This window comes from Myxine glutinosa, chromosome 8 (assembly GCF_964187855.1).
Source record: "Myxine glutinosa chromosome 8, kmMyxGlut1.1, whole genome shotgun sequence".
Classification (NCBI taxonomy): domain Eukaryota; kingdom Metazoa; phylum Chordata; class Myxini; order Myxiniformes; family Myxinidae; genus Myxine; species Myxine glutinosa.
In genome coordinates this window covers 29565530-29709708 of record NC_136268.1, presented here as the reverse complement: position 1 = coordinate 29709708, position 144179 = coordinate 29565530, and the positions used below count along the sequence as shown (strand labels likewise).

General features: G+C 45.4%; 3 protein-coding genes across 5 annotated transcripts in view; 1 reads left to right on the top strand and 2 right to left on the bottom strand.

The window, feature by feature from the left end:
* The window catches only part of LOC137410951 (KH domain-containing, RNA-binding, signal transduction-associated protein 2), a 98076-nt gene extending 56272 nt beyond the window's left edge, over positions 1 to 41804 (bottom strand). For both annotated transcript variants that reach the window (XM_078783098.1, XM_078783099.1), the window contains exons 1-4: positions 41515 to 41804; positions 35041 to 35168; positions 13288 to 13404; positions 9276 to 9422 (exon numbers count right to left, since the gene is read on the bottom strand). In XM_078783098.1, the coding sequence (XP_078639224.1) occupies positions 9276 to 9422; positions 13288 to 13404; positions 35041 to 35168; positions 41515 to 41629 (507 nt within the window). In that variant the 5' untranslated portion in view covers positions 41630 to 41804. The remainder of the gene's footprint in view (positions 1 to 9275; positions 9423 to 13287; positions 13405 to 35040; positions 35169 to 41514) is intronic.
* Positions 41805 to 57764: 15960 nt separating this feature from the next.
* RBM28 (RNA binding motif protein 28) lies at positions 57765 to 81135 on the top strand. Its single transcript, XM_068096403.2, has 20 exons — positions 57765 to 57937; positions 58046 to 58198; positions 59431 to 59525; positions 64720 to 64792; positions 68080 to 68172; positions 68367 to 68432; positions 68541 to 68607; positions 68835 to 68950; positions 69371 to 69437; positions 70221 to 70330; positions 73758 to 73831; positions 73923 to 74055; positions 74241 to 74305; positions 77087 to 77242; positions 77385 to 77534; positions 77615 to 77689; positions 77777 to 77943; positions 78034 to 78130; positions 80366 to 80513; positions 80722 to 81135. The coding sequence occupies exons 1-19, from the start codon at positions 57769 to 57771 to the stop codon at positions 80495 to 80497; spliced, it is 2058 nt and encodes a 685-aa protein (XP_067952504.2). The 5' UTR covers positions 57765 to 57768; the 3' UTR covers positions 80498 to 80513; positions 80722 to 81135.
* Positions 80391 to 137075, bottom strand: TTC17 (tetratricopeptide repeat domain 17). 2 transcript variants are annotated; one of them, XM_068124175.2, is made up of 25 exons: positions 136773 to 137075; positions 136548 to 136637; positions 132357 to 132526; positions 131285 to 131396; positions 128807 to 128938; positions 127117 to 127226; positions 126697 to 126844; positions 119364 to 119503; positions 117698 to 117858; positions 117500 to 117612; positions 116415 to 116591; positions 106613 to 106713; positions 105400 to 105574; positions 98975 to 99049; positions 96409 to 96633; positions 93715 to 93895; positions 91672 to 91722; positions 85703 to 85992; positions 85452 to 85569; positions 85250 to 85361; positions 84899 to 85049; positions 82100 to 82183; positions 81863 to 81982; positions 81374 to 81517; positions 80391 to 80876 (listed from the first exon to the last, which is right to left on the bottom strand). In XM_068124175.2, the coding sequence occupies exons 1-25, from the start codon at positions 136992 to 136994 to the stop codon at positions 80727 to 80729; spliced, it is 3552 nt and encodes a 1183-aa protein (XP_067980276.2). In that variant the 5' UTR covers positions 136995 to 137075; the 3' UTR covers positions 80391 to 80726. The 2 variants fall into 2 exon arrangements, with proteins under 2 accessions (XP_067980276.2, XP_067980275.2); XM_068124174.2 differs by having other exon boundaries at positions 81351 to 81517; positions 136773 to 137013.
* Positions 137076 to 144179: the final 7104 nt, after the last annotated feature.

Sequence of the window (144179 nt, the reverse complement as noted above, 5' to 3'; positions counted from 1 at the left end):
AAAGTCCAGCCTTTATGTGATTTAGAAGTGAAAATGATGGAAAAAAATATATATATGTGTTGGCATAAGTGCGTGAAAATCCAAGATGGCTGCCATAAGAACCCTTTTGATCATATGTAGGTGTATAAATGTGTGTTTATTGGATTAAGTATCCGCAAATATGTACATTTGGACACCAAAATTAACACTCTAGGTCATTTAGAAGCCAAGATAATGACAATTTCGGTTTTCAACAAACGCCATTTTGATAATCCAAAATGGCCGCTATAAAGAACTTGAAAAAAATGGAGACATATTTTTTCTACAACTTCTATCATCCCTAAAGACAACCCAACCAGTGTCCACAAATTAACATTTGAATTCAACGGGAAAACATTGGCCCCCCCACTATGAGTTGATTTATCTGGTATGATTTATCTGGTACATTGGTGTTGAAATAATTGTGGCTTTGAATGAATTGTTGTTTGGAATGTGTTGATTGGAAAGTGATTTCTGATCGCTGATCCGATCTGGTTTTGAATTGTTTGATTTAATTTTGAGTTGATTGGAGGTAATAAGGATTTGTGTTGATTTCTTGATTTGAGTTGATCTGGAAATGTACAAATTCTGGTTGGGTATGTGTATGTGTCTATGTGTATGGTATGTGTATTATTGGTCATAGATTTGCGATTCGTGGAATTGTTTGCACGGCATTGGTTGCATTGTTGTAAGTAATTGCGTGCGTGTCTTGAATTGTCATAGGAAGAGTGGTTTCAACAGTAATGGTGAAAATGGTGTGCTTTGAAAATGGTGTGTAAGTCATGGGTAAATGAGAATTGATATGTGTGAAATACATTCGACGTGATTGATGTTTGCAGACGGGCTGACAGATACAATCCACGCGGATTGTGACCGACGCAAACAAATGTATATAAAGCATGGGTTTATGTAAAGTGACGGTGCAGCTGCCTCAGTGGGATGGTATGTTTAGTAAACAAAGACAGATGGGATTAATGTGTATATCAGGAACATTTTGGAAAAGAAATATGGATATATGACATTACTAAAATATAACCAAGCAATTGAGAGTTCTTGGGTTAATGGGATATAAATAAATGCATCTACAAGTTGATGGTTTATAAAAATTTAGTTCTGGATGATACTTAAACGATGAACAATGTTGGCAATATACAAAGAATGTGACTTGTTTTTTGGGGGGAAAACATGTGGTTTAAAAATGGTTGGCTAAGTTTTAAAGATGGAGATGTTTCGCAGAACTCTTATGATTATTTATATGAGTGGTGGACTATTCCATGGCGAAGCATTTTTCAGTTTATTGAAAGTTGGATTTTGTAAAATAATGGTTTAATATAACCACAGTAGAAAATAATATACAGATTTGGGACATTTTTTAAACTTTCGAATAATGAGAAGATTCATAAAATTCATTTTATTTATTTCATGGAAAATATTTGGGTTGCAAGTGGAGAAGCATGGTTGAAATTACGATCCAGTGGATGATATATATCCCAACACCATACAGTTTGATAACGTGTGACATCTACATACCGGTGCCATTTGTATTCACTGGTGAGAGTGGAAATATGAAAATTGTAAATGTGATGAAAAAAAACTAGGAACCAGGAAAAGGATGTTCAAGTGAACTTTGTGCTGTGAAAAGAATGTCGAGTTAATGGAAGTGTTTTGTTCGATTAATTTTGTTCAATTTGTGTTCAAATGATCAGTTTATCACAATTCATAAAAAAAATGCATCGTGCTCCAATTAATTGAATAAAATGAGTAATCTTGAACCAGAAAGGAAAGGGATGGACAGAGACGGGCGATGTTTTAAAGGTGAAAGAAGGCTGTCTTTATGATCTATTTAGTGTATTTTTCAAAGGAGAGGGTTTTGGTCAATGATGATGCCAAGATTCCGGATGTGAGGGAAGGTGGATACTGGGAAACCATCGATGTTGGGGGCAAAGTTATGGGTGGATTTGGTGAGTGGTTTTGGGCAAACGAAGATTAATTTAGATTTATCATAGTTAAGTTCGAGGAAGTTGATTTGAAGCCAGAATTTTATTTGGATGCCAGAAAGGAGAAAGGAGATGCTGTTGTCTACTCTGAATGACAGGTGGTGGTATCCAGGGCGCTGAGGAGTTTGTTCACGTTGTAAAGTTTGTTTATTTATTTGTTTATTTAGTTTGTTTATTGTAGAGAAGAGTGCTTTTGGGATTCCGGAGCCAGAGTGGATAATTTGAGAGTAGTAGGCGGAGTAGAGGGCATCTTTGTAGTGCTGTAGGTGGTCCTTGTGGGCTTGGGAGTGAACTGATTTGGGTTTAATAGGCACAAGCTGGTCTAAACAGGGTGAGGAGGATGGTGTGATTGATGATGTCAAAGGAGGCGTTGAGGTGAGGAGGATGAAAATGTTGAGGTTGCCGGCGTCAGAGGAGAGAGAAGGTCGCTGGTGATTTTGAGGAGAGCAGTTTCAGTACTGTGGCTGGAGCAGAATCCGGATTGGGATGTTTCATACAGGTTATTGGCAGAGTGGTGATGTTTGAGTTGAGTGGCCACAGCACGTTCCAAAACCTTTGACAGAAAGGGTAGGTTGGAGATGGGTCTGAAGTTATTTAAGGGTGTCAGGGTTGAGTCCAGGGTTTTTCCAGAATGGGGGTGAAGTTTCACGAGTTTTTGGGGAAATCGGTATGTGAAGCTGGATTAAGTTGGAACTGCTTGGTGAGCCATGGAGATGGATTGGATGTTTTGGTTGTTGGTTGTCTGGGAGTTCGGTTGTTGCATTGCCAAAGGTTTCTGTGTGGTGGACACACTCGTTGGCTGTTGTCTTGTGTGACGTGGGTGGAGATGTATGTGGCTGCGTGTGGCTGCCTGGAGTCGGGAAGGCGGCTACAGTGGTTGATATTGGTTGTGGATTGTCCGGGGTGCTTCGATTTGCATAGGGGGTGAAGATTGGGATATTACATTATTTTGAGTAAGTATTGGTATGAGTAATTACATAAGTAATTATGAGTTATTATGAGTATTAGTTATGAGTAAGTGATTATTTTAGTAAAGTTACATGTTTCGCTGTGTTGTGAATCTGCGGACAAGCTAGTTTGATGGGTACCCTGGGGTCTTCGGCGCGTCTATGTGTTTGTCTGTCTGTTACACCGGATTCTTGAATGGGTTTTCATGAGACGCATTTCAGACATAATAACAGTGAGAATCTATTTTGAGCGAATCACAGTGGGTGAGGAAAACATTGTGTGTGACCAGACACCAGAACTGACCATAATTGGAATTGGAATTAGACCAGGTTATTTCTATTATTTGTTTATTCGTGAAAATAAATAAATAATAGGGGGAGGTTCATGGAGGTTAATGGTGGTTTGTTTGTGTTAATGGAGGTTAATGGTGGTTTGTTTGTGTTAATGGAGGTTAATGGTGGTTTGTTTGTGTTAATTCTAGTTGAAACTCTAGCTGAAGTAATTTTCGTTTATTTTTATTATTTTATTGATTTTTATGATTTTGATTGATTTTTTTTTTGATTTGATTTGAGATTTGAGATGATTGATTTTTATTATTTTTATAATTTTATTTTTATTGATGTTGGAAACAGGTAATGGGATGCTGAGAGAAGGATTGAATTTAATTTGAATTGGACTGGATGAAACTATGAATTGAATGAATTGAATCTATGAATTGGAGACCTGTAGACCAGGTGTTCCCAGGAGGCTTGTGGACCAGGTGTTCCACCAGAGGAAAAAGACCAGGCGTTCGTGGAGCACTTCACCTGCAAGAACGCCTTGGAACCAAGGTGGAAGGGACCAGTCCAGGTGTTGCTGACGACACCAACGGCAGTCTTTTGCGAGGGCAAGACCTCGTGGATCCACGCCACGCACTGTAAGTTGGCCATATAAGCACCAGACACTACACCACAGCAACCACAGTAAGGATGGGCCTAATCATAGGTACAATACTATTGATAGCGACAGCAGCTAGGGGAAACTCCGATTCCAATAGATGCGAAAACGAAACCCGACACCTCACCGTAACATGGGGACAAAGAGTATCACTACCATGTTTCGAACAGAAAGCCCTGCACACAAATTGGGTGAGCGTAAAATGGCTAGCACTGTCGGCAGGGCCTGGACGCGTTGGCATTGTACTACAAAAGCAACGAGAGTTCCGGGAAAACGGGCAAGCGAGCATTGAGACCTTGGCCCAACCAGGATACAAATGGGGAACCCCTGATTTTAAGCTACAAACACGCACGCGCCTAGAGAAAGGCATGACTATGCAGGTCCGGTGCAGCGTCTGGACCCCAGGAGCGGCCAGTGGCGAAACTAAACACACACCATGCATCGAATACATACTCACGCCACACCCCCAGGATAAGGCCCCAAAGAGGGGGGAAAACACATATTGGAAAGTGGCCAGGGAGGTGGCAACAATTCAAAATAGGACACACTGCTGGTCGTGCATGCACTTTCCCCAAGCAGGCACCACAGGAATACACATGATAGTGCTACCTCTGTCCCTCAATGACCTCTGCTCACAACCTATCGATTCCCCATGTTTAGTCACCACGCTGGAAAGAGAAGGGGTTGACAACGGCAAGAGTTGCAATCGACAATTTAATTATCGCCCGTCAATGATTGCCCATGTGGCCGAGAGGCCTGCCCCCGTCTGGGTCAAACCACAGAAAGGGAGGGTCTGCCTCCAGGGTTCCGGCCACTTGCGTATGGGAGAATGAGAATGCGCCTACACTCTCCCCGGGAAGCTGGGACAAGTGAGCTCAGGGATTACATTACGAATAGTACTGCAAGATAAACACAACCACAACATAACGGCTATAACATTCTCTAGGGGGGTTAGTAGGATTAATGGGGTGGTAAAGGGACTCCGGTGCTTATCCACCCACCTGGTCCCACCCCATGGGACAATGTTTATATGCGGCGACAAGGCTTACCCCTATTTACCAAATAATTGGGGGGGCACATGTTATCTGGGTTCAGTCCTTCCTGACGTTGAGATACTGGATGAGCTAGACCCAAAGTCCTTGGACAGGCGTTATAAGAGGTCAGTCATGAACGAAGATGGAACCACTAAACTACACGGGAGCCTATGGGAAAAGGTGTTTGGTTTCTTCTTCCCAGGAGCGGGCACCGTCATGGATAGTTTCCGGATAGATAAATTGGCTTTGGCCCTAGAAAAGGTGGCAAACGACACCGCTACGGCTCATGACATACTATTGGATACGGTGATTCACATGCGTACAATGGTGATGCAGAATCGGGTGGCTTTGGACATGCTCTTGGCAGAGAAAGGAGGGGTATGCGGAATTCTAGAGGGAAAATGTTGCACTTACATACCCGATCCATCTGAAGGAGTGTCAGCCACAATAGTGAGACTAAGGGAAACTAGCCACGCCCTGACGATCGATCGGATCGCGCGCGAGAATTCTTATAAATTTAGCTGGCTCACTGACTGGTTCCGGGGATGGACGGGCACCATAGTGAAGTGGTTATTGACCGCACTGGCTGTGATAATCGGGGTAGTAATTTGGGGGGCACTAATGAAATCTCAAGTCCTCCTCTGTATGAGAAAGTATTTTACAGGATGGAAAGTGAAGAAGCCGCCGACAACGACTATGGCTCTGACCACAAAGGCCGTCGACCTGAATGAGCCCTTCAACAAGGCAGTTGCGACCAACGCTCCAGAAAATTGTATTGAATTTTGTGACGACTGTGATACTTGTGTGGATCCCATGTGGGAACTGGCTGCTGCCTGTAACGGTGTATGTGATGACTGTGATACTTGTGCTATAAACCCCTTGCGTGTACTGGCTAACGCTGCTTATGTATTACAAGCTGACAGCTGCACGCCCCCTTCCGACCCAACTATGGATCTGATTGCGACGCTGGGTCTGGTGGTCGAGGGACCCGACGTGGATATCCTAGACCCGCAAGCCGACCAGGCGCCCATGGGAGACTTTGACATAAAGGAAGTTCCTCTCTTTGCTTCATATGTATTAAGTTCAAATGCTTCAAGTGAATCGGATTTTTACGCTCTGTACCCTGACCAGGAAATTGAGACACAAGATACTGACAATATTATGTATTCCCCAGAACAGCAGCACGTGAGGGACCTCATGGGCATGATCGTTGATTAACTTCGAAGATCTGCAAGGACTGAGTCTGCAAAGGGTGGGGGGAGCAAGTTCCGCAGGGGAGGTGATGGGCCCCCTGGCGGAGCAGAACCTCATCTGGACCAGACGCCTTCGTTGTGGATCCGAAACGTTAATGGACTTTCATGTTCTGAGCCCTCAGGCTCCAAGCACGCACCACACGACACGTTCGCCAAATGCACGGGCGAGGCGCTTTGGGCGCACGATATGCCCTTGGGAGATACCCGCATTACACAATTATTTTTCAATAAAGCCCGATGTGGCACGTTGTCTCTTAAGATACTTTGTCTCGACGAGACAAGAGGAAGGAATGTCAAGTCGTAGATTCGTTATTGCTTAAAGTTCTGTATAAGACGTCGGTCGAATAATATGTTATGATTTTAATGTTGCTTATATGCTATTTTCATAAGTGAATAAAGGGCTTTCCGCTCCTCTTTAGTATAAATGGGAAAGTACTCGATGCATTTCGTGCTGGACGGATGGCTCGTCCTCCGTGTGCCCTCTTGATGCAAGATAAGCCCGGTCATAAACTCTCTCCATTCGGTCCGCAGATGGCGCCTCGAGCCGCGGGCTGGCGGACGTTTATACGCGCATGGAATGTGTAGTTTCATGTAAAATGCTCGGATTGTATACACAAACCTTTGAATAATGGTCTTATCTGGGCCAAGCATGCACTCTTCTCTCTGTGAGTTACATTTTCTGTCACCTCGGAGCTTTGAAACTACATCTGGTCCGAATGATAAGGTGCGTGCTGCACTCCCCCGAATGACAGAGCGGATAACGGTGGGGGCTAGGGATAACGGTGGGAGGAACTCTCGCCAGTTCCTTTGTTCTCTCGGAGATTTTCTGATAAACGTGTTCCTATTTAAGTGAGCTGTGAATCTTTGCATTTTTCAGGAAGGGCTGAACGTGGCATGAGGGCAAGTCGTGCTGTAGATGTTCGCTTTCCTCCGGATCTGTATAAGTTGGTATTTAATAAAGATCGTCATTCTCAGGCTGTTGGTGGAACTTCTTTAAGAGCCAAGAGTTGTTTCTTGACACACACACCATAAAATAAATAGTTTTGACGAAAATACAAATGGGAACAATTACGTAACTTCGATAGCGTGGAGAGCGTGGACAGCTTCGAAAAAAACCTACTTGGCATGAGAAATGTGCCATCGATGCCACGCCATTAATAGTCAGGTTCACTTTGTCAATAAATTATATTTCGTTCAAAATCATGGTAGATTAGCAAACCTATACATTTTTGGAAAGGTTATAGCATAAGGAAACTAAAAATCAATGTTTACATTTGGAGAGATACCTGTATGGCGGCCATTTTGGATTTTCAAAATGGCCACTGTAAAATACATATTTTGTTCTATTTCTGCCTCTAATTACCCTAAAAACTTTAAAAAATATACTAAACCTATATTTTCAGGGACAAGGAATCCAATGAAAGTATCAAATTAGTGCTATGGGGAATGGTAAGACACAAATCAAAGGTTTTGAATTGCAAAATACTGTCTTTATATTCACGATAAGTTGCATAATCAAATACATGTTATCATTTTGTACAGGCAGTTAATAACATCAAAATGTGTCACAATAATTCATATCACCAAACATACACAGGCAATCAGCAAAATCATATATACACATGCAGTCAGTATAACTTCACATCTACACAGGCAGTCAATGACAAAATATACACAGGCAGTCAATGGCATCAAACATACACGATTACAGAATATGCCATTTAGAGTTCGTCATCACTGTCCTGTGTGTCGTATCCGACAATATAGTCCGCATCGTTTTCACAGTCCGTTCCACACAAGCAAAGGTCGGTCAAATTGATTGGCAAATCGAATTGGTCGAATGGTCAATCGAATCGAATTCGATCGAATTGGTCGAATGGTCGATTGGAATTGGTCGGAATTGGCAAATGTAAACATTGATTTTCAGATTTTCCATGTAATAACGTTTCCAAAAATGTATAGGTTTGCTAATCTACCATGATTTTGAACGAAAAAACATAGTGAACCTGACGAAAACGTATTGTGTGTAGAAACGTATTGTGCCTAGAAACGTATTGTGTTTAGAAACGTATTGTGTGTAGAAACGTCTGTGCTGTTGTTGATCAATGATAAAATGACAGGAAGTTTCCCTTGATGTCAAAATGTCCAGTCAGGTAACCTTGAAGGAGAATATCACTTGTTGATCAGGTTGACCAGGCAGTTGGTTACTTGGTTCCAAGCAGTTGGTTACTAGATCGAGCTGTGCTATTTTTGCAAGTACTCTTGTAAATCCATTCCTTTATACATACTGATGGACATGATAATACTCTTGCGTAGCCAGATTTTGGTCTCCCACCCTTGCGTAGCCAAACCCAACTTCTACAGCAAGGACTATATATGCTGCAACGAGGTGCCCGTGCTGTCTTGGAGTAAAATCAGGCCAATCCCAGGAATTCCAATTGCTTCCAACAGCAATGGGTGCAATTTTGTTTCATGGAGTAGCTTCACATAAATATGCAACATTCACAGTATGATCCGAGGGCACAGAAAGGTCAAGCCTACAGCTACCATGCATGGGAGAACATGATGCATCATCGTCAATTCTCCCTGGCTGCAACAGGCAATTTTTCTTTTATTTGCTGTGGTAAATAACCTTGAACACTTTCCTCAAACGATGGATCAAATTAATTAGGCCATGTTCGGTTCACTGTCAGGATATGTTCCAGGACAGGTCACCCTCACATTGCCAGCACTGCAATAGAGCAGTGAACATCAACATGTGTGGTCAAGCTCATCAACAAATACATGGAGAATCTATTTTTTACAAATACGCCTCATTCGGAATGGAATATACTTGTCGGGGAAATGCCTGCTGCCTGTGCAATTCCAGTACTGGTGTCAACCTTCTGAACGTGCTCCGAGTCGGTCACAGTGGTTGGCAGGCCTTCAAGTACAGCATCTTCAAAGTGCTCATGACCAGCCTAGATGGCTTTATTTTTATTATTTTATTTGGCTTATGCAATAATTCTCAAAGCAATAACCAATTCTCAAAGCAATAACACGAAGGAAAAAAAACAAAAAAAAAAACAGAGAATGGAGATGACACTTACCGGAATCAAATACTTCTTAACCTCCTCCACTGCCTGACCCATTCTGCAATAAGCCTCTTCTAGTGGTGCATAAACCTCAATCTGGATGTGCAACTCATCATTGAGGTGGTCATACTTAGCCTCAGTACTACTCCTCATCTCTTCCTCCTGTAAGAATACAAAAGCCAAAAATAAACAATTAGGAAATCTGTGGAGATCATATAAACTTCACAAAATGTACCTGCACAAACACACACACATACACATGTATAGAAGTTGCACAATACACTGACATTAGTTGCGTCAGATAGCTTCCGTGAACACAGGCTGTCTGCGCAAGGACCTTTTATCGAAACGTCTCAAACTATTGCTACCGTGTGCACTCCACAAGGTCACCCAATGGAAAGCCAAATTTTGGTGGCAGCACGTACGGGAGGAAAAACGTATTCAAAAAGGTTTATTGATAAGGAGTATGGGGAGAAAGGTGGACGGAACGTGCAAAATGGAACAAATCTAGCGAGTGTTACGTGGTCCTCCCGGTGACTACCTGGTCTCGGTGACCCCCGGACCGTGAGAGGAACTCCGCCAGAAAGATCAATGATTTATACGCTTTCGTAACGCAATCAATATGAATTCCAGTCAATAAGAAACCCCACACCAAGGATCCGGAATAACCAATAATATTTTCCCCGAGCAATCAACAATCAACAACCATCAACAATCAACAATCAATCACCAATATTATTAAGATGGCCATCTTATATATGTGTGTCCCCTTTCCCCACTCCCGACCCCTTGGGTACTCACGACCCCTTTGGTCTCTGTCCCTCACAATGTCTCCGGGCCCCTCCTGACCAAGATGAAGGTCGGCTTCTCCGCACACGGGCGGTTGAACGAACCCCTGGCTGACGTGCTCCCAAACGTGCACGTCACGTACCGGGAACAACGGTTGCAGCGCACACCTCCTTGCCAAGCAAAGCGGGCAAAGCAACGCGCGGCTTGTCCAGCGCCCGAGGCCCAAGGTGCGACCCGTACGCGCCCTTGTAGACGGTGAGGCGAACTGTGCCGGACGCTTGGTTCCATGCACGAACCAACGGCAACTTGATGTGTCAAGGGGTAATTCCTTTCGCCAGACGGGCTTTCCAACGCAGCGTCAGACGCTGCTCAATATCGATACCCTCGCCTCGGAGCTCGGCGAGGAAGAGGAAGATCGTCGCTTCTCCAGGACCTCGTGTCTTTTCTTCTTCCGTTTCCGGTCTCCTTTTTCCCAGAAGAGCTCCTGACCCTTTAATCACAACAACCGTTACTCGACTACACATTGATAAGCAAAGACCTGAATAGTAATTCACATAAATCCACATAAATCCGTAACACGAGCCAGACACGAGCAGAGAGAAAGGAATATATGCAACTTATGTACAGGGAAATAAATAAAACTTAACCCCCGATTTGGCACGTCACAACACACTCTTACTGACAATGGGGCAGACTACTGCTTGCTCCCCCACCCCCCCCGGGGTCAGGGCGTACACAGCGCCATGTGTCTTCCACTTCAGTCCGATCCTCTCGGTATTTGGAACCACCTACTCAAGCGATGGGACCCGTAATTCGCCGCCGGCCAGCGTGGAAGGCACCTTGCACTTGCCACCACACAGCGGGGTTACTGTCATTTCACTCCATCAATTGCTCTCCAGGCTGGCAGAGTTTTGCTTGCCTCCCTTTTGGCCTGAGCTGTCTCGAGGTGCCGCTCATGGGTTGAACCCAGCTCCTGCCGATCAGGGAGGGGGCGTCGGTGGCTGGGCGATTTAATGGAGTTTTTTTAAAATGAATTTGATGAATCTGTGCATAACTTTTTGAGATATCCTGCTCACAGACAAAAAGACAGACAGACAAACAGGGGTGAAAACACACCCTTCGGTGGCGGAGATAATTAAGCTGTTCATAATCACTTGAGCGGCAATATCACGGAATTTCCGCAAGACACGTCTCGTGAGATTGTGAATTGGACGTCGTTTCGAATGGCTTCACTCACAGTATACATTGGCAAGACTTTGTTGGAGACCAGTAATCTCCAAAGGATGGTGCGGCCAGACTACCGGCAACCAAAGGACAGTGCGACAATCAACCAGGAAGCGTCAACGGCAGAGCTAAGCATGTCAAGTGAACGCACTGTCCAAAGAAACAGGCAAGTTCTAAACAATGAATACTTTTATGCAGAATTTCCAAGTGTACCTGCGAATATAATATAATTATAATATAATATACTATCAGAGGTACCCACACCTTGCTTGGAAGGAATTTAGGGTTTAGAAAAAGAGAGCCAGGTACTCTGTATAATTCCAATTAATTAATCAATGATTTGTAATACCGGCTATCACTGGGTGGTGCTATACGATACACATTTACAAAAAGAAAATGAAATGTTTTCTTGCATCTCCATTTACCAAGAGGATTTCAACAGTGCGGCCATACAATATGATAGATAGGGTTACTACTGGTGGGGCCGATTCTAGCGATGGACAGATGGACAGAAAATAAATATATATATATATATATATTGTCGTGTGGTTTGCTCAGTTAAAACCGAGCGTCACCACGGATGGAACCGAGCTTTAATAGAGGCATTTATTCAATCCAATGGTGGCCGATACATGAGCCGGGGGATTGGGGGAGGATGCCGCGCTTCCCTTTTCGGCCCCCTTTTCCCTTTTTACCTGCAAATTATTAACTCAATCCGAGACGGAGGTAAAATGTACAACAACAAATATTTATTAACGGAACCGAGAACAAGGAAACGCGATGGAAGAACTAATACCAAGGTTGGGATCCCGCACACCTCACTTCACATACAAGACAAGGGATTATTCAAATAAAAGAATCGTCATGTTTGCGTTTGTGCTGGCTTATCTGTGGTGTGTAGCGTCCATCAGGAATTGTCGGGCTTGAGCACCGTCATCCGACGCCGGCCTCCCTGCACCCCCGTTCACCAGACCTCTCGCACCAAGCGAGCGAGCGTGCAATGGTCTCCCGGCTGCTGCAGCTCGTACACTCGCTGTTCGGACGTGAACGCCAGAGAAGAGAATCGTCGGCGCTCCAACGTCTTCCGAAGCGAAACTCCCAAAACGGGATGAAAAGCAAGGGCAGAAGGGAGGTCCAACAGGAAAGGCAGCCAACACGAGAAGGACAAAGGGAAGAGCTCAATCGGACAGTCCTGAGCAAGAGGGCCAAGGAAGACAGGAAAACGCCGGTGAGCGAGAGGTTTTACTCGCCATCACGTGACGTCAGCCCTCCTCATCCTCTCCCCCAACCAGCACGGTGCCCCTCGACTTCTCGAATCTTCTCACCGCGTTTGTGTCCTCTCATTGGCCGAGCGCTTTTTGCCCTTCATGTCATGCCATGCATGCCATCCATTGGTGGCCAATCACAAGCTCTTCCTTACCCTGCCTTGCACGATGTTCCATCGCCATGGTGGCATACTGCGCGACCGCTGCCTGTTGGTTCCTCCGGTCAGTCTTGTGGCGAGGGGGATTAATTAATGTGGTGCACTAATGGATCTAGCTGATGTATGTGGTGTGTTGCCATATGGGACAAAGGAATGATCACCGAGGTTTCACACTCAGGGGTCTTATCCTTATTCCCTAGAACTATTAATCAGGCCCCATTCCTCATAATGGGGACGAAGACACACCTTAATCCGACAAACCGCCTAAGGCCCGAAACACATAACTTATTGCAGGTGAGATTCTCTTGCACGACAGACGAAGCATGATACCTATTCAGATCTACCTAAATCTACATATTCCCTGACCCCAAAATTCATAGCAATAAATTTTTTTATTTTTTTTATGAATATTATAATATAGTATAATATAATATAACATAATACAATATGATGGCCCCTTATGTGTATTTCATGGCAGTCTCCAGGCAAATGTTATACTTTGGCTCAATGCAAATGTCCAGGCACGCTCAACTTCTCATGGTATTATCGTCATTTGATTGGTAACAAAAAAGGCTTGTGCATGAATGGTACCTTAGCTTTGTCTTTCATGCAACCCCTTCCAAGTATGGCCATCCTGGTTCCAGTTTCCGTCTGCAGACGCTTCAACGTGTTGCCCATCGGACCGAGAAGTTTTCCTACAAAATTGAACTGAAAAAGAAAACATATAATCAGGCTGGCATATAAAAATACTTCAATGACTACCTTGTATAATTACCCCACCAGCAAAATATTATATGTATAGGTATATAATTTAACACACAACCACGACTACTTGAACGGCCTCAAATTTTCCTTCCATTATGTGGGGTTGGCCAGGAATGTATTTTGGCAACAGTCTTTGAAGAATAATTCCATTACACTTCCTGAAAGCCACCATAGGATCTTTCATAACCACCATATCACACCAGCAGATGGTGCATTTTTGATTAAATGTCCTGCCTGCGAAACATCTACCCGACAGTTTGCAGTCAAGCGGAGAATCGAACCCAGACCCCATCCCTAAATATAAACCTGTTTTTGGCCCCATATATCAATGGTGATGAATCGCTTTAAAAAATTGTCAGATCCAGATCGTCAGCAAAACCAAAACAATTCGTCCTTGTCACACACCCAACCTGTCCAAACAAATTTTGTCTGAATCCATCCATAACCATTTGAAATTTTGTTTTTGAGACAAACAGACAGACAGTGGTGAAAACATAACCTTCCTCCACCTTTGGGGGTGGAGGTAATAATATTCTGTACAAAAACAATGGTGTACCATTCAGTACCCTGAAAAACATACCTGTCCTGGAGCCAAAATATTCTACAAGTGCGTTTGACCGGTCAATTGAAATCACATGTGACACCACACTTTGGTGCATGGCATCTCTCATGTGACTCAGCGCTTTCCCCCATATTTGCGATATCAAATGTCTTCTCAGACCCTGCATCTGGCCTTATGAATGGAGTACCTCATGAGCCAAGATAAATTAAAATAGCAAAGCTTTGCCATTCTTCAATTCTCTTCTCCATTTACACTCTGCATTGGACATACCTGGTGTTACTTCCTGCTTAATCGAGTTTCCATAAACATGTGGATAATCGATGCATATCGAGTGAGAAACCATTTTGGCTCAGCATTGGTAAATCTCTGGGACGAGTTAAAATTGGTAACGTTCTCTAAAAAACCGGCACAGAAGTAACTAGAACGGCACTCAGTAGAGAGCATACCTCTGCCTGGTTGGCCATATCACTCAATGGTGAAGAATCACTTAAAAATTCTACTAGCCGGATCCAGATCCGGATCTTCACCAAAATTGAATCGATTTTTTCCTCGTCACACACACAACCTGTCCAACAAGTTTCGTCCAAATCCATCCATAACTTTTTGAGACATCCTGCTGTGCATCGTTTTTGGCCCCATCTCCCAATGGTGAAGAATCACTTCAACAAATTAAACAATTGGCACATTCGAATCCATATTCAGATCTTCACCAAAATGGAATCGACGATTCACCAAAATGCTACATCTCTGCCAATTCCGTCCACAACCTTTTGAGATATTTTGTTCACAAACGGACAGACAAACAGACAGACAGACGTGAAAACATAACCTCCATCCACCTTTGGTGGCGGAGGTAACAATTCCGACAGCAAATGAGGCAGATTTTTATATGTATGTGTATGTGTGTGTATACATATTGTTATGGTTTTTAGAACCTTCAATAGTAAATTTAGTAAATGCATTCCCTTATAAGTGTTCCCCTATAAAGATTCCCATCAATTGGCTTGTTAGTCCATGTACCACACGTAGCGAACCATAGGACCTCTTCGTAGTTATCTCATTATTATGCGTTTCAGTTAAGGACCTGTTCCCAGTAGTTGAATCTGCGTTGCATTAATCAAATAAGATAGGTCCCCTTTCAATTTCCCCAATCATCTCCACTCTCCAAAGTTCCCTTCAAAAGTGGTGCGAGTGGTTTGCTAACTCCCCACCAGCTGCCATTGGCCATGCGGTCGGGCCGAAAAGAAGGGGGAGGAGCCGCCAGATCACGGGCGTGGCAAGTCGGCTCGTCATCGGAGGTGGAGTCAGCAAGCCCTTACCGGCCAACCAGCACCGTGGTGAGCCAACCGGGAGGCGTGCCCTCAGAGCCGGCGGCTTGATTCGAAGACGCGCAATAAAAAGGGCTGCAAGGGACTGCTTGGCCAGTTGAGTGAGGGTTCCGAAGGAGTTGGACGGAAAAGGTACGAGTCGGTGAGAAGGCACGAGAGAGAGAGAGAGGTGATCCGGCGAGTGGGTCCGTGACGGCGACCACAATACAATCGTCAACTGACATTGGCCTGGCAGTGCGTGTGAAAACGAATACGTGGAGCGGCGGCTGGCTGTTCGCCTCAAGCCCGTAGCGTGGACTGGAGCCACCTTCGACACTGCGCACCGGCCCGGACCGCCCTACCCTCTCACCTGCACGGACCCTTCTCCTTCTTCCAGTGATTCCTGCCTGCTATTCCCTTTCGTGTGAGTCTGTGTTTGTTCTGTCTGGGCATTGATACTTAAGACTGTTTTAAGGTTTGCCCTGTGTATCTACTTTTTCTTCTGTATATTACTTGCATTCCTCCTCTTCTTTGGTTTTGTACATAATTAATAAATCCCACCTGTTCCTTCTTATTCTTTGGTTTCATTCTCCCCCGATCGCTTTAGTCCCTTCTTTCAATTGAGTACCTGTGGCACGATGAGGCCAACGCTCGGAATCGGGTTTAGTCTCTTGATAACGGCCCGAGTCGCAGCTCGCTTCGCTCGGCGCAATCCAATCACGCTGCCGCCCGGGTGTGAGTATTTCCTCACTTGCGGCCGGTGGTAGTACTTAGGTATTAAGACAAATTGGGCTTAAAACCCTACTTACCATCGACCGGAAGTGACGTCATACCCCCAGGACCGGTCGGACGGCCAGCTTAACAGGACAAGGGGATTAGCCCCCCCTTGCTAACGGAAGTGCCGCCCCCCGGATCCATAACAATTGGTGTCGAGGAGTGGGATTTGGACCCAAACCAAATTTTTAAAAGAACATCTAAGGATTTGGTCAAAATTTGGAGCAGCCGAAATTTTTATTAACTAGGGCATGCCCGTACTATATATATATATCTAAAATTATATCCCCCCCCCCTCTATTTACATGAAATGGTTTGGTCCAAAGCGAACGGCTTGCGAGTACGGTGACAATCCCCCCCCTCTATTTACATGAAATGGTTTGGTCCAAAGCGAACGGCTTGCGAGTACGGTGACAATCCCCCCCCCTCTATTTACATGGAATGGTTTGGTCCAAAGCGAACGGCTTGCGAGTACGGTGACAATCCCCCCCCTCTATTTACATGCAATGGTTTGGTCCAAAGCAAACGGCTTGCGGAGTTTGGTAAAGAAATCGCCATAGCTCGGTAACTATTTGTCCGATTAATTTAAAACCTTGAAAAGGCACATCCTCGGGTCCCCAGCAATATACCTGGCAAGTTTCAAGTATATCGGACCGGTAGTTGTCGAGAAACAGCGGACGGACGGACACGGACACGGACACGGACACGGACACACACACACACACACACACACACACACACACACACACACACACACACACACACACACACACACACACACACACACACACACACACACACACACACACACACACACACACACACTACTGGAATTATAGATAGATATCCCAAATTAAAGTCGTGCCATGGATGGTCAAGGCGATCGGATGCCGGTATGGGAGGTAGAAGAGGGGTTAGAGGAAACCCAGGACCCCAGGGAGGAGGAGAGCAATGAGGGTGCGGTAGCGGGGGTTGCAGGCGCACAAGATGGAGCCTCGCACGTGGCGGCGAGAGCCGCGCCCGCTGTACCAGTGGGCTTTGATGTGGAGGACTTCGTGACGCAATTCACCGCGATGCTGAGAAAGGAAATGGGAACCCAACTTGGGGGATTGAGGAAGGATATGGGAGAAATGAGGGACGAAGCAAGGGGTACCAGTGAGCAATTGAGAAACGAGATGGGAAACCAAATTGGAGGATTAGAAAGCCAGATAGGGGGGCTCGGCGGCAAATTTGGGGGGCTAGGAAGCAAATTGGAGGGATTCGGAAGCAGATTCGGGGCCAAATTGGCCAAGCCAAAGAAGTAAATGAGGGGTTAGCGAGGGACAAGGCTACATCTGAGGTAAGGGAAGTTGAGAGGGAGGTTAACCGCAGGTTGAGCGAAGAGGTCCCAAGGGTGCACGACGAGGTAACGCGACTCGAGGAGCGCAGGTTGAGCGAGTCGGAGCAAGGCGCAGGTAACTGGACCGGGGTAAAAATCGCGACCCGGGGTATGGGGAAGCCGGCGACCGCTGAGATAGAAGGGAAAATTTTAATAAAGCCAGCGGTTGTCGAAGAGAAATAAATCAACGAATTAATTATAGTGGAAATTGGGATGGGAGAGACGGACTTGGTAGAGCAACAGCGGGAGGAAAAGATGGAAAATGTGCAAAGTCCATGCTCACATCACGATGCTGTGCTTAATAACCCAAATGAAAGTTTGCAGGTGTTGGAGCGAAGGAGAAGAAGAACCCCGAAGGTGAGACGGGCTGTGTATGGTGCCAAGAGGTTTTGCAGGAGGATGTTTGGCGCAAAAAGAATTTTCGCGCGCTTGGGATCGAGAAAGCACCCGGGCGTTGGTGGAGGGTCCCTTGTGAGTGGAGTGAGTGGAAATGGCGCGCTTGTGAGGAAAAAGTGTGCGTCGAAGAGTGAGTGTGTTACAAAGTGTGGGAGTGATACTGGGTGCACGAGCGAATGCATGTCGGAGGGTATGTGCGAAACCAAGTGTACTGAGTGTGACATGGAGAGTGAGTTGGTGGTGGCGCGGGTGCGGGAGAGCACATCGGAGCGCGTGATGGGGAGTGTTACAGGGGATGTAACAGAAGAGTGCATGCCCGTGGTGGTTACGGCGTACGTAACGGGGGAGAGTGCACGCGAGAAGTGTGTGAACGACGTGCGCGCCATGGTGTGTTATGGAGTGTGCGGACAGCGAGTGGTGTGTAGCAGAGTGCGGTGGTGGAATTGACGGAGAGTATGGGATGTATGAGCAACGAACGGAACGAGTGGTGTGAGCATGTAAGGGGAGCATCGACGTTAAACGGGATAGCGGTTAGTTAGACAGACGTTTAACCGACGCGAGCTCTCGGTCCGTGCCGGGCTGTGGGTATTGCGGGAGCCGGCGGGGATCGGTGCTGCGTCGCTCCTCTTCGGAGCGTCGTGCACGATCCGGGCCGGGCCCCGCACGGTCAAGTCCGGGCTTTGCCGGGCAAGGCGACCGGCCCGGTTCGAGGGAAGGTAGGAGGGATCGGAACGGCGCGCCCCTTGTGGTGGCGGCGTTCTACCCGGGCAAGGTTGGCCCACCGCGCAGGAGACCAAAAGGCTCCGCGCCGCGATGGTGCTTTGAACCTTGGCCCAACCAAACCTCCTCCCCTGAACCGAATGCCGGACGAACCCAACCTGCAGGAGACCAAACCACCCATATGCATTGCTCGGCTTTGTGAAGCCGAGCTTTGCAAATGTAATGACGCACCGAGGCTCGAAGTTTAATGGACGATGGTAGGGATAGGGAATATGATTGGCAAATTGGATTGGTAAATTTGATTGGCGAAGATGATTGGCAAATTTTGATTGGCAAAATTAATAGTGAGAGATGCCTGATGTAGAGGGGTGGTAAATCCACCATCCCTCCCATCACCCAGGCACATGAGCTATAGTTTTATGGGGTTATGGCGGTGAAAACCAAGCCAGGGAGGGTTTGGATAATTATTGTATAGGGAAAAAGATGACCATAGGTAACTGTAGAATTAAGTAGTGACATTGTACCTGTAGTGGGGACGTACAATAGATTAGGTGGATTATAAGGGGCGACTGGGAAGCGTGAGTTTCAGAAGGGGGGGTAGTCAGCTTAGACGATGCAGTGTGTGTGAAGGAGGTGATTGAGCAGCGTATTGTGAAAAGTGTGAGTTGAGTGCGTAGTATTGAGCGAATGGCCCTGGAGGGAAGACGGGTGCACGTGCCACCAGGTGTACAGGTGACACCAGGTGTGTGGGCACAGGTGTATGGAGAATGGTTGAATGGAATAGATGGTCTGGAATGAATGGAGCATGGAGTGTATGGAGAATGGTTGTGTGAAATAGCTGGTATGGAATATATGGAGAATGGAATGGATGGTGTGGAGTGGGTAGTGTGGAATATGTGGAGTGGAGTGGTTGGTGCGAAAGGAGTGGATGGGGAAGATCGACCCCTTTCACGAGTACCCGGGGAGGGTAGTTTAAGAGTAGGTAGAGGGTATAGGTAAATTGTGGTGGATATTGGCATCTGTGGTGCGTGTGGTAGAATGGTGGTTGGATGGGTGCATTAGTGAAGTGGATATGGCTGGGCGTGTGGCCTGTTAGTGTGTGTGTGTGGTTGATTGGGCACTCCGCCACTGTGAGGATGTCGGCCAGGTGAGGCCGCAGGTGGGCTCTGGGAGCCAGTAGAGTTGTGAATGGGGCCCGAGGATCCGGAGGACGGACCCGGGTAGCCCAGTGCCAGAGAGGGCACCGAGTGGGGAGAGCGCCAGAGGACCTTCCCCAGGTAGATAGGTTAGGGTAAGGAGCGGGTAAGCTCGGAGGCAACTACAGTGGCGGAGGTGTGCAGGTGAGTAGACCTGCTGGTGAGCCACATGACCCAGCCCGGAAATTATGCGAAGGCACAGGGAGTTGAATCGGGCGAGTGAGACCCCAAATTGGTGAGCGCCACAGATGGTCAGTGGGAATTGGTTTTTAGAACCGCATAGAGTAAAGTGGCCAATGGTTTTGCAGGGAAAGACCCCGGGTAGTGAAAGAACGTTAAAGTCATTTAGAGGATAGTTCGGATGGAAATCCCTTCGCACCATCTGCAGGCACTCACCTGAGGTGATGACAAGACTCCACACCATGTTTTTTTTTTTGTGCAAATGTTTTGGAATGGTAAGACGCATCATGACGTGGGGGTGACATTGTGCTGGTTGTTCCATCTCTTCCTCCTTATGAGGAATTGATGAAAAATTGGGATTGACGATGAATTGGTGGATGGCAAATTTGAGGAATTGGGATTGTTAACAAATTTGGTATAGAGGGGAGATATGGGGAAGACGAGACAGTAGAGACGGAGTTTGTAAATGTGTAGAATTGTAAATTGGTGTAAATATGGGGTAAGGGGCAAGGGTAGATTAGTTGACAGGGGGGGTGACGTACGATAGGGACGAGCTTTCTCCGCTCGCTCCCAGGCGCACCTCACCTCTGCATTGTCTTGTATTGATGTGTACCCTTGCGCCCTTACACCCCACTGACTCTGCTTTGTCCTCCCTCCCCCATCTATAGACCGTGCTCTCTGGGCACTGAGGGGAAAGTGTGCAGGAGCCGCACTTGTGTGCCTGAGCCGCCGCTGCACAGCCTGCCTGAATCGATACACCACCTTATGGACCGCACGACTTGCGGCCTAGCACCACCATATGGACCACACGCTTCTGTGGCTAAGCGCCACACCCTTATGGACCCCACGTGTTGGGGCCTGGCCCCTCTGCTGGGACCGGCCATGATGGCCAGAGAAGAGTGGCTTGCGGACCATGGTGAGGTGGCCCCTTTTGCCCTCCAGGTGGACCACCCATAGTTGGCCCCTGTGGGCCCTAAACAAAAATGGACGTGTTTTGTGCCTTTTTATTATGTGCAAATAGGCAGCAAGCCACAAGAAGGACAACATCTGGAAGAAACATCGGACCAGCAGAGCAGGAGCAGAAAGAAGAACCGGCCAACAGTTTGTTTGTTTTATTGAAATGTGTGTGCAATGAGCATTGGATGGTGCTTTGGGTTTTTTTTCTGGTGCTGATTGGTGCTTTGTGATGCTCTTGTGCTCGGGGGTGCACTGCAATATCAATTGTGCATCCCCGGGCACTTGGGTAGGGTGTTTCGGTGCAGTGCAGTGCATGCTCTTCCTCTTTTTCAGAAACATCTTTTGTCTCCCAAAATGACAGGTCCTGGGTTTGCCGTGTAAATACAAATTAGTGTTTTGTGAATAATGCTCCCCACCGTATATGTATAGTTTGCGAATAATTCCGTGATGCGGTTATCCTGTGGGTGTGAGTCTGTTAGGTAGGATGCAATGTAGCAGGCGGGACATACGTAGTTGTTTTAAAACTGTCGCACTCAAGGGTAAGGTTAATAGTAGAGGGCTACTACACCTAAGTGTCACATTAAGTACAGTTAGTTCGGGTCGGGGCGACCCTAGAGGAAAAACGGGTGCTGTGTTACGGTTTTTAGAACCTTCACTATGAAATTTAGTTAATGCATTCCCTTACAAGTGTTCCCCTGTAAAGATTCCAATCAATTGGCTTGTTAAAAAAATCGTACCCGAGTTAGTCCATGTACCACACGTAGCGAACCAGAGGACCTCTTCGTAGTTATCTCATTATTATGCGTTTCAGTTAAGGACCTGTTCCCAGTAGTTGAATCTGCGTTGCATTAATCAAATAAGATAGGTCCCCTTTCAATTTCCCCAATCATCTCCACTCTCCAAAGTTCCCTTCAAAAGCGGTGCGAGTGGTTTGCTAACTCGCCACCATAATACCAGCCACCATTGGCCATGCGGTCAGGCCGAGAAGAAGGGGGAGGAGCCGCCAGATCACGGGCGTGGCAAGTCGGCTCATCATCGGAGGTGGTCAGCAAGCCCTTATCGGCCAACCTGCACCGTGGTGAGCCAACCGGTAGGCATTCCCTCAGAGCCGGCGGCTTGATTCTATGACGCGCAATAAAAAGGGCTGCAAGGGACTCCTTGGCCAGTTGAGTGAGAGGGTTCCGAAGGAGTTGGACGGAAAAGGTACGAGTCGGTGAGAAGGCACGAGAGAGAGAGAGGTGATCTGGCGAGTGGGTCCGTGACGGCGACCACAATACAATCGTTAACTGACATTTGCCTGGCAGTGCGTGTGAAAACGAATACGTGGAGCGGCGGCTGGCTGTTCGCCTCGAGCCCGTAGCGTGTGGAGCCACCTTCGACGCTGCGCACCGGCCCGGACCGGCCGACCTTCTCACCTGCACGGACGCTTCTCCTTCGTCCAGTGATTCCTGCCTGCTATTCCCTTTCGTGTGAGTCTGTGTTTGTTCTGTCTGGGCGTTGATACTTAAGACTGTTTTAAGGTTTGCCCTGTGTATCTACTTTTTCTTCTGTATATTACTTGCATTCCTCCTCTTCTTTGGTTTTGTACATAATTAATAAATCCCACCTGTTCCTTCTTATTCTTTGGTTTCATTCTCCCCCGATCGCTTTAGTCCCTTCTTTCAATTGAGTACCTGTGGCACGATGAGGCCAACGCTCGGAATCGGGTTTAGACTCTTGATAACGGCCCGAGTCGCAGCTCGCTTCGCTCGGCGCAATCCAATCACACTGCGGCCCGGGTGGGAGTATTTCCTCACTTACAGCCGGTGGTAGCACTTAGGTATTAAGACAAATTGGGCTGACAACCCTACTTACCATCGACCGGAATTGATGTCATACCCCCAGGACCGGTCGGACGGCCAGCTTAACAGGACAAGAGGATTAACCGCCCCCCTTGCTAACGGGAGTGCCGCCCCCCGGATCCGTAACAATATATATATATATATTGCTGCGGTTTTGAGATTGGTACAGTGAAGGTTAATAAAGGTTAAAGGTTTGTCACCCATAGATAGTCACACGAGCAACATACAGGCCCATTTGTAGTATAGTTATGTCTTAGTATGTGTAAGAATAGGCCATTTCCCCTCTTAGTACCTGCGTTGTGTAAAGACAGGAGAATAGGCCCTCCATTCATTTTGCGTACACCTCCATTCTACCTCTATGGGCGCAATCCATCCCGTGTCCCATTTGGCTGTCCACGAGTCAAGTTAACACGAGGCAGGGCCTCGAAAGGTGAAGGAGGGTTGAGCTCGGCGCGGCAGCAGTGGGGACGGTAAGAGCAACCAGCCAATCAGAGCTCGAGCGGAATAGCGTGAGAGGGCGTGGTGAAGAGCGTCTGTGAGTTCCAGAGGGTTCGAAGGACGTGGCATATATAACCCGATGCAAAAAGCCCTCGGAAGGACTCGCGGAGGGAAGGACTCGCGGAGGGAAGGACTTGAGAGTTATCGAGGGAGGTGCGCTGAGCTGGTGCGGAGTTTATGAGAGGATTCTAAGGAGACGCGCTTGAAAAGGATCACCCACGCTGAATGAACTTTGTTACGAGGGATACATGGGCGCAGCCAGGGCGTTGATAACTTGCTCACCAAGCGGTTCAGCCAAAGCGAGTGAGTGCGGCTGAATAGTTGCCAGCCGCGCTAAGCCCGCCACCCTACCGCTCGCCCGAGATAACCCGCTCCGTTCGAGCGACACGATACGCTGTCCTGCCCTCTCCGACCTCCATCTTCACGGGACGTGTGGGGGACCGTGGAGAGCAGGACGGGGCCGATCCTGGACGACCAAGCCGGCGCGTTTGGCCTTAACAGCATCCTGCCCATCTGCAATCCCCGTGTGAGTGTGTGTCAGACGAGCCCATTGTCCTGGGGTATTAAGTATAAGACTGTATAAGGATTGCTCTGCGTCTCTTCCTCCTGTGCTGTAAATACGTGCATAATAATTAAACCAATTTGTTCTTCCTTTTCTTTCCAATTCGATCGCCTTTGTGATTTTTCCATTGACTAAGCGTGGTACGAATAAGATCGCTCCAATCGGGTCTAGTAATTATAAATAGCACGGATCACGTGTACGCAAACGGCTCGGCGTATCACCATCACGTGGTTCGTGTGAGGCTTATTCCCTCGCTTCCAGGGCAGCGCGAGTACTTAGGTAACAGCGAATTTGGTCCCGAAACCCTATTTAGCGCTATCCGGAAGGGACGTAATAGGTCTCGGGTCGCGCCACGTCAATAAAGACAAGGGGATTAATCCCCCCCTTGATAAGTGGAGAAGGCCAGCGGCAGATCCGCAACAATATATATATATATATATATATATATATATATATATATATATATATATATATATATATATATATATATATATACAGTGCATATCAAAAAAAAGGTAATCCGAATTCAAGGGGTTAATATGCAAAGGTTATATATTTTAACAATTTACATGTGGTTTACTAATTAAGAGGAGATCCTCAGCTTTGCATTGATACCTTCCATGCATCATTGCTGTCACTCATGACCGAGTACATGTTCATTGAAAATGACAAGTTCAAATCACGTTTTTACAAGTTTGGCTAATCGATGCAAGTCAGGATAATTGGTGCAAAATGAACGTCAGATGTGAACTTTTCTCAGGAATGATTGGCCTTTATGCACCCACACCTTCAACATGTCCACCTCCCCTTTCAACACAAAGCTCACAGCGGCGGAGCATGCCCTGAACTGCTCGTCTCACCATAGCCGGATCATTGCGCAAAGCATCCACTTCATGTCGAATACGGCCCTGCAATTCGTCAAGATCACGGGGAGGAGTTACGAACACCTCGTTCTTTAAATGTCCCCAAAGGAAATAATCACATGGTGTGAGGTCAGGTGATCTTGGCGGCCATTCCACTGCATGGTTGAGGGCGATGACTCGGTCTCCAAAGAGTTCCCTCAGTCGATCTCAGACAGCCATAAGACGATGTGCTGACGCGTCGTCTTGGGCCCACCAGAGATATCTGAAGACACCACGAATCTGTCGCTCAAGGTTCTCCTCCAGCTGCGGTAAAACGTCATCATTGATCATCTGCAGATACCTGTTACCATTGACCTTCCTTTGAAAGAAAAATGGTCCGATCACCTGACCACTTCCAAAGTCCCAACCAAACAGTCCGCTTTTGTCGATTCATGTTGGTGTCAAAATTAAATTCCGGGGGTTGCCCTGTTGGTGCATATTCAAGAACATTATGGGTGTTGAACTTGCCATCCATGGCGAAAGCAGCTTCGTCGCCGATAACGAGATACCGCAGGAAATTGACATCTGCTTCGCAACGTGCTGTCACCCATCCGGCAAGCATCAGCCTCCTGGCAAAATCCCCTGGCGTAAGTTGATGCCGGATGTGAATCCGATTTGGATGTTGGTGGAGGTCCATTCTTGTGATTCGGTTGAATGTTTCCGAAGGCAATCCCGTCACATTTTGTCTTGCGTTGGTATCCCTAGGATGCTCCAAAACTTGCTGCCTTACTGCTGCAATGTTCATTTCCGATCGCCCAGTGTGCCCCTACCAGAATTCTCCTTGTTGTTGAGGCTAGTGCCATGCTCTTGGTATTTTCTAACATTCGCCCAGATGGTTTTGGCTGCTAGAGGCTCCCATTCTGGGAAACGTTCCCTGAACGCATCACGAGTTTGCTGCAAACTTCCAGTTTGGTGAAGGGTTGTAACCACGAAGGTCCGCTGTTCAGTCGTAAGTTGAACCATCTTTTCAATGACTCAGACTGTCTCTAAACCCATACACCGTCAGCCCATCTTAAATACCCATCTTAAACAAAGGATGACGCAATCGACGATTACCAGACCAGCTTAACAATTTTAAATAATCATCTTGGCAGTCGACAAGTAATGCATCCATTTAAAACTGTCTTGCCAAACTTTGCCATTAGCCAAACTTGTAAAAATGCGATTTGAACTTGTCATTTTCAATGAACATGTACTCGGTCATGTGTGACAGCAATGACGCATGAAAGGCATCATTGGAAAGCTGAGGATCTCCTCATAATTGGTAAACCACATGTAAATTGTCAAATTAAATAACCTTTGCATATTAACCCCTTGAATTCGGATTACCTTTTTTTTGATACTTTCTAGTTCTCCAACCTTTAATGAGCAAACAAAGAACTGCTCGACGGTGTGGTTTCAGTTGTTTCAACGGTTTTGATTTACGGTTTATATTTGAATGGCATGAGTTGTTCCAGAATGGCATCAATTGGTGGTTCGGTGTCCCCACCCTCTTTTTCCCTTTTATAAGGGAGGGTATAGAGTTGTTTTGCTTTACTCTTGAGCAAGGTCAGTGGATGCGCTTTTATCCGTGTTGCTGATCGAAACGTCGAGCAGTTGTTTGTTTGCTCATTAAAGGTTGGAGAACTAACATTCACATAAACATTGAAGGTTGGAGAACATTAAAGGTTGGAGGCATTTTTGCTTACCTGCTGAGGACATCGCTAGCTTTTTAAAAGGAAGGGGGTGGGGTTTCAATTTTAAACTGAAGCTGGAGATTGAAGCTGCGCTATTGACAAAATGGCCAAAATAAGCATGTGGTTGAATTACACGTGGAGCATATTGTGCAAGTCGTGCTCACAGAATTTGCAGGTCACGAGATATATTTTCCTGATTATCATTGCCAAAGTTACCCTGGTGTTGGGCTAGCGGCTAGGGTGCCGGCTTAGGATCCTAGGATCCTGGGTTCGAATCCCGGTCAATCGCTGAATTAACGCCAGGGGGGTTGACTCAGCCTGTCATCCTTCCGAGGTCGGCTAATTGAGTACCAGATCACTGGTAATTCCCTGCTTGTCGTTAAAGGCGGCAAAAAGGGTTGGCGTCAGGAAGGGCATCCGGCCGTAAAACATTGCTTCAAAAAGGGGACCGAAAAACAACAACAACCACAGTTCCCGAAAAAGGCCAACCCCCGCTTGCGGGGAAAAATGGCCTCTAAAGGTGGTTTTTAAAATTTTTTATCATTGCCAAAGTTCAAGTATTATTTTATCCTTTCACAACACTCGAAGATTTTCTGAAAATTGATAATGAGAAAAAGGGGGTTCCATCAATCAAGCACGTGAACCAAACACAACCAATTGCAGAATCAGAGTCGACGTTACCCAGAAACTTCTCCACCTTCTCGGGTGCAAAAGACACAATAGTCCAGGAGCAATTGGGTGTGACTGGGTAAGGTGCGTACGGAGAGTGAGGTGTTGGGGACAATATTTGGAAGCAAACACAGACAACATTCAGCGTCATCAGTGAAGACACCTGTGTTGCTATTTGAAGAAAGGAAAGGGATGGAGGAGCAGCATACTCCGGAGACAGATTTAAGAAGGCGCCACCAGGTTTTAGCGGAGGGAACCAAGTTTCAAAAGTTAAATCTTGAGGTTGGAAAGATGTTGTTTTCTGACTCTCCCGAGAGTTGACAGACACTTGTTGCAGGTTTTGTGGAATAAGATGAGATTGCCTTTAGTTGGGTTTACTTTCCAGGAAGAGAAGTTGTTTAAAAGCATTTGCCTCACCACAGCGTTTAGTGTGCCATGGGCAGGAAGAAGGTTTGGATAACTGAAGACGAGATGGGATGGATCTGTGCAAGAGAGAGAGAGCAGGTTTCTGTGGAAGAATTACCAGGCTGAGCTAAAGTCAGGAGTAGTAGATATGGGGGACCAGTCTTGAGGTAGGATGGCCACTTGAGTAGTCCCTGCCAATCTGCCCGAGTGAAATGCCAGCCTTTCAAGTGTTAAGGCAGCTCTCTGAGAACAGCAAAAGCTATTGACACTCACAAGCACCTGATTAGATGAACCAAATGGAGCAGAAGAAGAGCAGGAGATATTTGCAGGGAAGTTTGGTACCTTTTTAAGTTAATCGAGAAGCGGGGGTGGGGGGGGTGGAGGGTGGATTTGCCGCTGAGAGAAATCAATGTGTTAAAGTTCACAGAATGAATCAGTCCCGTGGAATCACAGAATTCCTTCGCTGGTGAAAGAGGTACCAACACCCATACAATCTGCATGTTGACAATTGGAATCGCCACGTATAAGGAAGGGAAAGTTGGGATGAGTGGTTAAAAGTCGGTCCACGTTGTCAGAGGTATAGGTCGAATTGTCGCTATTTACTATCACTGCTGCAGACGTACAGTGAAACTACAGTCACGTGAAAAAGTAAGTACACCCCATGTAAAGTTTTGACTTTTTCAACATATTTCAACATACAGCTATTTGATCTTCATTTCAACAAGATTGATAGATAAAGGTGATATAATATAACAAATATCATGAAACATTTACATTTTGTAGTCTGTAGGTGAAACTCAGTCTGTAGTTTCTGTAGGTGTTGGTGTCCTGTTTTCTGAGGAGTTTGTCGACAGTGTGTTGAGTGTGACTAGAGTGAGTGAAAGGTTGATGGTGAAAATGATGATTGGAAAGCTCATGGTAAACATCATCTCGGGATATGCTCCGCAGGTTGGTCGGAGCGATGAAGAGAAGGACAAGTTCTGGTGTGCTATAGAGAAGCTGATGGAAAACGTGAAAGATGAGGAAGTTGTTGTGGTAGGAGGAGACCTAAATCGACATGTGGGAAGGAGTATGGACGGTTTTGAGGGAGTTCATGGGGGTTACGGACATGGTGTGAGAAATGGAGAAGGTGAAAGGATTTTGGAGTTTGCTGATGGAGCTGATTTGTTGATTTGTAATACTTAATTCCAGAAACAGGATAATAAGCTTGTTACATACATGTCAGGTGGGTCGACAACAACCGTTGACTACCTGCTGGTGCGTAGGCGAGATAGGGGGCACCTCCGGGACACAAAGGTGATCCCGGGGGAGGAGGCTGTTTCACAGCACCACTTGGTTGTCTGCGACATAAGGGTGAAAGGTGCGAGGAGAGCTCGGCGGGTGAAGTACCAACCGAGAATGAAGGTGTGGAGGTTGAAAGAGGTGACAGTGAGGGAGGCATTAAAAGAGAGGCTGAGTATGGTGGAGGATGATGTGGTTGAGCTTGAAATTGGTTGGATGCCAATGAAAGATAGTCTGTTGGGAGCCGTTAGTGAGGTATGTGGATGGACAAAAGGACCACCGAGGCACTCGGAACATGGTGGTGGGATGATGAAGTTGGAAAGAAGATTGACGAGAAGAGGAAGAAGTTCAAGGAGTGGCAGAAGGCGAAGGGTATGGGGGCAGAAAAGGCAGAGCATGAAAGTTATAAGGCAGCCAAGAAGGCTGCAAAGAAAGAGGTAGCAAAGGCACCTGAGGCATGGAGGAAAATGTTCGGATAACGCTTGTATTCGGAAGAGGGTCAGAAAGCGGTATTCAGGATTGCAAAGCAGATAGCGAAAGAGAGGTGTGATGTGATGGGGGTGAGTTGCTTGAAGGATGAAGTGGGACAAATCGTTGTGGACCCAGATGGAATTAAAGGAAGATGGAAGAGATATATGGAAATACTGTTGAATGCAGAGAATGAATGGGATGGCAACATCGAGAGTAATCCAGTTTTAGGACCGGCAGAGAAGATAACCGAGAAGGAAGTTGAGGAAGCGATAAAAGCAATGAAGAGTAGAAAAGCAGGAGGGCCGACGGGAGTTGTGGGAGATATGTTGAAGGCAGCGGGAAATTGGGGTGTGAAGAGATTGACAGAGATCTGTAATCTGGTGGTGAAAGAAGGCCACATTCCAGTGGATTGGGAACTGAGTACCCTCGTCCCTCTATACAAGGGGAAAGGTGACCCTCTGGACTGTGGCTCGTATCGAGCGATAAAGTTATTGGAGCATGGAATGAAGGTATTGGAAAGGGTGTTGGAGAGGAGGATAAGGAAGAAAGTGAAGATTGATGAAATACAGTTTGGATGGAACGACAGACGTGCTTTTTATTGTGAGGCAGTTGCAGGAGAAGTATATGGAGAAGAGGAAGAAGTTGTTTCTTGGGTTTGTTGATCTGGAGAAAGCATTCAATAGGGTTCCACGTGAAGTAGTGACATGGGTATTGAGGAAGTTAGGAGTGGAGGAATGGTTGATCAGAGTAGTGATGGCAATGCACAAAAGAGCGCGCACAGCTGCAAGGACGAAGGACGGGAACAGTGGTGAGTTTGAGGTGAAGGTGGGAGTGAATCAGGGGTCGGTACTAAGTCCACTACTATTTGTAGCTGTGATGGAGGTGCTGGCTCAGAACGTAAAGGAGGGTTTACCGTGGGAGTTGTTGTATGCAAATGATCTGGCGTTGATTGCAGAAAGTAAGGATGGACTGAAGGAGAAGATGAACAAGTGGAAGGAATGCATGGAGACAAAAGGTCTGAAGGTGATTATCAGAAAAACGAAGGTGATGGCAAGTGGTAAAGCATGTGGTGAGGTGGAAAGAACTGGGAAGTGACCGTGTACTGTGTGCAGGAAGGGTGTCGGAGTGAATTCCATTAAATGTACAATGTGCGCTGAGTGGGTTCATCAAAAATGTAGTGGTTTGAGAGGGTCATTAACCAGTGTGGCAGCTACATTCAAGTGTAAGGTGTGCAACGAGGGAGCTGCAGATGGAGGAAATGTTGAGTTCGATCTTGGAGATGGCGTGAAGCTGGAAGGTGTGAAAACATTTTGTTACCTTGGAGACATGCTGAATGGAGAAGGTGGATCAGACTCGGCAACGGTTGCTCGAGTGAGATGTGCATGGAAGAGGTTTTGGGAACCGAGTGGCGTGCTGACGAGGAGGGGAGTGTCATTGAAGCTGAAGGGAAAGGTGTATGCTGCATGTGTGAGAAGTCTTAAGATTTATTGGTTGTGAGACATGGGTAATGAACGTAGAGCAGCAACGAAGGCTGGAAAGGGTGGAAATGCGAATGGTTCGGTGGATGTGTGGAGTATCGTTGAGAGAGAGGAAGACAAATGATGAATTGCGAAAGATGATGGGAATAGAGCCTGTGATGGATGCTGTGAAGAGAAACAGGTTGAGATGGTTTGGTCATGTGTTGAGGAAGGATGAAAGTGACTGGTTGAAAAGAGTGATGGAAATGAATGTAGAAGGAAGTAGAGGACGGGGAAGACCGAGAAAGACTTGGCTAAAGATGGTCGAAGAAGAAATGCGGGCAAGGGGGTTAACAAGGGGAGATGCAGAAAATAGGGCAAAATGGAGAACATTGTCATGGGGACCGCAAGGCTAACCCCCGCTCTTGCAGGGAAAATGGCCTTAAAATGCCTGTTGTTGTGTTGTATTTACATTTTGTAGTCCATTGTATAATTTAAATAAACATAAATGCAAATTTTGCATGTGGAAAAAGTAAGTACACCCTTGGCTCCAATAGGTGGTATTGCCCCCTTTGGCAGAAACAACCTCAAGTCGGCGTTTCTTATAACTGTCTGCCAGTCTCTGACATCGACTGGGAGAATTTTTTGCCCGCTCCTCCATGCAGAATTCTTTCAGCTGTGCGATGTTTGAGGGGTTTCTTGCATGCATAGCTCGTTTCAAATCCCCCCACAGCATCTCGATGGGATTCAGATCCGGGCTTTGACTTGGCCATTCCAGAACCCTCCATTTCTTTCTTTTCAGCCATTCCTTGGTGGATTTACCGGTAGGTTTCGGGTCATTGTCATGTTGCAAGGTCTACCTTCGGTTGAGCTTCAACTTTCCGACAGATGGCCTCACATTATCCTCAAGCACTCTGGTACAATGAAGAATTCATAGTGGATTCTATGATGGTGAGCTGCCCAGGCCCTGATGCAGAAAAGCTGCCCCAAACCATAATATTTCCACCACCATGCTTTACAGTTGGTATCAGGTTCTTGTGGTCAAATGCTGTCTTTGGTTTTCGCCAAACATGTCTTCTGGTACTGTGGCCAAATAGCTCTACCTTCGACTCATCTGTCCAGAGCACATTGTTCCAGAAGTGCTTGTCTTTGTCGAGGTGTTCATTGGCAAACTTTAGTCTTGCCCTGATGTTCTTTCTGGACAGCAAAGGTTTCCTCCTGGCACACCTCCCATGTCGATCAAATTTGTGCAGCCTCTTTCTAATGGTAGACTCGTGCACTTTGACAACAGTGGCAAGAGCTACCTGTAGGTCCTGTGATGACATTCTGGGGTTCTTCGAGACTTCTTTCAGCATCTTGCCGTCTGCTCTTGGGCTGAACTTGCTGGGGCGTCCTGGCCTGAACACGTTGGCAGTTGTTTGGAATATTTTCCACTTGTAGATGATCTTCCGGACAGTCGAATGATTGATTTCAAATTGCTTGGAGATGTTTTTAAATCCCTCCCCAGACTCGTAGGCATCTATAACCTTCTTTCTGAAGGCCTCAGAGCTCTTTTTATCTGGGCATGGTGACACCGCACACTTCAACAACAAAGAGCAAACCAAACTAAATGTCTGAGGTTTAAATAAGACAGGTTCCTCCAAGATCCTCTCGAACGATGTTCTAATCATTTGCACCTGAGCTGGTGCATCTGATTATAATTTTAGGTATTTGAAGTAGTGATAAATGTAGGGGTGTACTTACTTTTTCCACATGCGAAATTTGCATTTATGTTTATTTAAATTATACAATGGACTACAAAATGTAAATGTTTCATGATATTTGTTATATTATATCACCTTTATCTATCAATATTGTTGAAATGAAGATCAAATAGCTGTATGTTGAAATATGTTGAAAAAGTCAAAACTTTACATGGGGTGTACTTACTTTTTCACGTGACTGTACCACTTCAAATTATTATTATTATTTTATTTATTTATTTTTATTTTTTTATTTTTTTTTGTATACAAGATCGAGGCTCGTGAAAGAGCGAACATTAGTCACACACAAAGACAAACCGACACATAAAACATACAACATCGGGAGCGGTAGACAAGATGGGGAGAGAGGGGGAAGGACACAAACACAACATTTGAGAGCAGGGACCGAGAGACATGGAGACATCGAGAGATCTGAGAGAGGGCGAGGGCTTTGGGGGGGGGGGGGCATGGGAAGGGGGCGGTGGGAGAGGTATAAAACATATGGACACTGCCAGGACTTCCAGGAAAGAAGTTGGAATTTCAAACAAGGTGGATCTGGGGTGAATTAGCGGGGGTAGAAAAGATCAAGGTTTTGGATGGGGGAAGATAAGAGATGGTGGTGAACAGCTGTTTTAAAGACCTGGAGGGAGGAGTGGGATTGAAGGGAGTGAGGGAGTTTGTTCCAGAGGCGGGAGAAAAGAGGAATGAAAGAGTGAAGGTGAGCAGAGAGCCTAGACTTTGGCAGTTTAACCATAAGAGGGTTGCAGGCAGATCTTGTGCGACCTGAAGGAATATTGGGGGGACAGAGCACAGAGAGAGCTGGGGGTGCAAGGCCGGAGAGGAGTCGGTAGAAGACAGAAAGACCACCTACCTGCCTGCGGTGAGTGAGTGAAAGGCCCTCAGAGATAGCTTCATCGCGGGAGATTCCAATAATTCTGAAAGCTTTGGTTTCAACAGCGTGAAGCCGAGCTAGGTGTGAGGCAGGAGCACCGGCCCATAGGGGAGAACAGTATTCCATTGAGCTGCGGATGAAAGCCTTGTATGTGGTGAGGAGCTCAGGTGTGCCGAGGAAGGACTTCGCACGACAGAGGATGCCCAGTCGGCGACTGGCTTTGGAGGCCAGCTTGGAAATGTGGTTTTCCCAAGAAAGATCATGGCAGATAGTGAGACCCAAAATCTTGAGCGACAGAACTTCTTGGAGTGGATTGTTGAGAAAGTAGATGGGAGGGTTGTCCAGTCGATCTTTTCGGAGAGACATAGTAAGAGTGTGAGATTTGTCAGGATTGAAAGACATGTTCCACTTGTTTGACCAGTCTGTGATTTTGTCCAGGTCTTCAGAGAGTGAGGAGGCAGCAGACTGCCGATCTGAGGGAAGAGGAATGGAGCGGCAGAGAGTGGAGTCATCAGCAAAGAGATAGAGAGGATTTTCGAGAGAGTCAGAGAGATCATTGATGAAGACCAGAAAAAGCACGGGGCCCAGAACACTGCCTTGGGGAACTCCAGCCTGAACAGGAAGAGGAGATGAGAGAAACCCATTCAGGGCCACACGTTGACGACGACTAGAGAGGAAGTCCGCCAGCCATGCGTGGAGATTTCCATGGATACCAAAGGAGGAGAGTTTGGTGAGCAGAGCGGGGTGCCAGACCGTGTCGAAGGCACGTGATATGTCGAGGGAGACAGCTCTAATTTCCTGTTTGGCATTGAGGACCTCCATCCATTGTTGAGACAGCAGAAGCAGCATGTCCAGAGTAGAGTGACCTGGTCTGAAACCAAATTGATGATCAGAGATCAAGCCATTGGAGAAGAGGAAAGATTTCATATCCGAAGCAATGATGGATTCCATGACTTTGCTGATAATTGGGAGAAGGCTGATTGGTCTGTAGTTGCTAGGATCTGTTTTTGCACCTTTTTTGTGCAAAGCGGTGATGTTGGCTGATTTCCAAGCAGATGGCAGTTGACCTTGAGCAAAAGAGAGGGTGAAGAGAACAGAGAGAGGGTGAGATAGAGCAGCAGAGCAGGATTTTAGGACCCGTGGGCTGATGCCGTCGGGTCCAGTTGCAGAATCAGAGTCGAGGGTTGACAGAAACTTTTAATTTGTTTATTTATTTATTTACACGCACCTTTCTGCAACATTTATTTATTTAAATGTAAAATCTACAAATCCAATTTTAAGTTGCAGTTAAGGAGCTGTGGCCTTGATGAGGACTTACCTTATTTTTGTGGCGGAACTGTGTCCTAAAATTGAATCTCTGCTTGTGGTTTTTTTTTTTTTTTTAAACCCTTCTCACCACATCCTTTTGGCCTTTTTATATATATATATGTTAGATTAAATTGCACTTGCTACTACTACTACTACTATTACTACTACTACCACTATTACTACTACTACCACTACCACTACTACTACTATAATCACAATTTCATCAAATACAGTACTACTACTTCAACCTCTTCCGTTTGTTTTGTCATTTAAACTGCAAGCAGGAATCTGGAGCACCGTTCGTACTCACCACAAATATTAAAAAAGTATAAACATGAAAGAGTGCTATTTTTGTGATGTATCTTGCAGAAAAGTATTTAAAACTTCATTTTGAACATTCCTTACCTTTGGGTGCTGCTTTGCTGGAATTAAAACTCTTTCTGAGAGCTTAATATTATTGCGTCCCATAACATCACGATAATGCTTCTCCAGTTCCTTGTTGACATCACTCCCTTTCTGCACCCGTTCAATCTCTACAAGAAGCATGAAAAGGAGCATTAAACAAAGCTGGGTATTAAAACTAAAACTACACCACAGGCTGGCAGACTGCATCCAATTAAATCATTGCGCAGTGCAAACCAAAACAAGACACAGAAGGAAAACCAACACATCATTGTGTTTTGACCACAACAAGATCGATTGTCTAACAACGGTGTAGCAAGGGTTGAATCTGCTGAGTGGAGAATCTGCTGTCCCCCTGTCCTGTGAGCAGATCCCCAGCTCTGATTGATGGACGTTTGTGAAGGACATACATACACAGACCGGATGCTCAAGAAATTTCATAATGATCGGATCAAGCGTTCTACTTGGTGATTTATGACGTCATAATGAAGACACCTATGACACAATCATGAACACATGTTATTCCCCATGGAGAGTACTTTACACTGAGCCACCTTTCAATTTTTTCCCATGGAGCGGTTTCGGAGATTGAGGTGCAACGTCGTTTTTTGTTTTTCTTTCCCCGATATGGCGGCCGTACCACGTGACCTATGACTTCATAATTATCATTAAAAAATTATACAGGAGGCGGCGCTCCTATGGCAAAACGTTTGTGGCAATCGGACCATTACATGGCATTGCCCCATGGGCTACGCCGTTTAAAAAAACAAAACCAAGAAAAAAAAAACCAAGTGGTTGCTTGGAAAGAAAATCAACCTGAGATCATGAGCATGTCAGCTCTTTCCTGTTGATTTCAAAATAAAGGGAGTAGAAAAGTCAGCTCTTTCCTATTTCAAAATAGAGGGAGTAGAAGTGGGAGAACCTAACAATTTTGGGTGCAAGAACTTCTTCAAAAATATAAATAAACAGATAAACAAAAAGCAGACACGAAAACCAAATACAGGCAGTCCCTGGTTTATGACCACAATGTGTTCTTGAAAATGTGTTTGTAAGCTGGATATCCATAAGCCAGAACAATAAATTCCCTTTAATTACATGTAAAAAGTGATTAATTGGTTCCCAAATACATATTAACCCCCCTTTTTTCTTTTTTTTTACATAAAACATTATTAAATGTGGACTACTTTTTTAATCAAAAATGAATGAATTGATGCTATTAAATACAGTAGAGAAATAATAATTAGAAAGCTTAAAAAGGAAAATACCGTCGGACCCTGCTATTCGCAGGGGATACATTCCTGGAAAATGCCACTAATTGCAAAACCGCGAATAGTGGGGAATTGATTCAATGGAAAAAGGGGGGACAGGTTCCAGAGTCGCCAAAATCCACGAATGGTGAGGTAAATCCCGAGAATGGCAACGATAATCCGCAAAGGTCGATAAAAGTCCCAGAAATGGCGAGACAAAACCCGCAAATGTTGGCGATAATCCTGCAAATGGTGAGGCAAATCCTGCAAATGTCGATAAGTCATGGAAATGGCAAGGCAAATCCCACGAATGTTGATGAAAATCCTGGAAATGGGCGAAGCAAATCCCACGAATGTCGAAGAAAATCTGTGAATGCTTGCAGTGCCAGTTAAGTTTCAACAGGGAAAAGGGAAACAGTTAGTTAGCCCGCTCTAGCAGGGAAAATGGCCTTAAAATGCATGTTGTGTTGTGTTGTAGATACTGTGGAGTGTTTTGATTCTGTACAGTAACTTGCGGGGATGACGTGTTATGCAGCTGGTGGAACATCCCGCAAAGCTCTCGATTATAGTGCGGCTGAAATTCGCAGCCACGAAAGCCATGAAAACGCAAAGCACACAGCAGTGAATGTAGAAGCATGTCATGCTCGCGGCTTGTAGATGTTTTTTTGCGTACGTCCAGCTGCTTTATGCATGGCTGGTGAAAGATGGGTTTTATAAATGTGTCAAGCTAGCGGCCCGTGCATTTTTTTTTTTTGCGCCGCTGAAAAACCACTAATTCGCGGAACAAGGCCGCGAATAGAAAAAAACAAAAAAAACCGCAAATTTGCAGGACACTTTCCCACGAATAGAGAAACGGATCACATTTTATCAACCGCGAATAGTGGGGTCCGACTGTACAGTACACAAACTAAATATATCCTCGAGAGCGCATACACTTCCCCTTTCCGTCTCACAGTCGCAGCACATTCACTGTCCCTTTACACGTGCCAGGAAAAAAAACAATTCAACACCAGTACCTAAATATGAATGAATCCCTGTATTCCGCTGTTCAGCACACCGCCCATGCATTGGTCATTTTCCCCACACACGAGTGTCCGACTTCCTGCGCTTGGCGCTCAGCAGGGTATGTTGGAAAACGTTGTGTTCATAGGTATGGATTGAACGTTCAAAAGACAGAAACGTGGTTATAAAGTACGTTTGTATAACAGCTGATGTTCGGGAGCTGGGGACTACGTGTATTAGTATAACGAGCAACGGTACCCACCCTACGGGCGGGGCTTCAATTGGGAGGCCCAAATGAAAAGGCTAAATATCAGAAATTGAAGGCTTTTTTTCTTTTAAACGATTTATATAAACATCCGTTAAATCTCGATCGGTGCAGCCGTTTGTGCGGCACCCGGGAAAATAACGTCATGCGGAAGCAAGTATCAGCAGGATGTGGCAGTGTGGGAGTCCACGTTTCTGATCCTCCTTCATGCCGAAGTAGCCCACCACTTCTCCAAGCATTCCGCTCTTCAGATCCGCCACGACAGATTTAAGCTCGATACTGAAGACGCATGCAGTTAGTACTCCCGATGTCGTATGTACTCCCGATACGTGTTTCCTTCATTGTAAAAACTTCCAAATCAACAGTTAAAAGGATTTTGAGCCGATAGCTGTTACGGCATTGGCAAGATCGATGGAGACAGCGATCTGTTAGCGCATTCACCACCCAAATAGCTATGTGGAATTCACTCATGTCGAGATTAAACTAATCGTGTTCACAATCGCTATGTCGTATGTACTCCAGATACGTGTTTCCTTCAGTTGAAATGGGTTAGAATTCTCTCAGGCAGGGATTCAACCCGTGTCCTTATAAAAGGTCTTTGTCCGAGGTCACCGAGTTTGATCGGTTCTGCCGTGCAGCGATCGGTGCAGCCGTTTGTGCGGCACCCGGGAAAACAACATTGTCACAATGAACGTTATGCTAACGCGAATGTTGTGCGTGAGTCCAAACCTGAGAATGCTGGAGACTAAAGCTGAAATTGGGAACACTAAATAGCCTATTTTACTCCTGGAGACCCCAGGATTACCCACCCAAAATATATTTGCGATCGGTTCAGCAGTTTTTACAGTACCTTCGAACAGACGGACGGACATTTGGTGAATTATAGTAAGATAGATAATACACTTCACATTTTCTTGCAAATTTTACTGTACACCCTAATTTGTAAAATTGGTCAAAATAATTTCATGAGAGTGAAATCCCCTCCATTAACGCACCTTTATTAAATAGTCCCACCACTCCCTCCCACGCCTTTCCGCACTCAAAAAACTACTTAATCAAAAGAGACTAGCAACAATGGTCACATAGCCACAAGACTATACATTTTATGTTACATATAATTTATTTTATCGATAACATTAATGATAATGAGGGTGAAACATTTAAATAAGACAACAGAAGATAACAAGAGAAGGAAATATTAGAACATGAGAATCATGGATAAAAAAGAAGAAAACGTTTTGAAGAAAATGAAGTCAAAAGAATGATGAAAACATCGACGACAAACTTGACAAGTCAGGAAAAAAATCATTTTTGAATAAAATAAAAAACATGAAGGGATTTGTTTTTCTAAGCAGCGCTTTTGGATATATAGAGGTGCAAGGTTTTTCGGCTTTTCCAAGATGGCGCCTGCACCACGTGACCTATGACGTCATAATTTTCATAAAAAAATTATTGTGCCAATCAAAACCCTAACCAATCACTGCCCTTCTGGGTGTGGCCTCACGGATCTTTCGTCCTATGTGCTTCCAAAGTTAGGGTAATTAGCACAAGTGCTTCATGCATGATTTTCGGTGGCTTTTTAATTTGTTAGCTCAATTAGGGTGTCGATTAACGTGGCTTAGCTATGTATGTGTATATGATGTGGTGCCAAAAGGGACATAGGAAATAAATTAGAGGTAACGACATACAGGGGATAAACTACCCATAATCCCTGAGCTAATTAACATACCCCACCCCTCGTGATGGGAACGAAGATACACCTCACACGACATCCGGGCTAAACAAGTACTTATTACATGGTGGTTCTTCTTCATCGCTACATGCGGATCATGCCAATTTATGCAAATCTACCTGGTTCTAAGTTATCACTACCCCCTACAAACATAAAAGTACTGTGCGTTCTGATGGACTTTATTAAACCTTGCAATTATTCAACATACGATTAGATCTTCCGGGGTACCTCATGAACAGCACTCGACTCAAAGCCAATGGAAATGTGACACAGCAAACCCGGGCTGTGTATAATCAGCAGAGGCCTACATGTCTGATGTGGTAGGCCCACCAGAAAAACAAGATGGCGGCAATATCATTTTGTCTCATGCTATGGTGGGTGGAGTCAAGCTACAGATGTGGGTGTGGTCCGGGTGTTGTTCAAGCAATGGGTGCACAATAAATAAATATATATAGTCATCCCTCGCTATATCGCGGTTCACTTTTCGCGGCTTCGGTACATCGCGGGTTTTTCTCGCTAGTACTGTATATGTAAAATTATATCGCGGGATTTTTCGGTATAAATGTATTTTTATATACTATTATTTTAAATATTTTTGTGGTAAAATAAGCATTTTCTAGCCTAAAAAATTAAAAAACGTAAAAAAATAAGAAAAATACAGTATTTAAAACATATTACAAGAAATAAAATACTGTACATAGTGTACAGTAGAAGAGTAGACAAAGAGACAAAGAGTCGTGCGTATGGAAAACGCAGATGCGGCAGCTTCCACTTGCGCTAGTTACCCACGTAATGGGTAACTGTAATGCTCTTTCTGGCTGTGCAGTACATTAATCATCATCACCTTCATCGTCATCAGTACTGCACAGCTAATTCATCATCATCTTCATCACGCAAGTTGTAGTATTGAAGAGCCGGGGCTCTTGCTTGATACGGACGAAATGACGGGCAAGACACAAACTCGTCCGAGAAGATATTTATTCTCAAAACCAACTCGGGAACACTGAAAAGCCCGTTTATCGGGCTGCATTATAAAGCACAACCAGAAACCGAAAGCCACGCCTCTCAAGCGTGGCGTGCTTCGGTGGTCACGTGATCAACAGGTGTAGCTGATTATACCCGCACGCGCGCGCTTTGGCGGTCACGTGACCAGCCACTCTGGCGCCGGGGATCCCCGCCGGTGACGTCACCGGCTGGAGCAAGGAGATTCTAATGCTGGTCTTGCTTGGGGAACCCATGGGTCGCTACAGTATCTTCAATGGTGAGTACCCATTAGAATTTTATATGTTGTTAAAATTACGTATGTTTAAGAGTGTAAAAAGTGTTTGAGTATAGGAAGTGTTTATAAGAGTATGGGAAAGGTTAATAAGAGTGTGGGGAGGGTCATAAAGCTTTAAAATATATATAAATAATAAAATAAAAATATGGTCGCTACTTCGCGGATTTTCGTCTATCGCGGGGGGTTCTGGAACGTAACCCCCGCGATAAACGAGGGATCACTATATATATATATATAGACCCCCAAAAACAACAACAATGCAAAGGTATTGTAGAGCTGTTACATTTTGCAGGTAAAAATCAGTGTCTTGGTAATTCGAGATATCACATTATCATTCTTTTGCTGAAGTTTATTAATATTATCGATCTGGATATAGAAAAGTATATAAACAATTAAACATGGTCATTTTTAACGTCCATCGAGGACACTTGGTAGTCGGGCCATGACCTTTACCATCCGTCAGACTGCAGACAGTGAGCCATGAATCCCATAAAACTACAGGTACCAACGAACATGTGGTCACGTGCCCCAGGTACTCTGGGTCTCTCGCACACCTTACGAGTGCCATGTACGGAAATGGCGAGGACAATGGAGTGGACAAAACCAAGCCGAACCACCCTGACTAAGGCAATGGTAATGTCACAACATAATAATTCATTCAGTTTTCATTCCCTAAGCTTACAATTGATTATAACCGCAAATACTTTCAATGGACACAAATCTAATAAGCGCCAAACTCGATGTGGAAAAGGAAACAAAGCGCGTGCGAGAAGAAGAAGCCGCGCAACGTGCTGCGACGCCCACCACGTGGCGAACGACGAACGATTACAGGTACGTCCAACACAGGTGGATGAAAAGGCGTCATCGAACAACGTCGAGGTGAAGGGATCGCAGAGCGCCACGGCTAGGCCAAGCACTCGCTCGGCATGCACGCACGTAGCCACGTACGTACCTCCATTCAGCAGGCGGCTTGCATGCACGTACGGCTTGTCCAAAGCTTCAAGGCCTTCCTTCTCAGCCACCAGCTCGGGGAGGTACGTGTCCGTGCCTTCGTCTGCGGATTTCATGGCTGAACCTGCACCCTGCGAGGAGTCCCCTGCGTATCTAGGAAAATTGTGACAACAAATCTCTCTCTCTCTCTTCCCCTCCCCCAAATAACGCGGCTAAACAGCGCCCTCTCTCTTCACGCCTTTTACCTCTTTTCAAACACCAACCGGAACGTACCGCGTTCTCTCACCGGATGACGCTGCTGCTGCTGTTGTTGTTGTTTTATGAACCTCTCAGGCTTCGAGGAGTCGGAGTGACGTCACAGTCACGTGATTTTGCTTGGACCTTGGATACGCGACCGCCATATTGGCAAAGTGGAAAACAAAAGCCATTTCGCGCATGATCACATGTTATAATCGTCGTTGTCTTGTGCACAACGACTCTCGCTTTCGGAAACATACTTACACATCTGTCGCTTTCTTTTGGTTCAATTATATTGATACATTTAGTTCATCCAACTGTTTGCAATGTCCACTCAGGATACGGAACATTTGCCAGGTGAGGCATTGGCCGGATATTGAGTGAAACTGCAATTAATTGGGCTTCATTCTTGTCCCCACCAGCATTCGGCTGATTCGTGTAAAACGTTGTGTCTTGTTACTCAAGTAAGCCTAAATAAAGTTACATGTACATTTACATCAAAGAGATGGTGGGGAGAGTAACAAATATCAGATTAGAAATCGACTCCCCAAAGTCCGTGAGATTATCGGACTAAAAAAAAGTCAGGCTTGACCTTGGCCTTGTCTTGGCATCAGACCAGATCACATGTTAAATTTAGCCATAAGCCCAGATCACATGTTTAATTTAGCCATAAGCCCAGATCACATGTTAAATGTACCCATTAGCCTAGATCACATGTTAAATGTAGCCATAACCCTAGATCACATGTTAAATGTAGCCATCAGCTCAGATCACATGTTAAATGTAGCCATCAGCCTAGATCACATGTTAAATTTAGCCATAAGCCCAGATCACATGTTAAATGTACCCATTAGCCTATATCACATGTTAAATGTAGCCATAAGCCTAGATCACATGTTAAATTTAGCCATAAGCCCAGATCACATGTTAAATGTACCCATTAGCCTAGATCACATGTTAAATGTAGCCATCAGCCCAGATCACATGTTAAATGTAACCATCAGCCCAGATCACATGTTAAATGTACCCATTAGCCTAGATCACATGTTAAATGTAGCCATCAGCCCAGATCACATGTTAAATGTAGCTATAAGCCCAGACCACATGTTAAATGTAGCCATAAGCCTAGATCACATGTTAAATGTGGCCATAAGCCCAGATCACATGTTAAATGTAGCTATACGCCTAGATCACATGTTAAATGTAGCTATAAGCCTAGATCACATGTTAAATGTAGCTATAAGCCCAGACCACATGTTAAATGTAGCCATCAGCCCAGATCACATGTTAAATGTAACCATCAGCCCAGATCACATGTTAAATGTACCCATTAGCCTAGATCACATGTTAAATTTAGTCATAAGCCTAGATCACATGTTAAATCTACCTATACGCCTAGATCACATGTTAAATGTAGCCATCAGCCCAGATCACATGTTAAATGTAGCCATAAGCCTAGATCACATGTTAAATGTAGCCATAAGCCTAGATCACATGTTAAATGTAGCCATAAGCCTTTATCACATGTTAAATGTAGCCATAAGCCCATATCACTTGTTAAATGTAGCCATAAGCCTAGATCACATGTTAAATGTAGCCATAAGCCTATATCACATGTTAAATGTAGCCATAAGCCTAGATCACATGTTAAATGTAGCCATAAGCCCATATCACTTGTTAAATGTAGCCATAAGCCTAGATCATATGTTAAATGTAGCCATAAGCCCATATCACTTGTTAAATGTAGCCATAAGCCTAGATCACATGTTAAATGTAGCCATAAGCCTAGATCACATGTTAAATGTAGCCATAAGCCTAGATCACATGTTAAATGTTGCCATAAGCCTAGATCACATGTTAAATGTAGCCATAAGGCTAGATCACATGTTAAATGTAGTCATAAGCTTAGATCACATGTTAAATCTAGCTATATGCCTAGATCACATGTTAAATGTAGCCATCAGCCCAGATCACATGTTAAATGTAGCCATAAGCCTATATCACATGTTAAATGTAGTCATAAGCCTAGATCACATGTTAAATGTAGCCATAAGCCCATATCACTTGTTAAATGTAGCCATAAGCCTAGATCAAATGTTAAATGTAGCCATAAGCCCAGATCACATGTTAAATGTAGCCATAAGCCCAGATCACATGTTAAATGTAGCCATAAGCTAGATCAAATGTTAAATGTAGCCATCAGCCCAGACCACATGTTAAATGTAGCCATCAGCCCAGATCACATGTTAAATGTAACCATCAGCCCAGATCACATGTTAAATGTACCCATTAGCCTAGATCACATGTTAAATGTAGTCATAAGCCTAGATCACATGTTAAATGTAGCTATACGCCTAGATCACATGTTAAATGTAGCCATCAGCCCAGATCACATGTTAAATGTAGCCATAAGCCCAGATCACATGTTAAATGTAGCTATATGCCTAGATCACATGTTAAATGTAGCTATAAGCCCAGACCACATGTTAAATGTAGCCATAAGCCTAGATCACATGTTAAATGTGGCCATAAGCCCAGATCACATGTTAAATGTAGCTATATGCCTAGATCACATGTTAAATGTAGCTATAAGCCTAGATCACATGTTAAATGTAGCTATAAGCCCAGACCACATGTTAAATTTAGCCATCAGCCCAGATCACATGTTAAATGTAACCATCAGCCCAGATCACATGTTAAATGTACCCATTAGCCTAGATCACATGTTAAATTTAGTCATAAGCCTAGATCACATGTTAAATCTAGCTTTTTTTTTTTCTTTTTTTTTTGTATACAAGATCGAGGCTCGTGAAAGAGCTAACATTAATCACACAAAAAGACAAACCGACACACAAAACACAAAAAACAAGGGGAGCGGCAGACAAGACGGCGGCAGGGATTTTCTCGATCTCGCGAGGCTCGATCTCGATCTCGATCTCTCGATCTCGATCGATCTCGATCTCGCAAGGCTCGATCTCGCGAGATCTTGGAGACGGCGGCAGGGATTTTCGAAGCTCCACACGGTCTCCACGTTTTTCGAAGTTAAGTCTGTTCACAATTGTATTTTGTCGAAACTGTATTTATCTTTCGGTGTGTGAAGTTATTGTGTGCAACTTTGGTTGTTTCTCGGTGTTTATCTTTCATAAATTGATCGTCTGTTTGCCGTGTCGCGAGCAAGGCCTTGTACAGTGTGCACTGTACAACCTTGAGGCTTTGTTTTTCTCTCAGTGGTCCGTCGTTTGTGATCCAATAACTTTCGTTCTCTGTATTCCCAGTCTTTTCACCCATAGCCTACTTCCTTGTGTAAATCTCAACTCAAAAAAAAAAAAATTTCCTTCTCTGTTCTCATTCGTTTATTCATTCTTATTCGTTCGTTCGTTCTTCGACCACGTGTTTCTCCCCCATTTCCCCAGATAGTTTTCACTCATTAACCTTCAATGTTTACACTTTCCCCTCAAGTTATGTATTCCGTCATATTTTATAACACCTTTTTCTTCTTCTTCTTTAAAAGGCTGCTTTCGACTTGCTCACCAAATCAATTCATCACAAAAAAAATATCCATCTCCTATAGTGCCTTTGTTCTACATTCCCTAAACTCTCCTGCACTCCATCCTCCATCCAGCGTCCTTAAACGTATTTTTAACTCGAAGGTCACAAGAAACTCATTTTGCAATAAATGTTCGTTTCCCATAAATCGTACACTTTCAAAAATCCAATCTCACCCCTCCCCTCCAAATCTTCCCCATAACCCCTCCCCTCCAAATCTTCCCCATCACCCCTCCCCTCCAAATCTTCCCCATCACCCATCCCTTTCAAATCTCCCCCCTTGCCCCCTCCCTCCTAAACTACCCCCTCACCCCTCCCCGCCAAGACGCCCCCTCGCCCCTCCCCTCCTAGACTCCTGCCTCACCCCTCCCCTCCAAATCTCCCCCATATCCCATCCCTTTCAAATCCCTCCCCTTGTCCCTTCCCTCCAAAACTCCCCCCTCACCCCTCCCCTTCAAATCTCCCCACCCTCATTGCTTCTCAATTTCCCCCCGCTCACTCCCCCTCCTCAAAGCGTCCTCCCCGCTTCTTCCCCCTTCAAACTCTCACCTCCATCTCCCCCAACCTTCTGCCTCGCTCTTCCTCCTCCTCAAATAACACCTCATTGTGGCTCACCCAATCACCATCAAACTTTTTGTCCGCCCCATCCTTCCCTTTCTCCGAGCTATTCTGAAATCTCTGACACACCTTCAACAGCTCTCCCTACCTCTTCCACCTCTTCCACATCTTACCCTACCCCTCCTCCCCCCTGTTCTGTATCTGATGCTCCCCCTTCCTCTTCATTAACGGTATGGACCTCAAACATCCGGGGCCTTCGTTCAAACTTAACCGATCTCTCCATACAGGTTGCTTCTGTCAAACCAGACGTGATCTGCTTAACAGAAACTTTCCTCCTTTATGATGTCTCTGATTCCATAGTATCTCTCCCGGGCTACTCCCTCCTCCGGTATGATAGACCTGAGCCTCGTCCTGGAGGCGGGGTTGCTATCTTTATCAAAAACTCTCTTCCTCACTCGCCCTGCACTGCTCTCTCTCCACCTCACCCCCAGGAATACCTCTGGCTACGGCTTCCCCTTCGCTCCCACCTCTTGTTCATATGTGTGTTGTACCGTCCACCAAACAGTGATGACTCCATCTACATCTCGCTGTCTGATGATATGGACCAACTTCTATCTACTCATCCCAACTCTCTCTTCCTCATATGTGGTGATTTCAACTGTCATCATGCCAGTTGGCTGGGTGTGGGTACCTCTCTCACCAGCCATGGCTCCTCAGCAAAGGACTTCTGCGACTCACTGGGACTGACACAATCTGTCAATTTCCCGACCCGGATCTCAGTCAACGGAACATCTTCTCTTCTGGACTTGGTTATGTGTAACTTCCCTGAAAATGTCTGCTGCTCTTCTTCTGCTCCGATCGGAACATCTGATCATGTCCTTGTTAAAGTGGACATCTCTCTGACCATCCTCAGGGAGCCTGCTCAGCGCCGACGAGTCTGGCATTTCACTCAGGCCAACTGGCACGGTCTTCAAGCAGCCATCAATCATCTGGACTGGTCTCCCATCTCTACCACCTCTGACATCAACTCATCCTGGGAATTCTTCCAAAGTAAATTGCTCTCTCTCATGCACAGATTTATCCCATCTCGTCTTCAGTTGTCATACCCTTCCTCCCGTCCATGGTACACGGAATCTTGTGGTGAGGCTGTTGCCCAGAAACAACTTGCCTTCGTCTCCTGGAAAGCAAATCCAACGGAAGGAAATCTCATTTCCTTCCACAAAGCCCAAAACAAGTGTGTGTCCACCCTCAGGAGAGCCAGGAAACAATATCTCTCCGTTCTCAAGACCGAACTCTCTTATCTGTCTCCCTCTTCCAAATCCTGGTGGCGTCTGGTCAAATCCGTTTCTGGTGTTTGTTCCCCCTCCATCCCCTCCCTTACCTCAAACGGCTACACAGCTGACTCCGCACGTGAAAAAGCTGAATGCCTCAACTCTGTGTTTGCCTCTAAATCTTGTGTCCCAAACCCATCCCTCTCTGTACCCACCATACCCAGTCGTACCCTGCTGCTCCTGGACTCCGTGTCCTTTCCTCCTGACAAGGTGGAAAAGTTTCTGTCAACCCTCGACTCTGATTCTGCAACTGGACCCGACGGCATCAGCCCACGGGTCCTAAAATCCTGCTCTGCTGCTCTATCTCACCCTCTCTCTGTTCTCTTCACCCTCTCTTTTGCTCAAGGTCAACTGCCATCTGCTTGGAAATCAGCCAACATCACCGCTTTGCACAAAAAAGGTGCAAAAACAGATCCTAGCAACTACAGACCAATCAGCCTTCTCCCAATTATCAGCAAAGTCATGGAATCCATCATTGCTTCTGATATGAAATCTTTCCTCTTCTCCAATGGCTTGATCTCTGATCATCAATTTGGTTTCAGACCAGGTCACTCTACTCTGGACATGCTGCTTCTGCTGTCTCAACAATGGATGGAGGTCCTCAATGCCAAACAGGAAATTAGAGCTGTCTCCCTCGACATATCACGTGCCTTCGACACGGTCTGGCACCCCGCTCTGCTCACCAAACTCTCCTCCTTTGGTATCCATGGAAATCTCCACGCATGGCTGGCGGACTTCCTCTCTAGTCGTCGTCAACGTGTGGCCCTGAATGGGTTTCTCTCATCTCCTCTTCCTGTTCAGGCTGGAGTTCCCCAAGGCAGTGTTCTGGGCCCCGTGCTTTTTCTGGTCTTCATCAATGATCTCTCTGACTCTCTCGAAAATCCTCTCTATCTCTTTGCTGATGACTCCACTCTCTGCCGCTCCATTCCTCTTCCCTCAGATCGGCAGTCTGCTGCCTCCTCACTCTCTGAAGACCTGGACAAAATCACAGACTGGTCAAACAAGTGGAACATGTCTTTCAATCCTGACAAATCTCACACTCTTACTATGTCTCTCCGAAAAGATCGACTGGACAACCCTCCCATCTACTTTCTCAACAATCCTCTCCAAGAAGTTCTGTCGCTCAAGATTTTGGGTCTCACTATCTGCCATGATCTTTCTTGGGAAAACCACATTTCCAAGCTGGCCTCCAAAGCCAGTCGCCGACTGGGCATCCTCCGTCGTGCGAAGTCCTTCCTCGGCACACCTGAGCTCCTCACCACATACAAGGCTTTCATCCGCAGCTCAATGGAATACTGTTCTCCCCTATGGGCCGGTGCTCCTGCCTCACACCTAGCTCGGCTTCACGCTGTTGAAACCAAAGCTTTCAGAATTATTGGAATCTCCCGCGATGAAGCTATCTCTGAGGGCCTTTCACTCACTCACCGCAGGCAGGTAGGTGGTCTTTCTTTCTTCTACCGACTCCTCTCCGGCCTTGCACCCCCAGCTCTCTCTGTGCTCTGTCCCCCAAATATTCCTACAGGTCGCACAAGATCTGCCAGCAACCCTCTGATGGTTAAACTGCCGAAATCTCGGCTCTCCGCTCACCTTCACTCTTTCATTCCTCTTTTCTCCCGCCTCTGGAACAAACTCCCTCACTCCCTTCAATCCCACTCCTCCCTCCAGGTCTTTAAAACAGCTGTTCACCACCATCTCTTATCTTCCCCCATCCAAAACCTTGATCTTTTCTACCCCCGCTAATTCACCCCAGATCCACCTTGTTTGAAATTCCAACTTCTTTCCTGGAAGTCCTGGCAGTGTCCATATGTTTTATACCTCTCCCACTGCCCCCTTCCCACGCCCCCCCCAAAGCCCTCGCCCTCTCTCAGATCTCTCGATGTCTCCATGTCTCTCGGTCCCTGCTCTCAAATGTTGTGTTTGTGTCCTTCCCCCTCTCTCCCCATCTTGTCTACCGCTCCCTATGTTATATGTTTTATGTGTCGGTTTGTCTTTCTGTGTGATTAATGTTCGCTCTTTCACGAGCCTCGATATTGTATACAAAAAAAAAAAAAAAAAAAAAAAAAAAAAAGATGGGGAGAGAGGGGGAAGGACACAAAAGAGAGGGGGAAGAGGGGGAAGGACACAAACACAACATTTGAGAGCAGGGACATCGGGAGGACTTGGGGGGAGGTGGGAGAGGATTAAAACATATGAACACTGCAAGGACTCTGGGGTGAATTACCGGGGGTAGAAAAGATCAAGGTTTTCGATGGGGGAAGATAAGAGATGGTGGTGAACAGCTGTTTTAAAGACCTGGAGGGAGGAGTGGGATTGAAGGGAGTGAGGGAGTTTGTTCCAGAGGCGGGAGAAAAGAGGAGTGAAGGTGAGCAGAGAGTCTTGATTTTGGCAGTTTAACCATAAGAGGGTTGCTGGCAGATCTTGTGCGACCTGAAGGAATATTGGGGGGACAGAGCACAGAGAGAGGGGGGACAGAGCACAGAGAGAGCTGGGGGAGCAAGGCCGGAGAGGAGTCGGTAGAAGACAGAAAGACCACCAACCTGCCTGCGGTGAGTGAGTGAAAGGCCCTCGGCGTTGACTACATCGCAGGAGATTCCAATGATTCTGAAAGCTTTGGCCTCAACAGCGTGAAGCCGAGCAAGGTGTGAGGCAGGAGCACCAGCCCAGAGGGGGGAAAAGTATTCCATTGAGCTGCGGATGAAAGCCTTGTATGTGGTGAGGAGCTCAGGTGTGCCAAGGAAGGACTTCGCACGATGGAGGATGCCCAGTCGGCGACTGGCTTTGGAGGCCAGCTTGGAAATGTGGTTTTCCCAAGAAAGATCATGGCAGATAGTGAGACCCAAAAACTTGAGCGACAGAACTTCTTGGAGAGGATTGTTGAGAAAGTAGATGGGAGGGTTGTCCAGTCGGTCCTTTCGGAGAGACATTGTAAGAGTGTGAGATTTGTCAGGATTGAAAGACATGTTCCACTTGTTTGACCAGTCTGTGATTTTGTCCAGGTCTGCAGAGAGTGAGGAGGCTGCAGACTGCCGATCTGAGGGATGAGGAATGGAGCGACAGAGAGTAGAGTCGTCAGCAAAGAGATAGAGAGGATTTTCAAGAGAGTCAGAGAGATCATTGATGAAGACCAGAAAAAGCACAGGGCCCAGAACACTACCTTGGGGAGCTCCAGCCTGAACAGGAAGAGGAGATGAGAGAAACCCATTCAGGGCCACACGTTGACTACGACCAGAGAGGAAGTCCGCCAGCCATGCATGGAGATTTCCATGGATACCAAAGGAGGAGAGTTTGGAGAGCAGAGCGGGGTGCCAGACCGTATCGAAGGCACGTGAAATGTCAAGGGAGACAGCTCTAATTTCCTGTTTGGCGTTGAGGACCTCCATCCATTGTTGAGAAGGCAGAAGCAGCATGTCCAGAGTAGAGTGACCAGGTCTGAAACCAAATTGATGATCAGAGATCAAGCCATTGGAGAAGAGGAAAGATTTAATATCTGAAGCAATGATGGATTCCATGACTTTGCTGATAATTGGGAGAAGGCTGATTGGTCTGTAGTTGCTGGGATCTGTTTTTGCACCTTTTTTGTGCAAAGCGGTGATGTTGGCTGATTTAAATAGATTTAAATAGTTGGCTGATCTGTATGCCTAGATCACATGTTAAATGTAGCCATAAGCCTAGATCACATGTTAAATGTAGCCATAAGCCTAGATCACATGTTAAATGTAGCCATAAGCCTTGATCACATGTTAAATGTAGCCATAAGCCCATATCACTTGTTAAATGTAGCCATAAGCCTAGATCACATGTTAAATGTCGCCATAAGCCTAGATCACATGTTAAATGTAGCCATAAGCCTAGATCACATGTTAAATGTAGCCATAAGCCCATATCACTTGTTAAATGTAGCCATAAGCCTAGATCACATGTTAAATGTAGCCATAAGCCCATATCACTTGTTAAATGTAGCCATAAGCCTAGATCACATGTTAAAAGTAGCCATAAGCCTAGATCACATGTTAAATGTAGCCATAAGCCTAGATCACATGTTAAATGTAGCCATAAGCCTAGATCACATGTTAAATGTTGCCATAAGCCTAGATAACATGTTAAATGTAGCCATAAGGCTAGATCACATGTTAAATGTAGTCATAAGCCTAGATCACATGTTAAATCTAGCTATACACCTAGATCACATGTTAAATGTAGCCATCAGCCCAGATCACATGCTAAATGTAGCCATAAGCCTAGATCACATGTTAAATGTAGTCATAAGCCTAGATCACATGTTAAATGTAGCCATCAGCCCAGATCACATGTTAAATGTAGCCATAAGCCTAGATCACATGTTAAATGTAGTCATAAGCCTAGATCACATGTTAAATGTAGCTATACGCCTAGATCACATGTTAAATGTAGCCATCAGCCTACATCACATGTTAAATGTAGCCATAAGCCTACATCACATGTTTAAAGTTGTGTCATCTTGGTGGAACAAGCACAACATTACAATGTCAATCTTAGCATTTGTGGGCATATTGACAGTTTAACTTTTTAGATTTTCTTTAGCTTCTGTTTAACATGACGACCGTAAACTAAAATAAACGATGACATCACTAACCCGATATGAAATGTGCTGAACAAACGTCGGTATAATCCGACTTGGGCTCCCACAGTTTTCCGGATTTTACTTTTACCCACAGAATTCTTCTCTCCGGCTCAGTAGCTTTGACTTGGTATCAAATAAAACGAAAGTTCTGACTGTTTTGTTTTATTGTTCGTGTAATTGAAGATACAGCAACTTTTGACCAAGGCTGCAATTACAGAAATATCGAAAGAATAAAATATACATGTAACCTGCGAAGGTAAAAGTGCCACTCAGGTATGCAATACATACACGCAAGACGCGTCTTTACCTTTATTCGCCCCTTCGAGTTCGTTGCTAAGCGGACATTGCATTATGGGGCGACAAAGTTCCCGGATGTCCGACCCCGACAATTGCGGACATGTCGCTGGTTTCTCTGTCTTCTTTCACCTCATTTCTGGTCTTGCACCTCATCCATGCCCTGTCTCCTCCGAGGCTCCATCAAAAAGCCCCTCCGAGTGAAACTACCGAAAACAAGAACCATTGCTCATAATCAGGTTGCCCATACAATTTGGCTCCATTTTGCTGATCATTTTGATTTCTCTTTTGATTTGGGTACTTGGGGTGTGTACAATACGGAATTAGACGATGTCCAATTCACAAATGACGTTTTACTGGATTTTGAGACGAAAAACGTAGCTTATATGCCCCTCGTCACACTGTCTTAAACTCTAACATCGGGGTTCAACTTCATGGGATGGTGGAACCAATACTTCTCAAGAGCAGACTTCCTGATTTAACGTGGCAGACCCAATCACATGACGAGGAAGAGAATTCCAATTTTTGTATCTGATACAAGTGGTTAGACCAAGCCTCCTCAATCTACCTGATACAAGAGTGGTTAGACCAAGTGACATCAATCTACCTGATACAAGAGTGGTTAGACCTAGTGTCCTCAATCTACCTGATACAAGAGTGGTTAGAGCAAGTGCCCTCAATCTACCTGATAGAAGAGTGGTTAGACCAAGTGCCCTCAATCTACCTGATACAACAGTGGTTAGACCAAGTGCCCTCAATCTACCTGATAGAAGAGTGGTTAGACCAAGTGCCCTCAATCTACCTGATACAAGAGTGGTTAGACCAAGTGCCCTCAATCTACCTGATACAAGAGTGGTTAGACCAAGTGCCCTCAATCTACCTGATACAAGAGTGGTTAGACCAAGTGCCCTCAACTACCTGATACAAGGGTGGTTAGACCAAATGCCCTCAATCTACCTGATAGAAGAGTGGTTAGGCCAAGCCCCCTCAATCTACCTGATACAAGAGTGGTTAGACCAAGTGCCCTCAATCTACCTGATACAAGAGTGGTTAGACCAAGTGCCCTCAATCTACCTGACAGAAGAGTGGTTAGACCAAGTGACATCTAGCTACCTGATACAACAGTGGTTAAACCAAGTGCCCTCAATCTACCTGATACAAGAGTGGTGAGACCAAGTGCCCAGAAATCTACCTGATAGAAGAGTGGTTAGACCAAGTGCCCTCAATCTACCTGATACAACAGTGGTTAGACCAAGTGCCCTCAATCTACCTGATAGAAGAGTGGTTAGACCAAGTGCCCTCAATCTACCTGATACAAGAGTGGTTAGACCAAGTGCCCTCAATCTACCTGATACAAGAGTGGTTAGACCAAGTGCCCTCAATCTACCTGATACAAGAGTGGTTAGACCAAGTGCCCTCAAGCTACCTGATACAAGAGTGGTTAGACCAAGTGTCCTCAATCTACCTGATAGAAGAGTGGTTAGACCAAGTGACCCCAATCTACCTGATACAAGAGTGGTTCGACCAAGTGCCCTCAAGCTACCTGATACAAGAGTGGTTAGACCAAGTGTCCTCAATCTACCTGATAGAAGAGTGGTTAGACCAAGTGACCCCAATCTACCTGATACAAGAGTGGTTAGACAAAGTGCCCTCAATCTACCTGATAGAAGAGTGGTTAGACCAAGTGCCCTCAATGTACCTGATAGAAGAGTGGTTAGACCAAGTGCCCTCAATCTACCTGATACAAGAGTGGTTAGACCAAGTGCCCTCAATCTACCTGACAGAAGAGTGGTTAGACCAAGTGACATCTAGCTACCTGATACAACAGTGGTTAAACCAAGTGCCCTCAATCTACCTGATACAAGAGTGGTTAGACCAAGTGCCCTCAATCTACCTGATAGAAGAGTGGTTAGACCAAGTGCCCTCAATCTACCTGATACAAGAGTGGTTAGACCAAGTGCCCTCAATCTACCTGACAGAAGAGTGGTTAGACTAAGTGACATCTAGCTACCTGATACAACAGTGGTGAAACCAAGTGCCCTCAATCTACCTGATACAAGAGTGGTGAGACCAAGTGCCCTCAATCTACCTGATAGAAGAGTGGTTAGACCAAGTGCCCTCAATCTACCTGATACAACAGTGGTTAGACCAATTGCCCTCAATCTAGCTGATAGAAGAGTGGTTAGACCAAGTGCCCTCAATCTACCTGATACAAGAGTGGTTAGACCAAATGCCCTCAATCTACCTGATACAAGGGTGGTCAGACCAAATGCCTTCAATCTACCTGATAGAAGAGTGGTTAGACCAAGCCCCCTCAATCTACCTGATACAAGAGTGGTTAGACCAAGTGCCCTCAATCTACCTGATACAAGAGTGGTTAGACCAAGTGCCCTCAATCTACCTGACAGAAGAGTGGTTAGACCAAGTGACATCTAGCTTCCTGATACAACAGTGGTTAAACCAAGTGCCCTCAATCTACCTGATACAAGAGTGGTGAGACCAAGTGCCCTCAATCTACCTGATAGAAGAGTGGTTAGACCAAGTGCCCTCAATCTACCTGATACAACAGTGGTTAGACCAAGTGCCCTCAATCTACCTGATAGAAGAGTGGTCAGACCAAGTGCCCTCAATCTACCTGATACAAGAGTGGTTAGACCAAGTGCCCTCAATCTACCTGATACAAGAGTGGTTAGACCAAGTGCCCTCAATCTACCTGATACAAGAGTGGTTAGACCAAGTGCCGTCAATCTACCTGATACAAGAGTGGTGAGACCAAGTGCCCTCAGTATACCTGATAGAAGAGTGGTTAGACCAAGTGACCCCAATCTACCTGATACAAGAGTGGTTCGACCAGGTGCCCTCAATCTACCTGATATAAGAGTGGTTAGACCAAGTGCCCTCAATCTACCTGATAGAAGAGTGGTTAGACCAAGTGCCCTCAATCTACCTGATAGAAGAGTGGTGAGACCAAGTGCCCTCAATCTACCTGATACAAGAGTGGTTAGACCAAGTGCCCTCAATCTACCTGACAGAAGAGTGGTTAGACCAAGTGACATCTAGCTACCTGATACAACAGTGGTTAAACCAAGTGCCCTCAATCTACCTGATACAAGAGTGGTTAGACCAAGTGCCCTCAATCTACCTGATAGAAGAGTGGTTAGACCAAGTGCCCTCAATCTACCTGATACAACAGTGGTTAGACCAAGTGCCCTCAATCTACCTGATAGAAGAGTGGTTATACCAAGTGCCCTCAATCTACCTGATACAAGAGTGGTTAGACCAAGTGCCCTCAATCTACCTGATAGAAGAGTGGTTAGACCAAGTGCCCTCAATCTACCTGATACAAGAGTGGTTAGACCAAGTGCCCTCAATCTACCTGACAGAAGAGTGGTTAGACCAAGGGACATCTAGCTACCTGATACAACAGTGGTTAAACCAAGTGCCCTCAATCTACCTGATACAAGATTGGTTAGACCAAGTGCCCTCAATCTACCTGATAGAAGAGTGGTTAGACCAAGTGCCCTCAATCTACCTGATACAAGAGTGGTAAGACCAAGTGCCCTCAATCTACCTGATAGAAGTGTGGTTAGACCAAGTGCCCTCAATCTACCTGATACAAGAGTGGTAAGACCAAGTGCCCTCAATCTACCTGATACAAGAGTGGTTAGACCAAATGGCCTCAATCTACCTGATAGAAGAGTGGTTAGACCAAGCCTCCTCAATCTACCTGATACAAGAGTGGTTAGACCAAGTGCCCTCAATCTACCTGATACAAGAGTGGTTAGACCAAGTGCCCTCAATCTACCTGATACAAGAGTGGTTAGACCAAGTGCCCTCAATCTACCTGATACAAGAGTGGTTAGACCAAGTGTCCTCAATCTACCTGATACAAGAGTGGTGAGACCAAGTGCCCTCAAGCTACCTGATAGAAAAGTGGTTAGACCAAGTGCCCTCAATCTACCTGATACAACAGTGGTTAGACCAAGTGCCCTCAATCTACCTGATAGAAGAGTGGTTAGACCAAGTGCCCTCAATCTACCTGATAGAAGAGTGGTTAGACCAAGTGCCCTCAATCTACCTGATACAACAGTGGTTAGACCAAGTGCCCTCAATCTACCTGATAGAAGAGTGGTTAGACCAAGTGCCCTCAAGCTACCTGACAGAAGAGTGGTTAGACCAAGTGACATCTAGCTACCTGATACAACAGTGGTTAAACCAAGTGACATCTAGCTACCTGATACAACAGTGGTTAAACCAAGTGCCCTCAATCTACCTGATACAAGAGTGGTTAGACCAAGTGCCCTCAATCTACCTGATAGAAGAGTGGTTAGACCAAGTGCCCTCAATCTACCTGATACAACAGTGGTTAGACCAAGTGCCCTCAATCTACCTGATAGAAGAGTGGTTAGACCAAGTGCCCTCAATCTACCTGATACAAGAGTGGTTATACCAAGTGCCCTCAATCTACCTGATACAAGAGTGGTTAGACCAAATGCCCTCAATCTACCTGATAGAAGAGTGGTTAGACCAAGCCCCCTCAATCTACCTGATACAAGAGTGGTTAGACCAAGTGCCCTCAGCTACCTGATACAAGAGTGGTTAGACCAAGTGCCCTCAAGCTACCTGACAGAAGAGGGGTTAGACCAAGTGACATCTAGCTACCTGATACAACAGTGGTTAAACCAAGTGCCCTCAATATACCTGATAGAAGAGTGGTGAGACCAAGTGCCCTCAATCTACCTGATACAACAGTGGTTAGACCAAGTGCCCTCAATCTACCTGATAGAAGAGTGGTTAGACCAAGTGCCCTCAATCTACCTGATACAAGAGTGGTTAGACCAAGTGCCCTCAATCTACCTGATACAAGAGTGGTTAGACCAAGTGCCCTCAAGCTACCTGATACAAGAGTGGTTAGACCAAGTGCCCTCAATCTACCTGATACAAGAGTGGTTAGACCAAGTGCCCTCAATCTACCTGATAGAAGAGTGGTTAGACCAAGTGACCCCAATCTACCTGATACAAGAGTGGTTAGACCAAGTGCCCTCAATCTACCTGATACAAGAGTGGTTCGACCAAATGCCCTCAATCTACCTGATACAAGAGTGGTTAGAGCAAGTGACCTCAATGTACCTGGATACCGATACCCCAGTTGTATACCACTTGTCACCAGAACAGACGTGGATGTAATTCCGTTTACTACAACCCTCTGTGAGCGGCCTGACAAATATCATTTGATCCACTTCAGTAACTGACCATTGATTCCATAACATTCAACTTGTGTAAGAGCCGGACATGAGGGACACCATCAAGTCTTTCTGGAGTCCAAATACACGCAATACATATACGGTTGTATTGGTCCTGCGAATGCCAACAAACATCCGATTTGTCACGTCTCCTAATGACGTCTTCACGTTACGGCTGTACGTTGCTTGACGCTGTTGAACGTTTGTCTGTATAAAGAATCCCATGGATCCAAACCTCCTGTCGTCCGAACAACCTTCCTGTATAGGCGGTGTATAAGAAGCACATAAATTTAGTCGCTGGTCTCTCGTCACGTACTGAAGTTGTTTTTTGATTGCAGTAAGGAGAAATCTGAAGGCTTTTAGTTTCGAGAAATTTGAAAAGTTTTTCGTTTTGAGAAATGTTGAGGCTCCTTGTGCGTTTGTTTCCAATTAAACGTGTGAAGCGGATGATGCGCTTCCTGTTCCGGAGCAGTAAGATGGCGGACCCAGTGCAATCCGCGTGTAAGAGTACTGTATTCGTACAAAACCTCGCTCCTGGTGCCGACTCTGACGCCCTGCGACGCACCTTCGAACAGCTCGGTCCTGTGAAGCGCTGCTTCGTGGTGAAAAGAAAAGGTGAAGCTCTTGAGACAATGGGGGAAGGTCTTGCGCCAATGGGTGAACGGATGTTGATGTATCGTATGGTGCTGGTGGTCTCTAATCGGCACCCGTGTTCCTGACCAGGTGAAGATGAGGGTCGAGGTTACGGATACGTTACCTTCTCTCTGGCGAGTGACGCACAGCGTGCACTGGGACAGGTGTTGGAGGTTGACGGGCGGCGGGTCCACCTACGCCTCGCCAATAGGAAGGTCCGAGCTGTGGACGCGGAAGGACAGGGTACGACCTGCGGGATTCGTGTTTTACTTTTACACAAATAAGCATCACGGGTTCGTGCACCTTGGCTAGGTTTTGTACTCTTTTTGAAGTGGTGGTGGTGGTGGTGGTGGTGGTGGTGGTGATTGTTGTTGTGGGAGGGGAGGGGATAGACCTTAAAGTTAAACACTGGGGTAACTCACCTATACTAGCCCAATCCAGGGGCCGCCTCCCAGGCCTCTTGTTCGTCACGTGACCAACATAGGTTCATTATGATTTTTGAGAACTCGGTAAGTTCGTTGCAATGTGAATGAAACCAATGGAATGTTCAAATGGACAAAGTTGTCATATTAATGAACTGATTTTGATCTTCAGCACATTCTATCCTGAATGTGATTCCTGGTGTCAGATCGTGGACTGGGTCTTTGGATTTACCTTGAAGATGTGAGGTCGTCAGGAGCAAACGCTTGTTAAGACCAATTTTAACATAAGCTTTCTGAACACTCTGCCAAGTCTTGGATGCCCGACTCTGCACACTCGACCACAACTATATCTTCACCAGGCTTGGTGGTGTCATGGTTACAGGGTCCTCTCTGAGTCTGCGAGGTCGTGGTTCGACCCCCGGCTCCGTCACGCCAAAGACTTTAAAAATTGTCCGTGCTGTGCCCGGCGATGGATGTCCCTCCGTTCCCGCCGATGGATGTCCCTCCGTCCCCGGCGATGGGTGTCCCCCGTCCCCGGCGATGGGTGTCCCCCGTCCCCGGCGATGGGTGTCCCCCGTCCCCGGCGATGGGTGTCCCCCCGTCCCCGGCGATGGGTGTCCCCCCGTCCCCGGCGATGGGTGTCGCTCCGTCCTCGGCGATGGGTGTCCCCCCGTCCCCGGCGATGGATGTCCCTCCGTCCCCGGCGATGGATGTCCCTCCGTCCCCGGCGATGGGTGTCCCTCCGTCCCCGGCGATGGGTGTCCCTCCGTCCCCGGCGATGGGTGTCCCTCCGTCCCCGGCGATGGGTGTCCCTCCGTCCCCGGCGATGGGTGTCCCTCCGTCCCCGGCGATGGGTGTCCCTCCGTCCCCGGCGATGGGTGTCCCTCCGGCCCCGGCGATGGATCCCAACTGTATGAAGCAATGCAAGAATTTGATTATCTAAGAGAAAAAAAAAATGTGTGAGGGAAATGGTCGTAAAACGTTGTTGTTGTTGTTGTTTTTCCTTTATGGATTATGTTGGATTGCTAACCAATATGCCATTTCTCCGCACAGGGTGTAGAGAGAGGCCAAGCCAGTCAAACAAAGCCCCAGCAACGAAAAAATCTTCAAAGAAAGCTCGTCTGATCGTGAGAAACTTGAGCTTCAAGGTAAAACCATCAACGCCATTTGGTTTTTTTTTTTTTTGTTTTTTTTTTTTTTTGTATACTGAATCGAGGCTCGTGAAAGAGCTAACATTTACTTCACAAACAAATCAACCAGACAAACAAAATATATAAAAAGAGAGAGCGGAAAACAAGATGGGGAGAGAAGGGGAAGCACACAAACACTTGAGAGCACACAACATTTGAGAGCAGGGAGACGTGTGGGAGGGAGAGGGCTTGGGGGGGAGGAGGCGTGGTAAGTGGGATTGCTCTATAGTGATTGATTGATTGAATGAATGATTAATTAATGAATTCATTGATTGCCTTCGTTTTGATTAAGAGTGGATTGGTACATAATTTATACAAACCTTAGAGAATCCAAAACAAAGGGGAAATATTGCTGAAACGATGAAGATGGAGAGATTGCTTTTCTACAGCAGGCTCCGGCCAGTGACGTCACCACCAGAACCACCAAAGGTCTTTCTGTAGGTGATCTTGAACGGTATAACAAATAGCAAAACGTTTTGTTTCAATTGCCTGTGACTGTTGACACCCTCAAGACATCGTGTGCATCCCGAGGTGTGTCGGACATCACACAAGAGGATCACTTTGATGTGGTTGCGAAGATGTATCATGACACGGTGCTGGGAAATCACAACCTTTGTTTCTTTTTGTTTAATGACACCGATATGTAGCTTTGGCAAACACGTCTTGGGGATCGAACAAGGAAGGTAATCATATTTTACAGCTTATCCCTATTTTTTCAAACTCGATAAATGCATCGGCCTCGGGCACGTCAATTTATGAAGCCAAACTTCGAATGAATCAACGAAACACCATTTTTATGAAATTCAATGATGATTTTAAACACATTTCTGCGGGCCGTGCTTTGATTGAAATATCACGAGCCGTGTGTGCAGCCCGTGATGTCCTGCTTTGATTGAAATATCACAAGCCGTGTGTGCAGCCCGTGATGTCCTGCTTTGATTGAAATATCACAAGCCGTGTGTGCAGCCGGTGATGTCCTGCTTTGATTGAAATATCACAAGCCGTGTGTGCAGCCCGTGATGTCCTGCTTTGATTGAAATATCACAAGCCGTGTGTGCAGCCGGTGATGTCCTGCTTTGATTGAAATATCACAAGCCGTGTGTGCAGCCCGTGATGTCCTGCTTTGATTGAAATATCACAAGCCGTGTGTGCAGCCCGTGATGTCCTGCTTTGATTGAAATATCACAAGCCGTGTGTGCAGCCCGTGATGTCCTGCTTTGATTGAAATATCACAAGCCGTGTGTGCAGCCCGTGATGTCCTGCTTTGATTGAAATATCACAAGCCGTGTGTGCAGCCCGTGATGTCCTGCTTTGATTGAAATATCACGAGCCGTGTGTGCAGCCCGTGATGTCCTGCTTTGATTGAAATATCACGAGCCGTGTGTGCAGCCGGTGATGTCCTGCTTTGATTGAAATATCACGAGCCGTGTGTGCAGCCCGTGATGTCCTGCTTTGATTGAAATATCACGAGCCGTGTGTGCAGCCCGTGATGTCCTGCTTTGATTGAAATATCACGAGCCGTGTGTGCAGCCGGTGATGTCCTGCTTTGATTGAAACATCACAAGCCATGTGTGCAGCCCGTGATGTCCTGCTTTGATTGAAATATCACGAGCCGTGTGTGCAGCCGGTGATGTCCTGCTTTGATTGAAACATCACGAGCCGTGTGTGCAGCCCGTGATGTCCTGCTTTGATTGAAATATCACAAGCCGTGTGTGCAGCCGGTGATGTCCTGCTTTGATTGAAATATCACAAACCATGTGTGCAGCCGGTGATGTCCTGCTTTGATTGAAATATCACGAGCCGTGTGTGCAGCCCGTGATGTCCTGCTTTGATTGAAATATCACAAGCCGTGTGTGCAGCCCGTGATGTCCTGCTTTGATTGAAACATCACAAGCCGTGTGTGCAGCCGGTGATGTCCTGCTTTGATTGAAATATCACGAGCCGTGTGTGCAGCCCGTGATGTCCTGCTTTGATTGAAATATCACAAGCCGTGTGTGCAGCCCGTGATGTCCTGCTTTGATTGAAATATCACGAGCCGTGTGTGCAGCCCGTGATGTCCTGCTTTGATTGAAATATCACGAGCCGTGTGTGCAGCCGGTGATGTCCTGCTTTGATTGAAATATCACGAGCCGTGTGTGCAGCCCGTGATGTCCTGCTTTGATTGAAATATCACGAGCCGTGTGTGCAGCCCGTGATGTCCTGCTTTGATTGAAATATCACGAGCCGTGTGTGCAGCCGGTGATGTCCTGCTTTGATTGAAACATCACAAGCCATGTGTGCAGCCCGTGATGTCCTGCTTTGATTGAAATATCACGAGCCGTGTGTGCAGCCGGTGATGTCCTGCTTTGATTGAAACATCACGAGCCGTGTGTGCAGCCCGTGATGTCCTGCTTTGATTGAAATATCACAAGCCGTGTGTGCAGCCGGTGATGTCCTGCTTTGATTGAAATATCACAAACCATGTGTGCAGCCGGTGATGTCCTGCTTTGATTGAAATATCACGAGCCGTGTGTGCAGCCCGTGATGTCCTGCTTTGATTGAAATATCACAAGCCGTGTGTGCAGCCCGTGATGTCCTGCTTTGATTGAAACATCACAAGCCGTGTGTGCAGCCGGTGATGTCCTGCTTTGATTGAAATATCACGAGCCGTGTGTGCAGCCCGTGATGTCCTGCTTTGATTGAAACATCACAAGCCGTGTGTGCAGCCGGTGATGTCCTGCTTTGATTGAAATATCACGAGCCGTGTGTGCAGCCCGTGATGTCCTGCTTTGATTGAAATATCACAAGCCATGTGTGCAGCCGGTGATGTCCTGCTTTGATTGAAATATCACGAGCCGTGTGTGCAGCCCGTGATGTCCTGCTTTGATTGAAATATCACGAGCCGTGTGTGCAGCCCGTGATGTCCTGCTTTGATTGAAACATCACAAGCCGTGTGTGCAGCCGGTGATGTCCTGCTTTGATTGAAATATCACGAGCCGTGTGTGCAGCCCGTGATGTCCTGCTTTGATTGAAATATCACGAGCCGTGTGTGCAGCCGGTGATGTCCTGCTTTGATTGAAATATCACAAGCCATGTGTGCAGCCGGTGATGTCCTGCTTTGATTGAAATATCACGAGCCGTGTGTGCAGCCCGTGATGTCCTGCTTTGATTGAAATATCACGAGCCGTGTGTGCAGCCCGTGATGTCCTGCTTTGATTGAAATATCACAAGCCGTGTGTGCAGCCCGTGATGTCCTGCTTTGATTGAAATATCACAAGCCGTGTGTGCAGCCCGTGATGTCCTGCTTTGATTGAAATATCACGAGCCGTGTGTGCAGCCCGTGATGTCCTGCTTTGATTGAAACATCACAAGCCGTGTGTGCAGCCGGTGATGTCCTGCTTTGATTGAAATATCACGAGCCGTGTGTGCAGCCCGTGATGTCCTGCTTTGATTGAAACATCACGAGCCATGTGTGCAGCCCGTGATGTCCTGCTTTGATTGAAACATCACAAGCCGTGTGTGCAGCCCGTGATGTCCTGCTTTGATTGAAACATCACAAGCCATGTGTGCAGCCCGTGATGTCCTGCTTTGATTGAAACATCACAAGCCGTGTGTGCAGCCGGTGATGTCCTGCTTTGATTGAAATATCACAAGCCGTGTGTGCAGCCCGTGATGTCCTGCTTTGATTGAAATATCACAAGCCGTGTGTGCAGCCGGTGATGTCCTGCTTTGATTGAAATATCACAAGCCGTGTGTGCAGCCCGTGATGTCCTGCTTTGATTGAAATATCACAAGCCGTGTGTGCAGCCCGTGATGTCCTGCTTTGATTGAAATATCACGAGCCGTGTGTGCAGCCCGTGATGTCCTGCTTTGATTGAAACATCACAAGCCGTGTGTGCAGCCGGTGATGTCCTGCTTTGATTGAAATATCACGAGCCGTGTGTGCAGCCCGTGATGTCCTGCTTTGATTGAAACATCACGAGCCATGTGTGCAGCCCGTGATGTCCTGCTTTGATTGAAACATCACAAGCCGTGTGTGCAGCCCGTGATGTCCTGCTTTGATTGAAACATCACAAGCCATGTGTGCAGCCCGTGATGTCCTGCTTTGATTGAAACATCACAAGCCATGTGTGCAGCCCGTGATGTCCTGCTTTGATTGAAACATCACAAGCCATGTGTGCAGCCCGTGATGTCCTGCTTTGATTGAAACATCACAAGCCATGTGTGCAGCCCGTGATGTCCTGCTTTGATTGAAACATCACGAGCCGTGTGTGCAGCCCGTGATGTCCTGCTTTGATTGAAACATCACGAGCCGTGTGTGCAGCCCGTGATGTCCTGCTTTGATTGAAACATCACGAGCCATGTGTGCAGCCCGTGATGTCCTGCTTTGATTGAAACATCACAAGCCGTGTGTGCAGCCCGTGATGTCCTGCTTTGATTGAAACATCACGAGCCATGTGTGCAGCCCGTGATGTCCTGTTTTGATTGAAACATCACAAGCCGTGTGTGCAGCCCGTGATGTCCTGCTTTGATTGAAACATCACGAGCCATGTGTGCAGCCCGTGATGTCCTGCTTTGATTGAAACATCACAAGCCATGTGTGCAGCCCGTGATGTCCTGCTTTGATTGAAACATCACAAGCCATGTGTGCAGCCGGTGATGTCCTGCTTTGATTGAAATATCACGAGCCGTGTGTGCAGCCGGTGATGTCCTGCTTTGATTGAAATATCACGAGCCGTGTGTGCAGCCCGTGATGTCCTGCTTTGATTGAAATATCACGAGCCGTGTGTGCAGCCCGTGATGTCCTGCTTTGATTGAAACATCACAAGCCATGTGTGCAGCCGGTGATGTCCTGCTTTGATTGAAATATCACGAGCCGTGTGTGCAGCCCGTGATGTCCTGCTTTGATTGAAATATCACGAGCCGTGTGTGCAGCCCGTGATGTCCTGCTTTGATTGAAATATCACGAGCCGTGTGTGCAGCCGGTGATGTCCTGCTTTGATTGAAATATCACGAGCCGTGTGTGCAGCCGGTGATGTCCTGCTTTGATTGAAATATCACGAGCCGTGTGTGCAGCCCGTGATGTCCTGCTTTGAGATCCAGTGGATGAAGAGGAGAGCATTGCTTTTGAATGAGATTGGCTTGTAAAATGAGGGCCTTCTCTCACTTGCAGTGTTCCACCAAGGATCTTCAGGCTGCGTTTTCTCCGTTTGGTGACGTGTTGGAAGCGAGCATTCCACAGAAAGGTGAAATATGACTTTGCTGTTTTACTCTCCCTTTAATGTATCTATTTATTTCTCTCTGCGAGGTTTTCTCTGAACTTCCCCCAAATATAGAGTGCAACCTTCCCCAAATACAGAATGTACAAGTGTTCCAGGTTTTTGTTTCCTGGGTTCTTTCATTTCCGCTGTGCCAGGCCTGACTCAAATCCAGGTTAGTTTTTTTGGAGGGGGATTCCAGGTTCAAATCCATCATGCTGTGTTTATTTATCCATCATTTGATGTTTAATGTGTTTAATGCTGGCATATTCTGATGTCCCCTCGAGTTTGACTTGCGTGAGAATTTCCACCGGCTGTGCACTTGTGAGGTCCTTTACTGACGTCGACAAACGCCGTCTGCAGTTAACGATCCCTGCAAAGCCGCCCGACGATCTGAGCACTGTTGTTCATTTTTTGGGTTTGGCAACATTTGTCAGTGATGCCGTTATTCTCTCAATACCACAATTTGAAAGGTGAAAAAGATGAGCAAGGCATCGTGGGATTGACCGACCTCTGCTCGGACAGTCGGACTCCCGTTTGACACCATTTGCAGGGAACTGAGTATTTGAAATGACACTTGTCTGGGACTGTTGTTTTGCATTTAGCCTTTTTCATTGTTCCCCTTCATTCATTGTTGTCATGTTCCCCAGAGTAATTTCTCACCCTAAGGTCTTGCGTGTACAAGTTCAGACACCTTGTTCGGCTAAAGTACGGAAGATATGTACACAGTACAGTATTGATGTGACGTTTCGATAAGAATAGTTTTTGTCTAAACTTGGTACCAGTACACATTTATAGCTCGCCAACATTTACTCGGATCTTGACACTTTATTTCATGTCACCGTTTTAATGTGCAATTAAGCACCTGTATCGTTTTATCCTAAGGTATAAGCATCAACGGTTTCCATGGCGACATCAACAGCGGCCAAAACCCACTTTTCATGCACCACCTCACCCTCACACCCACACATGACCACCCCAGTTATTTTTCAAATAATACTCTTTATTTATTGTTATGCTTCGGCCGTTGAAGTCTTCATAGGCATTGTTTTCGGGTTGTCCGTCCGTGCATCCGTGATAGGTTTTCGTTGCCGTGATAACTTATGAACGGCTGAAGGGAACAGTCAGATGTTCCCTTCAGCCACCGTGCTGGCCTCGCCTCTCGTGGTGGCCGTGCTTGCCTCATCTCTCCTCTCGCGGTGGCCGTGCTTGCCTCGCCTCGCCTCTCGCGGTGGCCGTGCTTGCCTCGCCTCTCGCGGTGGCCTTGCTTGCCTCATCTCTCCTCTCGCGGTGGCCGTGCTTGCCTCATCTCTCCTCTCGCGGTGGCCGTGCTTGCCTCATCTCTCCTCTCGCGGTGGCCTTGCTTGCCTCATCTCTCCTCTCGTGGTGGCCGTGCTTGCCTCATCTCTCCTCTCGCGGTGGCCGTGCTTGCCTCGCCTCGCCTCTCGCGGTGGCCGTGCTGGCCTCGCCTCTCGCGGTGGCCTTGCTTGCCTCATCTCTCCTCTCGTGGTGGCCGTGCTTGCCTCGCCTCGCCTCTCGCGGTGGCCGTGCTTGCCTCGCCTCACCTCTCGTGGTGGCCATGTTTGCCTCTCCTCACCTCTCATGGTGGCCGTGCTTTCCTTGCCTCTCGCAGTGGCCGTGCTTTCCTCGCCTCTCGCGGTGGCCGTGCTTGCCTTACCTTTCCTCTCGCGGTGGCCGTGCTTGCCTCGCCTCGCCTCTCGCGGTGGCCGTGCTTGCCTCGCCTCGCCTCTCGCGGTGGCCGTGCTTGCCTCACCTCACCTCTCGCGGTGGCCGTGCTTGCCTCGCCTCACCTCTCGTGGTGGCCATGTTTGCCTCTCCTCACCTCTCATTGTGGCCGTGCTTTCCTTGCCTCTCGCAGTGGCCGTGCTTTCCTCGCCTCTCGTGGTGGCCATGCTTGCCTTGCCTTTCCTCTCGCGGTGGCCTTGCTTGCCTCACCTCTCCTCTCGCGGTGGCCGTGCTTGCCTCGCCTCTCCTCTCGCGGTGGCCGTGCTTGCCTCGCCTCACCTCTCACGGTGGCCGTGCTTGCCTCACCTCACCTCTCGCGGTGGCCGTGCTTGCCTCGCCTCGCCTCTCGCGGTGGCCTTGCTTGCCTCGTCTCACCTCTCGCGGTGGCCGTGCTTGCCTCGCCTCGCCTCTCGCGGTGGCCGTGCTTGCCTCGCCTCTCGCGGTGGCCTTGCTTGCCTCGCCTCTCGTGGTGGCCATGCTTGCCTCGCCTCGCCTCTCGCGGTGGCCGTGCTTGCCTCGCCTCCCCTCTCGCGGTGGCCTTGCTTGCCTCACCTCTCATGGTGGCCTTGCTTGCCTCGCCTCGCCTCTCGCGGTGGCCGTGCTTGCCTCGCCTCGCCTCTTGCGGTGGCCGTGCTTGCCTCGCCTCGCCTCGCGGTGGCCGTGCTTGCCTCGCCTCGCCTCTCGCGGTGGCCGTGCTTGCCTCGCCTCTCGCGGTGGCCTTGCTTGCCTCGCCTCGCCTCTCGCGGTGGCCGTGCTTGCCTCGCCTCACCTCTCGCGGTGGCCGTGCTTGCCTCGCCTCGCCTCTCGCGGTGGCCGTGCTTGCCTCGCCTCGCCTCTCGCGGTGGCCTTGCTTGCCTCACCTTGCCTCTTGTGGTGGCCGTGCTTGCCTTGTCTCTCGCCGTGGCCGTGCTTGCCTCGCCTCGCCTCTCACGGAGGGTGTGCTGGCCCCGCCTCTCACGGAGGGTGTGCTGACCTCGCCTCTCGCGGCGGGTGTGCTGGCCTCGCCTCTCGCGGTGGCCTTGCTTGCCTCGCCTTGCCTCGCGGTGGCCGTGCTTGCCTCGCCTCGCCTCTCGCGGTGGCCGTGCTTGCCTCGCCTCGCCTCTCGCGGTGGCCTTGCTTGCCTCACCTCGCCTCGCCGTGGCCGTGCTTGCCTCGCCTCTCACGGAGGGTGTGCTCTTCTCTCGCGGCGGGTGTGCGGGCCTCGCCTCTCGCGGCGGGTGTGCTGACCTCGCCTCTCGCGGCGGGTGTGCTGACTGGTCGGAAATTGGAATGGCAGTGCTCTCAATTCTCATCCGTGCCTGGTTCAGGGATTCACTGATGCAGCACCTCCATGGCCTGCATACAATGCATGTGCACGCTGCACGAGCCTTGTAGCTTTTCCATGCCACAAAAAATGCAGTAGTTTTATTGTGAATGTACATTTCAATGGTGTACGAGTTTGTAGTTGGTGAATGTATTTCCAAATCAGATTAATATGATGGTTTTTGCTGCTGTTAATTTCTCATAACGGTTATTCATGGTGTTCCCAGATGGGAAGATGAAAGGCTTTGGGTTTGTGCAGTATTCGAAGATACAAGATGCTGCTCGCGCCTTGAAAGAAATGAATCTACAGCAGATTAAGGGTGAGAGAGGCCTGGATGACTTCATAATTGTTTTATGAACTGCAAAAAAGAAAACACGAACATTTTATTTATTGACGGACACGAACTGATTGAAGAAAACAGGAACACGAACCGAGAAGATGGTAGTGCTTTCTTTACCATTTTGAAGCCAGATTTTGGATGGGAAGCTAAAATGAAGTGCGTGTTGTTTTTAGGACGTCCTGTCGCAATTGACTGGGCTATTCCAAAAGACGAGTATGAAGTCATCGCAAAGCCTCAAGGTTTGTGCTCCAGCGATTTTCATGTTATTTATTGAGTTCAATATTGTTTGCTCCCATATGTTTGGGTGTTTGCTAATCTTTTTTTCATTGTTTTTGATAATGATGCAGGGAAAGCAAAGGACACCGTGAAACACTTGAAAAGTTCAGCAACTTCTCTCAAACTGTCCACACCGCTGTAAGGACAGATTTTGGAAATTGTGGTGTTGGGACGTGTGGATGAAATTGCCTGGGAAGTGGTTGTGGGAATGTGTGGTTGGTGGTTGCAGGTAGGGAGGGGAGGGTGTGGTGGATTGTTTTGTTGAGACTTGAGGGGAGGGGGGGGGGGCTGTCTGGTTGCAATCAAAAGGGTGCTTTCCACAGACTGACACTTGCTTTACATTTTCTCCTTCCTTTGGATTGCAGAGTTAGTGAGGAAGAAGGCGATGAGGAAATAGACGAAGATGAAGAAGATGATGAGAAAGGCGAAGATGAAAATGAGAGCATTGACACTGATGAATTGCTGGAATCTGATTTTGAAGGTGAAGTGTTTGTCACTTCGATGTGAGCTCCACTTCTCCCTCCTCCCTTTACCACAAATGGTTCAAACTGATTGGATTGGATGAGCTTCTGATGAAGTCATAATCACAATTGGCATTGGTTCTCAATTGAAAAATGGTTTGCAATCCGGCAAATCCACTGGCACGTTTGTATTCTGAATTTACGCATTTTTTATTAATCTTTACTTATGGAAGGGGAAAATACTGCCATCTCGTCTAAAATTGGACCTGGGCATCTAGTAAGACTGCGTGCAGTCGCGCACTCAACGTGTTTTTGTCTCCCCAAGAATAGTACCCCCTGGCCTTGAGCACTGTGCACTTAACCTTAGTGTGGAGATGCATCACTCAATCCACTGCGTTTTTGTCGCCCGTATCCCCGCCCTTTGACACCCTGCCAATCAGGAGGGAATTCTCCAGAACCTGAAACCCGACCAAGTGACGTAGGTGAAGGATGCACCATTTTCATCAGGTACAGATTCCTCATTGACAATCGTATTTTAGTGGTGGGGTGCAGTTGTGTACCCATTTTCCTGAGGATTTGGAGGTGGACTCAGGATTTGTAGCCATTTATTTTCATGCCTCCGCTGACAAAGTTATGTTTTCGGGTTGTCCGTCCGTCTGTACGGGCTAAACCTCGTTTTTCTCAGCAACCATATGTCCGATTGAGATGAAACTTTCAGGGTAGGAGCGACATCCATGCAGAATATTTTCATGATATGCGTGACGTCATAGGTTACGTGGTATGGCAGCCATCTTGGATTAAAAGCAAATAATTAAAAAATTATTTCTCAGAAACCGCTGAATGGAAAAATTTTAAACTTGGGCACATTGTGAAGTACTCCCAATGGGGAACAAAAGCATGATAATATCATAGGTGAAGTGGTATACCAGCCAAAAATGTTTATTTTTTAAAAGCCCTTCTCTGAAACTGCTTCACCGATCGATGTGAAACCTGTCATGGCGGTTGAAAATGTGATACTTGAAAACAGCTGAAAGAATTTAAATCATATTTGTTTATTTTTATGATAGTGAACGAGGGCATACACCCGTGGTAGGAATATGCGGAGGCATATTGGCGAGTCGCATTCTAGTTTCCAATGGCATGTTTGGCTGTGTGTGTGTGTGTGTGTGCCCATGTGTTGACGGAGTTAGGAATTGTACCCCCATTTGTTTCGACTTGGATTATGCGATGCTCTAGTATCTTTCTTGCTGCTGTTGTCGTCACTTTATTAGTTCTTCCCGAACACGACAGGAACCTGTCTTTTGACACCGATGAAGAAGACCTGGAGAAGGTGCTGCAGAAATTTGGGCCATTGTGCTACATCCGGATCGTCGTTCACCCAGACACCGAACGCTCCAAAGGTGAGATGGAGACTTTGCTCTTTCACTCGCTTCGTGCTGCATTCCTGGTTCAGGTTTTGCATGAGAAACACCAATAAGGGTGATTTTCAAACGAAATGCACGGGTTGGGACCATGAGAATCCACGTCAGGGATCCAATTGCTTGCGCAACATGCATCATACGTCGGCTTTTTTTCTTTTTTAAATCAAAGTCTACTTTGCCCGTAGCTCGTGATACTGTGATACCAGGTTCAGATCTCATGGACTGTTTGTTGGTCCATTGGCCTCGTCATTCATGTGACCAGTGCATTGACCTCTCTGAGCATCATTGCCATTCATCGGATATGCGTGCAATCAGCTGTGTGTTCCCTGAGATGTTGGTGATGAAATTGAAGGACCGTCTGCACCGTTGATGATCCTGTCGAATGGGTTTGTTGGCAATCGTTCAAATTTACACCGATGTTTTTCTTCATAAATGCACCTTTTTACACACTTTTATTTAACTTCATCTGAACTTTGTTTGTTTGTCCCGTTTCAAATCTTTGAGCCGTTCGTTTTATAGGTTCCATACATCCTTGAGAGCTGCAATTTGGCCCACGGTCCTCTTTTCTGGTACATTTTCATCGATCAACATTTAATTTAAAAAATATATATACAGTATTGGTTTTTTAACTTAAAAAAAACAAAGTGTGTAGCCCTAAAGCATGCTTTTTTTTTCGTTTACTTGTTCCCAATCACATCGATTCGATTGGTTAACCAAACTTAAATATTACATCGGAGATGTTGAGATATGTTTGAGATGAGCAATTTTAGGTAATTAAATTTGCTTTACATTACTATTTAATTGTACCTCCAACACCAAAGGTGGATCAGGGTAACGTTTTCACCCTTGTTTGTCTCTGAGCAGGAGATCGTAAAAAGTTATGGACAGATTCGGACAAAATTTGGTGGACAGGTCGTGTGTGTGTGACAAGGACGAATTGATTCGATTTTAGTGAACATCTGGATCTGAGCATTTAAGTAACTTGGTGGATGAGTTGAGTACGTGACATGACAATAACAAACTGATTAGATGTTTTTGTGAGAATATAAATTCGGCCCTTCAGTGAGATACACAAAAACTGTTGAGCCTGGTGGACGGAGGTATGCGCTCTACCGATTCTCTCGCTCTCTCTCTGATGTATAGCTCACCTACTCTTCACAGAGAACACCGTGCGATCTTTAATGTCAGCCAACTAATGCCGGCAGATAGGATGTCCAGTTTAACATCCATCCACGGGACAGCACACACTAACGAATCGCCCTGCCTGTGAAACACGGGGAAGACCGTTTATAGCTGGTTTGGGTTTCAAACACATGCCAAGCAGTTTAAAAGCAAGTGTATATACGTCTAGGCCATCCTGCCAGTCCCTATGATTGTCTGAGGTGGTATTTGTCAAGCATAGTTGATGTCAAATAAATACGAACGAACGACTTGGAAACATGCCGAGTGTACAGATCTAAATACAGTTGGTCATGGTGGTGTAAATTGAAGCCCATGGTGTGGCTGGTTCATTTTTTAATGCCATGGAGATTTAAGGTGCAAATGATAAGAATGGATGGTATATAAACTGTGTGGTGTAAAGGCCTTCCCTTGTGGAAAGCTGCGAGTGTGCCACGAATGAGGCAGATTTTATCAGTAATGGCCTTCGATCCCGAGTTAAACAGCCGGTGATGCCAAAAATAAAACCAGGTGGGTTGACTCAACCTGTCATCCTTCCAATGTCAGCAAAATGAGTACCTGTCCAGCATTGTGCCACCTAACCAATGGAAAATGGCTTGAAAATGTCCAAAATGAAAAGCGAATACTTATTATTACTTTTGGTGAATGTATCATGCTGAAGGTGAATGTTCACATTCATTCTGGTTCTGACTTTTGGGGGGTGGCTAATCTTTTTTTAGCCAATCTGTAATTGAAATTCTAGCCGAAGTATTATCATCGTGCACCCTCCCCCCCCCATTCGTCCGTCTTTTTCAACTTTTCCGGCCAAACCGCTGGGCCGATCCGGTTGAAATTTGGCAGCACGGTTCCTCTCCTGACTAACGAGGATCTCAAAGCTCTTTGCGGTCATGTGACCCAGAAATGTCAAATTGGCCAACTTGGTAAATTTTTTCAAAAATCTTTTCTCCAAAAGCACCAGTCAGAATGTTACATTAGGACAGGGTCCTGATGTTAAATTGAGGAGCCCACGCCGATAACGTGACCAGAAGTGTCAAAATGGTGGGTGCATCAATTTCTTCAAAAATCTTTTTCTCCACACCCACCACTCAATGCTACAAAATTTGGGTTACAACTTTAGGCCAGGGCCCAGATAAGCTACAGGTCCAGTGGTCCGCTTTTTTTTTTTTGTTGTTTTATGCCCTGTACAAAAATTATCTCTGCAGATTGATTTAATCCCCACCTTACATCTGTCACAGGAAAAGCAGCATCTTCACGAACATCGTCAAATATTTGCACTGATCCAAATCCGATGGAGCTTGGGTCTCAATCAAACCCCACTGGACCAAGTGCTAGTTTTGTACAAATCTTTGGATTTGGAAGATTTGGAAGATTAATTTAAAACGAGTACATTCCAGGCATGAAATACAATCAAACCGGCAGCAGAAGCAAAAGGTGATGTTGTGCCAATGATCTGTGCTGTTGCCAACGATGGGTTGATGGCAGCTGGAACTATCACAAAGCCTGCTGTACCTTTTATATCAGCAAGATCGATCTGAAGTGTACTGGATTTCATGAAGGTGAAAAAGAAACCTTGTATGACATCTCTTTTAATTCTCTGAAGGCATTTGACATGTCACTGTTACTGAGCAAATCCAAAACGTTATTGCAAACAACGGGAGTGGCAGCAGAAAGCCAGAGGCCAAAACTGGGATTGAGGAAGCACTTTGGATATAATTGTTTTCCATCAGCCATGTGAATGTACAAGATCAGAGCTCTTGTACTCAAGTTTAATATCTCTAAGATGTTATAAACTCTGCCTACCAAATAAAACAGACCCAACTAAAGGCTTTCTTGATCATCATCCGAGGGCCTATTGTAGAGGATGATGGAGGTACACGTGCAAAAATGGGTAGAAGTATGACCTCTGTTTTGTTTTGTGGGAGGGGGGGTAGGTGTGCGTGTGTGCCACACTTTGTGGAGGGGTAGGTATGAGTGTGTTTCTAGTTTTTTGGAGCGGTATGTGTGCGTGCCCTACTTTGTGGAGGGGTCGGTGTGCATGTTTGAGCACACTAACATTAATTATGCAAAAATGAAAATGAGCAAATACACAGCCATTTATACTTCATTCAAATAGTGATTTCATACAAAATTGAAACCAAACCATTTTAAATGTGAATCAAAAATCAGTTCAAGTAGGTGAGTGATTACCTTTTCCATCCTCACCTCCCTTCCCTAATCTTGTTTACAGGCTGTGCATTTGCCAAGTTTAAATCCCAAGGAGCAGCACAGTCTTGCATTGCAGAAGCAGAGCGGTCAGAGCAGGTAAGTTTAGTTACTGGTAAAGGGAGTGGATGAAGTAGTGTCACGAGTATTATCTGTGATGTAAATGGGTGTGGTGGTGGTGCTGATGAAGGATGCAGGTATCGTACTGGATGGGAGGAAGCTGCTCGTTGCTCTGGCACTGAGCCGTGGGGAGGCACAGCAAATGGCGAGAAAAAATTGCCAGCCCAATGACCGGCGGAACTTGTACCTGGCACGAGAAGGACGTACGTAGCAAATTATTTCACTAAATGGAGGATTGTTCTACTTGAGTGGGTGAGGTGGTATCGAAGGAGGGTATAGCTCAGTTTGAATTTTTAGCAACTAGTTTCCTTCTCATTTGCCACCTTTTTAGATGTTTGTTTTGTGCGCATGTTGTACCCCACTGTCTAAACCTTCCGTTTCTTTGCAGTAATCCGACCAGGAACTCTTGCTGCCAAGGGACTCTCCGAAGCAGATTTGGCAAAGAGGGCGCGGGTGAGTTTCTCCTGTGTGCGGCCAGAGGCGGCGTCTGCTCGGGGTCGTCGAAATACGATGTACACTACTCACAATAAGTTAGGGATATTGGCAGGTTCTTCGGTGTGGTTGATTTTGTGTATTATGTTGAAAAAAGTTGTTGGTCCTAATTCTATGGTTATTAATGTGTGAAAAAACACAGCATTCTTGATTTCAATACTATAAACCCTAACGCCTATAAAAATAAAAATAAACTCACTCCCACAATATCCCTAACTTATTGTGAGTAGTGTATTTGGATTTCATACAAAACCAGGGGATATTGTAATTGGCTCTGTCTCGAACCCTGCATCATGCTGTCTCCTCCAAAAAGGTTGTGCAGAAACTCAAACTTGGTAGTTATGATCACCACGTGGCAAGCATGTGAGGGCAGTAGCTTTTTTGTTATTTGCTGCCCCGCCCCCCTCCCCCACTGGTCAAATACCAAAAAATGCAGTTACGGGCACATTTTAAAATGAAACTTGGTTCATACAATCAACATTGTGGGATGAAAGAAATACATAACGATTTTTTGGATTTGACCCAGGGTTCATGCCTCAGTGGATGGTGTCAAAACAATTGAAAAAAAACTTTATTGGGTCATTCATGGTGGAACATTTTGCCGCTTTTCAACTTTGCTTCAGGTGGGAAGTGTGGGGATTTGCGATGGCGTGCCTTCAATTCAGCTCTAATTTTGGTGAAAATGGTTGGTCAAATAAAATCTGCAATTTTGCAAGTTTAAATTGAGTGTTGATATCATGGAGGTTGTGGTGTTGAGGACATCAACACAGTTCTCCATCATGAAGTTTGCAGGTGAAATACAAAATTTTGTATTTTTGAAGGTTTGGAGAAAGGTTTAAAAAAATTGGTTTTTTTTTGCTATTTAGTCATTTAAAAATATATATATTTATTTATTTTTTATTTAACCTTTCGTTTGGGGGAGAAAATTGACAGTTTTTTTTTCATTAAAATATTGTCATGTGCCTGCCCTCTGATGAACACCACAGGGCGACACAGATGACCAAACAAACTTTAACTCCGAGGCGTTTAATTCAATGGCGGACCTTCGTTACACGCGTGGGGAACAAGTGGGGGAGAAGCCGTGAGCGCTTACCTGCACGGGTCCACCCGACGTCTTCGACCCTGCAATAATCAACTCAAACCCGACACGGAAATAATATGTACAAAAATACCTGCTTTATTAAAGAAAATGCCGGTCACAAAGCATGCATGATAAAACTAAATTCCTAATTGGAGCACCCCCATACAGATCCTAATACAGACAAAAGGAAATACAACTGTGAAAATAAATGTTTGTGTGGCACATAGCTCTAATCGGCTCTTGAACCTCGTTAGGAATCGTCAAAGATCATCTGAGGCCTCTACGTCCTTGTGTGCGAAAACGCGCTCGTTGGCACGCAGCTCGCTCTTCCAGCTGCGCTTATCTTCACGATCTTGTTCAACACCACAGCCAGACGATGCGAGCCAGCCACGAGAAGACAAAGAAGAGCGATGTCGGGACATGACCAACAACTCAAAGCCAGCACTCGAGAAAAGAAAGAATAAGCGTAGAAATTAAGCGCGAGGAACGGCCAAGAGGGAAGAGAACTCGTGAACTTCGACCGTTCGTTGTCTAATCCCGAAAATCAGAGACAGCCACGAGAAAATGTCGGGGAGACGACCACTCGCCACCAAACCCTGAACATGCGAGGAAATCAAGAAGCAAGAGATATGAAATCGTGACCGTTCACGAGAAGAAAAAGAAGAGCGATGTCGGGACACGATCGTTCGTCGTCAAAGGCAGGACTCGGGAAACAAAGAATAAGCGCGAGGAAAAGCCAAGAGGGAAGAGAGAAAATGTCGGGCAGAGCGTTCTTTTATACTCGGGGCTCTGACATCATCCGTGCCTATTCCACCAATCCAATAGTCCTATCTTCGCAGTCTTTGCGCCAATCAATCCCAGACCAATCGCTGCCCTTCAGGGCATGGCCTCATGGCCCTGCTCACCAAGTCGGTGTTTTCAGCGGAAGTGCTCAATATCCTGCTTCCGGTTGGTTTTTATTTAGCATGCTAAATGCACGATTTCCTGGCTAGGTGTGTGTGCTGCATGTCATAAGGAACAGAGGAAAAATAACAGAGGCCATTACATACTGGGGATTTACCATTAATCCCTAGCTAATTAACATATCCCACCCCTCGTGATGGGAACGAAGATACATTCTTCCACGACATACGGCCTTCCAGATCCCTACTTAGTACTTATGATACACGAGGGTTTCTTCTTTTTCACGACAGTCGGAGCACACTTCCTATGCAATTCTACCTGGACTAAGGTAATCACCAATATTTCCCTCCATTTAAGTTTTCTTTGACCTATCAAACTAATCAAAAGGAATCCTCAGCTTAATTGTGGATTTCCACTTTTTCTGTGGTTGGATTGGGCAGCCCAGCCTGGTATTTATTTATCGTCAATGTTTACTCTAAGTTTTGAATGGGGGTGAGATGTAGCAAGCCAAACAGGTGAGTTTAGTGGAAACTCTCATTAAATAAAAGCTCAAAACAAGATAATTGGGTGGTGAGCTGCATCTCAAGTTGTGGTTGTACCCTTTTCTATCGTGCACCGTTTTACCATTTATTAACGGATTGACCACCAACCAAACTGGTAGTTTATTAATATTGATAAACCATAATGTTGGTAATTTGCCTGATCAGGTTGTTTAGTTTGGTTGTACATGGTCATGTTTAATCAGTTTTATTTTTCAGTTTGAACAGATGAATCGCAAACGGCTGCGGAACCTAAACATTTTCGTTTCTCGAACGAGGCTCTGCATTCATAACATCCCCAAGTCTGTGGACGATCGTCAACTTAAACAAATCTTCATTCAGGCGGCAAACTGCAGTGCATCTTCTGTTAAAGAGGTAAAGCAGCTGACCAAGTTCCAAATTGAACAAAAAGGATGAAGTTCCTAAAATGTACCATAAAAAGGGCAGTTTAAACAAATGTAGATTGCTAGCGTTCCAGGGACGAACGTGTGTGTGCATGTGTGTGTGTGCGCACCAGTGTCGAATAATGCAGGATCTGAAGCAATTGGACAGTCATGGGCGTGGAATCTCCAGGGGGTATGCCTTTGTGGAATTTGGGGATCACACACAGGCCTTGGAAGCTTTGCGTGCCACAAACAACAACCCCCACATCTTTGAAGACCAAAAGGTACAACCCAAGTGGTCTACTTATGCGGGAGGGTGGTGAGTGAGATGGGGCATGACTGATGGCAGGTGATTTGTTCCCAGCGCCTCATTGTGGAGTTTTCTTTGGAGGACCACATGAAACTTAAGGCCAAGGAAGCCAGGTTACAGAGAGCCCAGGTGAGAATGTATACTTTAAATCTGCCAAGGTGCTTCCTGGAGATGTGAAAATAACTTACTTATCCATGTGCACACCTTTATTTGCAGCAAAAGCAAAAAGCTGAAATGGAAATGAAGCGGAAAGCAAAGATAACTTCAAAAAAACCCATTAAGTGTGCTGAGGATCAGAAGGCCAAGAATAATGCTTGGATGGGATTTGAAACGTCAAAGGGAAAGATGCTCGCTCTCCCATCTCACTGTGGACCCAAAGTGAGGTATGTAAGTAAAAGGAAACTTGTATCCCGACTGCTGCAGTTGTGGTAAGCACTATGCATTAGACATCCCTCTCTCCATGTGGGCTGCAGGAACAGAGATAAAGGAAAACCCACCAATGAAAAGCTCAAGACAAAACCAATAAAAAGGCAAAAGGTGATGCTGAACTGGAAAAAGGCGATGCCTCAGGTGAGTTTGAGTTCACGTTACTACTATATCATCACTTATCTGATCAGTTCAGCTTTTGTTTCAGCTACTCTACTCACCCGTCTACTCACCCATTCCCGGACCCGTGACCACATCACCCCCGTCCTTTACAAGCTTCACTGGCTCCCCATCTCCCAGAGAATCCAGTACAAAATCCTCCTCTTGACCTACAAAGCCCTCCATAACCTGGCCCCATCCTACCTGGCTGACCTCCTCTCCAGACACACTCCCACCCGCAACCTCCGCTCTGCTGGTACCAACCTCCTGACCCCCCCCCCATCCGGACCAAATTTAGATCCTGGGGGGACAGGGCCTTCTCCATCGCTGCTCCCACCCTCTGGAACTCGCTACCTCACACCATCAGAGACTCCTCCTCGCTCACCACATTCAAAACATCACTCAAGACCCACCTGTTCAACACTGCATTCAACATTTAACCCACAGCATCTAACCCCTGACTATCTCCTCTCCTTCTCCCTCCTTTGTGCTTTGAATATTTCCCTATTGATTCTTCTTTTTTTGCAATTGTTTTTATGTTTTGCTATGCATTATGTTTTGCACTCTGTCAAAGCGTCTTTGGGCTTCCTGAAAAGCGCTATATCAAATAAATGCATTATTATTATTATTACTCTCGCAAGAGTGTTGCTTATTTTATTTAACCTGACGTGGGCCGAGTGCGTAATCTCAAATGGAGTCGGTGATGCCACAGAGTCTTTAATAGTGTCTGGATCCGAGCCTTGCTGTCCAACCTGTATACCACTGGTATTGGGGAGGGGAGAGGAGGAGGGACGTTAGCTAGTTTTCTTTGCTAATCTTATTATAAATAGAGCAAACGTATGTTTGTTTATATCGACTAAAACGTCTTCTTCTTCTTCAAATATTAAAAATAGAGCAAACGTATATTTGTTTATATGCGACAAAAACCTTCTTCCTCTTCAAATAACATTAACTCCAAAACACAGTCCATGAACCATTAATTACGATCAGACTGCTGCGACCCTTCAAACCTTTGACGACCCTTTAAATCCCCCAATACCCTTAAGACCACCAAGACCCCTGAAGACCCAAAACACCCCAAATATCCTTAAAGGTCCTGAGCATCCAAAAAACCCAAATGGCCCTGAAGACCCAAAAGACACCGAAGACCACAAACACCCTGAGAAGACCATGACGACCCAAAACACCCCAAAGACCCAAAATATTAGACACAGAGGAGCCAAAAGACCCCAAAGGCCCAGAGGATCCAAAAGATGCAAAAGACCCCCCCCCCTCCTCCCCCAAAGACCTAAAACACCCCAAAGACCCAGAGAATCCAAAAGACCCAAATGGCCCTGAAGACCGTAAAATACTCCAAAGACCCTGAAGACCCAAAAGACACCGACATGGTAAAAGATGCATATCCCTCTGAAACGACGTGTGGTGAGACGCACGGAGGGCGCAGAATCACGCTAGTGCAAACAAGGGTGCACCCTGGGCTGGTGCTGTGCTTCGGGATGCTTCTGACATTTGTCCTCATCCACCACCTCACTCCTTCCAAATTTACAGTTTTCCCTCCCGAGTTTCCTTCTGTGTCTATCTTGTCCACCCATGCATCCTCTTCTGCCCTCATTCAGCCCCACACATATTGTTTGTTCAAGTCTGCCTCTATCTCGGTCATCAACTCAGCTCTTACCCCCTCCCCTCCCCCCCCTTTCTCCCCCCTTTCTCCCCCCCTCCCCCCCCCCCCTTTCTCCCCTCCACCCTGCCCGCTCCAATCTCTCTACTGTTCCTTTTGCCCTGTTACATCCTGATAGGGATGGTGTACTAGCTCTTCCACAGGCCTCGGCTATGGATTCTAAAAAAATTGCTTCTCCTCCCCAACTCCACCCACTTCTGCTCATCATCCACCTGGTTGCATTTCCCTCCAAGTTCACACCTGCTTTCCTTGCAATTCAAATTGGAGGTCACCTCCATTACTTCACTTCTCTGATCTTTGATTCTAATATTTGAGTGCCAAACCTTATCCTCATGCTTTCCTCCCAAACCCACTATCAAGATATTGGCCCACTTCCACTACCTTTTTGTCATTCCTGTCACTCAATAACTACCTCGTTTGCAATGCGTTTTTGGCTGCCTGTTCTCCTTTTACCATTTGTCAGTCCAAATCTGTTAATCTCATTTCAGTCCTATAATCCTAGAGTTGATGAATATTAATTTGTGATCTCACCTCCCATTTAGGAAAAGAAGTCCAGGAAGAACAAGGTTGATAAAGAAGAAGAACATTTTAATGGCCTTGTTGAGAGTTACAAGAAGAAGATTTTTGGCAATGAGAGAATGCAGGCTGAGAAGTCCAGGTGGTTTGAGAACTGAATGGCTTACAAATCAAGTAAGCTGTTAGATTTTAACTGGAGAGGGGAAGTAGGGGTGCGGGGCATGAAACCAAGTAACCTTTTCATTTTATTCTTCATTTGCTTTTGCAATGGAAAACAAAATGGACTCCCCCATTGACCTACTTTTACTCTGGAAGCCAATTTAACCCTTTTTTTTTTTCTTTTTTTTCCCTTCCCCGTGCGTGCCATTCGTGCCTGGACTAGATTATTCATTCGCCAGTTTGACGAGGTGTTTTGGGGGAGATGTCATCCTCGAGGATGTGGCATCGCACGGCAAATAGCTGATTGGCTGCCTGCTCAAGGTCCGGCTCCAGCTCCAACGCAGACTCGTACCAGCCGACCGCCATCTGGAAGTCATGCTGCATACCACCACCAGCACCACCACACAATCTCCAATTTACACAAGACATCACAATTATTTTGGAAAGAAAAGAACACGAGTTTAAATACAAATGGAGGTAAAGCTCCACTGAGGCTTAACCATTCGGCCTGGAGTTTGGCCGAATGTAAAACAATAATTTAACATTTATGCTAATGATGGATATTTTTCTATTTGCCATAGAGACTAAATGTCAAATGTGTATTTTTTCTTTCTTAATAAACAGGGGATTAAACTCACTTCTATAATCAGCATCTTCACTCTATTCTCCTCCCATAAAGTAAAACATTCCTTGCACCAATGCGCTCTTCGTTCCTATTACCTGCTACAGGTGGACCATCACTTTATTGGATAGAACGTATAAAGTGCCATCGGCACGATTTGAAAAAGCAGGTGCAAGAAAACGGCAGCATTATTGCTGCAGCCTGCACTATTGGTGCACAAATGGCCTTGCCTTACTAGCAGGTCGACTCGTACCAGTGCCAGGTAGACGTTGCCCATGGTGAAGTGGCCAATGGCAAGATGCGGTTCAATATCCAGCGCCATCTTGGCAACCATAGCAGCATCCTGAAGAACGTGGGTATGGAGCAGCACATTGGCCAAGCTGATTAAAGGCACTGCCTGAAAACACACGTACAAACCATGTGATGGCACAAAATGGCAACTTAAATGTACAAAGATTACTGCTTGAAGGGAACATTGAAGGAGTGGTAGCATCACCTTCAGAACTAGTGAGTTCATAGAACACATTACAACACAATCTTGAGAAAAACAGGACATGGGCGGTGTCTGAGCAGCAAATGTGATTGGTCAAGGGGTAAAAATGCTGTAATATTTTATCCAACTACTGCGAAAGGAAAGGTTTTTGAAAGTGCTAAAATGGGGATTCGTCAACACCTGCTTGGACACCACGTTAAACAGATTGACAAACTGCCTCGATCACATACCTGTGATGTTCTGCCCTACCTGCATGGGATAAGGTGCAAGATGCAGTGCCTGCCGAAGACAATCCATGGCTCGCTGTCCGTGACCTTTGACTCGCCAATACAACGCACCCACATTGTTCAAAACCCAAGATGTCTGATTCTAAAAGCAGTAACAAGTTAGTATCAAACTTGTAAATATGTCATTTACCAACTAACATGTGCTTGGTGTTCATAAAATTCATAAAGCCAAAAGTGCTTTACATCTGAGATATTCTACCTTTTCCAAAGCCTTTGCAATCCGAGCTCCAAACTCCTCCACAGGTTGGGGTTTGTACTTTTGAATCAGAGACTTCTTCAACATCTAGGGTTGGGGGTTCAGTTTGAGATGACATAATTAATGTACAGCCTTGAATTTGATCTGTTCAGCCATCTTTACCGAACCACCTGGGCATAACAGAGGCCTTAACTGAAGCCTCAACTCCCTTATGCTCACTCGAAGTATACAGCCACGTGAAAAAGTAAGTAGACCCCATGTAAAGTTTTGACTTTTTCAACATACAGCTATTTGATCTTCATTTCAACAATATTGATAGATAAAGGTGATATAATATAACAAATATCATGAAACATTTACATTTTGTTGTCCATTGTATAATTTAAATAAACATAAATGCTAATTTCGCATGTGGAAAAAGTAAGTAGACCCCTACATTTATCACTACTTCAAATACCTAAAATTAGAATCAGGTGCACCAGCTAGCTCAGGTGCAAATGATTAGAACATCGTTAGAGAAGATCTTGGAGGAACCTGTCTTATTTAAACCTCGGACATTTCGTTTTGTTTGATCTTTGTTGTTGAAGTGTGCGGCGTTACCATGCCGAGATCAAAAGAGCTCTCTGAGGCCTTCAGAAAGAAGGTTATAGATGCCTACGAGTCTGGGAAGGGACTTAAAAATCTCCAAACAATTTGAAATCGATCATTCGACTGTCCGGAAGATCATCCACAAGTGGAGAAGATTCCACACAACTGCAAACTTGTTCAGGCCAGGCCGCCCCAGCAAGTTCAGCCTGAGAGCAGACCGCAAGATGCTGAAAGAAGTCTCCAAGAACCCCCAGAATGTCATCACGGGACCTACAGGTAGCTCTTGCCACAGTTGGTGTCAAAGTGCACGAGTCTACCATCAGAAAGAGGCTGCACAAATTTGATCCACATGGGAGGTGTGCCAGGAGGAAACCTTTGCTGTCCAGAAAGAACATCAGGGCAAGACTAAAGTTTGCCAATGAACACCTAGGCAAAGACCAGCACTTCTGGAACAATGTGCTCTGGACAGATGAGTCAAAGGTAGAGCTATTTGGCCACAGTACCAGAAGACATGTTTGGCAAAAACCAAAGACAGCATGTGACCACAAGAACCTGATACCAACTGTAAAGCATGGTGGTGGAAATATTATGGTTTGGGGCAGCTTTGCTGCATCAGGGCCTGGGCAGCTCACCATCATATAATCCACTATGAATTCTTCATTGTACCAGAGGGTGCTTGAAGATAATGTGAGGCCATCTGTCGGAAAGTTGAAGCTCAACCGAAGGTGGACCCTGCAACATGACAATGACCCTAAACATACCAGTAAATCCACCAAGGAATGGCTGAAAAGAAAGAAATGGAGGGTTCTGGAATGGCCAAGTCAAAGCCCGGATCTAAATCCCATCGAGATGTGGGGGGATTTGAAACGAGCTGTGCATGCAAGAAACCCTTCAAACATCGCACAGCTGAAAGAATTCTGCATGGAGGAGTGGGCAAAAATTTCTCCCATTCGATGTCAGAGACTGAATGAATGAAAGAATGATCGTTTTAAGGCCATTTTTCCCCGCTAGAGCGGGGGTTAGCCTTGCGGGCCCCATGACAATCATGGTTCCCTGTTTGAGGCAATGTTTTTATGGCCGGATGCCCTTCCTGACGCCAACACTTGGTCGCCTCTTACGATGCGCAGGGATACGGTGCACCTATTCTAAACCGGGGTACACACCGGGATCATTCATCCCAGCAAGCTGGTACTCAATTTGCCGACCTCGGAAGGATGACAGGCTGAGTCAACCCCCCTGGCGTTAATTCAGCGATCGACCGGGATTCGAACCCAGGATCCAAGGATCCCAAGCCGGCACCCTAACCGCTGAGCCAACACCAGGCTCGATGTCAGAGACTGGTAGACAGTTATAAGAAACGCCTACTTGAGGTTGTTTCTGCCAAACGGGGCAATACCACCTATTAGAGCCAAGGGTGTACTTACTTTTTCCACATGCGAAATTTGCATTTATGTTTATTTAAATTATACAATGGACTACAAAATGTAAATGTTTCATGATATTTGTTATATTATATCACCTTTATCTATCAATATTGTTGAAATGAAGATCAAATAGCTGCATGTTGAAATATGTTGAAAAAGTCAAAACTTTACATGGGGTGTACTTACTTTTTCACGTGACTGTACCTGCACATTTATGCAAGGCTCGACACCAAATGATTTGGTTAATCGGGCCTGGCAACCCCATGATCATGCTTTGAACATTTATATTGACCCCATGGAACCTCCTTTGGAGACAAATTTTTTCCCATGCAAAGCACGGGTTGAGCCTTTTTTGGGCACCGTGGTCCCCTTTTTGAAGCAATGTTTTACGGCCGGATGCCCTTCCTGCCGCCAACCCTGCCTCTTCCGACACACAGGGAATTACCAAGTGAACTGGTACTCCATTTGCCGGCCTCGGAAGGATGACAGGCCGAGTCAACCCCCCTGGCGTTAATTCAACAATCGACCGGGATTCGAACCCAGGATCCTAGGATCCCAAGCTGGCACCCTAACCGCGAAGCCAACACCAGGCTTACCCTTATATTGACACCATGACGTACAAAATTACATGTCTTACGCAGGAGCAATTTCATTAACTTAGGAGACATAAATAGCCACATAAATGTTGAACAATTTGTTCAATGGTCTTGGATATTTCAATAAGCTTATCCGACAGTTTTGAGCAATCTTGTAATGCCAGGAAAAAGTACTGGCTCTAGAGATAACAAACCTCTTCGAGCTGGCTTTCGCCATTGTAGTGCAGATGGCCTCCATGGTAAGTGCTGGACAGGTGAGCGACATTGTATGCGTCGGTTGGATCGCACGTAGGCTCGGCCGCCGGCTCGCTGAGCTCATTGCCAAAGTCTATGTACTGTGATAAGCTGCAACGACACCACCCAATAATTATCTCGACGATCACTGCCACCCCTTCCAATGGAGCTCCAACTCCACAAGCAAAAGTGAAAACGCCAAATTATGACTATGCTCTTGGCCCTGCAGGAAAAGCAGAAGAAATCGTTGCATTTTTGGAATGAAGGTTCAGAAAACCATGAACACTGCAGCCCACACTTCACATGCTCACTCGATGTCCTTGGCAGATACCGGTAGCCATGTGCTTGGGAATGTGAAGTCTTGGACGTCTCTGCGTTGACACTCGGACAGGGTTGGCCAGTCGTGCTGCATGCTCTCAGGTCCTGCACAAAAAAAGGAAAGGGAGAGGAAGACTTGCCAAATGTACTCGACCTATATTCACCGAACATGCTTGGAGTGGTGCAAAGACATACGTGACAGTATGGGCCTTTTCTTTGAAGAGCCGTCTCTGTTGGCACTCTCTGCTTCCATTTCCGGAACCTTCACGTCAGGCATCCTGTGCTTTTTCGATCGTTTGACTTGGACGGTTATCTGGAGAAAGAGCAGGAGACAAAAGAGCACCCTCTGTCTCTTTTCCAAGATTCTAACTCTTAAGTGATTGCCATTGCATGACACGTATATGTAGGATATCTGAGAAAGGCTTTCAGTGTGGTGTGTCATTTACCCACTCTTCATCATCTCCATCATTGCAATCTCCAAAACAAGGTCCAGGAGGATCTTGGTGACTGGAACTAACCACACGCAGACCCTGCAGGTCCACCCTGTGACCCTTCACTTCCAGTGAACCTTCAAATGTGCCACATGGGGCACCAAGCTCAAACGAGCCAGATGGGACTTCATCCAAGGTGCTGCTCGTCTGCGAAATACGAGCTGCGCACTCGGGCCATAATCCTTCCCTCCATCGCTGCTCGACCGATCCCACCTGCTGCGATTCTGCATCACTGCTATTGTGCTCTGTGGGGTTAAAATGTCATGTTGACAATAACTTGTTATAATTTTTGGAATATTAATCGAAGAAAAATGATATCACATTCCACATTTGGCCCTATTTTGGATCCAGTTATTCAATTGTGAATTGTACTTGGTAAATCAGACAACTCTTGTTCATTTATCATTGAAGAACCAGCCCCAACTTTCTACGGAATCGCTGAATTGTACCGAGTTGCTGGGAGTAATCACTGCCATTGGCCCCGCATTTCACTTTGTGCCAAAAATTTCATGTTTGTGTTGAGAAAGAGACGAACAATTCCAAAAGCTGTCACTAATAAACAGTATGGATTCCTGTGTTCCAGGTGGGCGTCCATGGGGTCCAGTTTGGATCCAGCAAGAGGGTAAGGGTAGGGCAGATGATTTTCTAGATCTCATTGCTTGTAAAGTTTATTTGTAGATAAGCCCACGGTGAGAGGGGGAGAGGGGCAAGCCATGGTGTTCGACCTCTTTTTAAGTAATGACACGAATATGGTGGAGGAGGTGGTGTAAGGGGAGCATTTAGGAATGAGGAATCACAACAGGGTGTGCAAGGATTATGTTAACATGTGACATGTTTGCTAACCAGTCTTGCATCACCACTGCTGGAGTGGCCCGACATGCCTCTGTTGCCGTCACACTCCATTTTGCTTGTCTATCTGATGCCTGTCCATTCCATTATCTTATACATCTTGAGAACGGAACATTATAGGGCCACCACATTTGGCAGATATAATGGGGGCCTCATGGGGAGTGTCATTGGAGGGTACACAACAAAACCTAGCACCCATAATGGGGGACAATGGGAGAGTAAAATAGGAGAGGGAGGGTACTAAAAATTAGGGGTGCAGTGTGGGTGAGGAGGCAAGGAGGGATATCTAAGTGCCCAGCTATATTGACGTCAGCCCATTCGTAATTGAGGTTCATGCAGTGCAACCAAACACAGCTTGCCTAATGGGGGTCTCATGGGGGTTAGGTAAAAAAATTCAGTTATATGCTTTTATAGATTATTCTATTTAGGGGGCGGGGGATTTGGATAGACGGGAGTGAATGGTCTCAAACAGCTTGAGTGGTCACCAGCAAACTTGGTAGCGATCACGTAGGCCCCATGGGGAATTACTGATGAAAAAAAGAATAGCTTTTTATGCCTCCGGCGACAACGTCGACAAAAGTTGCCAGAGGCATTATGTTTTCGGGTCGTCGTCCATACGTACGTCCGTACGGGCTAAACCTCATTTTTCTCAGCAACCATACGTCCGATTGAGACGAAACTTTCAGGGTAGGAGTGACACCCATGCAGAATGTTTTTTATGATAAATGTGACGTCATAGGTCACGTTGTATGGCAGCCATCATGGATTAAATGCAAATAATTTAAAAAATATTTCTCGGAAACTGCTGAATGGAAAAATTTGAAATGACACATTTTCAAGTACTCCCAATGGGGGAACAAAACAACAACAACAACAACAACAGGCAGTTTAAGGCCATTTTCCCTGCTAGAGCGGGGGTGAGCCTTGCGAGCCCCATGACAATCTTCTCCATTTTGCCCTATTTTCTACATCTCCCCTTGTTGACCCCCTTGCCCGCATTATTGGTGCATAAGGGCGGTGTATAAGACTATTTCAATCGCGCTAAACTTCCAGAATTTTTTTTAACAATCTTTTTGCGGGCAACTCTCCCAATGGGGAACAAAAGCATGATAATATCTTCAGTGATATACCAGCCAAAAATGTTTTCACAGCAGGATACGTCAGAGAGATGTATTTTGGGAGTCCACCAATCTTTCACCACAAGATTACAGATCTCTGTCATTCTCTTCACTCCCCAACTTCCCGCTGCCTTCAACATATCTCCCACAACTCCCGTCGGCCCTTCTGCTTTTCTACTCTTCATCGATTTTATCGCTTCCTCAACTTCCTTCTCAGTTATCTTCTCTGCCGGTCCAAAAACTGGGATACTCTCGATGTTGCTGCCACATTCATTCTCTGCATTCAACAGCATTTCCATGTATCTCTTCCATCTTCCTTGAATTCCATCTGGGTCCACAACGATTTGTCCCACTTCATCCTTCAAGCAACTCACCCCCATCACATCACACCTCTCTTTCGCTATCTGCTTTGTATTCCTGAATACTGCTCTCTGACCTTCTTCCAAATCCAAGTGTTCTCCGAACAATTTCCTACATGCCTCCTGCGCCTTTACTATCTCTTTCTTTGCAGCCTTCTTGGCTGCCTTCTAACTTTCATGTCCTGCCTTTTCTGCCACTCCTTGAACTTCTTCCTCTTCTTGTCAATCCTCTTTCCAACTTCATCATCCCACCACCATGTTTGAGTGCCTCGGTGGTCCTTTTGTCCATCCACATACCTCACCAACAGCTCCCAACAGACTATCTTTCATTGACATCCAACCACTTTCAAGCTCAACCACATCATCCTCTGCCATACTCAGCCTCTCTTTTAATGTCTCCCTCACTGTCACCTCTTTCAACCTCCACACCTTCATTCTCGGTTGGTACTTCACCCGCCGAGCTCTCCTCGCACCTTTCACCCTTATGTTGCAGACAACCAAGTGGTGCTGTGAAACAGCCTCCTCCCCCGGCATCACCTTTGTGTCCCAGAGGTGCCCACTATCTTGCCTACGCACCATCAGTCAACGTTTGTCATCAACCCACCTGACGTGTTTGTAACAAGCTTATTATCCTCTTTCTGGAACTGAGTATTACAAATCAACAAACCCGCTCCATCAGCAAAATCCAAAATCCTTTCACCTTCTCCATTCCTCACACCATATCCGTATCCCCCATGAACTCCCTCAAAACCGTCCATACTCCTTCCCACATGTTCATTTAGGTCTCCTCCTACCACAACAATTTCCTCATCTTTCATGTTTTCCATCAGCTTCTCTATCGCACACCAGAACTTGTCCCTCTTCATCGCTCCGACCGACCTGCGGAACATATCCCGAGATGACGTTCACCAAGAGCTTTCCAATCATCATTTTCACTATCATCAACCTATCACTCACTCTAATCACACTCACCACTTTCTCAATACAATTATAATTTTTATTTTTATTTGTAAGTGTTTCATATCCGCCCTTTCTCACCGGCAGATTCGTCTGTATTGGTCATCATGTCAGATCAGTCATTATGTGTTTATATCACAAGTATTGTTAACATTTTTGTATTTGTGTTATAGTATTAATTTGTGATTGGAATGATGCTGTTTGTAATGAAAAAAGATTTAGTTTAAAGCAGAGTGAGGAAATGACGTGAGGGTTTCTGCCTATGACATTCGTGGATTCTGCATTTTTAGTTTTGTCATTCGGCATATTTTATATACAATTCTGAAATTATATCATTAGAAACAAAATATTTCGTGAAGTGAAATTGACAAGAAATGCGTATGTGTTAATTTGGCTCGTAAATTGACACCAAGTGCACACTTTTGAGTTGTGCACCCGTGACGACACGCAAATAGACGGGAGTTGCTCATTTGCATAACGGAAGTAAAATGGTCCAATTTTAAAACACGATTATCTGGCTTATTATTCCCCCCCCCCCCCCCCCCCTCAGGTTGGTGGTCTTTCCGTCTTCTACCGACTCCTCTCTGGCCTTGCCCCCACAGCTCTCTCTGGGCTCTGTCCCGCAAATATTCCTACAGGTCGCACAAGATCTGCCTGCAACCCTCGGTTAAACTGCCAAAATCAAGACTCTCTGCTCACCTTCACTCCTTCATTCCTCTTTTCTCCCGCCTCTGGAACAAACTCCCTCACTCTCTTCAATCCCACTCCACCCTCCAGGTCTTTAAAACAGCTGTTCACCACCATCTCTTATCTTCCCCCATCCAAAACCTTGATCTTTTCTACCCCCGCTAATTTCACCCCAATTCCACTTTTTTGAAATACCAACTTCTGTCCTGGAAGTCCTTGGTGTCCTTGCGTTTTATACTTCCCCCGCGTCCCCCCCCCCCCCCCCCCCCAAAATCTTAATTTTGTGAAAATATATCAGGGATATCATCCTCAAACATATTTCTTCAAAAAAATTCATGATTGTGGCCCGTTAAACGTCGAGAGAGCATGCGGCAGCCAGTGTACCGAGTAAAATCCTACTTGCACTTTAGAGAGCGGCAAAAAAGCCACAAAACAAGTACAGATACATTCAAAGTACACCGCCCCCTTGCCAAATAATTAAATATCCTTCAGCCCGGCAATACCGCAGTGCAGCTCATAGAGGCTGCTTTGGGAGGGAGAGGTGTACGCTAATTCATTGATTAATTGTATAATTAAAATCAATAAAAGATTATCACAAATTATTTTCTTAATCAAGTGGCTAATAGCATCACTAAACCACTCGTGCTTCATCCGAAGATGTATCTTTTAGAAATTTAATTAAATGTCATTAATAAAAAATTAAATAATTAATTGATTCACCAATAAATAATTAATCGATTAAATGATTAATCAATAAATCAAAAATATCCTTGATAGCCACATCACTTGGTCACTGTCATGTCCAAATATTAGCTTCCCAGCTCAAAAGGTGCCTGAGATATTGGCCAAATGAGAAAGAAAATAAATAAATGATTAATAATGAAAAGAAATAAATAATAATCATTAAAAAATTAAATTATCAATCAATTCGGTCACAGAACACATAAACCACCACCATTTCATCAGAATCTGCAACTAAAAAAAAAAAAAAAAAAAAATTTGTCATGAATCAAATAATTAAATTATTCATCGATTAATTGATTAATTCATAATTGATTAATCAATAAATCAAAAATATCCTTGATAGCCACATCACTTGGTCACATGTCCAAATATTAGCTTGAGCTCAAAAGGTGCCTGAGATATTGGCCAAATGAGAAAGAAGATAAATAAATGATTAATAATGAAAAGAAATAAATAATAATCATAAAAAAATTAAATTATTAATCAATTCGGTCAGAGAACACATAAACCACCACCATTTCATCAGAATCTGTAACTTAAAAAAAAAGAAGTCATTAATCAAATAATTAAATAATTAATCGATTAATTGATTAATTGATTAATCAATAAATCAAAAATAGCCTTTGCAGCCAAACCACCTGGTCATTGGCATGTCCAAATATCAGCTTCCTAACTCAAAAGGTGCCTGAGTTAATGGTCAGAAGAGAAAGGAAATTTGATTAATTAAATAAGTACTTAATTAATCGCTAATAATTAAATAACTCCTCAATTAATTGATTATTCAAAAAACAAAAAATACCGTTTTTGACAAAGGACTTGCTCACTTGTGCCGAAATTTCAGCTTCCTAGCTCAAAGGATGGCTGAGATATCGCCCGGACAAACAAACAAGAAAGAAAGAAAGCAAGAAAACAAACAAACAATGAGTGAAAACCGAGTACTCCCTTTCAGCGTGCGTCACTGCCGAGCCCCCTTCGGTGCCCGGCAATGACGTTTCGCAATGCCTGGAGATGGCATAGGAAAGGTGCAGTGTACAATATATTTGAGTGATGGCAAATAAAACCTGACGACTCCCAACATGTAACCGCTTGCAGTAGTCCACAGCAGTGCATGCATGTGTGACGAGGTTAAAACAGGAAGCAGTTTTAAAAGAAAAAGAAAAAAAGGATTTTGAGAGAGAAAGAACAGCTAAACTCAATCAGGATACACCACCTTCATCCTGCTGTGGAGATCCTTTTAGTGCTGCATCCTTTTGCTGTTCTCCTGCAAAAGGAGGGGAGGGGAGGGGGAGGGGAGCGGGAGGGGGGGGGGGAGGAGCGAAATAGGAGGGGTGAGGGGGAAAAGGAAAGCACCATTGTGGTACAATACTTTCAACAAAGATGCATTGCAGCACACATTGCCTTGCATAGAGTGGAGGTAAAGCTAAAAAACAGAGATTCATGTTGGGAAATAAAGGGTTATCGGAATGTAAAGGTGAGGAAAAAAAAAAAGAAGAAGCAATTGAGAAAGGAGTTTTATGAAGTCGAGGCTCATCGAAGAGAAAAAGATATAGGTGAGGGCTTTTGACGGATACATGACATAGGAATGAGTGCACATATGACGACTAATCAAGCATGGCCCGTTTGAAAAGGTGATTGCGGCATGTTAGCTGGGGGAAAGAAAAAAAAAAAGTCAGTGGAAATGAGACTGAGATGGTGGGAGACTACAACCTTAAAACACGAGGAGGGAGGAATGCAAATGGACAGAAACAGAAAATAAATTCCACAGATGGGAAAATAAAAGACAAATGAATGCACATGAGCAAGAAGGCCCAGGAACATTTATTTTTAACACTTCAACGCTTGTGGAAGAGAAGAAAGAGTGGAAAGGCATTGTACAGTATCACAAACCTGAGGTTCTCTTTTGATTGATCCGCACCGATAGGCGGATCAACTCCAAACTTAAGTTCATTTAAAGGTAAGGCAGTGATGCACTAACCCTAACCCTAACAAGGCACATATTGATATGTTGTTCTTCACATCCTCCTCCCAACCCCCAAACCTACTTCTACTCTAGTTCCCATTTATATATCCTTGGAGAGAGAACATTCACAAAAGTCCATTCCTCTGTAAACTGCTTGTAGTTGCGAGATGATTCTAAACCCGCAAGTTAATGGAAATATCTCAAACTCGAAACAAGGCAGGGGCATTAGCGCAAAGAGGAGAGCAGTACTCCAAGCTGCAGATGAAGGTCTTCTGTTGGATAGGAGTTTAGGTCTGCCAATGAAGGACTTTGTATGACAGAGGATGCTCAGTCGGTGTCTGGCTTTGAAGGCTAACTTTGAAATGTGGTTTTCTCGATAAAGATGGCTGAGAGTGAGACCCAAGAGTTTGAGTCACTGAACTTCTTCAAGAGGATTATTAAGAAAGTAGATGGGAGGGTTTGCCAGACAGTCCGTTTTGAGAGCGTGTGTAGGATTTTTCATGATTGAAACTGAAAGACATATTCCAAGTGTTTGACCAGCTTGTGATTTTGTCAAGGTCTGAAGAGAAGGAAGAGACTGCTGCCTGTCTATCTAAAGGATGAGGGATGTCATGGCAGAGGGTGGAGTCATCAGCATAGAGATAAAGAGGATTTTACAGAGTGAAAGTGAACATTGATGAAGATTAGGAATAGGACTGGGCCAAGAACACTGCCTTGGGGCACTCCAACCTCGACAGGGAGGGGATATTGAAAGGATTCAGTTGAGAGCGCCACACGTTGGCTACGAGAGTAGCGGAAGTCAGTAAGCATGCATGGAGTTGGCCTTGGAGGCCATAGGCAGAAAGTTTGGAGAGAAAGGCGGGATGCCGGACTGTATTGAAAGCTCGAGATGTGTCTGGAGAGACGACCCTGATCTCATGTCTGATATTCAGAGCCTTCATCCACAGTTGGGAGAGCAGAAGCAGCATGTCCAAGGTAGTTACCTGGTTTGAATCTGAATTGATGATCTGAGATGAGGTCGTTGGTGAAAAGGAATGATTTTACGTGAAGGAACTTTACTCAACTTAAAGCATAAACATCTCGGCTCAACAAACATTACACGGTCACACACGATACCATACACCACCGAAGAGACACAAGTAATACATTTGTGACATACAGGAAATGAAGCAGTGGGGAAGAGGCAGACATGTGTTGAAAAATCTTGAAGTTGAATAAACACACAAATCATGGCTAGGTATAGAGATCGTTTGACCTGGAAGGAGGAGAAAATGGATAGATCGTGCCACTGACCGACCAAAGGACGATTGCTGTAAAGAGAAGGGTAGAGTTGGTAACATCGAGTGCGCTGAATTTCACGTTTGCACAAGGAACACTCTCCCATCAGCTGAGCGGCCTTCCTGTATGCTGCAATGCTGGCACTCAGGTTTCCCATAGTGAGATGTGCACTGCCCAAGGCCAGATACACAGACACCTGCTCCCACAGAAGCAAATGACAGTACCCTACTATGGCTATACACTGGACATGGGGAAACCCTTCAGATCGAGCTCCGTAACACGTTTTGATCCGGCCCACGTGGTGACATTTTGTCAATATTTTATGTAGCTATTATCACTGAACTCAAAAACAACTTGAGAATAGCAACAAGTATTCCTCTCAACATGGCAACTTTCATCAAAAGGAAGCAATCCCAGAAGTCACATTAGACAGGCAAGTTACTTAAAAATTGTTTTTAGTATTATGACTATTATTAACATGTATATGATTTCCTAATTCACTTTTGTTTAGTTAGTATCAACAATCAGGATGTTTAGTCACTTCAAAATAATTTTCATGTCTGTATTAAAAATAGTAAGAACTTGAATGGCACTCAGAGCGCATACCTCCGCCCTGCAGAACAGTTTACATTTTGTATCCCACTGATAGGTCGGATCTGGATTCGAACACAAAACAAAATCAAATGGGCTTGTTATTGTCACCTAACCAACTCGTCCACCAAGTTTTGTCAAAACTCATTCACAGCTTTTTGAAATATCATACTATATATCGTTTTTGGCCCCGTCTCAAATGGTGAGGAATCACTTTAAAAAAAAATTGTATCCGGATCAGAATTTGGATCTTCACCAACATCGACCCAATTCATCCTTGTCACACTCCCAACCTGTGCAACATGTTTTGTCCTAATCCATCCATAACTTTTTGAACGATTGTGCTATACAGGAAGTCCCCCGACTTGCGAACACCCAGACTTAACGAACCAACCCCCATAAGGTATTTTTATTATTATTATTATTATTTTTTTTTTTTTTAATGTCTGAGATATGAAGGTTCGCTCGTACGTTCGAAACGATCATGGGTGGAGCAACTTGGGAACCGTTGGTTGAGCGGAGCGTGACCCTTTCTTCCGCGATATGTAAAGAGTCTGAGCGTCACGTGGTCTACAATATCCCATGTACTGTCCTGTACTGCTCGCAGGTGCATTCATAGTGCCACGTATTTTATCATGACAATGAAACCTACTCATGGCTTATAAACGTTGCAGTGATGTTCCTGCAACCAAGAAAATGCAGGACCTTAACGTTGGAGATTAAACTGGACATTATGAAACCATCAGATGAAGGTGAAAATCCCTCCCAAATCGGTCGTTTGTTAGACCTTTATCGTTCGACGATCGGAACAATTATAAAAACGACAAGATGAGAATTTTACAACATATAAAGGGATTTGCGCCCATTGTCGACAATAATAACAAAACAAAGGTCTGGTGTTATTGCCGATGTGGAAAATTTGCTTGGATTATTATTTACCACCATTTATTGAAAATTAACAATATTACAGCTTATTTGCATGATAAATAGGATATCTTGACTTGGTTGTAAAAAAAAAAAAAACACCATTTATAACAGAGTCTGTGGGAAATCGATTTCCGACTTAACGATTGTACAGAAATCAACTCGTTCATACGTCGAGGACTCGCTGTATATTGTTTGTGGCCCCATCACCAAATGTGAAGAATTACTGAAAAATTCTCTTATCCGGATCCCAATCTGAGTCTTCAAGGAAATCGAATTAATTCGCTCTTGTCACACACCCAACACGTCTATCAAATTTCCTCCGAAATCGTCCATAACTTTTTGAGATACCCTCCTCACAGACAAACAGACAGGGGTGAAAACGTTTCCTCCGCCCACCTTCGGTCCACCTGGTCATCCAGTTTGGAGGGACGGCCTGATCTAGGCAGGGTCTTGGGTGGTACCACACGCCTTCCACTTCTTGATGATTGTCTTGACTGTGCTCCAAGGGATATTCAAGGCCTTTGAAATATTTTTATACCCATTCCCTGATCTGTGCTTTTCCACAACTTTATCCCGGAGGTCTTTTGAAAGCTCCTTGGTGCTCATGGTTGAGTCCTTGCTGTGAAATGCACTACCCAGCAGAAGAAACCTATAGGAACAGCTGATTTTATTCTAAAATAATCAGAATCACTACAATTTAACACAGGTGGAGGCCAATTAACCTGGTGTGTGATTTTGATGGTGATTGGTTAGTGGTTACACCTGAGCTAATTTACAATTGCTATTATAAGGGGGGTGGACACTTATCCAACCAAGATATTCTCGTTTTGTATTTTTAATTAATTTTCTGAAATTTGTAGAATTTGTTTTTCACTTGGAAGTTGTGGGTCACGATGTGTAAATAAATAAACGTGGAAAAAAAAGTCTGATCTAATGCAATTTTATTCCAGGCTACAAGGAAACAAAAGATGAAAATTTTGAAAGGGGTGTAGACTTTCTATACTTATAGATACTGTACTGTACGTATGTATGTATGTGTATATGTATGTATGTATGTAAAAGCAAGAGCATGTCCACATGGACAATTAACCCAATGGTGTTGCATAAAAGGAGTCTTGCTCTTGCTGCATTAATACTGTCGAAATTTACAGTTTCAGTGTGTGGTACCCTTTGGAAAAAGAAAACACTTGCCTCAGAATCATTGGTTTTCGCCGCCAAGAGCAGCATTTCGAGCGCCTGATCAGGCCGTCCCGAGTGCATCAGTACACTAGCGATGCTGACGAGGGGAATGTCGAGCCACTGGAGCGGAGTGTGGTGCAAGGAGCGGTGGAGGCAATCCACACCCCGGCTCACACGACCCTGTCCTACCCAGTACAGACCCGAAAACAGCTGGAATAGCCACACCGGTTCTGTGTGCTGCACAACACGCAAAGCATAACACATGAGTGTAAAGCCAATAATAGAAAACTACAAAGAAACAAACAGGTCTCATCACCACCACTATGGCTGAGAAAAAGCACTGTTGACATTTCAACAGCATCAGCTTTGCACCTACGTCAAGTTATAAACTACCAGACAATAATCCGTCCTTAGTCAGGTTAATTTCCCCACTTTCATTCTGACTTGTAGTACCAGCTTCCACCAGGTAGTGGCGTGAATACACAATTACATAGGAATAATTTCCTCCACCCCCACCCTGAGCACCCGGGACCATGGATTTTCTTTTTACCCCTTTAGGGGTTCCCGTGCACTACCCTACCCCTCCTCCGAGTACAGCTAGCAGTTTTCAACTCGTTCCATCCAACAGTTCAAAAGCACAGAGAAGTAAAACAAACAGAAACAAGTACAGATACATTAAAAGTACACCGCCCCCATGCCAAATAAGTAAATATCCTCCAGCGCAGCAATACTGCCGTGCAGCTCATAGCGACTGTATTGGGAGGGAGAGGTGTGCAATAATTGATTGATCAATTGCATAATTAAAATCAATAATAAAATAATTAAGCAATTGGCTAATATCATATCTAAACCACCAGTGCTTCATCCGAAGCTGTAACTTTTAGAAAATTAAGTAAACGAGCAGAGAACGGCCCGTGCAGGGGCTGATCCGAGGATCTCATCAAACCGTCCGATCGGTAGTAGCGGCGGGCGGTGTGTACAAAAGGCAGGGACTTAACGCAAGCTGATGACTCACGCTTACTGGGAATTCCTCGTTCATGGGACACGGTCTCAAGCCCCAGTCCCCATCACGGATGGGGCTCAGCGGTTTACCCGAGCCTGACTGTGAAGGGCAAGGTACACGCTGGCCCGTCTAGTGTAGCGCGCGTGCGGCCCCGGACTTCGAAGGGCATTAAACGTTAATATGGTGACGAACGATGCATGCTTGCTTATCATGTACTCCCTCACCCAGCTCACCTGTCTCACTCCCTCCTCGGCCCAAAGCATGTTTTGCTTCCTTCCGCTTCACCTGACGTGTTTAACATTTTGGTTTGTTATAAACTGACCATACCATGACGGTCACGACCCGTGCACGTTCTTGTTCGCCTGTTTGTTGTGAGATCTTGTCATCTGACTTCCCTCTCTCCCCGTGTTGTCTCCCACTCCCTCCATTGCATGTTTTATGTGTCTGTGCATGTTTTATGCGTTTTCATGTTCAATGTTTTAGCTCTTACACGAGCCTCGATTCTGTATACAAAAAACAAAACAAAAAAAAACGTTCATTAAACATTAAACGTTCATTAAAGGATTACGAAACGAAAAACATTACGAAATTACGTTCACACCGTCACATCAAACACTACCGTGAACACATACATCGTCACAACATCGTCACAATGAACGTTATGCGAACGCGAATGTTATGCGGGAGTCCAAACCTGAGAATGCTGGAAATCAAAGCTGAAATTGGGAAAACTAAATAGCTTATTTTACTCCCAGGGGTCCCAGGATTACCCACCCAAAATATCTTTGCGATCGGATCAGCAGTTTTTACGGTACCTTCGAATGGACAGACGGACATTTGGTGAATTATAGTAAGACAAGTCATTAATCAAATTTTTCTTTATTTATTTATTAATCAATACATAATTAATTGTCATTACTGAGACTGAGAACGGCACTCAGTAGAGCACATACCTCCACCAGGCTGAACAGTTCACACTTTGTATCCCACTGATGGGCCGAATGTGTGTCCGGATCTTTCCCAAAATCTAATCAATTAATTCCTTGTCACACACCCAACCTGTCCACCAAGTTTCGTCCAAATCCGTCCACAACATTTTGACATATCCTGTTCACAAACAGACAATCACAAACAAACACCTGTTTGCCTTGTGTTTGACCTCCATTTAAAGGTTAGATTGAGCATCAGCAATCAATCAATAAATACAAGGAATGATGAAATACCAGGAGAAAACAAGGTTGTGCTGCACAGTCCTATCCAAAGCAAAGTGGGAAATCCAGGATTTTAAGCCAAGAGGATTCCAATGAACAGTTTTGATAAATCACAATAAACCTTCAAACATTTCACAAGTTTATCAAAACATTTTTTGCAAACAAAAAGCAAAAATCGGTTGTTTATAACTCAGAAAAAAAAAAACCCCAGCCCACAGTGCACTATTCACTCTGTCAGGAAACCGACGGCTTCATGACGAACACTGAAACACTAGAATGAAAAACTTGTTCACAAAACAACAAACACCTATTAAATACACTTCACTGCCACTTATTAAAAATAAGAAGATCCAAAGAAAAGCACCTGCTGCAGAGCCACTGCCAAAGAACGTGGAATCAAATGATCATCTGTGATGCTGGGAAAGAGATCTGCCAACCACTGCATTCAGGACATCAGGATCGGGTGGAGGAAAGAAATGCTGATCAGTGTCTGAAGACTCAAAAACCAAACATGCACAATGGAATGCCATTTAAACATGTTTGTGTGTTCACAGGTAGAGAACAAATTACCTTGTATACAGTTTTGGTAAACAATTTGTCTTCTTATGTCATGGGGTTAACGTTATGGGGATTAACGTGGGGTTCATTACAAATTCGTTATCAGAATTAATGTTGGTGTTTTGGGAATGCAAGTAGCAATGACGAGGATCGGGTGTACAGGAGGCTGTCTCTCTTTTCCATATTTTCCCTCTAATTAAGACACACTTAATCATCCCCACTGTCATTTCTCACCTCCCTCACACATGGCCGTACCAAGTGAGTGAATCGCGTACGTTCCGATGACACGACAATAACACGTGAGTAACTTTGTCACCATGGGGTTGCGTATGTGACCCTCACGGTGGGGGGGGGGGGGGGGGCGTGGAAGAGGTGAGGGGGGAATCTCAGCAGGGGGGAGGGGGGGTGTGGAAGGGTTGGGACTATGAAAAGCAGCCACACTCAGGCACCGAATATAGTGTGGTCATCAGAAGAGTGATGGGTGAGCATCAGAGACAGGGGTGGTGGCTGAGAAGACAAACTCGAAGAGAGTCAGGAGGAGAGACATTGAGTCAATGCCTGGAATGTGCCGCACGAGTGCAGACCTGCCTGCCCATGAGTGCAGACCTGCCTGCCCATGAGAGTGCAGACCTGCCTGCCCATGAGTGCAGACATGCCTGCCCATGAGAGTGCAGACCTGCCTGCCCATGAGAGTGCAGACCTGCCTGCCCATGAGAGTGCAGACCTGCCTGCCCATGAGAGTGCAGACCTGCCTGCCCATGAGAGTGCAGACCTGCCTGCCCATGAGAGTGCAAACCTGCCTGCCCATGAGAGTGCAAACCTGCCTGCCCATGAGTGCAAACCTGCATGCCCTCAGCAAGAAAGGAAGGCCACATTACCTCTGCCTCATCCAAGTCATCCATCCTGTCTATTCTTTCCTTGTCTGAAAGTTCCCTAACAAGGCTGCCTGTGTTACATTTAGTTTAAGGTTTAGAAATAGGTACCGTTTCTGTCCAGTTAAGGGTGTTTACCGATCACATTTTTCTTCCTCTTTTTTAAGCCTCCCCCTATAGAATAGGAGAAGGCTTATTGCTCTTGTAGGGTTTGTTTCTACAATTAATGCCCCCAATTTTTGATGGTACCCCAGAGTTTCTTAGATCCCCTAGGAGAACTAAACCACCATTTAGGATTTTTTTCTGCCAATTTACGAGATGCAACTCAGAAGCCAGAGACTTTCAGAATGAAAATTTGCCCCAACAATGGGAATACAAAGCATGCTGGGTTGACAAAATTTTTTACCTTGACCTAATTTTGCAGGTTATGGCCTAATTATATATATTTAAACATGTTTCACCAAACTCGACTAAGGCTTGTCCAATTGGAACAAAATTGCCCTCTCTAGATAGCCCATTCAACAATTAATTTACATCATACCCCTCTGAGTTAAAGGTAAAGGTCAACTGGTGGTCTGGAATTTATTTTTTTTAATTACCGTCCAATTTGAAGGTAAATTCTTTGATTTTTTTGGCCAATCACAACGTGTCGAAAAAAATTCCTGGTGTCGATTTTCGATCTTGCAAGTGATGTCACACAATGAAATGAACTTACCTTGATTCAAATGGCAGTTTTACATAGAGAAACAGTGTATTTTGAACTTGGATTCCGATACCGATTCCACCATCATTAGTAACTCTAAAGGTTCTCAGTATGTTGAAACTGATCAGTGGGATTGTGAAGAAACTATCGGAGTTAAAATTAGTGATGGAAACGCTTTCAGGGCAATTGTGGAGCCGTAACATTGAGCCTCATGCGAGCGATTCAGACTAAATTGGTGTTCGTGAAGATGCAAATGTCGGTCGCATGTTCACTACATATTGGTTGCTTTTGTTTTTCCATTCAATTGATGGTTTACCAGGGATTTTGTATGAATTGATAAATCAGTTATATTACTCCAGAGGAAATATGGCAGACACAGCATGGACACTGATGACCAAATGGGCAACGAATGCTTTGTCCCACCTTCGCAGGCTGATCCAGTGTCCTGTACATTACAGGATCATCCAGTAATGTACTTTCCCGGAACGCTATTTGTGTCTGGTCATACTGTGTTGATGTCCCACCCCATTGGAGGGGGTTTGTGGGGGGTGGTGAAGGGGAGGTGTGGGGTGGTCATGTGTATTGTTAGGTAGGGTGACGGTTTATGAGGGATTGCAGAGAGAAGTGAGGTGTGGGATGGTGGTGGGTATTGTGGGGGTGATGATTGATGGGGGGGATGGTGGAAGGGCGGAGAAGGGAGGAGTGTGGGTGATCGTGGGTATTGTTAGTTATGGTGACGTGGTGGATGGGGGATTGCAGAGGGGGAGGGTGGTGGAGGGAGGGAGGAGTAAGTGGTGCTGGATGGTCTTAGTTTAAAACGACGGCTGTTTCTTCCTCTTAATCGTGAGGGTGGCATCCTCTCTCAATCGTGGTGACCTACAATACCTACCAATAATCACAATACCGACCAATCTCTGTCGTTTCATAACTGTTCTGGAAAATGTTCTGAGCACAAAATGGAACATTTTGGAGGCCCGTTCCACCATTGAGTATTTCGGACAAACCTCGTCCAATTTGTGGCAACCCTATGATCTTTCGGCCATTGGTGTAGCATAAAAGTGTCTTGGTTTGTATTACTAAAACCACGAAGATGATTTTGACTTAATTGCAAAATTACCCACTTTATAAATACTAGGGCGTGCCCGTACGTGGGTGCAAAAAAACATGCGTGCAAACAACAACAAAAAAAAACGTTGAAACCACGTGGCAGTAACGACCACAGAACCCCCCCCTCTATTTACATGAAATGGTTTGGTCCATTCGCAAAGCCAAAGCGAACGGCTTGCGAGTACGGTAGAACCCCCCCCCCCCCTCTATTTACATGAAATGGTTTGGTCCATTCGCAAAGCCAAAGCGAACGGCTTGCGAGTACGGTGACCATACCTTGGGAACCACTTGTCCGATTAATTTCAAACCTTGAAAAGGCACATCCTCGGGTCCCCAGCAATATACCTGGCAAGTTTCAAGTATATCGGACCCGTGGTTGTCGAGAAACAGCGGTCACAGACAAACACACAGACACACAGAGATTACTGGAATTATAGATAGATCAAATCGGAAAAAGCCATATTTTGTAGGGTATGAAGGGATACATTAGCTTCCAGGTGGTCTGAGCATTCCTTTATGGAATTTAAAAAAATACCTTTCTTTATTAAATGTATATGTCCCCCAATTAGTTTTACTTATATTGTATTAATTTCACCTTTATTACAAGTACCCCTTTGTAAAGATAAAGCATACAATAACATAATGCTTTGTTGTTGTTCGAACGGCATTCTTCTTTTAGGGATAGCATTGAAGTGTTTGCTTGAATGTGGGGTCAAAAAGGATTCTCCAGCCATATGATACAACTCATGAGATGCTTTCCAATAAGAAAGAGCAATCCGAGATTGCCGACCCTTGCCAGGACGTGTTTTCAGTGGTTTTTAAGGCTTTTGTGTTAAAACAAATATGGCGGCCGAACCACGTGGCCAATGACGTCATTTTTTCCCCCTCCACCAATTTATCCCATGATGATGCTCAACAAATTTCATCTGATCGGATGAAGTTTTGTACTTGTCGAATTATGACGTCATAATGAAGGCACCTATGACATAATTAACATATTTTATTCCCCATGGAGAGTTCTTTACAATGAGCCATGTCTCAATTTTTTCTATGCAGCGCTTTCAGAGATAGAGGTGCAAAGTTTTTTGGTTTTTCCAGCATGGCGCCCATACCACGTGACCTATGAAGTCATAATTATAATTAAAAAATTATACAGGTGGAGTTGCACCTATGGTGAAAATTTCCTGTCAATCGGACCAATGGTTGCAGAGAAAATCATATTTATTCTGTGTGGACAAACAGACTCAAATGCAATACCCTCTCCTCTGGCGAGGGTAATAACATCACCATGAATGTTTCTACGACTACCCAATCAAATCTCTTTCTTGAGCAGGACGACAGTTTGTTAGGTATCTGAGGAAACTATCCATTTTATTGGCTTTGTTTAAGGAGTCTCATTAGGACTACAGAGGTCTGGGCCTTTGAATGAGAGTCTTGTGTCCAGCAGCAGGCTAGAAGGGAATCAACATCTACAAAACAAGCTTGGGGTCCCCCATTCTCCTCCATTTATATAGATTATATATTGTTGCGGTTTTGAGTTTTGTATAATAAAGGTTAAATTTCCCCCTCATAGTTAGTCACACAAACAACACGGAGCCTCGCGATAGTTCAGTTATTTCGTAGTATGTGTGAGAATAGTCCTTTTCCTGTGTTCGTCTTGCGTTGAGTAGAGTAATGAGAGTAGGTCCTTCTCGTACCTTCATTGCCTTATCCCGCCTCCATTGCCTTATGCCTCTTATGCCTCTTTGTGCTTCCTTTGGCTTTTTGGCGCGAATTAACACGAGGCCGGCCTGGAGGGTCGGGTCGGGACCGAATGAGGGCAGCGAAGAAGCCGACGGTAAGCGCGAGCCGCCAATCAGGGCTCACAGGGTGTGGCTGCAGCACTGTGTCACAGTACAGGGCGTGGTTGGAACGTTCGAGAAGGCTCAGGACGTGTCGACATAACCGTTGCGCAAAGCCACCAGGAGCAGTCGGGCGTCGAGCAGGAGTGCGGTGGGTTGAGAAGAGAAGAGGAGTTGAAGGAGCGCGGTCAGCAGTGGAGTTTGATAGATACGAGATCGGAGAAAGACGCGCATGAACCAAGATACGCGCTCGTATTAAAGTGGCGCTCGGTTGAGCTTGAAGCCGAGCCGCTATTGCATTGGGTTACGTGAGTGATAGCGTGCTGGTTACTAAACGCGCTGTGGAACCGCCCAGCCGCGCTGAGAGACGCGTACATTTCTTTCCTGCCTCATCTGCTGCCTTTGTTCGAGGGATGCGCTACGAGGATCCTTCCACCACCTGCTGGCCATCTTCGCGGGACGTGCTGTGACCGAGGAGAGCCGGACGAGGCCGTTCCTGGACGACCAAGTCGGCGCGTTTGGCCTGAACATCATCCTGCCTGCAATTCCCTTTGTGAGTGTGAACGGGCCCAAGTCTGGGAATTAAGACTGCTTAAGTTCTGCTCTGTGTCTGCTTTCTACGGCTTGTACATAAGTGTAAATAATAATTAAACCTGGTTATTCCTTTTATTCGACCGCCTTGTGTTTTCCATCATTGACTAAGCGTGGTACGAATAGAACCGCTCTAATCGGGGTCCAATATTAACGGTGACTGCACGGACCACGTGGTACGCAATCCACTCGGTGTACTCAAATTACACGTGGCTCGTGCGAGGCTTGGTTCCCCGCTTCCGTGGCGGCGCAGGTATTTAGGTACGAGGGAGACTTGGTCCCGAAACCCTACCTTGCGTTTGCCCGGAAGAGGCGTTTCAAGTCTCGGTTACGCCAGGCCCAGAAAGAACAATGGGGCTTAATCACCCCTTAGTAAGGGTAGGAAGGGCGGTGGAAAACCGTAACAATATGATGCCTGTCTTGCACACTACAGTAGAGAAGTGTGCTGTTTGGTTGAAAGTAAACAAGTTTGGAAAAAGGTAGAAATGTGAGGGGATGTGCGGGGCTGGGGATGGGGGGAGCGGGGGAGAGGAGGAGGGGAGGGGACTTCAAATTGTGGCATGACCTTTTTGTTACATGACTTCTGATGTTTCCGGATGCATATTGATCATTTAAAAGAAAGAAGTCGCAAACAGCGCTCTTCAGGCCCTGCACACCACCAAGCAAATTGTGCCCTCCCCCACCAGAAAAAATTCACAGGTGGCCTCTGTCTGCATGTGTGCGTGCAATTTTTGGTACAGCTTCTCTGGTGTGTAGAATTACCTTCCGAGACTGTGCTATCCCACCCTTCCCTGCAGGACTTCAAGCAGGCAGTGCACCACCATCTCATTGCATCCCATGGTCTTACCCACAATCGCTAATACCCCAATTAACCGTTCCGAATCAAATCTTCTTATTTGCAGATTACAGTGTTTCCTTCCCTCCTCTCTGCACGTTCGTTCATTCCTTTGCTTATTGTGTCCACGAGTTGCCACCGCTGTCACAGTTCATATCCTCAGTCACCTTACTTTTCCATGAGCCTCCACTTTGTTGAGGAAAAAAAAAACTGTACTACATTTTACAGGAAGAGCTCAGCCAGGTAGATGCTGTGATGACTACGTTATAATGCTGAACAAACCCGTTGCAGACTGTGATCCACATCAGTAGAGGTAACATTTCTCTCCTGCAAGAGAAGCAAGTGTCTGTAGGAGTCACGCATACGCAGTGGTGCAGATAAGGAGCTGCACTCGGGCTCAAAACGTCCTGCAACACCCTCGGCCAAGCGACGCAGTTTCATCCGAGTCTGCTCCACACTGGCCCAACAGTTGGTCATAATATTATAGTGCACAATGTCAGCGACACAAAATGCCGCAAGTGATTGAACAACCATTGCAAATGCAACTATGTTACTGGGACTAGTGTTTGAACAAAGATGGGTGAAACTGCATTGAACATCTTCTAATTCACAAATCCTAGACCATATCCCAATCTTACAAACGACACTAGTGCTCAAACTTAAATATCATGTTCCTGATTAATTACTTTGTTAATCAAGTACCATATCACTCTTGTGGTGATGCATATACGAGGTCTGACAAAGTTGCTGGATTGACATTTTTTCCCCGAGATATGGCGGCACTGGCTTGGGTTTCGTAATTGGATGTGTATCATAATCTTCCCTTTAGTACGGTGTTAGCCGTTGTATTGATCGGTTGTGTTTTGTAGCTGTACTGGAGTTTTGTTAAAATTATGTGTTACAATTGTGTTCTGAAAATGGACAAATTTATGGAAGAGAATAATCATCAGGTTTTTTGGTAAAACAAAATGAAAGTGGCACAGACATTTTTGACAAGTTGAATCCGGCGGTGTATGGGGAAGACAAAGTCAAAATCACACGCGTTTGAGTGGGCCAAGAGGTTTGCCGAAGGGAAGAGAGAATGGACGTGAATAATGACGCGTGGTCGGGACGCCCATCGATTGCCAAAACAGACCAAAATGTCGAAAGGGTAAGACTGCTGGTCCGATCTGACTGAAGTCCGAAACTCCAATGAAAGGAACTTGTTTTGCATCAATAGAAGAGATCCAGAGAGCCATGACCTTTCAGAAAACGACTTCCAAGGGTGCTTTGAAGCATAGCAGCAATGTTGGCAAGCATGCACGGACTCCCAAGGAGATTACTTTGAAGGTGACCATGAAACATAATTGGAATGTTTACAATAAAATTTTCTCTCGCTTTCATTATGAAACATTGCCAGACCTCGTATAACGCTCTTTCTTTTGTTTGTTTGTTTCAACCTGTGATGGAAGAAACTGTTGCTTTTATCTGCAGGCAGATTCATAACATGACTTACTCCAATCCTTTACGCTCGAGGGAAGGGTAGAATGTGAGTGTGCCATTGGTGGAGGCTGTGGAGTGATGCAAGCATTCACGCTGTCCTGGCCACAACCAACCCTGATGGAGAAAACATGAACCAAATGGTCATGCGAGGAATTTACAAAAAACATACAATAAATAATCACCATTTTTGCATTCTCTACAAGATCGAGGTTCATGGAAGAGCAAGATGATAAAAGGTAGGAATTGACAGTGGAGTACTGGGGCAACTTTTGGACACAAAAAGCAAGGAAATGAGTGAAGAGGAAGAGGGAATGAGAAGGAGAGAGAAAGACATTTCACTTTTTTTTTTCGTCTTTATTATTGCAAGGAATCTTTCTATACGATTACAGATTGATCTTTAAGAAAAACTTGCGTCTTAAATTGCAAAAGAAAAAATACATGGCACACATATTTTGAAACCGAATAAAACTAGAAAGGTCATAGAACACAATACCCCATGCAGTGTTTAAGTCTATACTTCAAATTTAATAAAATAATGATTTTAAAGATCGTTAAAAACAAATTCCGGAAGTTTAGGGCGATTGAAGCAGTTTTGTACAACACCCTATTCAATATGCAAGTACTGCTAAACTGGAGGTACTTAGAAGTACATGTAGAAGTACTTAGAATGAGTTGTGTTCAACAGTGTTCAAGTATATACTGTGAACCCTCAAATACCGTGGGTTCCGACCAACCTATTAATGTTCCGATTTAGTTATCGCGGTATTTCATTTTGGCCAATCGTGGTTTTAGAGCTGAGATGACTCATTGTTTGCGTCTGTGTGTAAGATTACCTCCTATTACAAGCCTTTTGCTCTTTCTCATGAGTCTTTTGTTGTATCCCGCAAACCGTTAATTGTAGTAATCAGACCAGCATACAGAATGAAGCTACATTTAATAAAGAACCGTCATCAAACAGGAAATGACATACTGAAATCCTGTAATACTAGATCTAAGATCTGCCACACAACAGTTAATGACGGCACCCAAAGGTAAAACGATGGACAAAATTAATTGTGCCAGGAGGCAGAGAAAGGTTATGACATTGTGCGAAAAAACCCTAGTCGTTAGATATGTTAGCAAGTGGTGAAAATGCAGCATATGTGGGCCACCATTACAGGATCAATGAATCGACTGTGCGATAAATGCGAGTCAAATATCTGTGCAAGTGTTCCTGCCAGCAAAGAGAAAACGTCTCATTCCAGTCCCGTGATTCTCACATTGAAGGGATGGAAAACGAGCTTCATGTTTGGATAGACGACCAAATAGAAAAAAAGTGCTTCGAGTGGACTGGTGATACGGGACTCGGGCGAAACCGTTGCGAATTTACCACTTTGAGTGGACAGGTGATACAGCACTAATCATTGCGGATTTATCAACGTTTCCACGAGGCTCCCAGGGCCGAAGGCTACAGTTCAACCATGGCAGACCGTGATGCTGTGGAGAACTACCCACAGCATCATTGGAAGTGACAAGGAGGCGATTTGTTATAGAATTGAATTTAAATAAAAGAAAGATTGTAAAAGCCATATAAACACATTAATTCCGGAATTCATCGCCATTGACGCAGTGCCTATTACACCACCCAATTTAACATGTCCATTAGTTATTCATGCCTATTGTTTGTGCCCTTTGTAATGTTCTTAAAAACAGTAAGTTTCCTGTTTGGAATGGTTTTCAATTCTGTTTGACTACCGGACAAATCCAAAATATTATTTTACTCATCTATGCGCATGCACACAACCCAGAAATTTCCCGAATTACGAACCTCCTATTTGCAAACCTTCAACCTTACGATCCACGTTTTTGATAGCAAAAATTCGATTTACAACCTAAAATCCCGACAAACTTTTGCTTGATGTCAGTCAACTCGGTTTGAGTGTTCACCACCATCTTCCAATGTTCACCACCAATTTGAACAGCTGTTCACCACCATCTATTATCTTCCCCCATCCAAAACCTTGATCTTTTCTATGCCTGTTAAACTTTTGCTTGATGTCAGTCAACTCGGTTTTCAACTATGAAATCAAAACAACCCAGGGTTTGTTCATGATCTTTTCATCAAAATTTTGATCGTGTAATTTAAAATAAACATGCATCTCAACTACAAAATGCCACAGCATCACTTGCTTACATCCGGGATGATGACGTCAGAGCGTCGCTCCCTTCATTTCTCCGAAGCGGCTACGTCATTACGTTTGTGCTGAAGTGCAGTATTAAAGTGTGTAGTGAAATCGTATTCGTACTGAACCCGGGGGGATGCTCGCTGCTCGTTGACACCGCTAGGGGCGCGACTATAAGACCCGCTGCTGCGGACGGTGCTCCGAGACTTCTCCTGTGACACGTTACATCTGGTAGACTCGCTAACGGTACGCCAGCATAGAATATTCAGCTTGCTTGCATTGAATGTTATGAATGGTCCCATGTGATGCCACATCTTATGCTTATTGCATTTCCTGCTTTACAGGATGATGTCATGATCTAAATGGAATTAAACCACAAGTTGGACTAAAGTTGTGTGGACCTGATTGGTTTTCCACAACACTTAATTCCATTTATATCTACCGACATGGCTGGCAACAAGACGCTGGCGGTTGCCATATTCTGCGCCGACCCGCAAGCCCCGGATGGTGGCTTGCAACTGAAGCACTGGCTTAGAACATTGGAGCATCATTTCGAGGAGCCTGAGACCGCGCCGACAGCTGCCGCGAAGCTAGCAACGCTTCATTCAAAAATCGACTACAAGGTGTACAATTCCATCGCTCAATTCGCGACGTACGACCTCTCGATCGCGGAGCTCAAACGACTGTACATAAAGGAAAAAAGCCTGGTGTATGCACGATATTTGCTGCAAACGCGACGTCAGCAACCCAACGAGGCGATGGACCACTACGCCCAGGAGCTCCGGCAGCTCTTGCTGGACAGCACCAGGGAGCCACGGACTCCTGCGCAGTCTCAGGATGATCTTCTATTAGACGCCTACATTGCAGGGGTCTCCTCCCAGGAACTAAGGCTTAAGCTCCTCGAGAAGACCGACCTGACCTTCGCTATGGCACTCGAGCAAGGGAAAGTATACACCGAAGCGCGGATGCAATCGAACACCTATTATCGCACGCGCCTCTTGGCGGGAACTACGCTACACGCACGGCCGGAGAGTGCTACCGCCGAGGACGCGGACCTGCTCGCGGAACTCCGGGATGCTCCTGAGGAAGACCCAGTCCTGACGGCTGCCACTACGGCCAGACCCAAGGCCTTACGCGGGACCGCCTGCTTTTTCTGTGGGGGGCCACGTCATTCCCCGCCCGTGTGTCCGGCACGAGACGCAATATGCCATTTGTGCTCGCAAAAGGGACATTACGCGAAAGTGTGCAGGAAAACCGCACGCGGCTCACGGCCGCGCGCGACCTTGAATGGGCTCATTGCGGAGCCTACGAGCCGAGCCCGAAACCCGGCGCCTTACCCGGCTTCGAAGGGCAGGGCCCCTCTCTGCGGGCCCCTGGGCGCTCAGACGACCTTGGCGGGCGTCACCGGACAGCCACCACAGTCTCATTCTCAATCGGGCACGAAGTACGCGTCCTTGACCAAACTCCGGGCCACGCAAGGGGCTTTGGAGCCTCGCCAAGCCCCAGCGGAACGTTCTCCTCGTGTCGTCCACGAGCTAACGGTGGCCCTCACCCCGGAAAAGGCGATTTCGAATACTACGGAGGCCTTTTCCTGCCAAAAGTGTCAAAAGGCGTTTTCAAATACTACGGAGGCCTTTTCCCGTCAAAATTGTCAGATTTTGAATCGCGAAACACCGGAATGCATGGGAAAGCCCTCTGATGGCATTAATGGATTCCCCATGGACAACGAATACTCCGGCCACGACCGCAAAACTGCTGCTGGCATAGGATCCACCCGCGAGGCTCGTCCGACCCATTCGGGGGGTTCAGTCCCACTCCCAGCAGGCTCGTCCGGCCTGGCTCAAGCCCTTATTCCCCTCATGGTCGAAGGCCATTGTGTTCAGGCCTTGGTGGATACAGGGTCTACGGATAGTTTTATCGACCAGCGACTAGTGCTCAGGCATGGATGGCGGGTCTGGAGGTCTACGAGACGGATCTTCATGGCTTCCCAGGGGCTTCGACTCAGCACGAAGGGGGAATGCCGATTGAAACTCGTGCTAAAGGGACGGGTTTTTCCTGATGTACACCTTATGGTTTTACCTGCTTTATGTGCTGATATTCTGTTAGGACACGATTTTCTTAAGTTGCATGGACGTCTGGTAATGGAGTTTGGTGGGCCTGACACGCTTGTTGTGGGGGCGGACGACGCGCTTGCGGTGTGTGCCCTAGCGCAAATGGACATCCAGCCGCTTTCGCTGTTCCCCAATCTAACCTCCGACTGTACCCCTGTCGCGGTGAAATCACGGCGCTACTCTCGCGCAGACATGCAATTCATGGCGGACGAAACGGCTCAGCTCTTGAAAGACGGTATCATAGACCCTAGCAGGTCGCCGTGGCGTGCCCAGGTCTTGGTGGTGCGAAGCGAGGCCCACCGCAGACGCATGGTAATCAACTATTCCCAAACGATTACCCGCTTTACACAGCTGGATGCCTACCCCCTTCCGGGGATGGACGCGCTGGTGCAACAGGTGTCCCAGTATTCGGTCTATAGCACTCTCGATCTCCGTAGTGCGTACCATCAGATCCCTATCTCTAGGGCGGATCGTATCTATACCGCTTTTGAGTCGGGGCAGCGGTTGTACCAATTTACTCGATTGCCTTTTGGGGGAACGAACGGGGTCTCTTGTTTCCAGAGGGCCATGGATGACCTCATTGCGAGGGAACACTTAACCAATGTTTTCGTCTACCTCGACAATCTTACGGTTTGTGGATATGACCAAGGGCACCATGATGCTAATCTGAAGCGCTTCCTTGAGGTCGCGCAGAGGTATTTTATTTATTTATTTATTTTTCTTTGTATACAAGATCGAGGCTCGTGAAAGAGCTAACATTAATCACACAAAAAGACAAACCGACACACAAAACACAAAAAACAAGGGGAGCGGTAGACAAGATGGGGAGAGAGGGGGAAGGACACAAAAGAGAGGGGGAAGGACACAAACACAACATTTGAGAGCAGGGACATCGGGAGGACTTGGGGGGGAGGTGGGAGAGGATTAAAACATATGAACACTGCAAGGACTCTGGGGTGAATTACCGGGGGTAGAAAAGATCAAGGTTTTCGATGGTGGATCCTATGCCCACTCCACCCTCCAGTGAGGTATCACTTAACTATGAACGAGGATAAGTGCCAATACTCCCTACGCACGATAGATCTTCTGGGGTACACCGTGACCCATGGCTCTGTCGCTCCGAATAAGGAGCGTCTGCGACCTTTGCTCGACATGGCCCCTCCCTGTGATCGGGCGTCCCTGTAGCGCGCTCTCGGGCTATTCGCCCATTACTCCAAATGGGTGCAAAATTTCTCCGCGAAACTTCGCCCCCTCGTGGCCTGCGACACCTTCCCACTGAGTCCGGCCGCATTGGCGGCCTTTGAAGGCCTTAAGGCCGACATCGCCCGTGCCGCCATGGCGACAATCGACGAGAGCGGATCTTTCGTCCTCGAAAGTGACGCCTCGGATCAGGCCATCGCGGCGACCCTCTCCCAAGGAGAGCGTCCGGTGGCTTTCTTTTCACGGACTCTTACCACCGCTGAGCGGAGACACTCGTCCATCGAAAAGGAAGCGTATGCGATCGTCGAGTCTATTCGGCGATGGCGCCCGTACTTACTCGGGCGGTGCTTCCAAATCATCACGGACCAGCAAAGCGTCTGTCGCGACTGCGCTATATGCGCGGAAATCAAACCGCGTTTCTATAACCCCCCCATGGGGACTCTGGTTAAGGCTACGAGGCCGTGGGAACGCTTGGCGATGGATTTCAAGGGCCCATTGCCGGTGTCGAGCAGCTCTCGCTATCTGCTCACTATCGTCGATGAGTACTCGCGATTCCCCTTTGCTTATACGTGTGTGGACATGACTGCTGCCCGGTGATGCGATGCTTACAGAACTTGTTCTCCATGTTCGGGTACCCGGCCTATGTCCATACCGACCGGGGTGCGGTCTTCTTGTCTCAGGAGGTGCGCGGCTATCTGCTCCAAAATAACATTGCTTCTAGTTACACCACGCCGTACAGACCCCAGGCCAATGGGCAGATCGAACGCTTCAACGGGATTATCTGGAGGGCCGTCATGCTCAACCTCCGGACCCTCGGCCGGGGCCTCGATAAATGGGCTTGGTCGCTACCTGCGGCGTTGAACTCGATCAGGGCTCTCCTGTGTACGTCAACCAACCAAACTCCCCATGAGCGACTTTTCCACCACCCCAGGAGCACGGGGTGTATACGGTCTTTGCCCAGTTGGCTCGCTGGGCCCGGGCCGGCCTACCTTAAACGGGCGGTTCGCGCGAGCAAGTTCGACCCCCTAGTGGACAAAGTGCAGATTCTCCAGGCTAATCCTGAGCATGCTCGTGTGATGACGGCTGATGGCCGTGAGACTACTGTCTCCGTACGTCACCTTGCCCCATGCGGGGTCGCCGACCCGAGTAGGGAATCGGACGAACCGATCGAACCCATCTATGACTATGGACTCTCCCGACGCTCCCATCGCCGAAAGTCTACCGACCCTCCCCTCACCGAGTCTACCAGGGCCCGACGACTTGGCGTTACCCCCTTCGTCACCCGACCCTGGTGGCGCCTCCGACGCCGGGGACACAGGGATACGTGATGCCGTCCCCGGGGAATTTCGGACACGTGCTGGCAGAGAAATTCGCCGCCCGGCCCGGTACGGTTGGGTCGACTGATGCCCTGTTCCGCACCCTGTTCGTGCTGACGCTCGCTCGCTTCTAGCCGCACTGCCGTATAATTCTGACGGGGGGGAGAATGTAGTGAAATCGTATTCGTACTGAACCCGGGGGGATGCTCGCTGCTCGTTGACACCGCTAGGGGCGCGACTATAAGACCCGCTGCTGCGGACGGTGCTCCGAGACTTCTCCTGTGACACGTTACATCTGGTAGACTCGCTAACGGTACGCCAGCATAGAATATTCAGCTTGCTTGCATTGAATGTTATGAATGGTCCCATGTGATGCCACATCTTATGCTTATTGCATTTCCTGCTTTACAGGATGATGTCATGATCTAAATGGAATTAAACCACAAGTTGGACTAAAGTTGTGTGGACCTGATTGGTTTTCCACAACAAAGTGCATAATTTTATCACACTAAAAAACACAATTTGGTGTCTGTCTGCGTGATGATTTTTGACGGCAACACATTCGGTCGTTATTTATCCAATATCAACCAAACTTTACAGGAGGACTAAGGCTCACACAATGAAGGTTGTAGCGAATTCATTTGCCCCCTCCCCAAGGGGTTTTACCCTCTAATGGGGTTGCGTGTTGAGGCGTATGTTGAGGCCTTGTTAAGATAGCTTTATCGTAGCATTTTCCAAGGCCGCTTCTTGTAACAAATCGGAACAATACACTCTCCTGTCTTTCTGTCTTCTACAGACTCCTCTCCGGCCTTGCCCCCCCAGCTCTATCTGTGCTCTGTCCCCCAAATATTCCTATAGGTCGCACAAGATCTGCCAGCAACCCTCTTATGGTTAAACTGCCAAAATCAAGACTCTCTGCTCACCTTCACTCTTTCATTCCCCTTTTCTCCCGCCTCTGGAACAAACTCCCCCACTCCCTTCAATCCCACTCCTCCCTCCAGGTCTTTAAAACAGCTGTTCACCACCATCTCTTATCTTCCCCCATCCAAAACCTTGATCTTTTCTATGCCTGTTAATTCACCCCAGATCCACTTTTTTGAAATTCCAACTTCTTTCCTGGAAGTCCTTGCAGTGTCCATGTGTTTTATACCTCTCCCACCTCCCCCCAAGCCCTCTCCCTCCCACGGTTCTCTCGATGTCCCTGCTCTCAAATGTTGTGTTTGTGTCCTTCCCCCTCTCTCCCCGTCTTGTCTACTTCTCCCCTTATTTTGTGTTTTATGTGTCGGTTTGACTTTTTGTGTGATTAATGTTAGCTCTTTCACGAGCCTCGATCTTGTATATAAAAAAAAACCCCCCAAAAAAACAACTAAATATAATAGCATAATATTAATGTTATTACAGAACAATATCAATATACTAATACGAATAATACTAATAATAATAATAATAATAATAATAATAACAATACTAATAATATCCCGTCTCCCCAAGGGGTTTTGCCACCTTGAACAAACGGTGTGTTAATGTGTATAAACAAACAGGTTATTGTACCGTTTTCGTGGGAGCATCCTACCAAAAGTAAAAATATTATTAACCACAAACACGTTTGATTACGTTTTAAAACAGAAACAAATGCTGTTTAACACTAAACTGAAAGAGGAAACTCAGGGTTTGTTCAGTTACCAAGCAGCAAGCTAGCGCTTGCCAAGCCTGCCATTCCTTATCAACGGTTTTGAATGGAGTGCTTGCTCGAAATGCTTAAAGCACTTGGCGATATCTCCACAAAAAACTTGGTAAATGACCACACCCCCCAATGTTATTGAGTCCCAACCATAGATCTACTGTAATCTATATATACCAGTGAGGAATGACCCTTTCTGCCGATCAGGTAGGGAACGGGTGTACTCGTTTACTCAAATGTTCTTGTGCATTACAGTACGGTACTATGCTGTATTCATCCATAACAATGGCTCCTAAAGGGAAGATAAGTGCCCAAGGAAGTGATACGAGTGGAAAGAAAGATAGGAAAGTGGTATCTTTATAGAGTAAATTAGAAATTATAAAAGGTTTGATGCTGGTTCTCGCCTTACGGATATTGCATATGACTTTTGCCTTGCAAATACAACGGTGATTATGATACGCAACACCAAAGAAACGATCATTGGATGTGCTAAATGTGTGACATTCCAGTGCAGTGAAAAATCACCCAAACACATAGCTGGGTAATGGAAAATATGAAGTATTTGCTAAGTGTTTGGATTGAAAGCCAAAGCCAAAAATTGTTCCAGTTAACACAATGGTCATTAAAGAAAGGCCAATAGCCTTTTCAAAGACTTAAGAGTGCAGTGAGGGTGAGAGTTCCGCGATGGAGACTTTGGCTGCAAGTGATGGGTGGTTTGCACGTTTTAAGAGGCACCATAACTTGCATAGCTAGAAAGTGACGAGTGTTGTTTCGTATTGTTATTATTATTATTATTATTATTATTATTATTATTACTGTACCTTTTTCAATATTTTCACCATTATTGTTGAATTTTGTGGTGGGAATTTATTTTTGGGGAACACATCCCTCCACTATATCATTAAATCTGTGTGAATATCACTCATGATTTACAAACGTTCGATTTAAGAACTACTTTTCAGCAACACATGGATGGTGTTCATAAATCGAGGCATTACTGTATTGACGTTTGGATGGATTATAAAGTATATTGCGCTGACAGCAAGTTTATGGTCTTGTGGGAGCCCCCATGATCCAAAATCGAAAATCTAAACCTGAGCCATTGTGCGGGCTACTGTCTTGTATTCATGTGTGAAGTTTCAGAACAATCAGCCATGTGGGATGTTAAGGGAGGTGTAGCAAACAAAGCAAAAAGTTAAGAGGGACGGATGACCGGATGGACTGATGGACAGACATCAATTAATCACGACACATTTTATAAGTTAATCTCTTCGAGAATAGAGATAAGACCTAAAATAATATTCTACCATTGAAGAAGAGACCATGCACATTTGTGAACACCTGCCTGTGTGTTTGGACAAAGTTTAGGACTGGAACAAGTGGGCTTGTTAGAAACTCCATGTCCATTGCTTCCTCCACCTCTACCTGCTGCATCACCATTCTCTCCACCACCTCCTACTTCAACTCCTCCTGCTGTTGTTGTCACTTTTGTAGTCCCAGCAATGCTCTCCTCTTGGCCAAACTGCAGGAAAAAAAAATGGGCCAATACCCCATGGCGCTCACCTGGTAGAATAAAGCAGTATACACTACACCGACTGAAGTTATTTTAAACAGTATCTTATTTTGGGGGGCAACCCCTCCATATACCCCTTTACACCCTGATTTGTTAATGCCATGAACAAACTTTGGTACATCACAGGTGATGAACGGAATGTGGTGGTCAAGTTTCATCGTAATCGTGTGTGTAGTTTCAGAAAAGCAGGCAAATACCTATTTTTGGGGGTGGGGAAGGGTGGGCGGGGAAGGGTCAAACCTGGGCCCACTTTGATCCCCTTATACCCCGATTTTTACAGCATAGCCCATTGAGCAAAACCGTCTAGAACAGTGTTTATCCGTCTGTATGTATGTATGTATGTATGTATGTATGTATGTATGCATGTTCCCTCAAACATATACCAATTAGAGCTGAGGATCTGGTCATATGACAGAGTGATGTGATTATGTCGGATGCCATTACGGCGATACGGCGGCTGACTCAGTTCTGTAAGTAAAACTTACCTCACGGATGTCTGGATTCCTCCAAATTTCTTTGTTTAATGTTATAAACAGCATTAGCGACTGTTTAAAAAGCGAATCATGTGTGTTTGTGGTTTATAATATTTTACAAGCCCGGCTACGCTGCTGTTAGACTTTCGGTCTTGTTTTTAATGCCATGAACAAACTTTTGTCACAACATCACCAAATGTCATTTTAGCCAAGTTTGGTCACAATCCCATCAGCAGTTTCGGAGAGAAAGTTGCAAGTGTTTACGGACTGATGGAGCACCATCCCATAAGCTCCCCAGAACTACGTTCCAGGTGAGCTACAAATTAGAATTCTCCCACAGCACAACCTTCCTCAAGCTGTGCGGTATGTTGTCCACATACTCACCTGTACACGCTCCACACTTTCCAGCCCTTCCCCTTTGGAATAGCGCACAGGTTGATCCGATTGGCAAAGCATGATTTTGTCTCTCTCACTCAACTTGCACAACTGATGGTTTCCTGCAGTGAAACCATACATGAATTACAGGAAGGTCAATATACTCGTACGTCACTTGACTGGGTGTCCTTGGCTTAATTCACGTACCAGAGTGAGTGTCCCTGGCAAGGTGAGTTTCATGCAAAATACTGCGTAGCAGTTGCTCTTCCTGGGAAATCTTAAGCCGTTCCAACTGTTCCTGCTGCTCCAGATACAGGTCATGTTGCCTCTGGTATTCCTTCAGTTCACTTAATGTGAGCTGGAGAGACCTTTTCACACAGCCAATGGCCAACATGTTACAAGCACAGAACGACACGTTCATTTACATGCATAGCACACTCAACATCTGCTTTTTCAAACAAGTTTGGCACATCGTTTATGAAATGTTTTGCTCACATTTCTCAGATATAATGTATGCACTTTTAAAACTGACACGTGGTAAACAATGACAGTGTTACCTTAACAACACTACTACATAATTTTAATTTGAGCTACCAACAGACACCCCAACCCTCCGGGCAGCAGTACCTTCTCGGCCCACCTTGGGTCGGCAAACTTCTGTGGTACATTCTTGGAAATACACTTTATAATTTTTGCCATTTTTTTTATCACAACATACTGCATCACAAGACGAGAGAGTTCATGTAACATGTTATCCAATGTCGTGTTAAAGTACATACTTCAATTCAAATAAAATTTAAAGAAAACAAAATTGCAACAGTGTTCGAAGGAAGTGGTTCAGTTTGGCATAACTAATATGAAATAGGCAAAGCTTAGAAACAAATGAAATACTTTAGAATTTCCCTTTATAACCCATTATAATTACCCTTTAGAACCCTTTCGAATCACCCTGTTGAACCATTTGGAACCCTCGAGAATTACAATTTAAAACCCTCTAGAATTACCGTTTAGAATTACCCTGAATAACCATTTGGAACCGTCTATAATTACACTTCAGAACCATTTTGGATTTGCCTTTAGAACCATTTATAATTACACTTTAGAACCATTTAGAATTACACTTTAGAACCCTCAAGAATTACACTTTAAACCCCTTTCGAATTACACTTTAAACCCCTTTCGAATTACACTTTAGAACCATTTGGAATTACACTTTAGAACCATTTGGAATTACACTTTATAACCCTTTAGAACCATTTAGAATCCTTTACAATTACACTTTTGAACCCTTTAGAATTGCATTTTAGAACCATTTGGGAATTAGACTTTAGAACCCTTTAGAATTAAACACGGTGGGTTCGAAAGGTTCTTCATTTTTGACGGATGGATGGAAGGAAGGACAATCAAATATTGAAGCGGCTTCACCACTTTAAAAAGTATCTCACTCCTCTCTCCGCATATGTGATCAGGACAAATTCAGAGACAAAGTACGGATAAACGGGTAGGTTTGTTTTCCGATTCGTGTTCAAAATATATCATTAAATTTCAATAAGATGTTCCTTGATAATAAACTGGCGTTTGTAGACAAACAGAGGACAGACAATGACCAATTGCTTAACTTCGCTTTTCGCTTCGCGTGAGCGGGGTAATAAAGGAAGAGGACTTATAATACCGGGTACCACCACGTCAATTTTAGAGTTTCGGCGACAAGTCCATTATACTAGGAGATAACAAGCACACCAACCTGCCCCCTTCCCAACTCAAAATAAATAATTTTTCATCAGAAATACCCGCCTCAAATAACTCAAAATAAATTCCCAACTCAAAATAAATAATTTTACATCAGAAATACCCGCCAAAGCCATAACCTCACCGATGTTGCGCCTCAAGCTTGTGTTCGAGCTTTTGCTGGCACAATACCGCATGTTGCCGTTGAGCTGCGGCCTTGAACCAAGGTTGCAGCATCAATGCCTGCTGGTAGAATAGGACCGAATGGTTGTACTCGCCAAGCATCTGGAATGAACGCACATGAGAATGTTTTTTAAAATCAAAAACAAAGTGCCCTTTGTAATCAAGAGGAAATTTTCTGACAGATTTAGGTAGGAATAGGTAGGGCTTCCACCAGTGATCACCAGTCAACAAAATATATAAAACAAGCATTCTGAGTATTGCGCTGCAACACATGTCCCCTACCAAAGTTCAAAGTGCCATAACTTTGTCAAAAATGATCGAATATGCAAATTTATGCACGGTTGATGCTGGTTTTCAAACTTGATCTGAAGTATGCTGAGACACATGTGTGTCACGCCTCGCCTCGTTGATAAGCCCGCAAGGTCGCTCCATGGAGCGGCCTACACGGATTGCACTGTGTGAATTATATAATTACCAACTCACAGTCTGAGGTACTAGCGATTCAAGAGATATCCGTTTTTTAATATTTTCGTTTAATTAACGATATCTGCCAAACCACGTGACCTATCGCAAATTCCAAAAGGACATTTTAGTAGACTGACATGCTGAACAGATCTGTGAAGTTTCCCCTCGATTGGATCAAAAATGAGGGAGGGCCTCGGTTTTAAAGGTTAATGCTTAAAAACGTCATAACTCTGAAACCATGTGACGCATGATGTCATGCTCGCTGACTTATTTGTTCGTCATGGGTATGCGATTCTGCCTGTAAAGTTTGGCCTCGATCTGTTCAGCCGTTGCAGAGAAAAAGGGGTTTTCGTGTTTTCACGAAAAACAATATGGCGGCCGAACCACGCGACCTGTGACGTCATAATTACCATTAAAATATTCTACAGACCGAGTCCCTCCTACGGTGAAAATTTGATCCCAATCGGTCCAATTATTGCAGAGAAAATGTTTTTTAAAGGAAATTAAAACTTAAAATGGCACTGAGTTAAGGATCATCAGAATTATCAGAATTACCAAATTTCAAAGTGCCATAACTTTGTCAAAAATGATCGAAACGTCGTGAGGTTCGAACGTGATCTGTAACTTATCATGAGGAAACCATGTACCAAGTTTGAAATCATTAGCATTAAGAGTTTAGAAAAAAAGTCCGGAAAACTGTTCTTTGCGTGACGGACTGACAGACGGAGGGACGGAGTGCAAACCTATAGTCCCCTCCGGTGTACACCGGTAGGGGACTAATAAAGGATTGGCAATTATCTGACAATATTTTTGGTGAAATGGTAAAAATCATTGCAGCTGTCATTTGTCAATACTAGGGCATGCCCGTACGTGGGTGCAATGCCCGTACGTTGGTACGTGGGTACGTGGGTGCGAGTACGGTGACAATCCCCCCCCCCCCCCCCCTCTATTTACATGAAATGGTTTGGTCCATGAAATGGTTTGGTCCATTCGCAAAGCCAAAGCGAACGGCTTGCGGAGTTTGGTAAAGAAATCGCCATAGCTCGGTAACTACTTGTCCAATTAATATGAAACCTTGAAAAGGCACATCCTCGGGTCCCCAGCAATATACCTGGCAAGTTTCAAGTATATCGGACCCGTGGTTGTCGAGAAACAGCGGTCACAGACAAACACACAAACACACAAACACACAGACACACAGAGATTACTGGAATTATAGATAGAATATTAGGAAGCCATTTGTCCATAATTCGAAAAAACCTCATGAAAATTCAAAGACTTGCCCTGATGTTTGGAAAGTGTGTTGTTCAATTATACCAATCAAGGCAAGGAAGGCCTGGGTGTAGTACTGTAGATAGGGCTGGCAGGATGGCCTCGAGCTAGCTATGCACATTCACCTCCAAGCTGTCTAGCCTGTGTTTGAATCCTGACATAGCTATAAACTGTCATCCAGGTATTTCACAGGCAGGGCAATTCATCAATGTGTGTGCTGCCCCTCAGATGGATGTTAAACAGGTGTCCCATCTGCCAGCATTTGTTGGTGGACATTAAAGACCCCATGGTGTCCTTCATGGAATAGGCCAGCTTTTGCCTTTACAAATTACAGCATTAACAAATTACAAATTCCTGCCCTAACCAGCAGAGGGAATTGCATCTGCCGTACAACCACACACTCAGCCAATGATGCTTCCTCACAGCTTAAAGCAAACGTAGAAGTACTGTCGATGAATGCGTGCCGTCATAAATTCAGTTCAGCTCTGAAGTAGTCAAGTACCAGGGCTTCTTTTTGGGGACCCAAAACAAACTCAATTTCTGAATTTGATTATGATGTGACAAAGGGATTCCCGATTATTAAATGAAAGGTACACATTATCAAAAGTGCACTCCGGTGGGCGAAGTTTCCATTGCCATTCCGGGAATTGTTGTTACCTCCACCACCAAAGGTGAATGGAGGTTATATTTTCACCCCTGTCTGTTTGTCTGTTTCTTTGTTTGTGAACAAAATATCTCAAAAAGTTGTGGACGGATTCGGACGAAATTTGGCAGAGATGTAGCGTATGTCACAGGGACGAAATGATTATATTTTGGTGAAGATCCAGATTCGGAACCGGCTACTAGAATTATTTAAGCGATTCTTCACCATTGGGAGATCGGGCCAAAAACTATACAAAGCAGGATATCCCAAAAAGTTGTGGACGGATTTGGATGAAACTTGTTGGACAGGTTGTGTGTGTGACAAGCAAGAATCGATTCGATTTTGGTGAAGATCTGATTATGGCTTCAGATATGAGAATTATTTAATTTTTTTTTAAAGTGATTCTTCATCATTGAGTGATATGGCTAACCAGGCGGAGGGTATGCCCTCTACTGAGTGCCGTTCTAGTTATTGCTGTTGTTGTTCTATTATCTTAACGTCCTAAGGGACGACTACAAGCCAAAAACAATATAAAGATAATTTTTTTTTCTTGAGATTATAAAAACGAAAACTTGAATGAAATGAAGGACCAAGAACCTCCAGGCAAAAGGTGGTCCACAATCGATATCGACCAAATAGGAAATGTTACCGATCAATACTTTTCCCACTGCAAATACTCGTTAGTTTACACCATTGATGGAAAAAAATACATTAATGATAAAACTATTTCAAATCATCTGCAAGATTTTGTTGTTTTTTTTGTTTTTTTTTCCATACAGAGTCTAGGCTTTTGTAAGAGCTATAAGATTGACGTTTGAGTCTATTTGTTGTACCTAAAGTGGAAGCGGGAGGGTCAAATGTTTTGGGTACTATCATCATATCAATGACCTGTGAAACAGGGTCAATACTAGAGTTCATAGAACATGTTACCCCATGCAGTGTTCAAGTCAATACTTGAATTTATATGAAATAACTATTTTAAAGATCGTTCAAAAAAATTCCACAGGTTTAGCGCTATCGAAGCAGTCTCATACACCACCTTATTTAACAAGGCCCAAGTACTGCTAAACGGAAGGGTTTTGGATGTGACAAGGCGGCGATTTGTGTTCTACAGTGTTCAAGTATATAATTAAATTAAAATAAAATAAAGACTGTAAAAGCCATACTGCATAAATACATTGAATCTGGTATTGATCGCCATTGACGCAGTGTCTATTACACCCCTATCCAACACGTTACATTCGTTATTCTTGCCTTTTTGTGTGTCCTTTATGAAATCCTTAAAAACAGTAAGTTTCCTGTTTGGAATATTTTTTTAATTTTGATTGACTGCCAGGCAGGTAGACGGTAAAGAATTCTCAATCCCATCTGCACATGTGCGATCAGGACGAATTCAGAGACAGAGTATGGTTAAATGGCAAGTTTGCTTTCCGATTCATGTTCAAAATATAACATTCAATTGAAAAAGGTTGTTCATTGATCATAAACTGACGTTTACAGATGGACAGACGGATGGGCATGAACCAATAATTGCTGAATCCCACAGTTTGCTTCGCGTGCACGGGGTAATGATTAAATTGCCACATTAATTTCAACTATTGAATTCAAATACAAATTCGATTCCTTCCACTACACCAGCACTACCCTCAACCCTATGACCATGCTCCTCCATAAGCTGACATAATCTGCCACAGTTACCCTCGACCCTCAAAGCTCACTTCCATTAGCCCACACTCTCAGTTGAGTGAAACCATGGCATACCATCATAATTTATTATTGCTGGCATAATATTTGAGTTGAAAAACCACTGCTGTTGTGCTGCCATAAAAGTGTGGAATTCCACAGAGGAGCAGATAAAGTGTGGAATGTGCTGTCATTAACTTTGTCAAAATAAAAATAAACTAGAACGGCACTATTTGACCGATGTTCCTCCACTCACATCATTACATATATTTGTACCAAGTTGGATATAAATCAATTCTCTGTTCTAAAGCATCACATTTTTACCTGACATGACCTCTGACCTTTGATGCCAAAATCGAATCGGTTCATCTTTACATCATAATATATACTTATACCGAGTTTGGTCAAAATCCCATCACTGGAATAATTTTCCATCACTGGTCAAAATCCCATTAAATGGCTTCCTAATATCTGCACAAGTTAGTCCAGTAACAGAATTTTTTTTACGGCATAGCCCCTAGGGCAAAGCCGTCTAGAACAGTGTTTGGCCATCCGTATTTATGTATGTCCCCTCAAACGTATACCAATCAGAGCTGAGGATCTGCTCACATTACAGGGTGATGTGATTACATCTGATGTCATTACAGTGGTACTGCGGCTGACTCTGCACACCGCCATTTTGATTCCAATGTCGTTCAGGCCGAACATATCGTCGAACCTGTCATATATCACAATCGCCATGCTCTACCTTCACGTTTTTTTATTCAGTGTGAAACACAAACAAACCGATTGTCAAAATGACCATCAAATATCGAAAACATAGACGTTACGGGTCTTCCAACGACACAGTACTTGATTAAAAGCCTTAGGCTTCATGCCTTCATGCCTCACCTTCAGGCAAATTAGCCCTGGTGGTTTCTTAATACGGTAGTTTTGTTTTCGTAATAATAATAGCGTTAATACCAATGAATGAATGATCGTTTTAAGGCCATTTTCCCCGCCAGAGCAGGGGTTAGCCTTGCGGGCCCCATGACAATCATGGTTCCCTGTTTTGAGGCAATGTTTTTATGGCCGGATGCCCTTCCTGACACCAGCGTTAATGCCAATAATATAGTAAATATAATCGTAACACTGCAATCTCTGTCGTTATTGCAAAGTTTATAGATTGAAGTGGTGTATGGTTGATTCATTGTTGACTTGAAACATAGAATAAACAAATACCGGGATAAGCCGGTATCGTGCGTGTGTCTCGTGGTGAAAGGAGTCCTTAAGTTTTGCAGTTATGTCTTCAGTTTATTTTAATTCATATTTAAATTTAGCAAACGAGGGAGTTCCAATGCTTCAATGTGGATTCATAATGACTGCCCAGACACCTTGAGCTCCCTCTATCGCACGACTCGGTGCTGGGGTTCTGCCTCTGAGGCCTACGTGGTTCTGCAGTGACCGACCCTCTGATGATCTCGGTGCTGGTGAGGTGCACCTTCCCTCCCATTACAGCATGGACTGCGTGCCTCTGCTCGTGGATGTGGCTGTTTTTGTGATGTTCAGGGTCATGACCTTTCAGGCCACTCTTGCAGTGGCCGGGGGGTTTTGAGCAAGGATCGTGATGGAAGAATGCCTGAAAACTTGAGAGTCGTGAGTGGTGCCATATTCCTGGCTCTAAATTTTGCCTTTGTGCCCATGCTGTCCTTGGGCTGCTACCTAGATGGGAACTGCCCTGGATTTCGACGGATTCAGATCCTGGCTGCGCACCTGGCTCTCCGTTGCGCACCTGGCTCTCCGTTGTGCACCTGGCTCTCCGTTGCGCACCTGGCTCTCCGTTGCGCACCTGGCTCTCCGTTGCGCACCTGGCTCTCCGTTGCATGATTCTCCTTGGTTTTGTCGTCGATGTTTTGGATCTGCCTTGGCATCACAGATGGGCACTCCCCTTCCTGCCACGGCTGCCCTCCCTCTGGTAATGACTGTCTGCCCGCCATCGGGCCTACCACCGTGCTCGTTTATCCGCCTGCTGCTTGGTCTGCGTGTGGACCTTGGTGTTCTCTGCTGCAGTTGCATGGGACTTCTCCGTGTTTTTCTGTGCAAATGCAGTGGATATCGCCAGAGATGTGGGATGGAGGTTGGGGAGACGGTCAATTTTGCAGCCTCCATGGCTTCTCTGGTCTGTTTAAACTTCATGGGGAGGCTTGGTACAGCTTTATTTCTTTCTTTTTTCTCACTACACTTCATGGTGCCTTTGTTGTGCACCACTCTGGGTTTACTCTACCACAATTTCTTATTTTGATCTACTTCATTATTTTGATATTTTAAATTGCAAGTATCAAATCAAACAAGTATCAAACAAAAATAAAGTATCAAACAAGACCGGCTCCGCCGATGTTAGCCTTTCGATCTTGTTTTTAATCTCACGGGACATCTGACCGTTGACCTCTTGACCCCATAATCTATTCAGTTTATCTTTATATCGTGATACATACGTGTACAAAGTTTGACTTGGATCCCTTCAGCCGTTTTCAAGTTAGTGCGACAATAAAAACCTATCACGGACACATGGACGGACGGACGGACAGCCCGAAAACATAATGCCTCCGGCAACTTGGTTGGCGGAGGCATAAAAAAGGCTAGAGCCTCAAAGAGACGCCAACGTGAATATGTACATGGTGTGGAAACATTTTTAGTCAACGGATGTAAACTTAAGCACTTAAAGCAAAGCCAAAAAATTTCAGACTCGGGATTACCCAGTTTTGTGCAAGCAGTTACAGCAAATTCCCTTTTTCAGATATTCGCAAAACGCTGAAAATTCACAATGACTGAGAAAAATTAACTCTCCGAACACCACCATTTGCCACTTCCCTCCAACACGGCTCTCCCAAATTATTAAGAGATCTGAAACTTTTCATAGACCCCGAAATGCACTGATACATTTTGTCACCTTTGTTGGCTCAAGTATGCATGGGTGGAGCAAGAAACATATAAGCACTTTTAAATCCCAGGTATTCAACAGATAAGTGGAATAGTCTATGTGATAAGTTGGGAAAGCACAAATAAAATTACAATTAGAAACACCAATGCAACTTTCACTCGTACAAGCACCAAGACAATACAATGGTAAGGTGACATTATACATGTCCTTTGTTGTGGACATGGTAACATGGTAACAATACAATTGTAACGTCACATCACCTTTGTGATGTGGTGTTGACCATCAAAGTAGGCGAGCTGCAGGTGAACTCACCGCATATATGTTTCCCAGAGTGTAATGACTGGTGACCGTGTCTACGGCCACGTCCACAGCAGCATGGACGACGACAACGGCATCGGCAGAGAAATGCCCTCGGTGGAGAACATTACCAAGGTTAACCAGGGCGATGTCTTTATGTTCCCTATAAAAGGCACAAAGTTCAGCGAGATATCTCTGATGTAAACCAAAAATGCCTCCCCAAAATAATTTGTTGCGAATTACATATGGATCTCAGAAACCACTCTAACGCACAGAACATGCAGAAACGCATGTAAACAAAGAAATTTCATGCCCACAATACAGATCAGAAGAACCAGAGTTTGTGCCACTTGACTTCCTTAAAGCTGACCATCAGCACTGGGCAGAGGAAGGTTAAGGGTAAACAGCGCCCAAAATCACAAGGTGAGACATTACCTAGGTGAAAGATGCAGCGCTCGCATCGCACACTCGACCACATGGAACGGCTGGTTCTTCATCCTCCAGAAAAACGAAGCCATGTTGTACAGCACCCAGGACGTGTTGTTCTTCAAGCACGCAATAGTACACCAGATTGTGACTTTATGCAGTGAATGTTTTTAAACCACAGTGCAGTAATCAAACCATATTGCAGATGAAAAAAAAAAAATCAAAGTATGATATGAAAATCAGGCAAAGGGGAGTCAAGAAAGACGAAGTGAAAAGAAAGAAAAAAACTGACAAATGCAGAACAAACACAAAAACTCTCCTTTACACCAGCTCAAAATAAGGGCAAATGTAATGGGAATTCAAGACTCAAGCTGCTCTTGACAAAAGCAAAAACACTTTTCGACTTCCAGATCCGGATCTGAGTGTGTTGGAGCTCATGCTGTGCCTCCTTTCCAGTTCATCCAAACTAAGTTTTCAGGACCAGATCCGTCGTCTATATATTTTTTACCTCCGCCACTGAAGGTGGATGGAGTTTATGTTTTCAACCCTGTCTGTTTGTTATGACGAAAATTGAAAATTTTCGTAATATGTTGGTCCGTCTAGTTTGTTTATTTCGTCTGTGTGCGACAACTCGAACGCTTTCAGCTATCTTTGTCAAAGTTTACCAGAGCATTCAAGGACAAAAGTGAGGCTGTCAATGTTATTTGATTATGCAAGTTATATGACTATATATTATGCAGGGGTGCGAACGTAGAAGGAGGTCAAAATTTATCAACCGCAAATACTTGGGGTCCGCGAATGTTGGAAACAAGAATGTCGGGGTCGGAGTGTATATACGACATATATCACTGTGTCTGTCTGTCTCTCTGTGTCCGTCTCTCTGTGTCCGTCTCTCTGTGTCCGTCTCTCTGTGTCCGTCCACATCACCCTCACTCCCTCTGTCCACATCACCCTCACTCCCTCTGTCCACATCGCCCTCACTCCCTCTGTCCACATCGCCCTCACTCCCTCTGTCCACATCGCCCTCACTCCCTCTGTCCACATCGCCCTCACTCCCTCTGTCCACATCGCCCTCACTCCCTCTGTCCACATCGCCCTCACTCCCTCTGTCCACATCGCCCTCACTCCCTCTGTCCACATCGCCCTCACTCCCTCTGTCCACATCGCCCTCACTCCCTCTGTCCACATCGCCCTCACTCCCTCTGTCCACATCGCCCTCACTCCCTCTGTCCACATCGCCCTCACTCCCTCTGTCCACATCGCCCTCACTCCCTCTGTCCACATCGCCCTCACTCCCTCTGTCCACATCGCCCTCACTCCCTCTGTCCACATCGCCCTCACTCCCTCTGTCCACATCGCCCTCACTCCCTCTGTCCACATCGCCCTCACTCCCTCTGTCCACATCGCCCTCACTCCCTCTGTCCACATCGCCCTCACTCCCTCTGTCCACATCGCCCTCACTCCCTCTGTCCACATCGCCCTCACTCCCTCTGTCCACATCGCCCTCACTCCCTCTGTCCACATCGCCCTCACTCCCTCTGTCCACATGGCTCAACACCTTTGATGGTGGAGGTAATAATGGATTTTGTGAGTAAAAAATGAAAACGTGACATAACCTCTTAATACTCACAAGTTGCATACATTCATTCAAATCTTCCTTCCCCAATGGATTCATAAAAGAAACAATTATTAAACGTACCTTTTTTAGAGCCTCGCTGATTAGATGTCCAATTTGGTCAATACTTCTGCTTTCCCTCAGGGGCAGTGACTGAAATATGGCATCCTCTTTGGACATAATGGATGCACTCAAATTGGCACGCTCCTGCACGCCCTACACACATATATAAAAACACACACATATATAAAAACACACACACATATAAAAACACACACACATATAAAAACAAACACACATATAAAAACAAACACACACACACACACACACACACACACACACACACACACACACACACACACACACACACACACACACACACACACACACACACACACACACACACACACACAAACTCCTGCACTGCAATACACAAGTACACTCAGATTGGCACAGTCGGCAGTACACCAGCAGCATATCATCCTATATCCACACACCCATGTTCTTTTCTAAACTCAACCTTCCACTACTTCTACCCATCTATTGAAAAGTTTCAGTTAGTTCATTTTCACCCCTCTCCAGCCCATCATCTTGACAGCCTTTTTTGCTATACACCAGCAAAATAAATTAAGGGTTATTTTGTTTTTTTTCGCCACATAATTTCGGTTTTAGCCCGAGTTTTCAGCACTGAATAGTGTGAAAATACAGGAGGGCCACTCGTCATTTATATACACATATATCTACCACATAACACACAATGCCAGTTCCTGTGTTTGTACAGATGTCTGTCCCCCTTCATAAGGGTAGGTTTTAAAGGCCAATGTTGGCCTCAAGGCAGTGCACAGAAGCATTAATTTTTTTAAATAACAAAAACCAGAAGGTGCAGGAAGGTGAAATTCGCCGCAGGTAATGTGCAACGCACGCAGAGTAAAACAAGTGTTCATTTACGTCCGTAGGATACCAAACAAATAAAGATATAAGCACACCTATCTGACACTAGGCTCAGGCTTCAGACTTTGGCACGCTCATGGCAGCATCGTCGAATAAAAACTCTTGCAACCCGTCATTTTTGACACTTTACTTATAACACTTTACCAATAATACTTTACTCTTTACTAATAATATTAATATTATTAGTAAAGCCTCGTGAGCGTGCGTGTATGTATATGTGTGTGCGTGTTGTATTGCGTCATTAATACGTACCAATACGTATGTCGTAGATGTACTCGCGTTCCAATGGTACGTAATTAATAAAAAAATACTCACATTTGAATAGTACTGAAATATAGTAATCGACATACGGTACTTGCATTCCAATGGTATGTAATTAATGGACATAATCACATTCCTCCAACCCCACTCGACCCCCAGGTGAGCCACGTCAGCCATCCCCATGATCTGAGTGATCATGTCCAAACAGCACCTCTTAATTTACAGTCACCATTCCGATTATGACAGTTTCATACGTCTCGTTAGTTGTAACTTTTTGATGACAGCTGTACCACCAGTGGGTAAGGGTCAAAAAGGTAGCTGCATCCACCAATTTAATTTGTTTAAAAGGATGAATATATGAATGAATGAATTATCGTATTAAGGCCATTTCCCCCGCTAAAGCGGGGGTTAGCCTTGCGGGCCCCATGACAATCATGGTTACCTGTTTGAGGCAATGTTTTTATGGCCGGATGCTCTTCCTGACGCCAACCCTTAGTCGCCTCTTACGATGCGCAGGGATACGGTGTACCTATTCTAAACCGGGGTACACACCGGGATCATTCATCCCAGCAAGCTGGTACTCAATTTGCCGACCTCGGAAGGATGACAGGCTGAGTCAACCCCCCTGGTGTTAATTCAGCGATCGACCGGGATTCGAACCCAGGATCCTAGGATCCCAAGCCGGCACCCTAACCGCTAAGCCAACACCAGGTCTTTCAAAAGGATGAATCCGCGATTAAAAACGAACGACCGCGGTGAATCTAACTGACAAGATGTAGGACACTTTATTGTAATGGTGGTCATGCCAGCGAAACGGCCGAGATGCTCTAAACCGGTATTATCAGAAAAAGTCCCAGGATTAAGGGCCTTTCTTCACCTATACCGGGTTCAATTGGAATGCCGGGCAGCCGGTCGAGCAGCATGCTAATCCAAGATGGAACTTGAGTGAAGGTTCTTAGCCGATGACACCGAATGAGTGATGCAAAATAACAAACCCAGTGAATTTAACATGTGTATTGAAAAATGAGGGGAGAGAAAATGAGTACAAACAATTATTGCAAAACCAGCTAATGCATACAGGAACAGTAACCACACAATCAGGCCCTGCGACTCGGATTGTGGACATGCAACCCCCATGCAATCGATGTGCATTGTACATACGCTTGATGCAACGCCACCCTATCCGAGTCCCGAGCCAATCTGGGACCCAGCAAATAGATTACAGCCGGATCCAAAAAGATAAACCTATCAGGTCATTCTCCCGTTTACAATCCCTGCAATGATCGAGTGACGCTGCTTTCATGGATCAAGGTTAATGGTAACAAAAGGTACCATGTGCAACAGAAATACCCTCAGATGCTGGAAGGCGTGCATACTGTAAGGAAGATCCATCGCTTTTGTACAGTCTGGTTGGGACGTGTCCGCTCCCGGTGTATGTCGTATGTCTATATACTCTTCTGGCCTGCACACGTTAAACCGGCACATGAGCACTGGGTGAGAAGCCGTCTCGACTCAATGGAAGCCAGACTATTGGGGTGTGCAAAAACAATCAACACTGCCAGGGCACGAACATCCGGAGTCCGAGAAGGCGTGCCCCATTTGAACAACACACAGCTCATACCGACAACTTGTGTTCAAAAACTTCAAGCGTTGTTCAAATCAAATTACAACCCAACTGCTCACATGTACCCTGAGTCAAGACCCTCACTAGGTTGTTTTTTTTTGTATACTGAATCGAGGCTCGTGAAAGAGCTGACATTTACTTCACAAAGAAATCAACCAGACAAACAAAATATATAAAAAGAGGGAGCGGAAGACAAGATGGGGAGAGAAGGGGAAGCACACAAACACTTGAGAGCACACAACATTTCAGAGCAGGGAGATGTGTGGGAGGGAGAGGGCTTGGGGGGAGGAGGCGTGGGAAGGGGGGGGGGGGGTGGGAGAAGTATAAAACACAAGGACACCAAGGACTTCCAGGACAGAAGTTGGTATTTCAAAAAAGTGGAATTGGGGTGAAATTAGCGGGGATAGAAAAGATCAATGTTTTGGATGGGGGAAGATAAGAGATGGTGGTGAACAGCTGGTTCCTTTCTTTGGTTATTATTTCTTTATTTGAAGACCCTGGTGTAACTCCAATCTTTTTCAAGTGAGAAAAATGGTCCAACTCCACTTCTCTCTCCAAATTTGATAATGATGATGATGAACCATACTCTTTACACAGCTTTGGTGCTGCCAAAGGAGTTTCTTGGCAAGGAGTATAGTGGGTGGTTTGCCATTGCCTTCCCAGCATCGTTTATCCATGCTCCATACTTTTAAATGTGGAGCGTCAAGCCGTTCTCCCAATAGGAACCCCAAATAAATACTTTGATTCCTGCAAAAACTCACGAAGCCTTTGACGAAGAGCACCACTCAAAGCTCTCACCATATGTTCTTCCGCTCTAGAGGGATGAATGTGCTATCGTAAAGATCTAGTTCTCCCAATGGAACATCGGCTTTGCTGCAGTCGACGTCATCTTTGTAGTGACGCTCCTCAAGTCGCGTGTCTTTATCTTCATTCTCCTCAATGTGGATCTTCTTATCCACCAGCACCTGCTGCATGATACAGGCACAGACAGTGTGAGATGGCAACGCACAATCAACAGATGGTTCAACTCCATAATGGGACAGTTATTATTATTTTTAATGAAAAAATGCTGAATGGTCCTTTAATTTAGAATTTTTTGATGAAATGAACGTCATTGATGATGAGCAGATGTAACATACTTGGAAACTAGAAAGAGAAATCGGAGATTGCAAACCCTCCCAGGACTTGCTTTGTGTGGTGTGTGTGTGCGTGTGTGTGTGCGTGTGTGTGTGTGTGGTGTATTGCATCATGAATACGTTCCAATACGTATGTAATAGATGTACTCGCGTTACAATGGTACGTAATAAATAAAAATACTCACATTTGAATAGTTCTCAAATATAGTAATAGACATATGGTACTCGCATTCCAATGGTACGTAATTAATGGACATAATCACATTCCTCCAACCCCACTCGACCCCCAGGTAAGCCACGTCAGCCATCCCCGTGAGTGATTACGTCCAAACGGCACCTCTTAATTCACAGTCACCATTCCGATTATGCCAGTTTCATACAAAGTATCCAGTTATCTCGTTCCGTCATGTTGTGTCCAACTACTGGTGACATTCAGGATCAGATTTCTCCACACAGCCACATCCGACATTGCTTCCCAAAGCTCTGGCAGAGACAGCTGGGTTGCATCATTTACCCCATCCATCCAGCATATACAAGGTCTGCCTCTTCCTCTTCTTCCCTCAACCATACCCAGCATGGTCGATTTCCCCAGACTTTAGTTTTCTGCACGTATGATGTGTCAAAAAGTATTAAAACTTCTGTTTTAGCATCAGCGCTTATAATGTACAACATGGTGGTATAACTTCTTCAATCAATGATTTGTTTGTTTGTTACGTTCTCTGCCAACCAAGGTGGGCAAGGTTAACTTTTCATTCTTGTTGTAGTCCATGGAATTTTTAACATTTGTATCCAACACCACATTTCAAAACTGTCAATCTTCATTTATTTATTTTTCACGATCCACAACTCACATCCATACATTTCAACTGGAAGTACCACAGCATGCACTAACACTAACGCCTCCTCCTGGTTTGTATAGTCATATCTTCGCCTTTCCAGACGTTTGTCAATCCCGACATTCCTGTTCTCCCCAATACCAACAATCTATTAATTTCTCCTCCACATTCTCCACTCACTTCAATCTTAGAACCCAGGAAGATGAAACTTTCCACTATTTCCCCCTGATCGCCTCCCCATCTGAACACGTTGATCTTCTCAGTTGACAAGATTTTAGTTTTTATTGGTTTAAATAAAGACAAGCTCTCAATTTCCTTCACTGTCTGCAACAGTTTCATCAACTCCTCTTTACTTTCTGCCAACAGAGTGGTATTATCAGTGTACCTTAGGTTATTGATACATCTTCCTCCAATTACGACTCCAGCCTCTATGACTCCATGACTCCATGTCATGCATGTTCGATTTCCTCATGATGGACTCACCGTACGGATTGAACAAGTAAGGGAACAGAATGCATCCCTCCCTGTCTAATCCCTTTTCCAATCCCAAACCATCCAGTCTCTTCATACTTTGTTCTTACTGCAGCTTCTTATTTAGCGTACACTGTACAGACTTCTTATTTAGCGTACACTGTACAGACTTCTTATTTAGCGTACACTGTACAGACTTCTTATTTAGCGTACACTGTACAGACTTCTTATTTAGCGTACACTGTACAGACTTCTTATTTAGCGTACACTGTACAGACTTCTTATTTAGCGTACACTGTACAGGCTTCTTATTTAGCGTACACTGTACAGGCTTCTTATTTAGCGTACACTGTGCAGACTTCTTATTTAGCGTACACTGTGCAGACTTCTTATTTAGCGTACACTGTACAGACTTCTTATTTAGCGTACACTGTGCAGACTTCTTATTTAGCGTACACTGTGCAGACTTCTTATTTAGCATACACTGTGCAGACTTCTTATTTAGCGTACACTGTGCAGACTTCTTATTTAGCGTACACTGTGCAGACTTCTTATTTAGCGTACACTGTGCAGACTTCTTATTTAGCGTACACTGTGCAGACTTCTTATTTAGCGTACACTGTGCAGACTTCTTATTTAGCGTACACTGTGCAGACTTCTTATTTAGCGTACACTGTGCAGACTTCTTATTTAGCGTACACTGTGCAGACTTCTTATTTAGCGTACACTGTGCAGACTTCTTATTTAGCATACAGCCGTACACTGTACAGACTTCTTATTTAGTGTACACTGAACAGACTTCTTATTTAGCGTACACTGTACAGACTTCTTATTTAGCGTACACTGTGCAGACTTCTTATTTAGCGTACACTGTACAGACTTCTTATTTAGCGTACACTGTACAGGCTTCTTATTTAGCGTACACTGTACAGGCTTCTTATTTAGCGTACACTGTACAGACTTCTTATTTAGCGTACACTGTACAGACTTCTTATTTAGCGTACAGTGCAGGCTTCTTATTTAGCGTACACTGTACAGGCTTCTTATTTAGCGTACACTGTGCAGACTTCTTATCAGACATAGCAAATGCTCCGACATCTCCATCTCTCTCAGCACAATTCACATCAATTCATGATCAACACAATCAAAAGCTTTGGTATAATATATAAAACACAATATCAGTTTGTGTGTTTGTACAGATGTCTGTCCCCCTTTAAAAGGCTAGGTTTTAAACGTCAATCTTTGAACACGAATGTGTGTTCACTCCGGTCTATTTTTGAGGATAAAACAAACTGGAAAAAACATTTTCCATAAGCAATTATGTCTCTTCTATTGGAATTGTAGACGGTGACTTGCAAACCGGGCCTCAAGGGCGGTGTACAGAAGGGTTTTTTTTTTTTTAATAACAAATAAAACGAGGAAAGTGAAATTTGCTGCACGTGATGTGCAAACGCACGCACAGTAAAACGAATGTTCATTTACGTCCGTAGGATGTCTAATAAATAAAGATGATATAAGCACCCTGGTGTTGGGCTAGCGGCTAGGGTGCCGGCTTAGGATCCTAGGATCCTGGGTTCGAATCCCGGTCGATTGCTGAATTAACGCCAGGGGGGTTGACTCAGCCTGTCATCCTTCCGAGGTCGGCTAATTGAGTACCAGTTCACTGGTAATTCCCTGGTTTGTCGTTAAAGGCGGCAAAAAGGGTTGGCGTCAGGAAGGGCATCCGGCCGTAAAACATTGCTTCAAAAAGGGGACCGAAAAACAACAACAACCACGGTTCCCGAAAAAGGCCAACCCCCGCTTTGCGGGGAAAAAATGGCCTCTAAAGGTGTTTTTTTTTTTTTAAGCACACCGAGGATTCACACTTTGGCACGCTCACGAGGCTGCACCTTCGAATGAACCGTTCCAACCCGTCATTTTTGACGGTCGTTTTACTAGCAATTTATAAAATAGAGATGCACACCTTTTGATACTCCCTTGTTTTTTTCCATGATCCATGTCAGATTTGCGATTTGACCTTTTGTACGTCTTCCTCTTCTGAAACCTGCTTGTTCAACAGGCATTTCTCGCTTAATGAAGTCTTCTGTTCCGTGTTGAATGATCTTTCGTAATATCTTGCTAGCACGTTAAATCAATGCAAAGGTTCGGCTATCTGAACATTCTCTCGCATCCCCTTCAGTTATTTGAACAATGGTACGTAGACTCACTGGCAATATGACTGACTGACTGGCAACGCTGTATGTGTACCTCCTCCATTAGCGAGACCACGGAATACTCGACAAGCCACGACATCGCATGATTATTGTGTGGCCATTGGCAACTCAAGGTTGGGCCGTTATGATGTTTGTTTCTCCCCCTCCACTGCCAAACTCTGGAACTTTTTTACCTTCCCATGTATTTCCCAAACACTTACGACCTTCCCCTTTTCAAAAAGCAGATTTTTTTTTTTTTACTTCCTCAAAACTCTGAGACCATTCTCTCTTTCTTCACTTTTCTATCAATGCAACTCTTTTATTTAAAGCACACATACAAAAACTGCTTCTTACCTCCAACCGCTTTAAGGACTCAACCCTCGCTTCTTGTCGCATAAACAGCACCAAATCGTGCGGGTGTTTCATGCTAAGCTGCGAATCCACCTAGAAAGACACCAGGGTAACGTTTGGTCACGTGACTATCAACGCTGTCCAGGTAATGCTGTCCGCCAATCCCAAATGCAAATGGCTCATGGTGAAGCCCAACCGCAACCCCCTCCCTGAGGAAAACCTTCCAACCTGTTGCTGGATGCGCCCGTCCTCGGTAACAATCCAGTGCATGGTGCCGAAGGTCGGCACAGGCACCACGGCTAACATGGCCACGGCCGCGCTCATTGCCACACAGAACGGACGCGAAAGGTTCTTGTCAGCAACACCGCAGCCCAAGACGGGCGCCATGACCGCGTCGTCACAACTGATGCGGCCACGCCGCCACGCGAACTGTAACCACGATCGCCTCATTTCAATGAAAATAGTTTTATAATGATGTTTAATACGATTACCACGTTTAATAGTGCCACCGCGCAGCTTGGGTTTCGTTTCACAATGTCGATTGACAATTGACATTATATTAGCATGAGACTTATGAAAAGGAAACCAGCCACGCTGATTATAACGGCGATTACACCCCCATTGCTAACCCAAGAAACGACGTTGTTAATTTGACAATCATAAAGCAGACATAAAGGCACAGTATCAAAGCAACCGACAAAACGACAACGACAAAAACAATTACTTTGACTGAGTACACTGGTATCACTCACACACACACACACACACACACACACACACACACACACACACACACACACACACACACACACACACACACACACACACACACACACACACACACACACACCACATTCAAACACTCAAACACACACACACATTCAAACACACAAACACACACACAGACACATACATACACACACACACACACACACACACACACACACACACACACCACACATTCAAACACACAAACACACACACACACACATTCAAACACACAAACACACACACACACACATACATACACACACACACACACACACACACACACCACATTCAAACACACAAACACACACACACACATTCAAACACACAAACACACACACACACATACATACACACACACACACACACACACACACCACATTCAAACACACAAACACACACACACACATTCAAACACACAAACACACACACACACACACACACACACACACAAACACACACACACACACACACCACACATTCAAACACACAAACACACACACAAACAAACACACACACACACACACATCTCGGCAAGTGAATGAGGCGATTAAGTTCGTTGAAAATGATACTACCATCTACCGTACAACCAATAAAATGTTCACAGGCGTATCACTTGTTGTGTATATGCTCATAATATTATTGAAACGTGCAATTCATAATTTAATTTTTAATTTTTACTTTCCATTCTTATTCTTCAACATCAACAAACATGCAAAACTCCCTCCCCAAAATACACACTTGGTAGGGTCCATAGATAAGCTTGGCAGGGAGTTCCTCCTTCTGACTCCACATTTATTTGTCTATTTTCCTCTTCCTAAAACTCTGCAGTGCTGACAACACAATAAACAAGAAAGAGCAATCTGAGATTGCAAAACCCTCGCCACGATCTATTTTCAGTGGTTTTTAGGAATTTTGTGTTAAAACAAATATGGCGACAGAACCACGGGACCGATGACGTCATAATTATTATTTTTTTCTACACGAATTTATTCTTAGATTATGCTCAAGAAATTTCATCTTGATCGAATGAAGTTTTCTACTTGTCGAATTATGACGTCATTACGGAGGCACCTATGACATCATCATTCACATATTTTATTCCCCATGGAGAGTTCTTTACAATGAGCCATGTCTCAATTTTGTCTATTCAGCGCTTTCGGAGATATTGATTATTGAGGTACAAAGTTTTTTGTTTTTTCCAAGATGGCGGCCGAACTACGTGACCTACGACGTCATAATTATCATTAAAAAATTCTGCAGGTGAAGTTATTATTATTATTTTTTTTGTATACAGAATCGAGGTTCGTGAAAGAGCTAACATTTATCACACAAAAAAAAATCAAACAGACACACAAAGTATATAATAAGGGGAGCGGTAGACAAGATGGGGAGAGAAGGGGAAGCACACAAACACAACATTTGAAAGCAGGGACATCGGGAGATCTGTGGGAGGGAGAGGGCTTGGGGTGAGGAGGTGTGGGAGGGGGGGGGGTGGGAGGGGTGGGAGAAGTATAAAACACAAGGGCACTGCAAGGACTTCCAGGAAAGAAGTTGGTATTTCAATTTTTTTTATCTGGGGTGAAATTAGCGGGGGTAGAAAAGATCAACGTTTTGGATGGGGCAAGATAAGAGAGGGTGGTGAACAGCTGTTTTAAAGACCTGGAGAGAGGAGTGGGATTGAAGAGAGTGGCCGGAGAGGAGTCGGTAGAGGACAAAAAGACCACCAACCTGCTTGCGGTGAGTAAGTGAAAGGCCCCCGTTAGCTTCGTCGTGGGAGATTCCAATGATTCTGAAAGCTTTGGTTTCAACAGCGTGAAGACGAGCTAGGTGTGAGGCAGGAGCACCAGCCCAGAGGGGAGAGCAGTATTCCATTGAGCTGTGGATGAACAGTCGGCGACTGGCTTTGGAGGCCAGATTTGAAATGTGGTTTTCCCAGGAAAGATCACGGCAGATAGTGAGATCCAAAAGCTTGAGTGACAGAACTTCTTGGAGAGGATTATTCAGAAAGTGGATGGGAGGGTTGTCCAGTCGGTCTTTTCAGGGAGACATACTAAGAGAGTGATATTTGTCAGGATTGAAAGACATGTTCCACTTGTTTGACCAGTCTGTGATTTTGTCCAGGTCTGCAGAGAGTGAGGAGGCTGGAAACTGCGGATCTGAGGGATGAGGAAAGGAGCGGCAGAGAGTGGAGTCATCAGCAAAGAGATAGAGAGGATTTTCTAGAGAGTCGGAGAGATCATTGATGAAGACCAGAAAAAGCACAGGGCCCAGAACACTGCCTTGGGGAACTGCAGCTTGAACAGGAAGGGGAGATGAGAGAAATCCATTCAGGGCCGCACGTTGACTGTGACTAGAGAGGAAGTCCGCCAGCCATGCGTGGAGATTTCCATGGATACCATAGGAGGAGAGTTTGGTGCAGCTCTGGGTGCCAGACCGTATCGAAGGCAAGTGATATGTCAAGGGAGACAGCTCTAATTTCCTGTTTGGCATTGAGGACCTCCATCCATTGTTGAGACAGCAGAAGCAGCATGTCCAGAGTAGAGTCACCTGGTCTGAAACCAAATTGATGATCAGAGATCAAGCCATTGGAGAAGAGGAAAGATTTGATATCCGAAGCAATGATGGATTCCATGACTTTGCTCATAATTGGGAGAAGGCTGATTGGTCTTTAGTTGCAAGGATCTGTTTTTGCACCTTTTTTGTGTAAAGCGGTGATGTTGGCTGATTTCCAAGCTGATGGTAGATGACCTTACTCCTTTTAATTGAGTGGCACCTATGGTGAAACTTTCCTGTCAATCTGACCAACGGTTGCAGAGAAAATCATATTTATTCTGTGCGGACATACAAAGAGACAAAATAAAAATCACTCATGGAGCGACACTTGGCAAAACAGAACAAAGTGGCAGGCACTCAGTCGAGCATCCTTTTGACCTCAAAAATAATTTGTGGTTGATTTCAGTGACCAGATATGCAAACGTCTTCAAAGTTTAAGTTAATTGGATAAAAATTGACAATTTTAGAATTTCGGCCTATGTTGACCTCGAAAATAGTTCTTGGTTCATTGTTCTTGAATATATATTCTTGTTCTTGTTCTTGTTCTTGAATTGTTCAATAGTTCTTGGTTGAATTCAGTTCACAGATATGTATATCCCATTCAAATTTCAAATGAATAGGATGAAAATTTAGGATTTTGGAAATTTGAAAAAAGTTCAGTTCAATTTGAAAAAATTCTGAAATCTCTGACACACCTTCAACAGCTCTCCCTACCTCTTCCACCTCTTCCACATCTTACCCTACCCCTCCTCCCCCCTGTTCTGTATCTGATGCTCCCCCTTCCTCTTCATTAACGGTATGGACCTCAAACATCCGGGGCCTTCGTTCAAACTTAACTGATCTCTCCATACAGGTTGCTTCTGTCAAACCAGACGTGATCTGCTTAACAGAAACTTTCCTCCTTTATGATGTCTCTGATTCCATAGTATCTCTCCCGGGCTACTCCCTCCTCCGGTATGATAGACCTGAGCCTCGTCCTGGAGGCGGGGTTGCTATCTTTATCAAAAACTCTCTTCCTCACTCGCCCTGCACTGCACTCTCTCCACCTCACCCCCAGGAATACCTCTGGCTACGGCTTCCCCTTCGCTCCCACCTCTTGTTCATATGTGTGTTGTACCGTCCACCAAACAGTGATGACTCCATCTACATCTCGCTGTCTGATGATATGGACCAACTTCTATCTACTCATCCCAACTCTCTCTTCCTCATATGTGGTGATTTCAACTGTCATCATGCCAGTTGGCTGGGTGTGGGTACCTCTCTCACCAGCCATGGCTCCTCAGCAAAGGACTTCTGCGACTCACTGGGACTGACACAATCTGTCAATTTCCCGACCCGGATCTCAGTCAACGGAACATCTTCTCTTCTGGACTTGGTTATGACTAACTTCCCTGAAAATGTCTGCTGCTCTTCTTCTGCTCCGATCGGATCATCTGATCATGTCCTTGTTAAAGTGGACATCTCTCTGACCATCCTCAGGGAGCCTGCTCAGCGTCGACGAGTCTGGCATTTCACTCAGGCCAACTGGCACGGTCTTCAAGCAGCCATCAATCATCTGGACTGGTCTCCCATCTCTACCACCTCTGACATCAACTCATCCTGGGAATTCTTCCAAAGTAAATTGCTCTCTCTCATGCACAGATTTATCCCATCTCGTCTTCAGTTGTCATACCCTTCCTCCCGTCCATGGTACACGGAATCTTGTGGTGAGGCTGTTGCCCAGAAACAACTTGCCTTCGTCTCCTGGAAAGCAAATCCAACGGAAGGAAATCTCATTTCCTTTCACAAAGCCCGAAACAAGTGTGTGTCCACCCTCAGGAGAGCCAGGAAACAATATCTCTCCGTTCTCAAGACCGAACTCTCTTATCTGTCTCCCTCTTCCAAATCCTGGTGGCGACTGGTCAAATCCGTTTCTGGTGTTTGTTCCCCCTCCATCCCCTCCCTTACCTCAAACGGCTACACAGCTGACTCCGCATGTGAAAAAGCTGAATGCCTCAACTCTGTGTTTGCCTCTAAATCTTGTGTCCCAAACCCATCCCTCTCTGTACCCACCATACCCAGTCGTACCCTGCTGCTCCTGGACTCCGTGTCCTTTCCTCCTGACAAGGTGGAAAAGTTTCTGTCAACCCTCGACTCTGATTCTGCAACTGGACCCGACGGCATCAGCCCACGGGTCCTAAAATCCTGCTCTGCTGCTCTATCTCACCCTCTCTCTGTTCTCTTCACCCTCTCTTTTGCTCAAGGTCAACTGCCATCTGCTTGGAAATCAGCCAACATCACCGCTTTGCACAAAAAAGGTGCAAAAACAGATCCTAGCAACTACAGACCAATCAGCCTTCTCCCAATTATCAGCAAAGTCATGGAATCCATCATTGCTTCGGATATGAAATCTTTCCTCTTCTCCAATGGCTTGATCTCTGATCATCAATTTGGTTTCAGACCAGGTCACTCTACTCTGGACATGCTGCTTCTGCTGTCTCAACAATGGATGGAGGTCCTCAATGACAAACAGGAAATTAGAGCTGTCTCCCTCGACATATCACGTGCCTTCGACACGGTCTGGCACCCCGCTCTGCTCACCAAACTCTCCTCCTTTGGTATCCATGGAAATCTCCACGCATGGCTGGCGGACTTCCTCTCGAGTCGTCGTCAACGTGTGGCCCTGAATGGGTTTCTCTCATCTCCTCTTCCTGTTCAGGCTGGAGTTCCCCAAGGCAGTGTTCTGGGCCCCGTGCTTTTTCTGGTCTTCATCAATGATCTCTCTGACTCTCTCGAAAATCCTCTCTATCTCTTTGCTGATGACTCCACTCTCTGCCGCTCCATTCCTCTTCCCTCAGATCGGCAGTCTGCTGCCTCCTCACTCTCTGAAGACCTGGACAAAATCACAGACTGGTCAAACAAGTGGAACATGTCTTTCAATCCTGACAAATCTCACACTCTTACTATGTCTCTCCGAAAAGATCGACTGGACAACCCTCCCATCTACTTTCTCAACAATCCTCTCCAAGAAGTTCTGTCGCTCAAGATTTTGGGTCTCACTATCTGCCATGATCTTTCTTGGGAAAACCACATTTCCAAGCTGGCCTCCAAAGCCAGTCGCCGACTGGGCATCCTCCGTCGTGCGAAGTCCTTCCTCGGCACACCTGAGCTCCTCACCACATACAAGGCTTTCATCCGCAGCTCAATGGAATACTGTTCTCCCCTATGGGCCGGTGCTCCTGCCTCACACCTAGCTCGGCTTCACGCTGTTGAAACCAAAGCTTTCAGAATTATTGGAATCTCCCGCGATGAAGCTATCTCTGAGGGCCTTTCACTCACTCACCGCAGGCAGGTAGGTGGTCTTTCTGTCTTCTACCGACTCCTCTCCGACCTTGCACCCCCAGCTCTCTCTGTGCTCTGTCCCCCAAATATTCCTACAGGTCGCACAAGATCTGCCAGCAACCCTCTGATGGTTAAACTGCCGAAATCTCGGCTCTCTGCTCACCTTCACTCTTTCATTCCTCTTTTCTCCCGCCTCTGGAACAAACTCCCTCACTCCCTTCAATCCCACTCCTCCCTCCAGGTCTTTAAAACAGCTGTTCACCACCATCTCTTATCTTCCCCCATCCAAAACCTTGATCTTTTCTACCCCCGCTAATTCACCCCAGATCCACCTTGTTTGAAATTCCAACTTCTTTCCTGGAAGTCCTGGCAGTGTCCATATGTTTTATACCTCTCCCACCGCCCCCTTCCCATGCCCCCCCCCCCCAAAGCCCTCGCCCTCTCTCAGATCTCTCGATGTCTCCATGTCTCTCGGTCCCTGCTCTCAAATGTTGTGTTTGTGTCCTTCCCCCTCTCTCCCCATCTTGTCTACCGCTCCCGATGTTATATGTTTTATGTGTCGGTTTGTCTTTCTGTGTGATTAATGTTCGCTCTTTCACGAGCCTCGATCTTGTATACAAAAAAAAAGAAAAAAAAAGTGGTTGACCTTTGTTCTATGTAGACCTTTTGGGCTACGCTGATCTCGAAAATAGTTGGAGGTTGAATTCATTTAGCTGATATGTAATTAGGTTTACTCTCCATGAAATGGAGAGTAACCTATTATTACTGCTGGAGTTTTTCTTATTATTCTTCCACCCTATTTTGCACCTCCGAAAACTTCATAATTAAGTTTCTCAGCAACCGCTGGTCGGATTGACAGGAAATTTTCATCAAATGATCGGCTAGGCTCGTAGAATTTTTTAATGCTAATGTTGACGTCATAGGTCACGTGGTATGGGCGCCATCTTGTAAAACACCTTCAACTTTGCCCCTCTGTATCTCCGAAACGGC

Excerpts from the sequence above, each read along its gene's own strand:
- TTC17 (XM_068124174.2), bottom strand. The coding sequence starts at position 136,994 with ATGAGGCGATCGTGGTTACAGTTCGCGTGGCGGCGTGGCCGCATCAGT. Across the intron at positions 128,939-131,284 it reads ACGCCTTCCAGCATCTGAGG|GGCGTGCAGGAGCGTGCCAA; the intron begins GTATTTCTGTTG and ends ATATGTGTGTAG. Across the intron at positions 80,877-81,350 it reads CGAGTCGACCTGCTAGTAAG|CATGACTTCCAGATGGCGGT; the intron begins GCAAGGCCATTT and ends GGTGGTATGCAG.
- RBM28 (XM_068096403.2), top strand. The coding sequence starts at position 57,769 with ATGATGCGCTTCCTGTTCCGGAGCAGTAAGATGGCGGACCCAGTGCAA. Across the intron at positions 69,438-70,220 it reads GGATGCACCATTTTCATCAG|GAACCTGTCTTTTGACACCG; the intron begins GTACAGATTCCT and ends CGAACACGACAG. Across the intron at positions 70,331-73,757 it reads AGACACCGAACGCTCCAAAG|GCTGTGCATTTGCCAAGTTT; the intron begins GTGAGATGGAGA and ends TCTTGTTTACAG.